This window comes from Pteronotus mesoamericanus, unplaced genomic scaffold, assembly GCF_021234165.1.
Source record: "Pteronotus mesoamericanus isolate MK-2021 breed Mesoamerican mustached bat unplaced genomic scaffold, CSHL_Meso_final contig_94, whole genome shotgun sequence".
Classification (NCBI taxonomy): Eukaryota; Metazoa; Chordata; class Mammalia; order Chiroptera; family Mormoopidae; genus Pteronotus; species Pteronotus mesoamericanus.
Genome location: NW_026555285.1, coordinates 14,561,298 through 14,705,476, shown reverse-complemented (window position 1 = coordinate 14,705,476; position 144,179 = coordinate 14,561,298). Strand labels below are relative to the sequence as shown.

General features: G+C 33.6%; 1 protein-coding gene across 1 annotated transcript; it reads right to left on the bottom strand.

The window, feature by feature from the left end:
* Positions 1 to 38,619: 38,619 nt before the first annotated feature.
* Positions 38,620 to 129,617, bottom strand: PCDH17 (protocadherin 17). The gene is made up of 4 exons (XM_054586402.1): positions 126,696 to 129,617; positions 94,793 to 94,851; positions 94,487 to 94,659; positions 38,620 to 40,779 (listed from the first exon to the last, which is right to left on the bottom strand). Exons 1-4 carry the CDS (start codon positions 129,258 to 129,260, stop codon positions 40,097 to 40,099), a joined length of 3,480 nt encoding a protein of 1,159 aa, XP_054442377.1. The 5' UTR covers positions 129,261 to 129,617; the 3' UTR covers positions 38,620 to 40,096.
* Between the last annotated feature and the right edge of the window lie 14,562 nt (positions 129,618 to 144,179).

The following is a 144,179-nucleotide window of genomic DNA, read 5'->3' as shown; positions in this document are numbered from 1 at the left end:
TCCCAATAAAAATTCAGTTGTTTTGATTACATTATTAATCCAGAATTTCCTGACTGAAAAAGTGACTCTCTGTCATTGACCATTACTTGTGCCTTAGAGAAAAAGTTCATTGATAAAAACTTTATCTTCCACCACATTCTGGAATTGTATGCTTGCTCTTTCTGTCAGTATTCAGCCAATATCTAATTCAAATGTTTCTGTGTAATTTATAGCATAAATTAAATCATATAAGAGGTGATAGCGGTGCTATTTTGTTCACTGATGACATTCTATGTAAAGATGAGAGTAAAAATGTAAGGATCAGAGTATATTTTGATACATGTTTCTGGCACAATTAAAGCGCCAACTATTTTATTAAGTTTTAAAATTTCTTTTATTTTAGAATTGTTTATTTATATTCCATTACTCTCTGCAGCCAATTTTCTTCACAGACCCTGGATGGGTATCCTTTGAAAACTATTAAGTTCAAGAGGTAGATGAAAGACTTGAATTTCAAAACATTCAGAAAAATGGTGTGCTTCTAATTATTCTTGATTCTCATGCCTGCATTTCTCCTGACCCTTTATTCCAGTTTTTATTCCTTGACTTTCCATGTATTCTATGCTCTGTCTTCTCTACTTCTCTCTTCACTGCTATCCTGTTATATTGATTACAAGTGTAAGTTTCAGTCCCTTTCTTTTCCAAATTCCTAGATTGACATTTCTCACTGTGATCCATGTTAAGCTACTTACCGCCTGTATCTTCCTCCACAAGACCCATCTCTCCCTTTTACACATACACAAGCAATCTGCTCTAAGATGAACCAAAAGGGACTATTTAAGGATGACTACCCTGCTTATGTTTGTGATACACAGTCATAACACTGCCTTGCTAATGTTTTGACTTTGTTCATGTTTCAATTTTTGTACAAAATGTTATGATTAGTTAAAAGCCATAGGGAAGAAGTGAGACCATTAGGAAGAATCATATATGACAGTATTCTTACTTCAGCTATGACTTATTTTATAGGTAAATATTCAAGAAGTCATTAGAAGAATACCTAAAATATAATTGAGTGTTTTATCATATACAGGTTTGGGGCAAAAAGTAGGTTTATAGTTATGAGTATGTGAAACACAGATTATTCTTGTATTATTATTTATTAATTATTATATTATTTTCCACATGAACAATTGAAAACCTACTTTGGTCCCACCCTGCATTGATGTTCTTGGATGTGATCCACTTTTTAAAAGATCTGAGGCTAAAACAGCTCTTAGCTAAGGAAGGAAGGAAGGAAGGAAGGAAGGAAGGAAGGAAGGAAGGAAGGAAGGACGAAAGAAAGAAAGAAAGAAAGAAAGAAAGAAAGAAAGAAAGAAAGAAAGAAAGAAAGGAAGGAAGGAAGGAAGGAAGGAAGGAAGGAAGGAAGGAAGGAAGGAAGGAAGGAAGGAAGGAAGGAAGAAAAGAAAAGAAAAGAAAAGAAAGAAGTTAAATAGAAAAAAAATGTATTTGTGACCTGAAAAAAAAGTCAGTGTTCTTCCTTCTTTATTTGCATGGGAGCACTGGTAAAAATATATACTAGAGATTTACCTTCTGCCTTAATTTTTTTCCAATATGATGTTTTAGCCTCAGTTGTATAATATGGTAAATTTTACTAAGGTAAATCAATTGTTAGAATGTGCAATGTGAAGGTTTATTTGTTTTTCTTTCAACAGACTAAACAATCCTGAACAGGCAATAGAATTACCTTTACCATCTCTTCACTAGTTTGAAACCTTAAAAAATTGTTTTAAGCCATAATGGTAAAATGTGGTGAAAGAAACCAATGCAAAAAGTCAAATTAGTTCTCACCCGTGCTGAAAATATCATATTCTTTGAGCCAATGCAACTGAAGCAGACCACAATAACCTGTTGGGGTTAGAAAAGTTCATGCCAAAAATGGATGATTTCCCTAGAGCCAATCAAAATGATGGAAACATTGGTGAAAAGCACAGCTGAGCAGGTTTAGTCCTCTCTTCACTAGCTACAGATGGCATGTAATTTAGGAATGCCCATTTGGTGAAATTTACCAGTTCCTCTAGAGATCACACATATGGGTTTGCATTTAAAAAGCAATTGCACCACCAATAGCTTTTTAAACAACAGATGTAAGTATTGACAGTAAAAGGATGTCCAAAAAGCAAAGTATGTCCACATAGGAGAAAAGAGAGCTTGTGTTATAGTTTACAGTACTTTAAGTGGCCTTTTAACTTTAAAAAAAGGACAGAAAATAATTATGAAATCAATACATATAATGTTTGCCAACCCATAAATTAGATATGAGATTCTGTCCTCACAAAATGTTACTTTCTGGTATTTTACTCCTTTTTTTTTCACCTTTATATATTGCAAACACACTCTTCAATCCCCTAAGAATACAGAAGTGCCTTAAGAGGAGTTTGAGATCTGTGAGTCAACCTGAGCTCTCTGCTTTCCACAGCACAAAAATTTTTGTTCTGTTTTCTTGTTTGTTTTTACAGGAAATTCACAATGGTTCTATGGAAACTCCACCGTCATTTAAAAACTGAATGCACTTGTCTGAGCATACACAAAGGGGGTTATTTGTGTTTGCAAATGTGTGCACTAGTTAGTAAAGGATGTTAGTTATAAGTTGTGAGGTTTCCAATTGCCTGTCCTTTATTGCTTCCTTTAAAGGAGGAAATTAATTGTGTGAAATTGCCTTGCTAGTAAAGTGATTCCAGATTGGAATGGCAGCATTGACCTAATCTAGCAGTAAAACAGGCAATCACATTCTCAGTGAACACTCATAGAAATATTTGATTTCAGGAGTGTGCCGGACCAAAGTTTCCCTGGAGAAACACACGTAATTTCTATTCTTGTATTCAACGGCAGTTGTTTTGTGGATTTATCCTGTATAGTGCAGACTCTCTTTGTTTTTTATTGAAGGATAAACCTTTGTACCTCACAGAACAATCCCATATGGAAGGAAGCTATAATGACAAGGTTAGATTTGGACATCAGGTTTTTGACACTGATTGTTTCTTGACTGAATAAAATACGATGTTACCTTTTCCATTCTCTGATGCAATAATGCACTGGAATACTAATAGCTATGCAAATGGTGACATTAACAGGAAGATCCCATTTTTCTGGCTTCTTATTACTAGCATCAGGTGAAAAATTGTGAGTGATTGGATTGCTTTTGTTTGAAGATGCAAAGATGGGCAAGGTGCTATCCCAGGAAGCAAAGGATAATGAAATTGCTTGTACAAAGGGATGAACAGACTCAGATTAGTACTCAACTATTTATGACACCATTAAATGAATGTAGTAAGGATGCAGAATATGGAATGCCAATAAAGCACATATTCAAATAAGAGAACTGTTGTTTTCATGCATCTTCTTCCATATTCAGCTTTATTTTGTACTAGATATTTGCAAATAAACTACAACATTGCTCAAGCTGTATTAAATTTGTGAATCAAATTAATTCAAGTGTTTTCTTATTTCACAGAACAGACTATTTTAGCAGTATAAATGCTTGTATATATTACGTACATAACCATAAATGCAATTGATTATTGTATTCAACCGTGCGCTAACTGCTCCTGTGCAGTTAGATAAAGGGCTCTGATTTTAGAAATTTACAATTTGACAAAAAAAAGGAACTAAATAAGGCTTTTGCTTTAGATGTAAAATTATCAATTGTTTTCTTTAGTATGGAATAATTTATGGGTAATTTCTTACATACAAGAATGTGCCTTAAAGCCAGTTTTGGAAGAAGAAAATGTCTACAGAGAGGCAGGCCAATTGATTATTTCAGGCATATGGAAAATTCCAAAGGTGAAGCACAGAGACTAATTGCATGAATAATTGAGAAGGAGAAATGGCGATGAGAGAAGCTATAATATAGTTGTTCCATTGTGCTCCATGTGCTGCAAGGGGCTTGCTGGAGCATTTGAAGATCGGATTTTCCCTATACTTTGATTATTCTAGGCTCTCTCTGTTGCTTAGAGGTAGACTGTCAAAAAATACCCTCAAGTAAATATATCCATTTTTGTACTTTCTACTTCAAAACTGGCACTTCAGGAGTAGGCAGAACAAATATTTGCTACCAATAAATCCCCTTTTCTCTACCGTCCCCTCCCCCCAACCACCACATACACATATAAGAAAAACAGAGGCTGTTTGGAGATCATTTCAAACAGGGAGGATTGAAGGGGAAAGTAAAATAATGTAGGTAGGTACTGGTGGGTAATCATAAGAGGAGATCATGTATCCACCTACCATGGGGAAGGGGCGACCATAGCTCAGGAGAACAGAGTATAACAGAAGAATGGTACAGCGCAGCCTCGTGGGATCTGTCTGCTCCTTGATGTGGCAAAAGGAGAGCCCTTTTTTTGTGTGTGTGCCTGAATGTGGCCTTATTTTCTATTATCCTTTCAGCTGAGAAAAGGAAATCATGAAGTATTCAGACATCTGCCCACAGGTCCCATAAACACCTTGAAACCTAGCGGACTTCCTCCAGGGAAGATGGGAAGGTGCCATTGATGAAATTTATCCTGAAACAGCTAGGAAAATTCTCAATTGGACTTATGATATTAAGTATTTCATTACCAGGTTAAATGGTTCACTCAAAATTATACTTAAGTTAGAGAAAAAAAATAAGGTTAGATTTGTGTATATCTAAGTGCATAAATTGAGAATTTATACTTGCTATGTAAATTAATCAGCAAATAGTATTTTGGAAAATAGCCATGATTTCTGACTGAGATTTATTTGTGGAGATAAAATTTGTGTATATCAGGCAATTAGTGAACAACGCATGATGGTGTATATTGTGCACTATAGTATAGTGTGTGATATAGACCACTAGTATAGTGAACATTTGGAAAAAGAGATAATAGTAAAGATTGAAGAGGTCACAGATGGTTTCTTGGAAGTTCTGGGGGAAAAATGGCTATATCCTGTTTTGTTTTGTTTTGTTTTTTTAATGTATATTTGAGGATAGAAACGGGACTGAAAAGCAGAGCAGAGAGACTAAACTGTAATCACCATGAGGAAGAGTAGCATGCGTTATATTAAACACTGTATTGTCAATATTTGCTCTGAGTCTGACAAACTGATGGACACTATAAAATTGAATTATTGATTGATGTTAAAATATGATCATTATACATTTTAAATGCAATGGAGTAGCCCAATGTTTCTCAACATCCTCACTACTAACATTTTGGACCAGATAATTATTTGTGTGTGCAGCTGTCTTGTGCATTATAGCATATTTAGCATTATCTCTAACCTCTATCCACTAAATGCAAATAACAACTAAATGTCTCCCTGAAATCATGATAATGCAGAATGACATTGCCAAATGTCTCTTGGGAAGCACAATTGCCACCTCATTGAGAACTACTAAATTGGGCTGAATAAAACCTAGAAAGGAAATGAAGAAATGAGAAAATAAAGTATGATAAGTAGAGTAACTGAATATATTTTTATAGATACAGGTTTACATGTTGTATTTGACTGACTCATGGTTTTGTTTTCTTAACTGTGGCTCCATGCATTGAGTTCATAGTCTGTCAGGGCATTGTATTAAGTGCTTTATACGAATTAGTTAAGCTCTGACATAGGTATTACTATCTTTGTTATACAAACAATTAGTTGCCCAAGTGACACTGTTAAGATTTGAACCCAAACCTTTCATTGTCAACATTAGGGGCCTGTTCTTCTGTAGTTCTAGCAGCTTATGGTATAATCAGATTCTTAAATAATATATTTACACACATATGTATGCATATCTATGGAGAGAAATGATATATATATATGGATATATATATAATATACATACACACATGAATACATACATAGATAAACATTTTTCTTCCATGTCTCATGACATAGAATACATTGATTACTTTGAAGATGAATTTATCTAGAATGAGATAGGTATTTCAATTATTACGTTAGCCATATTAATCTTGGTTTATTCAATTTAAGTACAGTGTTGACTAACACTTCAATTAGTTCCAGTTTGCTTGATTTCACACCCCATAAAAGTTAACGCTGGCTGTGTCTACTCAGGCAAAGTGGAGATGAAGTGATTATTGCAGTATTGTAAGTAACAAACACACATTCTGTTATTGAAGAAAGGTAACCTGATAATCCTGAAATATTCAGACTGGCTTTCTACATTTGGCACATAATATTAAAAGACAGAAAAATGTTAATTGACGCTTGTGACCCTTATTTTGTATTATATTTATTTCAGCAAAAGAAAGGAGGATAAAATTAAAAAGTACTTTTTACCGTATGTTACAACTAACCTCCAGGCAACACAACTCTAAAACTCCATTTAAAATGCAAAATAAAAAGGGGAAATAAAAATGTTTGGAAGCCTTTTGAATTGTATAATCTTGTTCTACTCCTGCTGTTGCATTGAGCAAGATGGCTGGCTGCTAAATCCTTCAGTCGCTTAGAAGAAAATGCTTTCAAAGTCCTCAGGCCTCCAAGGTCAGACAGTTTAGTCTTTTGTTGCAGAGTAACCACAATACATTTGCGTGTATGTGTATATGTATGTGTGTGTGTGTGTACATGACACAACAGTTTTTCACATTAGAAAGTAACGAAATGGTACTGGGCATTGCGGTTCTCCAACCTGAGTTCAGAGGGCTCAGCTACGTTGCCCTTGAATTCCTTTACTTGATTCTCAAGTTTTGCCCCTTCAAGCAGGGAATCGGATCAGAGCCTGTTTCAAACTCCAAAAATTGCCACTTTCTTTGTCATTTCTCCTATCATTTGCCTATTAATCTAAACTGGTTATCATGAGTAATATTATACCACCTCATCTTCCATAGCAGTAATAATACAGAGGGTAAAAAGCATGACCTTAGATCCAATGCTGGTTTTACCCTCATTATAAGTAAATCTTTGAGCAAGTTATGGAAGCTCTGACCTTCGGCTTTACTCATTGATAAAAATAAGCTAATAATAATAAAAAACTACATAGGAATATTGTGAAGAATAAATAGCTGAATAATGACAAAGCACTTATAACAGTGTCCAGTATATAGTAAGCCTTTATATATCGTTGATATTTTATATTATAATATTAGAGAAATAGAAGATACAATTGTCCAACCACTATGCTGTGTACCTGAAACCAATACAAAATAATATTAAATGTAAATGGTAATTTAAGAAAAAAATTAATAATTTAAAACATTTTTAAAAATCAAAGAAAATTTAGGGCAAAGATACCTAGACAACTGAACGGCTGTGAGGACAAACATTTTACATTATTAGGTTACTAACCTTCAAGCCACATATTATGATCTTTTCTCTCTATTTCAACATGTGTGTATGAAAAACTATTTTATAAACTTTAAATGTTATTAAAGTTGACTAAAAAAATGCCAATTATTTTTTAATACCCTGTAAAGTGTTAACACCTAACATTCATTTTGTAAATAACCACTTTGGTGGCATAAATATGTGCACTTTATATTCTCCAAAATGTCTTGAAATGATGTATTTTTAAGTAAAGTGAACAATATATGTATTTTGGTAAATAATAAACTGTATTTATTAACCAAGGTTGTTTTTTTTTTTTTACCTAATGTAGTTTTTCTAAAATCCATTTATGAAGAAATTATAGCCCTTTTTGTTTTTGTAGAAAATTTTCCAAAGTTACTAACTTTTATTAAAAAAGGAGAAGTCTTTCTTATTTATGAAATAAATGCAAGAGGAGCTTTCATAGTGCAAAAGAATTCAGGTACTAAGTAACTCCAACTCAAGGCTTGTTTATTATTTGATCACATTTTCCTCTCTTCCACAGCTTTTCCACTGTCCACTCCTTTTCCTCTCACTTTAAATTTAAAGTTTTTGAAATGGAGAAAAATTTTAAAAATAGTGAAATAGACACACAGATTCTTAGATTAAGTACTTAACATTTTATATAATTTCCTTAATATTTATTTAACTGTGTTTCTTTAAGCTTTTAAAAATAAACTGTAGATATCTTAACATTTACCCCTAAATTCACACTATATTCAAAACATAATCACATTACATTTAGGGGCCAGGATGGCAGAGAAGTGAATGGAAGTTGCACTGACCTCTTCTCAGGACAAATCTGGAAATACAACTAAATTGTGGAGAAATCACCTGGAACAAACAACTGAATAATAGTGAGAGAGGAGGCTTATAACCTCGAACAGACAGAAAAATCAGCTTTAGCACAATCCGACTGGTAAGGAGTGCAGTGGAGACTAGAAAAGGCTAGGCACCAACAGGAGGCAGCGCCAGAGGGATATTGAAATGGCCAGTTGGATGCCCCTGAGAAGAATGGGGTCTAAACCATAAGTGGGGATCCCCAGCCTATAGCACCAGAGCCCAAAAAATACATAGATAACAGCTAGCTGTGAAAAGCGGTAGGGTTGCTCTATGTCAGAGATGGGTGGCTGGAGATGCAAAGAGCAGTTTAAAGGGCCAAAACATAAGTTTTTATTTGCAGCCACTTACCCTAGGCTCTTGCAATGGCAGGTGCAGAGAGGTCTAGAGAAGCCTAAGGAGAGACTGGAGACAGGCTTTGGGGAGAGAACTGAGAGAGTAGCCATCAGGGTCCCAGTGCCGAACCATCTCCCATACGGCACCAGCCATCTTGCTCAGGCAGGCTACTCCTCTGAGCAGCAGCAGCAGGAGAAGAAACAATAGCGTAGCCCCCAGGAGGGTCTCTGCCTCACCCTGTGGTGTGTAAGCCTGACTACTGAGTGCAGAGTGACTAGATTAACAACTGAAGGGGACAACAACAGACAGTAGATTCCTGGAAGTATCGAACAGACTGCCTAAGGTAAGATGGGGTCAACACCTGGCATCATCAGAGGCAGATCCAAAAAAGAGAAAACAGCGTTAAATACTAGAAGCTACCGAGATGAAATCCACTGTGGTCTTCTCCATGATTTGCAATATTTTCTTTACTACGTAGCTTTTTAAGTTCATTTCAGGTCCATCAAGTTTGTGCGCATTAACTCATTAGATTTTATACTAATAGTTTATTTCTCTCCTTTCTTATAATAGTCTTAATCTCTTTACAGCTTTCTTAATACTGGTTCATTTGCCACTGATAGTGGAATTGCAGGGCGGGGGGGTTGTTTTTGCAGATGTGGGTTTGTTTCCTGGGCTTTGAGGTTTTGTTCTGGCAGCACCTGCTCAAAAACACACAAGATGTGGTGAGAGAGTGACCCTCGGTCAACCAGATGGATGGAAAGACCCACCAAGGAATAACCAAACACTCAAAACCCAATTACTTCCAGAGAGCCAACATAAATGGCATAAAAGTCATCCAAAGAGCATCAGGTTCAGGATATCAGGGAGACAACACCACTGAAGCTCACAGGTCTCCTACCATAGAAGTTCACACCACAAAATCAGAAAGTCAAGACAGATCAACTTAAGAAGCAGAAGCAGAAAAAAGAGTCTTACACATAATAGGAAGACAAATAAACAACTCTCATGTGGAAAGAAAGATAGAATCCCAAAAAGAGAACTAAATGAAATAGAGGCAAGTAAAGATCAGATATAGAGTTCAAAACAATGGTTATAAGGAAGATCAATGAGCTCAATTAGCTCATGGAGAATTACCAAAAACTACAGAGAAACTATGAGGAACTTACTGCAAACTATATGAAAAGGGACACAGAAACTTTCAATAAAACACAAGAGGAAATGAAGAATACAAATTCTGAATTGAAGAACATAATACAAGGAATCAAAAGCAGGCTCAATGAAGCAGAGAATCAAACCAGCGAGATGAAGGACAAGGTAGAAAAAAGCTCCCGGAAAGAACAAGAAAATGATAAAAGAAAGAAGAGGCATTAAGGGAAATGCAGGACAACTGAAAAGTAATAATATCCATATAATAGGGATACCAGAAGGAGAAGAAGAGGAGCAAGGGATAGAGAACTTGTTCGAAAAAGTCATGATGGAAAACTTCCTTAATTTGAGGAGAGAAAAAGTCACACAAGTCCAGGAAGCATGAGGGTCCCATTCAAGAGGAAACCAATGAGGCCGACTCCAAGACACATCATAATTAAAATGGCAAATATCAAAGACAAACAGAGAATCTTAAAGGAGGCAAGGGAGAAAGAGGTAATAACATACAAGCGAGCTCCAATACAGCTAGAAGCTGTCTTCTCAACAGAAACACTATAAGTCAGAGGAGAGTGGCAAGAAATATTCCAAGTAATCAAAGCCAAAAGCTTGCAACCAACACTGCTCTACCCAACACAGCTCTCAGTTAAAACGGAAGGTTAAATAAGGAGTTTCCCAGACAAAAGAAGGTTAAAAGAATACACCTCCACCAAACCAGCACTGCAAGATATGCTAAAGGGACCGCTTTAAGAAGATGAAGAAAAAGAGTGAGAATGTCAGGAATACAGGTACAAGCAGAAAAAATGAATAAGTACCTTTCAGTAGTAACATTAAAATTAAGTGAATTAAATGCTCCAAACAAAAGACATAGGGTAGATGAATGGATAAGAAAATCTGAGCAGCACATATACTGCCTACAAGAGACCCACATCAAAACAAAGGACCTACACAGACCAAAAGTAAAGGGATGGAAAAAAATATCCCAGGCAAGTGGAAAGAAAAAAAAAGCCAGAGTAGCAATATTCATATCAGACATAAAAGATTTCCAAACAAACCCCATAGAAAGAGACCCAGAAGGACACTTCATAATACTCAAAGGAAGAATCCATCAAGAAGATATAAACATCATAAACTTATATGAACCTAACATAGGAGCACCCAAATATATAAGGAAAAAGCTTGGAAGACTTCAAGAAAGATATAGACAGTAACACACTGATAGTAGGGGATTTTAACACCCCACTGTCAACAATGGATAGATCTTCCAAACAAAATATCAACAAGGATATTGTGGAACTGAACAACACACTTAGATCAATTGGACTTAACTGACATATATATATAGATACTTTCATCCCAAAGAAGCAAAATACACATTTTTTTTAAATACACATGGAACATTTTCAAAGATAGACCACATGGTAGGAGCCAAAAAAAAGCCTCAACAAGCCTCACCAAATTAAGAACATTGAAATCATAACAAGCATTTTCTCGGACCACAAGGGCTTGAAACTAGAAACCAATTTCAAGGCAAAAACTCAAAAACATTCAAACTCATGGAGACTGAATAGCATGCTATTAAACAATGAATGGGTCAATAATTAGGTCAAAGAAGAAATCAAAAAGTTTCTGGAAACAAATGAAAATGAACACACAATGGTCCAAAAGCTATGGGACATAGCTAAGGCAGTCCTCAGAGAGAAGTTCACAGCAATACAGGCCTACCTAAAAAAGATAGAAACATTTCAAATAAACAACCTAACCCTACATCTTCAAGACCTGGAGAAACAACAAAGCCCAGAGTGAGTAGAAGGTAGGAAATAATCAAGATCAGAGCAGAATTGAATGACATAGAGACTAAAAGAACAATTCAAAAGATCAAAAAAATCCAGGAGCTGGATCTTTGAAAAGATAAAGAGAATCAACAAGGTTTTAAGCAGACTCATCACAAAAAAGAGGGCGAGAACTCCAATAAACAATATCAGAAGTGAAAGAGGAGGAATTGCAACTGATACCACAGAAATACAAAGGATTGTGAGAAATTACTATAAAAATTATATGCCAAGAAATTTGAAGACCTGGGTAAAATGGATGAATTTCTAGAAAAATATAACCTTCCAACATTGAATGAAGAAGCAGAAAGCCTGAACAGATTGATAACAGCTGGGGAAATTGTAGCAGTAATCAAAGGGCTCCTGGCACACAAAAGAAGAGGACTGGATGGTTTCACAGGAGAATTTTACAAAACATTTAAGGAAGAGCTAACCCCTGTCCTTCTCAAACTATTCCAAAAAATCCAAGAGGGAAGAGTCCCAAACTTTTTTTATGAGGCTAGCATCATCCTAATCCCTAAACCAGATAAGGACACAACAAAGAAAGAAAACTACAGGCCAATATCGCTGATGAACATATTTGGGAGGCTCTGTCCCACAGAGTCTTCCCAGGCACCACGGATGAAGAAATAAGTTTTACCAGACATGATTTGTCTGTCAGGGAAAAGGGATGGTGATTCCCTCTAGTGGAGAATGCCCTGAGCCCTTCTCTGAAATGGCTTTTATTGAGAACGATATGTGCAGAGGTATACAGCGTGCATGCAAAGCTTATTATTCCATATCAAGAGGCAATAGATATTTAGATCAGGGACTGTCAGACATGCCAGCTGCAGGATGGTGCTCAGGAAGTTTCTCCCTGCTGTGAAGTCAAACACCAGGTTTTTCCTTCTCTGGGCGGTGCGAAACAGAACAAGCTTCAGTAATTCTATTGCATTCTTAGGTCAGATCTCCCAGAGTACCCTAGGTGTCAGTATACCCTAAAAATCCTTAAATACCACTTCAAAAGAACCTATGCACCCCAATGTTCATAGCAGCCCAATTTACAATAGCCAAGTATTGGAAGCAACCTAAGTGTCCATCAATAAAAGAGTAGCATCAAAAATCTATGGTACATTTACAGAATGGAATACTATATAGCAGAAAGAAAAAAAAGAACTCTTGCCATTTGCAACAGCATGAATGGAACTAGAGAGCATTATGCTAAGTGAAATAAGCCAGACAGTGAAACACAAATACCATATGATCTCACTTATAAGTGGAACCTAATCAACAAAACAGGCAAGCAAAATATAACCAGCAACATTGAAAGGAAAAAGAAACCACCAGTAACCAGAATGGAGGAGGGAGATGGGTAATGGAGAAAAGAACAGGAAGGGTAAAGTCAAGGAATATGTGTGAAGGACCCATGGACAAAGCCAAAATTGAGAAGGATTGAGGGTTGGAGATAGGGGTATGTTAGTCAGGGGAATGTGGTAGCAGGAAAATGGTGACAACTGTATCTGAACAATAAAATAATTTTTTTCAAAAAAGAAGTTTTAAAAAAATCACATTGCATTTAATTATGTTCTCCCTGGCCTCCTTTTGATAGAACAGTTTCACTAAATTTTTTAAAACAGTATATTGAGTTTTATTGCTATTATTTTAATTGTGTTTTTCCAGTACCATTTAACCCCCTTATACTCTGTTCCACCTCTATCCACCCTCAGGCCCCAAATCTCCACACTCTTGTCCATGTTCTTGAGTCTTTTTCTTTTTTGATCAATCACTAGTCTTAACTCTCCTTAGACCAGCTGTCAGCCTGCTCTCTATATGATTCTGTCTCTATTTTGCTACTTAGTTCAGTTTGTTCATTTGATTCCAAATATGAGTGAGATCATATGGTATTTGTCTTTCTCTGACTGGCTTATTTCATTTATCATAAAGTTCTCCAGGTTTATCCATGCTGTCTCCAAAATGTTCTTTTTTTATGGCTGAATAGCATTCCATTGTGTAAATACACCATAACGAATTCAGTAAAATAAAAGGATACAAAATTAAAATCCAGAAATCAGTTGCATTTTTGTATGTCAATAATGAACTATCAGAAAGAAAAACTATTAAAACAATCCCATTCACAATTGATTCAAAAAGAATTAATTATCTAGGAATAAATCTAACCAAGGATGCAAAAACTTGTACTCAGAAAAATCATAAGACACTGAGGAAATAAAGTGAAGAAGATACAAATAAGTGGAGGCACATACTGTGTTCATGGGTAGGAAGAATTAACATCATTAAAATGTCTATACTACTTAAAGCAATCTATAGATTCAATGCAATTCCTATTAAGATATCAATGATATAATTCATAGAACTAGAATAAATATTTCAAAAATTTATATGGAACCACAAAAAGCCCTGAATAGCAGGAGCAATCTTGTGAAAGAAGAACAAAATTAGAGGAATCATACTACCTAATATCCAACTGTACTATAAGGATATAGTAATCAAAGCAACATAGTGGCATAAGAACAGACACATAGATCAATGGAACAGAACAGAAACCCAGAAATAAACCTACACCTTTATAGTCAATTAATATTTGACACAGTAAACAAGCACATACAATGTTTATTCAATAAATGGTGTTGGAAAATTTGGACAGATGCATGCAGAGAAATGAAACTAGACTATCTTCTCATGACACACACAAGAGAAAATTCAAAATGGATTCAAGACTTAAATGTTAGACTCAAAACCATATAGATCCTAGAAGAAAATATAGGCAGTAAAATCTCTGACATAGCTCATAGCAATATTTTTTCTGATATATCTCTTCAGGAAAGGGAAACAAGAAAAAATAAACAAAAGAGCCTACATCAAACTAAAAAGGTTTTGCACAGAAAAAGAAACCATCAACAAAATAAAAAGACAACCTGCTGCATGGGAGAATGCATTCTCCAATACATTTGATAAGGTGCTAACTATCCAGAATTTATAAAGAACTTATAAACTCAATCCCAAAAAGACAAACAATGCAATTTAAAAATGGTCAAAGAACCTGAACAGATACTCTTCCAAAGAGGACATGCAGATGGCCAATAGACACATGAAAAGATGCTCAACATCACTAATCATCAGAGAAATGCAAATAGAAACCACAATGAGATACTATCTCACACTTGTCAGAATGGTCATCATCAATAAATCAATAAAAGCAACATGTTCTGGCAAGGATGTGTCAAAAGGGAAACCCTTTTGCGCTGTTGGTGGGAATGCAGGTTTGTGGTGCCACTGTGAAAAGCAGTATGGGGTTACCTCAAAAAATTAAAAATGAAACTGCCTTATGATCCAGTTATTCCACTTCTGGGAATTTATCTGAAGAAATCCGAAACAGTAATTCAAAGGAACCTAAGCACCCCTATACTCATTACAGTGTTATTTATAATAGCCAAGATTTAGAAGCAGCCCAAGTACCTATCAGTAGATGAGTTGTTAAAGACTATCTTGTAGTATCGCATATGCTGGATTTGTCTGATTATTTTCTGTGGCTGAATTTTCTTTTTAGCTCTGGAATTTTCTAAGAAGTGAATGTTGGTTTTGATATCTTGATTTAAATTAATTATTTAAAGATTTTATTTATTTATTTTTAGAGAGAGGGGAAGAGAGGGACAGAAATATCAATGTGTGGTGGCCTCTCATGTGCCCACTACTGGAGACCTGGTCTGCAACCCAGGCACGTGCCCTACACTGGGAATCAAACTAGCGACCTTTTGGTTTGCAGGCCAGCACTCAACCCCCTGAGCCACACCAGCCAGGGCTAAATTAGGGGTTTTTTTGGTACGACTACATCACACATATTTCTGGGTCCTTTTTATGGTATGTATCAGGAGGCACATGATTAGTTGATCCTAAGTGTGATCACTCAAAGTTGTCACCATAAGATCTCTATTGAGAATACTTATTTTTTCTTTGCAAGTAACAAGTAATCCATGGGTTGATATTTGTCATTGTAGAAATATTATTTAAAGATCTCTGTTTGAATAAATTATTTCACTGCACATTGTAAAATAATTTATTCCAATTATATCATTTATTTATTTGTTGATATTCTTCTTTAAGTAGGTATTTCTCTGATATTTTGGTAGTAAAATTAATTTACTCATTAAAAAAAGGATAGAGTAAATGTTTAATCCTTTTAGTTTAAATACTAATTTTCAAAATCGATGTAATAGCTAAAACTCTTATAGTGCCTATTTTTATTTTTCCATTATATTTATATCAGATTTTATGCATATTTATATATTATATATTATATTTCAAAGATTATAGTTTATTTATATTACATAATATAATATATTTATATTTTATTTTTATTTTATTTTTTGTTAACATTTTTTAGCCTTCTCTGTATCAGAATTTAAGATAACATATATCCTTTTGAATATCACATTCTAGTTCATTCTTACAGTTCTCAAGAAAATAATATTTGTCGTTTTGTCTGTCTACTATGTATCCTATCATCATGCCTCCAGTTTTTATGACCAAGGATGCCCATGACATACTCTTCATCAAAATTTACTTGTTTATATGACCTAGTAGAGTCTTTTGTGAGTTTATGTAGAGCTAGTAGTGTAGAACACTGTCTGAACAGGAAGATGTTAACTTTTTCTGTTTTCAACCATTTCTTCCATACTGATGACTCTGTAAAATGAAAATTCGCTGAATTCCTATAAATTCTTTGTCATCTCCATATCAGCTTCTCCTCCTACATTGTTTATTTGCTAAAGTTGTCACCATAACCTTTCTAGTTACTACATGTCTCTTAAATTCAGTTATTTTGAAGGTTCAAGTTTATCAACAAATGTTTATTGAGGATCCATTTTGTAAAGACTCACTTTTCTAAGTAGCTGGAATACAAGAGTGAAGAGAAGAAAAAAGAAAAAGGAAAAGGAAACGAAAGAAAAAAGAAAAGAAATGAAAAAGAAAAAGAAAATTCCCTTGCCTTTAAAAAACATAGATTCTAGTATTGAGATTAGTCAATAAACGTAAGTATTTTGTTAAAATGGTACTGAGGATAGGCCTCAGTGACAAGGTGAGAATGAAGCCAAGACTTTATATAAATGAAGGGCTTAGTCAGGTCGACATTTAGAAAAGTACAATGTGACTGAAAACATGGTAAGGGAATGCGAAAGTAGTACTTAAGACAACAAAAATAAAAACTAAACCCATCCTGTAAGTTCTTATAAGGTCTGTGGCTTTTTTTATGAGTAACATTGGGAGCTATTTGCAAGTTACGATTTCAAAGGATCACTTGAGGTTGAGTTGCGAATAATCACTTAAGGGAGGAAACCTAGGAACAGAAAGACATGTTAGGAGATTATAAAGTAACTTGGGCTAGTTACAATGGTGTCTTGCATGGGACAGTTTACTGGAAACTATGTGGGATGGAAGGTTTATGCACACTTTGAAAAAGTGCTAACAGGTTGCCTTACATATTGAGTGAGTTTGAAAGAAAAAAAAGAAAATTCATGGAGGTCTCTGTCGTTAAGGCCTGAACAACAGAAAAGACAGAGTTGGCATCAAATTGGCATCAACGAAGATGCAAGAAATTGCAAATGGACACTTTTTTATGTTTTGTTTCATTTTAATCATGGAGATCAGAGTTTAAATTTTGGATATGTTGAATTTAAGATATCAGTTGTACATGGCAAGTTGATATATCAAGGAAGAAGTTGGGTATGTGGAATTAAAGTTCAGAGAGAGAAATCTGGGTTAGAGATGTAAATTTAGGAATCATTTGTAGATTTACTAAACCTATAAGACCAGAAAATACCACTAAAGAAATACATATAGAGAATAGAAATAATCCACACACTCAATTCTGGAATTTTCCAAAATCAAGATTTTATGGAGAAAAGTGGAGGTCAGCAAATAATACTGAAGGATTAATTATTGTCAGAAAGAAAACCAAGAAAGTCCAAGAATACAAGTAAAAATATACACTGATGAGAAAGGAGTGATCAATTACCTGAAATGCTGCTCGTGGGCATACAATTGACCATTATTTTCAACAACCCGAAAGTCAGCCTTGGATTTGACAAAAAGAGCAATGTCATGGGAATGAGAGAAGGTAGCAAAGTCTAATTTGAATCGTCTTCGGTGAGAATGGGAGGTTTGAAAACAGATTATAGACAATTTGTTCAAGAAATTTCCTTGTAAATGGAAGAAAAATAGAGCAATAGTTGGTGGGGAGAATAAAATCAAGCAAAATGTATTTGAGTGTGCGTGGGTGTGTGTTTTTGTGTTTATAAATAACAACACAATTGTTTGCTAATTGTAATGCTCAACAGAGAGCCAACCACTGATGATTCAAAAGAGTGACAAAAATTGCCTGAAGTCCCTAAGAAAATGAAAATTGGTGCATAAATGAAGAAATTGGCTTTCATGGGAAAACAGAACAATTGCCTACAGTGACATTGGAGCAAGCAGAATATGTGGGTGCATGTTCTATTTTCTCTGTTGATTGCTCCAATTTTCTCATAAAATAGGAAGCAATGTTATAAGGTTTGCAAAAGGGCTTTGATATCTGTAGAGATCTGTTAGTCATTATACTTTCTTATCAGGACAATGACGGCACCAATTTATATGTTATTCTGTCACACATATGTTCCAGATGGGCAGTTTCAAAAACCTTTCATGATCATCTTTGGTATGAAGTACAAACACATAACAGAGCATTCAAGATCATCCAGTATCATACAGTTTGAATACCACATTCTGGTTCGTTTTTCCACATTTCATAATCTAATCACTGGGTATTCTCCTGATATCCAATTAGTCTATAAAATATCAGCCACATATAACTTTGTTCTTAGTGTCTCTTATTCTACAACTTTCTCATTTCTACTCATTTAATCTATTGAATATCTAGTTTGAATGATATATCCTTCAAAACATAAAGGTGTTCCCCATGCCCTTGGGAAGAATTCTCCCAGACAAAAGTAGCATACCAGTGAGAGGGCACATACTTCAAAGCTGGGGTCTTGGACGGAATCCTGTGTGAATGTCTAGGACTCAGTTTTCTTATCCATTAAAAAAGAAATAGCGATAATAATATATAACATTTTTAAAATTAAATGGATTAAAATGTGTTAATTGGAACAAAGTGTGTCTCTCTTTACTTTTCTTAGTACTTCTATGGTAACTCTTCATACAGGGGGAGGCAAAAGTTGGTTTACAGTTGTCCATATGAAAACTAATACAATTATTAATAAATAATAATACAAGACTAAACTTTTATGTACTCACAATTGTAAAGTTACTTCTGTCTCACCCTGTGTATTTAAGATCTTCCTATATTAGTTATCTTTTTATTTTGCACGCTATCTAACATAGCTTTTTAAAACTCAATCATTGTTTTGCATTTTATAGTAACTTGAATAGTAAAAGGATATCTTAATAATCCACAGTATCATTATAAAGAAATTAATATGTGCCTGACACTGTGTTATATGTACATTATATACTGAACATTATCACTTTTATTTTTACAGTACCTTAATGAAATAAGTATAATAATCCAAATTAAAAAATATAACTCAGATAATTTAAATAAATTGCCCAAATTTACACAGTTTGAGAGAGGTTGAAGTAGACTGGTACATACATCCTTCTAATTTCAAAGCCTTAATAAATGATATCTAATTATATATCTTTTATTAGAATTAGAGGAACTTTTGGATGAGAAAAAAATAAGTGAATGTTTTAGGACATATTATATAATGAATTTCAAATACATTCATTATGCTTGTTTGCTTTTAGCCCAAGGGATCAGCTTGATGAAATAAATGTATATAGATATTCTTGTTGCTTAAAGTAAATAAATAATGCAAATTCAATATTTTAAAGCTAATTCTATACAATAAAAACAAAATTTAAAATGTGTAGAGCAAAGGGAGAACAAGGCAACACCTAAAAGTTTATCTCATAAGTGAGATCCAAAGGCACCAAGCCAACAATAGCAAAAAATTATAATTTTGAGAGCATACAAATATTTGTTAAAAACCTTCACTTGGTGCACTAGTTTCGTATAAATAGCTTTTTTCCCTAAAATGTTTCCTTAAGAACGACCAGATCTGTTTTTCAAACACTGCCACCCACATCCATACGTATTGCCTTTCCTGCCAATGTTTTTAATTAGCTTTTGCTTTGTGTTGTTTTGCTTTTGGTCACCATGTAGACCTTAAACAGACAATATATTATACATATACCCATATATCACAAGAAACATATGACACATAAGACATAACTTCAGAGAAAAAGATTTTAAATCAAAATGTAGTTGAGGAATGCTTGCCATATTGAGGACATTTGAATTCATTGCTAGATACCAAGTTTCTTAGCAAGATGAAGTAAGACCCTACAGAATCTAGATAATTAATACAATTAACACACATGGAAAACATGTCAAATTATCACTTCTTTTTTAAGGAAATCAGCTATTTCATTGGAAAAATATCTGTTTTCTTGGAATAACTCTTTCACTCTAGCTTTAGCATATTGCTTTGGCAGTTTATTAAAACTTCAAGTGGGAGTCATACAGATTAGTCTAAATATCTTATTTTGCTTTAACACTAGATTTCTGTTGAAACAGAACAGATCATTATATCCATTCATCATCATTTGTGAGGTTGCTGTAAGCCAAAAATAGTCAACACTTGTGGAATATATAGTAATTAGGAGTAACAGAAAATTACATTTTAAGGATTCATCAAGGTGAGAATGAGACACTTCAATGCCGCTTCTTGCTTTCTTGATAGGAACTTTGCCAAAATGGAGAAACTGAAAGATTTGTTAAGCATTGCCTTATCTCTCATTGACCTTACTTCATTTGGAAGATTATCACTCCATATAAACTCATTTTTCTTATTTTGTGAAGATTCCTTAGACAGCACTGACTTGCTTATTTCAACTGAATTGTGAATAAAAGCATAAATTCTATGTTCATGAAATCAAATATAATCACTAAAAGTGGATTATGTATTTCATTATGTTTCTATGGCACATTCGATTGCATCTCACAATTTAATGCTTATATTGTGCAGAAAACAATATGAGGAACAGGATAAAAAGAACAAAAATAATTTGAACTAAAATAATCTTAGAATAATAAAGTGACCAAAGAAATCCTCCTATAATAGTTTCTCTCATTTAGGACTCATAAAAGGGGGGACCACCCCCCCAAAAAGAGAATTTATTAATACAAATAGTGTATTTATTCATACATGTTTAAACTTCAGGCACCTTCAAAGTACTTTCCATTTGATGCAATACAACTATCAAGATATTTTTTTTTCCACTGCTCAAAAGAGTTTTGAATTTGTCGATTTTGATGCCTTTTAAGTGCTTCTGCCATTTTTTTGTTTCACCTCTTCCACATTGGCAATATGTTTCCCTTTGCAGACTTTTTCATCCAAGTAAATAAGCCAACAACAACAAAAAAAGCACTCAAGGGTAAGACTGGGTGAATAGGGGGTGTGCGGTAAAGGGGTCATATCTTTTTTGGTCAAAAACTGCTGAACAATCAACCCAACATAGGCAGATGCACTCATAAGTCAGCTATCAGGAAATAGGCAAACCTGTTAAAAGAGCCTTCAAAAAAAATTCAATGAAACCAAACACAGCCTCACAGAAACACCAGCTGGTACAGTGATACAGATGGTTTCCTAGAACACTCATCTAGTGGGAGAAGCCTAAACTACAAGGGGCTCATCCTCCAGAAGAGAATTCCAGTTTTATAGTTCCCCCTCATATGTTCTCTGATACAGTTGTGCCCCATATCTGTGGTTTCACTTACTGTGATTTCAGTTACCCACAGTAAGCTGCAGTCTACAAATATTAAATAAATAATTTATATTTTAAATTTTGAGCCACTCTGACTAGCATAATGATAATTTCACGCCAGCCCCACTCAGTTCCACCGAGCACATGCTTTTCCAGGCTACCCACACTATATATGCTCCCTACCCATTAGTCACTTAGTAGCCTAGCACTCTCAGTTTTCAGATACAGTGTTTGTGTTCAATTAACCCTTTTCTTACTTAATTTTGTCTCATTCGCCTCACTTCTTTTTATAATCTAGACATTTTATCATCTCCCATCATCACAAGAAGGTTGAATGCAGTACAATACTTTGAAGAGAGAGTGAGAACAGGAGTGAGAGCACATTTATGTAACTTTTACTACAGTACATTGTTATAATTTTATATTTCATTATTAGTTATTTTTTATCTTATAATCTGCCTAATTTATAAATTAAACTTTATTATAGGTACAGATGCATAAAAAAATACATAGTATATATAGGGTTCAGCACTATCCGCAGTTTTAGGCATCCACTGAGGATATTCCCACAGATAAGACCAGACTACTGAATATCGCTGAGTACCAGAATGTTTTTTACCAGAACTTTTGAAGTGTAGGTTTTCATTTTTAAAATCATAGAAAATATAGTTATTAAATTCAGTTGTATATATCATTATGTTTTTTGCAATAAGCTAAAGAGAAAAGAATGGAGACAAAATTAATATGTAAATAAAGTTTTCATTCAAACATTCAAACATCAGGGTATGTTTACTAATGACTGTTTACAATAAGTCAAAAAGAGATAAATGTTAGGAGAGTTGTGACATAAGATGTGGAGTAGTTTTAGCAATGCCAGACTTAAAACCACCTGCAGTCAGTCCCTAAACAGACCATTGTGCCATATTCATATTCACATTTCCAGGAGCAATTCAGTTTCAAAAAAACACAATCATTCATCATCTTAAATTAATTTTAATTAATTTGACTTTAATTGGATTTGTGTCCTGGTGGTATATAAACCAATTTTTTTTTTCATTTAAGAACTATCAATGTACGGAATTCACATCAAGTTGTTGTATTTATTCTTGTAAACAATTAACTACATAATAATACAAATAATTTTCTAAAAGCAGGAAATTCTCAGATATGTTTTCCTTTAAGGGGGTAGAGATGTTCCAAGGAAATATAGAGAAATCTTTCTCGGTACCCTACTTGCCAAGAAATCATTCAATGGGCTGATAAGTTTTTATAGCAATTGATCATTTTAGTACAGAGTTTTCTATTAATATATTTTTTCCTGTAAAAGTCAGGATCTTGCAAGTATCCAGGTTTATATGTAGTATTTCCATTTCCTAGAACTCTATTCTTTTTACTAACTTATCCATCCCTCCAATTCATTGTACAAACTTCTACATAAGGGGGGTAGATATTTACTTCCTATCACAACTTATTTGATGAAGATGATTGGGAGAATCAACTTATACATGCCTTATACACAAAAAGTAATTCCTGTTGCATTTCTCAACATGGTCCTTTACTGCCTTAAAAAAACTACCATTAAACAAATTGACCCTAAACACGAACATTATTATGGTAGACTATTTGCATTTTTTAATGCTCTCCAGAGAAATATAACCAATAGGAGATAGATATTATATGAAATTAGCACAAAATTAAACACCATACTCCTTAATATATAACTCAAAATAAACAATATTATGAAAACAACATTCTTGTAAGGAGATAATTATTTTATTCTTCCCATATTCAATTTGATCCTTTAAAGTATATCATATATGAAAATTACTTCAAAACATTTTTATTTATTTTTATACCACTGCTTTGTTAGTGTTCTTAGCATGTGCAAAGTCTGCTTTACAAGAAGACCCAGCATTGGATGTACCATCTACACCCCAAACTGATAGCCCAAATATGGATTCATTAAGTTCTCAAGGACTTAAGTTGTGAACTGCATGTAAGATTTAGCTCTTATTTCCTGAGATCTCTGAAATGAAACAGTAATGAGAATTGAACAGAATTTCCTGAGAAGAGCCAAAACAAAAGAACTGAAACGGTATAAAGAAAAACAGAAAAAGAAATTAACCTTTAGTAAAAGACAACATATACGCTTTGCAGTAAATGATTAATGTTGTCAAAGTATTCAGTAGAGTCTATTGGTGGATATTTGAAAGTGCAATAACATGCAGCGTCCGTTTGTATCAAAGGTAAGCTGGGAGCTCTGATTTTACTTTGTTATACAACCCTTTCCCTCCCTCCTCCCAATATTCAAAAATGGCTACATATTTCTTTGGTTGGCAGAGATAAGAGAATATTTGGGGGGATACTGGTTTTCTTGATGGCTTTGTTTTTTAAATTCTTGGGACTAGAGTTTAAGGCACATATACTTGGAGGATATTTTGGTCTTAAAAGAAATAGGAAAAACTACGTAATGAGTACAAGTATCCCTAAAAATATGTGTTCTTAAATCTAAATTATGTTTTATATTCTCAGAAGTTTCTTTTTTTATACCTGATATACTTTTTAAAATACTATTGAAATGGCATCATTATATTACATTTTATGTTTGGGTTAAAGAATCTTTCATTTATCCAACTTTTCAATTTTATTTAATGTGAGTCACATGAATTACCCCAATTAGGACTATTACCACGATTCCTTTGTGGGATCATAAAAGTTCAGATGTGCTAAAAATACAATAAATTTCTTATGGAAATTTTGTTCCTTCTGGATAAGATTATACAAATATTTTACTTTTCTTGGAAAACACAGTAGAACAGATACTAGATTTTAAGATTTGGGAAAAATCGGAAATCAAGTTACTTTTTTAGATTAGATGTTAATTTAAAAAAAAATAATGCTTACCTATGTAAATTTAACAATCTTATGCCACTATTTTATATAGGCATTTAAAGTTGTTTTAATGAGTTTTGAGAGAAGAGGAAACTAAACATTTGCAATTTTCTTTCCTTGAATTCCATTCCCTTAGCATTTTTTCTACTTATTTAAAAATAATTTTATTGACCTCCAAAAATACTTACTAAGCTTTTTCTTTAGAGCTACGTTCTTAAGAATTCAAAATTAATAACTATTCCTTTTTTGTTCTTTTATTAAATTGTCTCTTAATCATTTTACCCTTCTTCCTTTCATTTCTAAGCAAGCCTCTTCAGGTTGTTCTCACATTTGCCACCTCGCTCATTTGCGATCTGCTTGTAATTTCTAGGTACTGGGGTTCATTGGCTGCATGTGCTACAAAAAAACTAAGCCACACATAATCAAATGCTTAATGTGATATTTTAAGTGGAACACATTTATAAATGATTTTGAACATAATCTGAGGAGAGCTAAATTCATTATTTTAAATCTGCTATAGTTGCACTGGTAATATGTAGTTTTCTAAAATTCCATTAAAACGATATTCTTTTCTACCTGTTGATTTTACTTTAAAAAAATCTATAGCTTTAACAACTATCTGAATTACATAAGACAATTACATCATGTGGTAATGACTGTTGTATTTAATATTGAAATAAAGTCTCCAATCAAGAAAAAATTGGTTAGTTTGGTATTAGGGCAAAATACCAATCCTTCTGCAAAGTTGGCTAATAAAAAAAATACTGCTTACAATGTGATAAGGACTGTCAAGTAAATTTATGGTATGCAAAATTTATAAGCTCTCGAGTATTGTTTTGGAGTTTGGCAGCACAAACAGCCTATAGTGTGCTCCCTGTTTGTGTAAGAAACAAAATGGAATCGAGGGTGAGCTGCCGAGTAAGCAGTCCACAGTACAATTGATTAATTAGAAATATTTCATGTTCTGTATCCATCTTTTATCTAGAATGTCCTTTGGAGAATTCTGTATTTCACATTCACTTTTTATGTTTACTTTCAAGTTTCTCTGGTCCGCATTTCAAAGAGAGTCTGTTGAAGGGGAAATTAGAGGCTGTGATTCAGAATTCAGTGAGTGTAGTCCCTGCATAAACTTGGCAGAGCAAAGAATCAGTCCTTGGGATGCCAAATTTAGTGGCCCTGGGCCAGATGCTAATTTTGAATGCATGGCACACATCACTTTGTTTCTCGATTAAGCCATGTCTGCGAATCCCATGCAAGCCTAGGAACAGATTTTATGCAACACATGTATTAGCTTTCAGTGCGTCATGAATTTAATCCTGGCTTTAAACATGTGACAGAAATTACTTCCTTACATTATAAATTCCACCTCTAAAAAATGAATAAGAAATGTTAATTGACATGTTTCTTACATGATTCCTTATTTTAATTTTGATATCCATTCTGGTCATTTCTTATAATGGCATGTTCGAGAAGAAAGAAGTAATCTTACATAAAAATAAAAATATAACAGAAATAGTATAAGATTAGTTTCCCACTTTACTTCTTGCTTCTCTAGTATTTATTAGGTGGAAATGTATTCATAAAACTAAATTTGTTTATTAAGCTAATTCAGGAGTTTTAGTAAAGACTAGGAAAAATTATGGAGTAAAATAAAACCAAGTATCAATATGTAAAACTGTATTTAAAAAGTTTTATTTATCAATATATTACTTTATGTGAATCATTCTGCTGTTTTATCACCTGGGAATCTTACGAGATGTTTTCCTCTGCTTTCTACTTTGTAAAACTAAAGTTTTCAGTGTATCTCAGTCTGCAGAAACATGATCCTTTCCATTGTTCTTATTTGTAGTCATTTGTAAATATATATATATGTATAGATGTAAAAAAATAAATTATTAATATAATTTTAAAAAATGAGAGTTCATGCTACTAGGTTATAGAGAGGATTAATGTGCTATCTCAGTATACTGACCTTGAACTGTGCCAACTTGCTTTGTTTTCAGCTCAGATTAAAAAGACCAGGATGAATCACATAGTGCTGGCTGAGTGAATTATAATGAAACATAACGTTCTTGTAAATCTGTTGTCTAAGAACTATATACAACAGTTTTCTAGTCATATTAATTTTTTAAAAACTCAACCCATGTATGGGAAACTCTGAATAAAACCTCTGACCTTTTATTCAGAGTTTCTTTTTTTTTTTTCAGAGAAAAAGTCTACTAATTAAATGATTTTGTACCGAATTTTTTCCTACTGCACTTTATTTCCTTTCTGTGTCCCTTTTTAGTGTGGTTTATGCAACTCTGAGTATTTATTCACCTTTGCATACTTAAAAGAGAAAGGAGAGAAAAAAGGCAAGAACCAAATTAGAATCTTTTTTTGGCTCTTGTTCTAGCCAATCTTCTTCTGCGTCAAAAATACTGTTGCTTTTTTTGGAATTAAAGAGGAAAAAAATAGTTCAGCGTAAATTATATCATTATTTTACACATGCTTGCATTGGCCTCAGGGAAACACAAATTGAAGCAGAAGAAAGTTTTGAAACACAGTACAAAAAAAATTTGCATTAATCCATCAATGGCTGGACTTTGAGTGAGTCTGGTCTAAATTGTGGGTATTGTAGTCGTATATAATGGAGATGAGATTGGGGAGACCTGACATCTCTTAATTTATCTATTCTACCAGTGTAATGCTAGCCACCTCCTGTTTTTATTATACCAATTTAATGCCAGCCATTTCCTGTTTTCATTAGACCATTGTCATACTAGCCTCCTACTGTTCTCATTAGTGCAGGACTGTGTAATGGCAGCCACCTCATGTTTTCATTATTACAGAGCTGTGTGATGCCAGCTGCCACTTGTTTAACTTTATTGAGAAGCATTTGACCATGGACTACATACTTCTACAAGCTAGTGGCAAAACAAGGTGAAGGCTTCCAGAGTTCCGGTGAAATAGTGGTTAAGCAATTAAGTGACTTACTAGCTATTAAACATGCAAAGAATATAGCTGCTGGTAATTTCTAGAAAACTACAATAAACTAAATAAACTCTTGAACTGTTTTGTTTTCATTGTTATTTTGTTGTGTTTTGTTTTAGAATAATTTGCCTAACAAACACCTTCAGTGGGGTTTTGAAATTATGTATTGTGGTTATGTGTGGATAGATTTATATTACTGAGAAGAGTCCATTTGCAATAATGGATAGCTTTCATTAAGAGTTCACTGTGTCCAAAATGCTTCTAAGCTCTTTATTTGTTATCTCATTTATTCATTACAATTATCTTAGAAGTTAGTTACTCTTATTTACACATTGCAGATGGAGAAACTGAAGTACATAGTAGTTACGTAATACAGGACCAGCAAATGTCCTTTGTAAAGGGCTGGATAGTAAATATTTTCTGCTCTGTGGGCCACACAATTTTGTCCTAACTACTCAACTCTCCTATTGTACTGGAAAACAGCCATAAACAGCATGTAAATGAATTAGTGTGGCTGGCTTCCAGTAAATCCTTATTTCCAGAAATAGGCTAGGGGTTGAATTTGGCGTGAAGGCTGTAGTTGGCCCACTCCTGGTATAGTCACAGAGCTGGAGAGTAGCAGGTGGGGGTTATTGCTGTAACTGAACTACTATGCACCTGCACAGCCTCTGACTGTAACCACCATCCACAACTTTCTCTGTGTAACTTTGAAACTGGAAACAAGTCCAATTCATTTTATTTAGAAACCTTTATTTTGTTGTGATTAAAGTGTTCAAACAGAAAAAACAACTTTGCTCAATTATGTGCTTTTAAAACCTTTTTGTTTTATTATTTATATTTTCAATTTTGTCCCTGATGCTTTCATTTATGAAGCATCTAAGAATTATTTATTTATTTATTTATTTTTATTGTTCAAATACATTTGTCGCATCTAAGAATTATTTAGAATAATAACATAAACCTGAAATTTATTATGGAAAACAAAAAAAGGTTTATTCTATGAATAAAAAATAAACTTTCGAACACATTTAAACCTATATTTTTATGTAAAATTGTTATCAAATAAAATTTCTTTAAAAATCCAGCACTTTGTCATCCTCAGATTGCTGTATTACTAACTTTATGGAATAGGGTAATTGACAGATGTGTATAAGTTTGTTGGAATGATTAAAATCTGTTGAGAATTGTAACCTGTCAGTGTTCCCTGGGAAACAAAGCCCTATCCATCTGTTAGGGGACTCTCTAAATAACTGTAATGAGTCACCTTTAAAATGGCAGCTGCCACCCTAGGGTTTGAACCTTGAAGCAGGGGAAAAAAAATGCATTTATATAATGATGCATGTGCTTCAACAAAAAGGGAAAATATATCCCCAGATTTCATGCTTTTGATCACAGAAGCAGTTCAGAAAGCAATGCTTTGTTTAATTGGGTTGTGATCTACAGTTTATACTCCTTTCTGTCTGAGGCCAATAAAAAGGCAGGCAGGCCAGAGTAATGCTTAAGTTTGGTAAGACATTCTACTTCTGCATGTTACTTCTCACTTGTCTTTAAGGTTTCTCAAAATGAATAACCCTCACAATGAACTCAGTACGGCTCAGCTTCACCTGTGAAAATTGCTTTTATTGAACTACAACAGTAGAGACTTAGAGACAGAAGACTGAAACAGAAAGCCCGTGCGGACTGTAAGAGTGCGAAGCGCCAGACTTTCATGCCCTCTCCAGGCTGCTGGGTCCCGTGTTGTGAAGCGGTGATGGGTAGGTGAGAAGTTCCTGATACTCATTCTCTCCTTTAACAGTTTCTATTTTCTTAGTTTTGGTGTTTTATCTAAAGTAGGACAGGTGGAGTCATAACATTTGCTGTAAAATAAAATGCAAATTCCACTATGCAAATAGACCATTAGAAAGTAAATTAGCTTGAACAGTAGTGGTATTTCAGCAATTATACTGCTTTTTAATATAGAAAAATTCAGCATAAATAAAACCCAGCAAGTCTGTGTGTATGCGGGGAGGGGACTGAGCCTCCACTGCGAGGAGGGCCCCCAAGGCTGCGGCTGCGGCTGCGGCTTTCTCCCTTGAGTGCTTCTCAAAGTGTCCCTGATCTGTCGGTACCACCGCCATTTACTACAGTGTAGAACAACAATATTTTAGAACATATTTCATCAAGTTATACCAAATAAAATCTCAAATGTGAATTGGCTATGGTAATTATTTATATTAATTAGCTTGTCAATGTTCAGACTTTCAACTTTGCCACTGGAGCTCCTGTCACCCTTTTAACACATTACCATTATTATTTTTAACCCAGAGTCATTTCAAGTTCAAATTCATAAAATGTGCATTGGAACCACCCACTGTGCATTACAGATGGGTAAAACAGAATATGTGTCAAGAGAAATAAAACTTTCAAGAAACCGTTTGCACTCACCTTCCCCTCACCTCATTTAGAAAGTCAATTTGACATTTTTTTGGTATTCCACATATTACTTTGAAAGAATTAAAATTAGTACTTATACTAGAAAGAAGCCTGAGAGATCAATAGAGACAGTCATTCCACAGCATCCAGGCATATTTATGGTCACCCAGCTTCTGCTCCAATGTTGCCATTCCTTGGTCCACCACCTCCACATCATCATCACCTTTTCCTGTTGTGGCCTCCATAGACTTCCAATGCCACGGTAGAGACAAATTCCAGATACCTATTAAGGACAGGTGACTTGAGGTGGGAGGATAAGTGGACTAGACCGATGAGATAATCCCAGGGACAGATTCTTTCCTGCCCTTTACAACTGGGGAATGCTCCTTAAACCTGCCCTCCTTAGGGAATCAGCTTTAAATTGCTTCAGTAGAAGTGAACAGCCATTCCAAACAACGCCTTTCTCTTTCATTCCATGGAGATTCTTCCAAAACCTGTGCTATTGAAACTTAGAGTTTGAGAAAATACTCTCAGCAGTAAGAAGACACTGGCTCTGTCAATGATCCAGAGGAGAATGTATCCACAATAAGTTGGAGATACTTCCTTATGCTAATTTAGGAGTATTTTCTGGACTCCTCTCAAAATTCTGGAAGAAAACATGTCAAATCATTTAGTATTCATTACCCATTATCTAAAGCCCAGTGTTGTTCACTCCTCTTTTTTAAAATCCATTGTTTCTAAGAAGGATTTCTCAACCTCAGCATTACTGACATTTTTAACAGGATAAATCTTGTGGGGGACAGGGCGGGACAGGGGACTGTGTATTGCAAGATGTTTGGTAGCTTCCAAATGCCAGTAGCAATGTAACTACTCCACATCTTGACAACAGAAATTGTCTCTAGATACTGCTAAATATCTCTGGGGGTCAAAATTACCCCCAGTTAGGAACCGCTAATCAAAGCTCATTAGTCCCTATTTCAGTGCCTAAATAATCAATAATTGTAGGCTCCTTTACTGATATACATAGAACATTATAGAAGCATTAAGAAAGGACATATATCATCAGGCTGGGGATTTCTGGGACAGTGAACACAGACAAAAAATTCACACAGTGGATACCAGGAGATGCTTGGAGAATCTGGGAATATTTAAAAAACAAAACAAAAATACAACTTCCCCAGGGATGAAAATCATCCATGTTTTTGATCTTCACTGCTTTTCCTTCTCTCTTTGCGTCCCAGAGCTTCAAACACGATTACAGATTTCAAAGGAAGAATTATTTTGAGGAAGTTGAAAACATACACATAAATACTCTGCTGAGGGCTTGAAGCTGAGAACTGTGAGATTCAGCAAAGTTGGCATTGCCTTTAGATACTTGGACCCAAACCAAGAACAAGGTGCTATTAGGCAGCATCTTACAAAGAATGGCTCACCAGGCAGCAGCAAGCTGTCTTAGTGTTATTTTCCTGAATTCACATTCAGCTTGGCAAGCGTCTAACAGAGCTCCCCCAGCAAGTGAGCCTAATTCAGGTGTCTTCGAGTTTCTTCTCCCTTGGAATAGGCACTTCCGTGACATCTCAGCTCAGCATCCAGTACAGTTCCCCCTGTGGACCTATCCCACCATTTCAACCCTTCCTAACTTTCCTAACGGAAAATAGTCTGACTTTTTTTTTTTTTGTGCACACACTGCTTCTCTCTTCTTCCCGAATGCATTTCCTGTACATCTCCACTGCCAAAATCCTGTCCCACCTTAAATGCTCAATTCAAACGCTGCCTTCTCTAAAAAGCTGTTACTAATTCCCTCCATCACCTCTCATTTCCTCAGCTGAAAGGACTTGCTCTCTCTCTCTGTTTCTCTCTCTCTCTCTCTCTCTGCCCACTGCAACTTGCACTTCTCTCACAGTACCAACTACAAACTGTATTTGTGTAAATATCTTCATTTCCCAGAGTACTTTAAATTCTACAGAGACTGCATCTTGCTAATATCTGTGTGCACCATTAAAAAAATAAAATACGAGCTCCATAAATTAGTGTTGAATTGAATTGGCATGTCACATTCTCAGGAAGGAAAACTGACAGAGGAGCCACATTTAACCCTTTCATTTATTTTCTTTCCTCTTCTAGATTATGAACAGAGAGTATATTTTAGTAGTTATCCAAAATGGAAGAAATTATAAAATATGTAGAATAGTTGAGATTTAGAGGTGGTTGGGGAAGGATTGCAGATTGAGAAATTTTAAGCATATAATCTCAGAGGTAAAGGTCTTTCTTTATCTTCAATCAAGGCCAAATATTTCACATGATAAAATATTAAAATGAGTATTTCTTAACAGACAGGAATTAATAATAGAGTAAGATGATTCACTTTCAACCTCCTGATGAAGCAGCAAAACATTCTTGCATAAAGATTTTTGCTAAGATCCCGGCATCCTTACCTATTGACAACTTTGTATGCATCCGTTATATCTTTGCATTTTGTTCATTTTAACACTCCATGTAGGTTACATCTAAAAGATACTGTTAGTTTTCCTATAGGTTAATAAAAACAATTTGGATATTTTTCATTTGCTCTAATTATCTAGTGAGACATCACTACCTCTGTAATTGATCTATAAACATAGAGACATATGAAATTATATATAAATATGAACACATAATATAAAAATAGATGAGAAAATACTACATAATAGGTGATACTTCAGATAACATTATGGAATGAAGATATATGAGACTAGTCACATACAAGAGAGTATATAAATATTACAGGAGGTTTAATACTCTAAAAGGAGTAGACAAAAATCTGATTTTAAAAAAAGAAAAGATAAAATTAAAAGTTCAAAAACCTTATCTCTAACCAAATTATTATATTGAAGACATAGTCTTTCAGCTGCAAACGGGAGAATAATATTGAAATACTATTTAATATGCTAAATATATAGTATTGTGATATTCCACAGATCAATAAAACAAGTGAATACAACATTTCACCTATTTGAATTTAGATTTCCAAAATATAAAATAGCTAATTATTGTGAATAGAACATTGAAATTTATTTCTGGATCTTTTGAAAATAAAATTCGTTATCTGTACACTGTAAAAATATATATTAACCAAAGTATTAGTAAATTAAATGCAAGACAAATTGGAAGAACTTCATTAACCAGCCTGAAAATCACTTTAATGGCAATTACAATTTTACTTTTTTATGTGATCATTGAAGAAGTGAATGATATAATATTTTATCCAATATGGGTGAGGCAGGTTATACATTTTTTTAAATGAGTTTTTCATCCCTTAGCTGTATTACTACTGCTTAAATTCCTTCTCTCAAGTTTGTAATACTGGCTTTGAAATTATTTGACTCTTATGCCTCTATATATGTATATTAATTCATATGTATGAATGTAATAGTTCAAAGTCTCAAAAAAAGTTTCTTCAATATGGCTAGAATTTATATAATTATTTTCTAAGAAGCCCATTGGTAATCCTATTAGTTTAGCATAGGAAAACTTAATGGTATAAAGGAATTCAATAAATCTATATGGCTGTTTTCAGGTGAAAATATACCAATTTCATGTGAAAATAATGTTTCATAATATTCTTTTAGAATATTTAGGAGAGCATAATACCAATGTTGAAAAACACTTATAGATGGCAATTTAAAAAGTTGAGGGCAATCTTAAGAGAAGCATAATTCTTACGGGGTTTTTTTTTTTTCATTTTTTTAGAAACTGCCATCCCTATTCTCTGCTTTTCAAATTATTTAATACAGTTATGAATTATTAACATAGAGACGATCTAAATTCTATGATGTGATTGTCAATTTAAAGATTTTATTTATTTTTAAAGAGAGGGGAAGGGAGGGAGAAAGAGAGACACGTCAATGGGTTGCCTCTCACACAGCCCCTCACTGGGGGCCTGGCCCACATCCCAGGCATGTGCATTGTCTGGGAATCGAACCGGCTACCTTAGGTTTGCAGGCTGGCACTCAATCCTCTGAGCCACACCAGCAAGGGCTGATGTGACTGGTAATTTAAAGGGGAAGGAATGTAACTTGTATAATAGAATTTTTCAGATAATAAATTTAAGATACGAGGGAGACAAGGTATTAGATAGGAAAAGATTGCAAAGATTGCAGAGTTCACAAAATCTGAAACAGGAACTGGACTTTTAGTTCAAGTGTGGTCTTAAGGCTTCCTCGTTCATTGTCCTTGGATAAGTGCATTTGCCTTTTTGAGCTTCAGAATCTTTAACTTTGTCCTATCTTATAAATTTTTTTAAATGCTCTGTAAATTGGAAAGATCTCTACAAAGGAATTTATCAGTATTAATTTAGGTTTGTGTAATTCTTCTTTTAGTTAGCTTGCCTGGTACTGAAAACCCTTAAGGAAGGAAGCACAATTTTTATGTAAGCAAAGCTAAACAACATTATTTTTAACAAAACATTACAACCTGTATAAAGTCTACAAAAAGAGGGTTCCAAATTTAGCTCTGTTTTTTTTTAACAATCTTGAGATACATTATGAAATAATTTGACTGATTAACATAACTTTAAGATACTAGACTTATAAATATAAATCATAATCAAATTTCAGTTCATTAAATTCTTATATGTAATTTAATGTGTATAAAAAGAAGTGGAACAAATAAGTTATTTTTCTCAAAATGAAGTGTTTCATTTGTAAGACAAAAATAGAGTAGCTATCGTGATCTAATGGGTGATATAAACTGGTATGATACACAGTTTGTAAAAGCTCACTGAAATCTTCCCCCCTTAATTCGTCTTTGTATAAGATACTTATTACTATTTAAAAATAGTTTGTAAAATCTGAGTAATTTTTTATGACTCTTTCTAGAATACTAAAAAGGAGGAGTAGTAAAAGAACTGCACCCTCTTTTAAGAATACTCAGAATTTAATCCCTAATGTATAATGGGTTGTCCAGTATTTTAGTGTCTAAAATGAGCAGAAAATGGTATATCCCCTTGGTCAACCATGTGTAACAATCTCCAAAAGCACATGAGTTTGGGGAAGGTCTGTTAACTTGCTGATTTACTTGTGTGTGTCATACTTATGAATTTTAAGAATGGGTTCTCTTCATACTTTACAAAGAATTGCCTACATTTGTTGAATAATTGTACTTGTGAGCATACCTACTTAAAAAAAAATTACTGAAGGCATTTTTATAGCTCATTGACGTGGAGTAGGCCTGTACTATATGTTCCATTCATGGCTGCCTCCTGATTTGTAGCATGGCCAGGCGGGGTTCTTTAATTGAGTAACTCAGGGTTCCCACAACCCTGGTCAGAATTTAAGTGAGTCAATGAACAGCTTGCACCTGCCTCAATCTTGAAAGTAGTGAATGACATGGTAGGCATGTTGATTTGGCTCTTTTTAAGAATGAAATTATTTATATTATGAAAAAGTAGTAATGTCATGGCAACATAAGGCCAATTCCTATTTTAGTATATATTACTAAGGCACAAACTATAAGTACTCTAAGGGTAAAATATAATTGGATTAGTTCTTTGTACTTTAGGATCCTTGTGAAGCGCCTGACACCTAAGTGGTGCTCAATGAAAAAGAAACAAGATAATTCAACAAATAAATGAGTAGATAAGCTATTTAGTCTACCCTAATAACTCTAAAACACTTTTTTTATATACATAATTTATGCTTTCAGAAAAAAAGTAAAATTAAAGGAAAAAATCTCAAAGGGCAAAATATTACATTGATTTATAATTTAGGAGATGCCACCATTGAGAGTCAGTGAGATTTGTGGAGTAACTGAGAAAAATGCAAACAACGACATCCAATTTATAAACAGTAACATGTATGAGGACTTACCTATTTGTTCCTCTCACCAGACTGTGGCCCAGGCATCATTCCTTATTTGCTGTTCACTCCTGGGGCATAACAGCCCAGGGCAAACACACAATAGAAATTCAATAGATGTTGAGTGAATAGAAAGAGAGGCATATTATTTTCACTTGTCATGATAAACATGTATTTATTTTAAAATGTCATTTATGAATATGTACTTTTATAAATCATGTAAGATTATGAGAGGGCTTATAACAATGACTTTTCTGAAGTTCCTTTAGGATCTTGTACCAAATTACCCTCAATTATAAATATTAAATGCCACATGGATCATTAAGCTATGACTCCCTGGTAATTATTTGACTAGCCAACTTATCTGGTCTATCTGGGTGATTGTTAACTCATTTCTGTGAGAACCCAGTGACATTGTGGTTACATAAAGTTTTTAAAGATCTTATTGTATTGACAAACAGATTACTAGCAGAAACTGTTGTGATGCTAGTTACTCTCCAAAACAATTGTGACCAGGGTTCCTGTGGTATCCAGTGGGTAACACATTACTTGGGTGTTAATGAATTCAAGGGAATGCAATGCCACAATTAGTAATAGCTTTTTATTTGGAGTCCTCATTTTCCAGATAGGTCACATTAAACATAGCCATTAAACAATAGCATTGAGATAAATCCATACAATGTATGCTGCTTTTGTTGTTGTCCTTGTTCACCAATCTCTTGGTGCAGCTAAGAACCTTATGGTGCAATGGAGCTGGTATATGGGAATAGCCAACCTGCAAAAACTGGGGCCGGGAAAGTCAGACTTTAATCAGGTCTCTTTCAATTATGTTTAGAAAAAAGACATCATGATAGCCAAACCCTCATTTGAATTAATGCTCTGATAAATGCTGTCTGTTGTCAAAATAATATAATTAGACAATAATGAGTGGCATATATTTTGCCAGACCTCAGTTTACCTGTTGACCTCAGCAACTTTTAATCCATTCGGCAACAGATTGTAACCTGGTTCTAATAAAGCATACTGCTCTATTACTACATGGCATTGTTTTTATGGTGTCACTTTTTCAATAGAGCAGTGCCTAGATCTGTCAAAGGGAAGCCATGTTTTACAAGATCTCAGCTATTTAGGAAAACAAAACCAGTCAATTTACTAACCAGGAACTCAACTAATTTATTAGAGTGGCGAGCCAATCTTTGTATATTGCTTGCAATAAGGGTAAGTATGTCAGGTTAAGAAATAATATGAAAGCATTGTTTGAAATTGCATGAAATGTCTCTTCAATGTTTACTTTGGTATAGGTATAACTAACATTGATTCTTACTACTTTTCACTCTGATGAAAAGCTCTTTCATCATTAACATGTAATGAAAAGATTGTTTTGTTACTGATTTACTTTTAGTTCATTCGTAAACAATTTTTAGAACTTTGACTTCCTTATAAAAATGTCTATACATTTTTATTCTGTGCTTGACTTTAGTTATTTAAGGACCTAAAAGAAAAAGTATCAAATTATTAATTTTTAATGTGTGGGAGCTTTTTTGAGGGGTTTGTAAATGGAGGGTGTGAATTAAGACAAGTTTTTCAAATTCTGAATTATGCTGAAACCCCTTGAAACATCTCTTTTTGATCATGTATCACCCCTTACAGCAAGTTGCTCCCAAAAAGGGTGATTTTGGCATCTCGTAGACTTCCTTGGAAGCCAAGCAGCAGAAGTCTGTGATAAAGGCAGTTGCCAGCTAAATGAATAAAAGTGAGATTCCCTCAACTCAACTATAAAGGCTTAGAGTCCTGACTGCTGAATTACCACCAACTTGTAAATAAATAATCACTACTAAATACAGATAATGTGTTAAAAAGCTAACACTAGTAAATCACTGGTGACAGAGAGCCTAAAGGTAAATCCCTCACACATTGGCACAACCAATTCTTAAAATCTTAAAGTGTTTTAATGTCTTCAGACACATATACTAAATTGAACAACTGGTTACTCAAAGTTAAGAATGTTTTAAAAATAACCCCTACTCTCTTTGTTGATTTCATTTATATACTGCCTTAGATTTTACTAAGTGGCTTTATGTCCAGTAAGAGAGAGGCAACACTTGGTAAGACTCAATGGAAATTGGTTTCCCATCAAATTTCTGCTATCAAGCTAAATCAACCTGTAGTCTCCTGGCAAAAAATAACATAACAGAGACAACACATTTCAGATACATAAATTGCCCAAAATACAGTCAATTAGGTTTCACTGTACAAGATCCCTTCTTTTCTAATTTAAACATTTAAGAATAATAATAATAAAAAAAAAACAAGAGTAGAGCTTTGGAAAGGCTGTTACTAGGAATCACATACAGTTCTTGAGAGAATAAGGCTGATGGGAGTTGTCCACTCTTCCTTTCAAAGCAGTTTTGCAAACGAGGTACAATCTAAAGTCTTGACAGCATTTGACGGAAATATTTTCAATCGAATTTGTTGAGGTTTAAAATTACAAAACTTAATTCAGTTCAATGTTTGCATTCACTCTTGTTTTTGTTTTTAATATAAGGATTTTATGACATTTATGCTGTTTCTACACTGGCTTGGTGGCCAGAAAAGAAGGCACAGAATTCTCCACCAGTTTGCAAATAATGCATTTTCTGCTCCAGTGCACAAACAGCCTTTATTTAACTCAGCACCACATTTTCTAAGGTATGGGCTGGAAGCTGTTTATCAAGAAGCTGTAAAATGCCAAAGATTTTTAACACTGAAGGAATATGTCAATCAAGGCATTTTCCCATCTGCTATGACTTCTGCAAGTGCTAATTTTATTTTTCCCAATTCCTGAAATTTGAGGTTTCTTAGCCTCATATGGAAGTAAGTTTGAAACTTGCTATGTGACACAAGAAAAACGTGCAACCAAATGAAGGAATAGAAGGTGTATTGTTCTCAAAGGTCACCAATAAAAAGAACATGTAGCTTGGACCACTGTAAGGTCTTTTCGGGACTTTCAGTAGAAGCCTTTGATGACTGCTAGAAATCCACCACAGAGAGCAATAAGAACAGCATTGAGAAAAATGAAAAACATCCTGTTAAGACCCAGACCTCTTAAAAAACACTACACAATGCAAGTTACTAGGGCTGGTACCACACATGCATTAAAGCATTTTTCATGGTTTTGAAATAAACGGGAACACACATCTTGAACCACATAAGATACTTTTGAGAACCAATCAACAATATGATATCTACATAGTCAGAAACTGTATGTTATTGAGAAAACATGAGAAGTTTCAGGTATTGGTACAAATGTAATTCTTGCGATTTAGCATGACTTTAATAAAAGCTTCTACAAGGACTTGCACATAACCATGACTGACAGATGTAGTTTTTGACCTTTCAGATAGCTCCATCGGCTCACTCAAACACATTTTGAACAGATTATGTACTGTAGTACTTGGTAGACTATACATTAAACAAGAGACTTTGCTCTGAGGCACTGCTTCCCACACTCCATGTGGAAAAGGAAGCAGGAAAAAACAAAACTCATAGAGTTCGACAGCTACCGAGGCAACACTTGCCATTTACAATATAAGCCCAAATATTTTTGCAACACAACTATATATTAATTTAATAAAATACACAATATAGCTCTTAAACACTCAACAATTTGGCTCATATGCACTGAATCTGCAATAAATCAATAAAAATATGTCATTTGATGTAAACACATTGAATCTTCTTACATTTGCACACTTAAATGGTCATGTGATTTGTAGATGTCTAAGACATTTTCACTTTCCTGAGCTATTTTAGTGTCCACAAATGAGTAAAACGTATTAATCATGTTAATTTTCTCTGAATATCATTACTCAAAGGTAACTATTTTTCAGAACCTTTCTAGGTCAAATTAAAAACATATCTATTATTATTTGTATGTTTGTTGGACACTAAAATGCTAAAGAGGCATTTTTAAATCTTTAAATTTTCTTTTTCTTTAATGAAGTGAATTAGTCTATGTGTGTGCAGGACAAAATGGACTATATCTTTTTACACTTAACTTTTATACGACATGAGGTGTCTTACAAATGACCAAGTATTTTTTAAAAGATTTTTCAACTAATGATATGGAATGTTCTTTGTGTTTATATGTGTGGCAGGTAACTTTATACAGAAATGTTTACCACAAATACGTGTTAATGTTTGGTGTAGCTTGGACTACTGCAAGGTCTTTTCGGGACTTTCAGTAGAAACCTGTGATAGCTGCTAGAAATCCACCACAGATCACAAATTATGACCCTGCTTTGATTGGGGTTTATAGGTAAACAGTTAAGTCAGCATAAATCACAGAGGACAGTCTTAGAGTGATCAGAAATACTTCAATTCTCACACTGCATACCTTCCTAACAGATTGTCAAAAGGTAACTCGCCTCCTCATCTTCCTTTTTCTTCTCTCCTTTTTTCTTCTCTGTTTTTCTTTCCTCTTTGAGAATCATTAATCCTGTCCTAATGTAAGTTTGGTCAAAACAAAACCATTGTTATCTCTGAAAAAGAAATAGCAGTGAAAAGAACATACTTGTGGGCACTTCAGATGTTCACTCAAAGCCTTAAAGCAGCATTGGTCTTTCTTCATCCCTATAAACCAGGTTGTCACCAGGAGGGATCATTTTTAAATCAAAGAAGAGACAAGAAAATGCCAATGCTCCCCCCACCCCCACCTCACTTTCTCACAGCCACAGGGTCATTTCCCCGGCAGTCCTGCAAAAGCTTGTCAATTTCTCTCACGACTTCCTCCGCGTCCACCGACTCTCTGCCCAGATCCCTGCTGGGGTGGTCAAGCTGCTCAAGAACGGCACCCATCTCGCTGGAATCCCGGCTGGCTCTGGAATGCACATCTGCGAAGACCCTTGCCATCTGATCGGAGGCCATGAAGGGAGGGTCTCTTGGCTGCTTACTGGGCGACACATACTGACTGTCAGTGGGCAAGTACTGGCTGCTTGCTTCCGCCAGGGCTCCCGTTTTTGCTTCACAACCATCCAGAGAGCCTTTCGTTGAGGTGCAGGGCTCCATGCATGCCTTGGTTGGACTGCTTGATGCTGAGGGGACCTCTTGGAGGAGAGGGCTCAGGGCACGTTTGGCTTTTAAATAAGGTTTAACATTGGCAATGAGAATAGTGTGCTCTCGCTTGTCTTTTCCAAATGTACAAAAAGTCTTTTTCCCAGTGGGATTCACAGTTTCATAAGTCTCAGTCTCAACATTAGCTTCAACTGTGGGTACAAAGAGATTTGTGCGGTAATCTGCATTTTCAGCCTGATTGGCTGCAGGGAACTGTGGCATCCAACACCTGTCAGAATGACCAAGCACTCGGCATTCATCTGTGCAATTAACGCACTCTTCTGGTTCTGCAAAACAAAAGGGAAAAAAGCAAATCCGATCATTAGGGTTGCGTTTCCATTTCTACCAGGGCTGCCCTCAGCTCTCAGTGGACTTGCTTGACCTCTGGTCTCTTAATTAAAAAAGGAAAAGAAAACAATAATTAAGATATTTCAGGATGGTTGCATAAACCTGCTGGTTGAGACAATGGTTTTATTTAAGTCTATTCTCTAGATATTAATGAATTCCCATAGCCTGGGAAGGAGTAAAAAGTGGCCGTTGGAGAATCATTCTCAGTAGACTAGAAGATCACTGTAAACTAATTTCCTGGGGATATCTGTTAGTTTTTGTTCTGTATAACCCATCATGGAAACGGTAAACTTCAAACAAGATTAGCAGGATTAATTTTTCAAATCAAATAACAGGGCAAAAACTGGATTGCTAACTTCTATAACAATTCTTAAGCTCCTTTTAAAAAGTATTTTATCCCTACTTTGTTTGTAATTGTTATATTGGTGACAGTCATAAAATAAAAGGTTTCCTTAAAAGTCTACTTTTCTTACTGAGAATAGCAAATGGAATTTTCTAACAGAATATGTTATGAATAAGCTTGTCAAAAAGTGCACATTCCTATTTTATTAGATAGGCATATGTATCATGTAATCAGTTTTCTTTAGCTTTTTGTTTGTGGTGTAAGTAGGTGAAAATGGATTTAGTCAACTTTTTTAGTTCAGAATGAATGACAAATCATGATTTCTATTTTAAATGATAATGCTTTCTGTGAGAATTTTTGCTTCTCTTTTTTGCCAATAGGCATTTAGTGATTCTAAATAAAGCATTCTTTAATGATCCCTATTTCAGAGATGCTGAACAAGAAAATAAGAAAGAAAACTCCTTCATTATGACAACAGCTGCATACTTCCATGACCCCAATATTTTAAAATATAATTTTGAACTACATTTTCCTAGTTGTCCTTTACAGTTACAAATGGTTATTCCTCTTAATGTTTAATTATCCTTTTTAAGTCAGGAAAAGGACCTTTTTTTTTTTTCAGGAGAGGATATTTACAATTTACTTCTATGTGATGGGAATAGAATTCCCTACACATTTTGGAACCCTTGGGATTGGCATTTAATTGATGCGAGAAGATCCTTGTGAATTTATAGCATCATGTGCAAGGAAAAAAGTTCACAGGAAAGATATTTAAAATATGAAGCACCAAATTTAGTAGTTTTGATAAATTTATACAGTTACTTTACAAAGTCATAAATAAAATGCATTCACATTTAAAACAAACAAATAGTTCCCTCTCCAACAAAGAAAAAAATAAACCACAGCTTGATTTATCTCAGAAGGTTTTAGGATCAAATAATTTCCTATGAGACTAACATTTTTTAGAAAGCTATCAAAATGATGTCTTGACAGAACAAAAATACTATGGCATTTCATTGCATGTATCACTCACACTTGTGAAATATTTAGAAAGTATTTAGGTAGCTTGCCTATACTTTATTTTTTTTCATGTTTTTAAAAGTCTATTTACCTGTGAGTAAATAAAATATGTTAAAGTTTATTATGTAATACAGGCAAGAGTGCTGAAATGTAGTTTCCAATAGAACTTTTACCCAGAGACTCAAATATTATCTGACTTGAAAATTGTTAGACAGATAGACACAAACAGAAGCAGAAAAAATGATGCACATAAAATTTTCTAAGAGGTCTTCCTGTATAGACTTAGAGGATTTTTTTTTAAAAAAAGAACATCCATAAAAGTTTAATATTTGGTATCTATTTTCTTTACCTATTCTGAATAGGAATCATAAAAATTACCTCTCTATCTGTGTCAGTAGGTGTTAGAAAAAAATATGTATCATTTCATTCATCCAATTTTGTCCTTCAAAAATACAATAGAACACTTTACTATCTATTTCACTTGCTGATACTTTTGAATCTTTTAGAGCTGAATTTTTTTTAAAAATTCATTTACAAATCATATGCTGTCTTTGAAACACACGGACATAGTTTTATATTCCAATCCTGACTGGCCTTCAGTTTCAGCCATTTGGATAGCTTAGCACTGAATAAATTCAATATGAATTTAAGAAGAAAGTAAAAGTGATAGAATAATGCAGATACATGAATGTGCAAATCAACCTTGAATTTGAAACCATCAACATAAAATGATTGTTTGTACTTTACTGCTGAAAATCTGCAGCTTTTTACTTGACTCCTTTATGTTACATCCTAGGGAGCAAATTTTGAGTATTGATTATGATACATTATAAGCTGTTCACCTTGTGATTAGACTATAATTTTCATGGCAGCAGTTCACAGGCAGTGAAGAAAATCAAATGGACACTTAGGTATGTGCAGCAGAAACTATGAGCATAAACTAAACAATAACTGCCAAGCATCAAATAACAATTTATGAGAGTGAAATTATTTCTGAAGTAGCATAAATAAATAGATAAGTAGGTAGGTACATAAAGGAAACAAAGATAGTATTTAATGAATGACTAGCTAGACCAAAAAATGGAAGAAAAAGAGGGAAGTAGGAAAGTTAAGGGAAAAGAAAGAGGGAAGATTAAGGGGGAGGGGTTGCAAAAAGGGAGTTGTATTAGGAGGATTTCTGTCATGTGTACCTTTTATTATATGTTTTCAAATCCCCTCAATAACCTATGTGTGTATAATAAAAAATAATAGTGTGGAATGTTTTCTCAAGCCCTAGAGCTATAAAGCTAGATAAACTTCTTCTGTACTTTAGAGAAAATGGATCCCAGAAGAGATATGTTGAATTATAAACTATAGAATTTTTTTTCAAACAGCAAATTATGGAGACTGCCACTATTTCCATAAATTAGTGTATCAGAAATAAATATCTGTATTAGAAAACAAAATTCAGAGACCCTGGACAAAAGAGTCAAAGTAAAAATAATTGACCCAATCTGGGAATATAAGAAAATTATTTACCTTTATTTTCATCCTTTCCTTAATATAACATGATTACCCTTCAACAAAATGCACCCTCTTCCAGAAAGATTGCATAATCCAAACGGTACACAGATGAGAAAAACTGAGAGATAAGCATGTTTAGGTTGCAAAGAGAATACATTTCTGAAGTCCAACACTACTGGAAATCTGGCCAGTTTTGCCTATAGGGAACTTTTACAGTGTTCAATTTTTAAAATGTATGATTCCGTGAAGGATCATGTGACAATCAGAAACATTTCATACTTGTTTAGTGTTAAAAATAATTTTCTATATACATACAGACCCATCTGACTATTACACCACCTCCCAGAGGGAGGGATCTAAATACAGTCATCCTAATTAGTTCAATTTTGCATCTTAATTTGTAAAATTAATACGATATTTTTTCAAATGATAAAAAGTCACTAAAATAACTATAGTACTTGCAGTTCGGTTGTACCATACACACATACACACACACAAATAAATCTTTTTTTTTTGTGATAAAATTGAGCCTTCTCCAAGATATAGTCCAAAATTTAAAAACTCAAAAACATAGCCAATGCATTCCTGAAAATTAACTATCAGTAACTGCCATAAGCAAAGTACAGATGAATCAATAAAACACACAGGGAAGCTCTATATTCATAATATGAAGGATAATATAAATATATAAAGTATGTAAAAATTCTATATATAAAACATATTAAAACATGTGTATATATACATATAACTATTTAAAGTCTATGATCTGATCAACAACTTTATCTCTGATTTTAGAATTTTATACAATGAAAATTAACTTAGACATAAAGATTTCTGAAATCTGCATACTCACATTGGCCAACGTATCTTAAAGCTTCCTCTTTCTTTAAAAACATAGACTAAGCAGTTGAATAACTTAATCTTAGAGGAAGTAGGTAAGTAATTATTCTGTGCCCAATATAGTTTCGAAAGAACTGTCATTGTGTATGTAAGGAAAAAAATATTTAAACAAAATATCAAATAATCTGCCCTTAAATTGTTGGATTTTAGCAATCCTCCACAGAGGTTACCATAGTTAATATTTACAGTGTGATTTTAACATGATAGAAGTGTTGCTTTATCATTCTGAACGCACAGCCATTTCAACAATGGTAATAGGTACTGGGAAGAGCAGGATGTGAAACCATGTTTAGAGCATGCGCAGTTCAACAATGACTCAGAGATATAATACAGCATGCATAGTACAGTGTGGGAGGCAACAGGTGGTTATCTGAAGGGTAACAACTCCCTCTCAAGGCATGCGCAGTAAAGAGACATAAACCACACATGCCTATCGAAGTTGCACAAAATAACGTGTCTATCAGAAAGGACATAAATAGGTGCCTTTCAAAGCTGATGCATATAACATATGCCTATGGGGACTGAAGGAAACAACATGTGCTTATTTAAATTAAGAAAAACATGCTTATGAGAAATTGTGCAAAATCAAAATGACATTGCAACAAAAGAAGCATAAAAGCAGAGGACTTCTGACCATGGACAATGGAGCCAGAGAGCGAGTCGCCTTGATACCCTGAACGTTCCACCTGTGGAGCATTTCCAGTGCTCTGACTCTGCCTTGGAAGACATTGACTACCCAGCCCGTTGCCTCCCAGAACCGAACCTGAACTTGACTCCTGGGACTCGATTTGTTATCCCCCGATTCTCTTGTGTGATGTTATTACTGATTGTTTCTGAGTGATTATTATTGCTATTAGGTTAGTGTTGTTATTAAGTTAGCATGGATTTGGAGTGCATCTGCATTAATAAAAAACGAGAGAATCTGAATTAACAACAGCTGAGAGAATAGCACAGTCACCTGTGCTGGCTCCTTGTAATTTCTCAGTGCCCACATCACCTGTAGGACTGGTGGTCTTACAGGCAGGCTGAGGGTAAAGCTTTCAGCTCTTAAAGCCCCAGTCAGAAGACATGAGCAGGGATCGAAGCCTGGCTTACAGGAAAGAGTACATCGTGAAATACACGCTCATGACAGTTGCCAAAAATTATTATCCATAAGATTAAAATTGGAAGCCAATACACTATTTAAACTAGCAAGGGTTAACAAAGATTAAGGGAGTCTATACTGAACACAGTTATTTGGAGGAAAAGTCAAGCGGGGGGGATCCTTGCATGTTACAACTTCATGGTGTTCTCTGCAACGCAAATATGTGGAGAAAACAGTCCATAAAATTTTTTAAGAGTAAACCTATGTCTTTTTCCTAACGTCTCATTCTCTGGCCAGAATTGATCACAAATCAGAAGTTAAAATTATTTTTCCGGTTTAGGAAACATTACACCACTCCACCTAAAGAGAGAGAGTTGGCAACTAATTTGTTATCACTTAGGGAAATAGAAAACATAAAAGGACTTCCTCCCCTTTGTTTTAAATTTGCTTGCTGCCTCAGGTGTCCACATGTTTGTACACGAAAACATGCATATAGTTTCTAGCATTAGAATTTCAGGTATGCATTCGATTTAATTTTTGTAATTAAGAAATAACTGGGTCTTAGCAATGTGAAAACCAAAATTTTTAAATCAGGGTATCTATGGGTAAGTTCTCAAGTTTTATAGCCATGGGAGAAGGACATTTGAGAGTTTTGTCTTCTTAGGACTTAACAAAATGGGTTTTATGTCTGTTTTGTAAATAGCTTTAAATAGAATAGTGCTCTTCTATTAGCATTGTTGTTGCTACTGTTTCTAACAGCATCTTAAAATTAGAGTTGTTTCCAAGTAGGCAACTCTATAAATGGTAGTTCATATTTTTATTTGTTCTCATTTTTCTTTTTTATTTCTAATTTACCTTTTTTCACTAACATAAGCTTTCATAACACCTAATTAGCTGTCTAGAAAAGCAAGGAGCAGAAAACCATCGCTGTTTATGGCTGGCACAAGTGCTGTGGAGATGAACTCTGCAGTGTGTAAACTAGGCGCTCATCACGGATTATCCACCTGCAAACAATGATGAGCCAAGGCTTCAGACTGGCAGTTCATTTATACCACTTTTCTACTAAAAGGTTCCAATGGTGTAATAAGAGTTTGCTTTTACTATCTTTTTCTTCTTCAGCACACACACACATCCCTACACAATTTCACAGATGCACACAAACTTCTCTATAAACACAACAAATGATGATTTATCCAAATGTATTCTAACATATTCTAACATAGTGATGTCCTTCTAAATGTGTAGGGTAAAAAACTGTTTGGGCAGCTACTGTTGGGACCTTCTGGCATCAGCTGGGCCCACAGGCAAACTAAGGGGGCTGAAAGGTACACCCAGAGGCAGGGGGAGGCCCCTGGGTAGAAGCTGCGTAAAGAGGGCACCCAGCACAGAGGGTGAAGCAGAGAAGGGAAAAATATAAATACTAAAATAAAAATCTCGTTTGGATACAGCTTAACAAACCTCTAATCATTTTTCTCTTTCTGTAAGTTGACATAATTTGCAACATACTATGAATTGATACATTCCTGACATAAACAGTATTTTTGTGATGTTGATTATTATTCACAGACTACCCTTTACCATCCTTTAAACCCCAAAACATGTTATTACAGGGTGAGTCTTTTCATACAAATTACACCTTAACAATTATATTCATTCAAATAATTTCCATGTATGATTTCCATGTCCCATTTACTAGCATATTAGTTAAAAATAAACCTGATTTCACTCCATCTGACTGTAAGAGGAGTAAAAATTTCACTTTCAATATTATTTCTAGAGACAGTTTTGAAAACTTGTCTCCAAACTTCTTTTTTTTTTGGTCTGTGTCAGAATAAAAAAGAAAGTAATATTCTAATATTACAGTTTTATAAGACATTTTTTTTCCTGCTGGTGTTCACATGACTGCCAACGTTAATTTTAGCACAATTTTTAATAAGCTTGGTGTATCTCTGATGCAGGGAAGAAATGGGAGGGTAAGGGGAAAAGTCACATTTGAGAATCAATCACCTTTTTTAGCTAAGTGGTGTCCATCTATTATATTATATTTCCTGTATTTCTTATTTGTGCACAGGGATCTATGTCGTTTTACTAATCACGAAACTGATACATAAATACACAGATGGTGGATGTGTTTTTTGCTTCTTTTATTTCTTACAGTGGGGGGAATCATGTGTTTTGTTACAATATGCTCATTTGCTCATTTTATGAGGATGACAAATTCACATATTGGCACTGATATAATGGTGAAAAACTAGATATAGGAGTACAGAAACATAAATTATTTCCTAAAAAATGTCCATAATAATCAGAATTTAGAAACATGCTAACATAATAAAAATACGATGAGAGAAACATGTTTTTCAGGTAGATGCACTGCAAATGCAGCTTCCAGATTTTACCTCAGTTGTGAAATGCCATTCTACCTGCTTTTAATAGGTGGAGAGCACATTCTGAAGAGGAAGTTATTATAATGCTATCGATAGTCAAACCCTGCAACTCAGAAGTACTAATCCTCTAGCGTGCACCTGCATCTCACAATGCTTCTAAATGTGTTGCCACGCTGCTTTCAGACACCAGAGACCACTGGCCTGTATCATATTCAGCTGAATCCAGTTGCAGCTGGGTATTCAGGGGCTTGGCACGTTTGCACTTACTAGTCAGCACAGATGCACACCTTCAGGGATAATTTTCAGTGTTTGGAATTCTTTGGGCATAACAACCTGTCTACCCGAGTGAACTTTTTGGCATATATATGTATTGATATAGATAATGCTCTGAGATAAAGAAAAATTAAATGAAAGTGTATGATAAATGAAAACAAAATGATAAAAAAAATTTGATGTGACAGCCCCAGAAATATTTAAAAAATGAAACTCTAAAGCATACATTGGGAATCTACGGCACAGATATAATTATGTCCTATGGCACACTGCTCTGAGAGTAGCAGTCAAAATTTAGCTGCCTCTCTCTCCCCTCCCACACTGTAGTCACCGCCATCACCTGGGGCAGCAGCAGATGCTTGGAAGTGAAGGCCCAGATAAATGGGGCTATCCCTTCTTTAACAGTTACCCCAAGGAGAACAGGCTCTGAAGCTCGATACTATCCTAATGGAACAAATTTTTGTTTTGCTTCATTTTTAAGAAAAGGACTCTGAAAGAGCCTCCCAAGAAAAAAAACAGTATAGCTCAAATGCTCCACCAAAGTAAAGATGTCCAGCTCAAATTCAGTGGGAGAATTAGATGTGTGTAATTCAGCAGTTAGTTTGAAGAAGTTACACTCAATCATTCACAAGGTAGTTTTCAAGGAAAGCCATCTTGAAGAGAATATGGTAGAATAGGTGCTGTGTCAAGTTTTATTCAAATATCTTTTGTACATGTTCACATTCAATGTTTTCTTAGAATCAGCAATGCAATGAAGATACTATGAGGATTTTTCTGACTGGAATAACTCAATTACATGTTATACAGGAGTACATATTAACATGAGGGTATGCATATTAAATTAGTTATAAATAAAAAGCAAAAAAAAAATGTTCAAGTGATTATCTAATCAAATGTGATTTTTTTTCTTAACCCATGTGATGTCCCTCTAAATGTGTAGGGTAAAAAACTGGGCAGCTACTGTTGGGACCTTCTGGCATCGGCTGGGCCCGCTGGCAAACTAAGGGGGCTGAAAGGTACACCCAGAGGCAGGGGGGGCCCCGGGGTAGAAGCTGCGTAAAGAGGGCACCCAGCACAGAGGGTGAAGCAGAGAAGGAGGAAGAGCAGGAATAGCTGGCTGGGGCACTGAGTGAGGAGGACCCAGGGCGGTAGTGGCGGTGAGCAGTGACTCGGGGACCCTGCAGCTGGGGCTGAGTCATTCATGGTAAATGAACTTACGTCCATCTGCCTCTAAAATCCCCCAGTCACTAAGGTTATGACCCTTCACCAAAGAGTTTTTACTTACATTGGAAACTACAGAAGTTTGAAAGCAGCAGAGGGGAAATAGCTAATGATAAAATTACACTTTATCGCACATAGAACACAGAAAAGTATAGCCTGGAATGTTCTGAAAGGCTTTGTATAAGAGGTGGTGTTTGATCTTCATTTCAAAGGATGATCAGGGTTTCAACAGATAGTGGAGAACAGGAAGTGGATGATCCAGGTGAAAGGAATAGAAATAAACAATCATCACACAAGAGTGTGCATTTCACAAGGAAATAGAAAACCAGCTTTATATTTCAAAGGGCATCACATGTGCAATGTCAGAAAAAGAAACTGATAACATAGGGGATATTGGCTAGGATTTACAAGAGAATGCAAGGACCAAATTTAAGGTAGCACACAATGGAGCACTAAGGCAAATATTTGAGCAGTTTATTGCATATAGCAGAAAATTCTTGAAACAGATGCTTGATTGGAAAGGAAATAGGCAACATTTATGAACATGTAACACTGGGATGAGCCACAGGGCAAGTAGTATTCAAAAAATAGTATTTCTAGAAAGAGATATCCAGAGGTTTGGCTCTAAAGAAGGATATCTCCAAGAGAGCACAGTAGACCTTGGCATGACTCACTAGCTTAGCCATTCTGACCCTAATGCAACCCCCATCTGCTTGCATCTCATCAGACTTCTCCTAAACTACAGAAAGTTTTCATGTACGTTTATTCAACTGGTATCTTATACTAACAGCATAAATCTTGCATTTTATAATTCTGCATTTGAAAAATACATCTTCTTCCTATGTCTATTTTATCTCTCTTCCCTTTCCTCTAACTTGTTATTATTAACTGGCCATAAGAATGCATATGATCACATATGGGAAAGATCAAAGATTTTTTTCAAAAAGCCAGAAGAGGGAAATCATAAAGAAAAAAGATATGAGAATGATCTCAGGGGTGGAAAGGGATGATAAATACTCTTATAAGGCAAAGAGAATGGCCAAGTATCAGGTATTGACTGCCAGAAACATTTCAAAGCTGAGTCTGGATACCAAGAGGAATAAATAATTAAAGAAAATTCCTGAAAATTTTCTCCAAAATAATCATTTCTGTTCTGGATGAAGATAATGCCACCATTTTCCCATTGAATTATATATTTTAACACTGCTCCCTAACTCACTATTTTTTAGTCTATTTGCCTATCACTAAGACCTTTATACCCTGCGAGGGTCAAGAAACTGGTACAATGGTGTGTTATTTCATGCTATATTCTATGAGGACGCAGAACATACTCAATGTTCACTCTTCTGAATGTGAATAAAATGCTATAATTGATGTAAAGAAACATTAAATTAAAAAGATATCAAATACTATTGGTAATCTAAAATAGAATTGACTACTGCTTACAAATTACTAATTTCAAAACCACTCATGAGGTTGTAATGACTATTAAAATATGTACTTGTATGCATATAAACCCTTTGCTATGAGATATACAGTATTTAAAGTAACATTAGATCTGTCTGTTAAATATACTATATTTCTATAAAAATCCAAAGTTCTTTGTTTGTTATTGAGGGTACCACTTTAAATAAAATAAATCCTGTCTGACATGTATCTCCCTGAAACGTGGAAGTCAGAAGATTTTCTCCTAGGGAATTTTTTAAACCATAGATAATGACACTATTATTAAAATTGAAGCCTATATTTAAATAATCACCTCTTTATAATTTTAAATTATTAAAAACCATATCTTGAAAAACTACCTCTCACCATCTATAAGTTTGTTTCTTCTCTTGATTTTTTCCTTTTGTCCTGTTTTGATTCTACTGCATTACTTGGTCAAATATGTCTGTCTCTCTCATTTTAGTTAGCCACCTGTATCTCTTATACTTGGCAGGTATTATCAACATACAAATTAATTAATAAATTTTGTAACTTTAGAATCTTGAAAGGGTTAATGCAGCTTCCAAAAGAACCTGATTTATATGCAGTGAGAAACCTATGCTCTGGCATGCAATAGTTAGTAAAAGCTGTTTGGTTTACAAGAACAAATTTAAAATTCTAGTGACTTCACACTGTGAATTTCAGACCTAAGACTATTTAAATATGCTACTATTCCTCATCTTCAGATAGGATGTTTTCCTTATGCTTTTATTGCCTGTGTAAACTAACCCCATCTCTGATAACAACACCATTTTTGATGACATGGATGAATACATCTAAAATTCAAGTCATCCTCCTAGCAAAGTGGTAATCCTGTAAGGAAAGGCAATGAAAACATGCTTATTAAGCCAAACTCTGTGTAAGAAGCAAGCAAAATAGTCTTATTAGTGTTTTTCTCTCTTGCCTGCTATCTGATTGCTATTGGGATACATATCTATTTACCAGTTTACTCCTCTTGTTTATCTTGTTTCTAGTATTTGTTTTGCTTTCAATTGTTAAAGACAAGTAAACAGAATCAGTTACCATTTTTGGCATTCTCAGGAAGCAGAGTTAATCCAGATGCAATTAATCTTTTCCTAGTTATATTTAGTAATCAACACTTGCCAATGAGATTTGGGTATCCGAGAGGATGGATTTTTAAAATGACTTTTAATGTTTTTATATTTTAATGACATTCTAATGTCCAAAAGATACTCATTAAATTTATAGAACTCTACTCTAGAAAAAGGTCTAAAGTTTAAATTAAGTTACCTACATTAGATGGACATTGCTCCAAAAGAACAAATGGGTGTTTTGCTCTGATTAGTATTTTAAATACATGTGTCATAGTAAAGAAAGAAGTAATACAAAAGACATTTTCTTTTAAGAGTTAAAGGAGTCTGAAATATATACGACTCTATACCATTCCATGAGTGATTCCTACAAAAATTACCTACACTACAAGTAAAAATAAACCAAAACTAAATGTCCTCAATGTGTATGCAGGCATACACACGTACAAATTGTGGCCAAAAATAGCTCTTGTGAAATGAAGTTTTTCTCACAGAACTATTAAAATTGCTATTGTTCCAAAGATTACTTTAGAGTAAAATACAAGCAGTTCAAATCTGAATGATTTGGCCCTGATTTTAATAAAACAAATCCTACCAGCCAGCTGTTAATACCACCACTATTATTATTAGTAGTAGTAGTATTGATAGTTTTAAAATATACAAAGAGTAGGAAAGGAAAGATAACTGACATTTGGAAATTACTTCTTTAAAACCATTATGCTATTGCCTTTGGTGTGCTGTAAATTTATTGAAAGCTGATGTCTTTTATCCTGTATGATTGGGTCATCCCAAGAATGAAAATTTAAGCAAAATCAATACACTCAATATCCATATTCTAGAGTAAATACACAGAAGTGTTTCTTGTAATGGGTTTTACTGGCAATGACAAACCATTTTTCTAGTAACAGCTTTAATAATTTGTAATCATTAAAATGCACTGAAGCAATGAAGAAATTGGGAGAAGAGGTCAGGAAACTCACATATGGAAAGGTAGAAGACTGGCTCCCTGGATCACCCTGCTATGGAATCAAACCAAGGTTCAAAAAGCTATGGGACAAGGCCATCCTTCAATTAGGGAAAATATAGAAATGTGTTTTTAAAGGGTATGAAAGTCCATACATAATGTAGCATGAAAATCAAAAAGTGTCTACAGTGGTGTTTTGAATACTTTCTTACCTGCGAGAGTACTTCCTGTGACTGAATTGATAATCAAGCACTCCCAGAGCAATGAACAAACAATAAAGTGACATGAGTAATAATAACAGGGAAATAAGTATAAATATAGAAAAATTTCTTTCATCTTCAGACTTCAATCTAATCTGGAGGAAATTTATTATGAAATCACAGGGAGAATTCATTGAAACAGTCTTTTTTAACTCAAGCATGGCATATTTGAATACTTCCATTTAAAAATCTGTATGCTCAATCTCATTGGGAAGTGGTACATTGTGCTGCCAAACTTATTCTGAGTAGCTGCTTAACAATTTCCATGGTCATTACTGAAAAAGGTTGAAATCTGAACTATTCAGTTTGATGTTCAAAGCCCTCTGTAATCTGGTCTAAATAAACTTTTCAGGCAATTCTATCTTATAAGAAAAAAAAACTTAAATTCATACACTTTCTTCTACAGCAAATCTCTTTGTAACCTTTAGGAAATGGCAGCAGTTTTCTGATTGAACCCTAACGTTCCTATAGAATGCTGTAGGACTTGTCAGTTGGCGAGTGTGTAAACTGCAGCTGGAAACATAGTCGGGGTCAAAAGTGTCTGCCAGAAGGAGAAAAGAATTTCAGTTTGGAAAAATATCATTCTAATCTTAAATTAGGTGAATTATTTTAATTTTTCAAGTTCAGATGCGTGTATGCCTTGATCTAAAATTACCTGGTATTAAAATCCAAGGCACACCTAGGAACAGAAGTTAACTATTTGGTTTGTCAAATTTCTAAGAAATATTTATTGTGTTTCATTGAATGTATAAATATACATGATCACGAAAGAAGATTGTCTACCTCATTACCATTGTAAATATAGTCATTTTGATGAACATTACTGAAAAATGAAAATCATTAATTTATAACTACTTAGAAAATAGAAACTTCCTATCTATTGGGTATTGTTGTTTTATTATTAAAAACATATATACCTGCAGATAATTTTATATAAAATTACAAGCATAAATGATATATTGTAAGATTAAGCATTTATTTAAAAAGTGCAGTCTAACATTTAACTCATTAATCTATTTATTACCATAAACATAAGGGTTGTATCTATATGAACCTTTTGATTGGGAGATAATACTGATTTAAGTAAAAAGATATTCTGATTATTTTATAATATACAAATAATATGATTATATCATATAATGATTCCAGTACAATAATAATCAAAGAAATACATATACAAAAATAGAAAAAAAGATTACATTGATTAGACAATTGAGTCCTAAAATCAGGAGTTCTATTATAGCATATATGCTAATCAAAAATATTTCTAAGCTTCACTACCTTGCTACTTTGAAGTAAATGTAAGTTTGAGAAATGATAACTTCCAATACGTCAGATAACTATCAACAAAGTAATAAACTAAAAACCGAGCATGCATATCCTTATGCATGTACCCTTGTACACATGATAAAACCACACATACCTACACCAGATAGAAATGAATGGAAGGAGCCTTGCCTAAGGGCAAAATTTTACTTGAACAATTTAGTAGACACAAAAATAAAAGCCTAAACCACCACCAACAGCTTCTAGTTTCCTATGCGCAGTCACAGTTCCCCGGGCAGCTTTGTGTTTCAGGTTGGTAGACGGGTCATGGTAAAGCTCTGGTGTGTATATGCACAGACACACATGCACCAGGCAGCATGCACATGTACATGAGAAGAAAATGACATAAGATCAAGAGAGATTTTTCAGGGACACATAAAATAACATAATAAAATGTATACTCTTAAAAGCTAAAATGCTTTATTGGTATAAATGTTATCTTTGAAATTAATTTCTACAGAATTATAAAATAACTACTTTTCCCAACTGGGTATAACGTAATGAAGTTGAACTCACAACTACTTAAGGGTAACAGGAATATTTTATAGGGGTGTGTGTGTGCACATGCATGCATGTTAAACTTTCCACCTCACCTCCCAAAATCATTAACAAATATAATTTTCCTAATTCTATCATTATGTAAGGCTCTGGCTTTATTTTCTCTTCAATTTCCATTCATTTCCATACAGAAAATAACTCAAGCTCTTCTCTTTATTGTATCATGAGTAAAGCAGCACAAATGATTGTAACAGTGATTATCAAGTTGCTATAACACACATGTACATTTTTTAAGCTCAACAACAAACTGATATACCAGTTTTCTCCACAGGCTTCTTTCTCTTATTAAGAGATTAAACTACTCAGAAACAAACAAATAAAAAAAAATCTCCCTAAAGCATTCAAATGATTCAAAGACTTAGATTATATTGTCTCCAGACATAGAAAAATATATGATAGCTGAAATTTCACCCGAGATAGATACTCATTTCTGCCTTTCACTTAATCCATCCAGTTATTTCTAATTTCAATGTGTTTTCCAAGCATATCTGAGTCCCATGCAGAGCATACATAGAGATTAAAATATATTGGCAAAATTTACCAAATTTGAGGATTTTAATATTGAGCTTCACTAGCTATTACAATTCATATGAATTTTTTTCTGTCCTGACCTTAGGAATCTTTATTAAAGTGGTGTATAAAGATTTTACAAAGTCACATGTAAAGAAGCCTTTAATATATTTTCACAAATCAAAAACACACTTATCTAATATGGAGAGCAATTTCCTGTACAAAATAAAAGAAGAATTTGGGGACCCAGTTTTTCAGGTGAAACATAATTCTTCAGGCTGTAACGGTGAAGCAGGTTGCTTTACACATACAACTAACATTCAAATATAAATCAATCAATCAATCAATCAATCAATCCCCTTTCCTGTACCAGCCCACTTTCCATTTCATCATTTTCTTTTTCTTAGCATTTCCTACACTGTTTCCAAAGTGCAGTTGCTATGACTGGTCAATTTTTTATACTGAGTAACTGAGAATCGGGCCACTTAAAATACCTTTAAGAATAATAAATATAAAAAGCTCTGATTTAAATGAATATTTAGATTCTTTTCAACCGCTAATTCTACATAAGTTTTCCTGAAACACTAATATTACCAAAGCAGATATAATAGAATAAGTTACTTTTATGATATTTTCCTTTAAAAAATAAAGTCTACAGGTTCTGAATGGCTATCTTAGAAAGAGCCATCTTCTGTGTATAAAGTCTTATGAGTGTCATCATCTAACAAGTAAAATTCAGATCACAGAGAAGAAAGCTAACACATGAAGAAATTGCTCACCTGGAGGAAGCAGATCAACAGACTGAAGTCTACTTGTGATGGTGTGTAAGGTGAGGATAGCAAAGGAAAGCAAAGTCGGGAATGCTTGAAAAATAAAATATTTTTGGTTAACAAATTGAAAAACCAAGTGAGAAAAAAAGGGCCAATTGAATCATGAATCCTTTATTGTTTTCAATTTTTTAATTAATTTTTTTAGATTGACTGATTCCTAAAAGATAAGATCTCCAGTATTTCCCCAGATATATAAAACTTGGTCTCATTGAAAGAAAATTACTCTTTTGGAGTATTTCAGTTTAGGGGAGATAGAAACATTACAAAGTAACTACATCAATGGGAAAAATACTCTCATGATGGTAATGGATTAATTTATCCTAAATGAAATAAGAAAACTTTCTGTAATAGTGGGTAGATGTAAACAAACAGAGCATCAAAATTAAAGTTGTAGACTGTCTATTTTTTAGTATCTCCAGCAAGCAAAGCTTTAATTTAAAAAAAAAATTATACTACATCTTAATGTTAGTTACACAATTGTATATTGTCTGGAACTTGAAACAACAGGAATACATGAAATCAATTGCTGCCTAAAAGTACTGCCAAAAAAAAAAAAAAAAAAAGAAAAAAGAAAAAAGGTCTGTCAGTGAGCAAAAATAACTTTTATTTAGATGGTCTCACTTTCTTCTTTTCAACTTTTATTCACCATCTGTTTTTTGCCACTCCCATGGAATGTACTTATTGAGGATTCCCATGTGAAACAGGTTGAGCAGTTAGTAACAGATAGCTCAAACATCTTCTTGGCATTACTGCCATACAGATGTTTCTTTCATTCCTCCCCCACCACCACTTGTTGTTTAACTTCGGTGTGTTTCTCTCTTATGTTTAAAGCATATTCTCACAGCAGATACAAACACCTGAAAATAAGTCTGCCTCATGCACATGTTTATATAGTCTATGTGAAATTTAACATAGTAAAGAGAATAGAGACTATACAAAATATTGTTTAGGGGAAGGGAAATAACTAATATGTAAGTTATCTTGTTATTATGCTCAATTTAAAATTTGAAAGAGACAATATAGTTCTTGCCAAAGACATATGAACAATAGCTTATTTTCTAAAACTTCTTATTTATTATTTTTTACCAGACTCTTTTATTTGCATTTGACACAATTCTCTTAAATTTTCAGTTCTACCAAAATTGAAAAATTTCTATCCACTAATCATTTTACCATGTAAAAGGCACTTTACTGTTTCTTGATAATAATCCAAACTCAGTAATCAATATCTAAATATTTTAGATATATTCAAAATGTCACATATTTTAAATAATATAATTAGAGCCACATAAGGTATGGAACTTCTTTATTCAGAAAAATATATCCCACCCAAATTGGAGAATAAAACAGAATAAATATATCCCATCCAAATTGGAGGCTATGCATTGGGTTGGATGTTATCTCCCCCAATAGTCACATCACCCTGTAATGAAATCACATGATCTTATTTGAAAGTAGGGTCTTTGCAGCTGTAATTATTTAAGATGAGGTCATATTAGATTAGAGTGGGCCCCGATCCAAAATCTTGAGTGCTTATAAAAAGAATAAACTGAGACAAAGAGACAGTCACATAGGAAGAACACCACATGACGACAGCCGTAGAGGCTGAGAGTGCTGTGTCCGGGAGTGCTGGCTATGGAAAAAGGGGAACCCTCCTCTGGAGCCATCACAGCCCATGGTCTTGCTGAAACTTTGATTTTATACTTCGAGTCTTCAGAACTGGGAGAGATGAAACTCCTCTTCTTTTAAGCTGCCCAGTTTATGGCTTTTAGGTCTGGCAGCCTTAGGAAACTAATACTGATTTTGGTACTGGGAAGTGAGGTGTTACGGTAACAAATACCTAAAAATGCAGCCTTGACATTGGAATTGGATAATGGGAATAAGCTGGAAAAGTTTTGAGATGCATGATTTTAAAAAGCCTAGATTGCCTTGAGGAGACTATTAAGAAAAATATGGACATTAAAGGTGATTCAGCTGCAATCTCAGGAAGAATAATAGCTGTAGAGAAAAGTGTCTATCATCTTAGAGAACACATTCATGGTGAGAACACATTCATCGCTATACCACTATGAACAGAATGTAAATAGAAATGTGAATGTTAAAGGTGCTTCTTGTAAGGTCCCAGACAGAAATGTTAATGGACACTGCAAGGCAATCCTTGTAATAAAGCGGCAAGAAATTTAGCCAAATAGTTGGGTGGGAAGAGAAGTTATTAGCAATGAACTTGAATATTTAAGTGAAGAGATTTCCAGGCAAAGAGTGGTATGTGTGGTTGTGTTTCTCTCTGTTGGTTACAGTAAAATGTGAGAGGATAGAGATTGAGGAAGGAACTTTTAAGCAAAACGTCACTAGCACTTGATTTGGAAATTTTTGAGTTAATATTTAGGTGAGATTTGGGACTTACGAGTTCATGTTGTGAAGAGTTAAGACATTTGAATGATGTGAGGGGATGAATGGATTTTGTAAAAGGGGTAGATGTGAATTTGAGAGTCCAGAGGGTAAACCAGTTTGAATAGTATTCCCTCAAAATTCACATGCACCTAGAAAATCAGAATGTGATCTTATTTGGAAATAATATCTTTGCAGCTATAATTACTTAAGATGAAGTCACTTAAGTTAATATTAAGGTGTGTCCTTATCCAATGACTGGTGTCCTTATAAGAGGAGAGACAAGAGGCACAGAGACAATTATATAAGAACATCATGTGACAACAGAGGTTGAAATGGGAGTGTACAGAATTACAGCTATCACCAGAAGTTAGGAAGAGGAAAGGAAGGATCCACTCCTAGAGCTGTGGGAGACCAAGGCCCTGCTGATACCTTGATTTTGGACTTCCGGGTTCCATAACTGTGAAGGAATAAATTTCTCTTATTTTAAGCCACCTATTTAATTGTATTTTGTCATAGCAGCCCTAGGAATCTAATACAGACTGTCAAAAAATAAACTTCAAAACATAAAATATCCAGATAGTAAAGCATTACGGTTATGAATGAAAATGGGACAAATTGAAAAGTAGATTTTAGAAAAGTAAAATAAGATGAACATGACTGCATTAATATGTTTTCTTCTGTATTATGATTTATAAATAAATTTGGCATAAAATTGATATTGCTGCTACTAAGCATAAAGCTCAACTGAAATCACTCAGAAAAAGTATGTATTTGTAAGATTGTTTCAAATCTTACCAAATGCTTAGAAATAGACGATTTTCATAAAGTCTCTACAAATTAATAGCTCTTTGTGCCAATTTTTAAAGATGGTTGGCTTATCTTTTCAGTTCGTATTACTTTTGATTTTTATTTCTATTGATCACATTTTAAATATCATTTGCATATCAACTTTGCTTAAAATTTCCATATATACTAATGGGCTAATAAACAAAATATCTGTAGGTATGTGCATATATGTGCGTGAATATATGTATTAAAATAGAATAGCCTCTTATAAGAAAAAAACATGTCACCATATTTGTAAACATGGCTTCAAATACATTCATATTTTCAGCCAGAAATTTACTATGGATAGTATTGATAGATGATTGAAATACAGACATTCGGCATTATCTCAAGGCATATATTTAATGTTGATACATTTATCTATTTTTGAGAGAAATAAATGTACAAACAATAAAATATTCAATTTTAATATATTTACTGGGAGACATTTGACTATATTTTCCATTTAAAAAAAAAATAAGGCTGAAATATATTTCCCTTAAGAAATGTGATACTAAATTTCACCAAAATACACTGTGCATAGGCAATAGTTACACACATGATTACAAAAGGCATTTCTTTTTACATTAATTTAGAACACACAAGCATACACACGCATTGTGTTTATTTTGGGCTTTAGGTGCCAATATATTAATATTAAATCATCTTTTTTTCTGTAAGACACTTGTCTCATTGGACTGCTATAACAAACTACTAAAGACTGGGTGCTTATAAACAACAGAAATTTATTTCTTACCATTCTGAAGGCTGAGAAAATGTCCAATATCAAGACCTGCAGATTCTACTCTCATGATGTAATCATCTCCTAAAGACCCCATCTCCTAATACCATCACATTGAGAATTACCTTTCAACGTATGAAGTTCGGGGAGGGGGGATACAAACATTCTGTTATAAAACACTCACCTAAGAAAAAAGTTACTAAAAATATTCTATTTAATAAAATAAAATAAATGATGTGGGTGGGAAGAAGACTAAAGATCGAGTTGCTCTAAAAAGAAATGGAGTCAAATCTTACAACTAGCTTGTATACATATAGTTTTTTCCCTAAAAATCTCTATTTTAGAAAATAGAGTGGAAGAAGAATCAAGCTAGTTTCCTCCTTCCCAGACACAGATATATATATATACGTGTGTCTGTGTGTATGTAGAGTTTATGCACCCTTTACAAGTGCAAAGCCTAAGAATCAATCAACTCAAGTTATACATCTCTCAAGGTCATTGAATTTAACAATGCATAAAAACTGACGATATCTTATCCAAGATAAATAATGTTTTCTTATGCAAGAAAATACCTCTCTTTGTTTTGTTATATGGTTCACAGTAGACTCTGTCATGTTATTTCAGTTTCTTTAAGTGAAAATAAATTAATGCATGCTTTATTGTAGCATAGCAAATAACCCTAATTACTTTGTTTCAAATATTATCTTCCTTGTACTATGCCTACATCTTAGGTTTCCATGGGTCCTAGGTATAAATTTGAGTCACTGAGCCAGGTTTTACCATAGGGAATAGCTATTAAATTAATTTATGCTTGATATTTAGCACTCAATCATTATTCTGACCTGCAAAAATAATGCAAAGTTAGATTCTACAAACTGATTTATACTATCAGAACTATAGTCAAAGGGAAAAAATGCTCAATACACTTTGGGTTTTATACAGAATTCTGCTGACTACTAGACTGCCTTAATGAGCAGATTTTGTAATCTGTAATGCTTACCAAAAAGTCACGAAGACATAATAAGCCATGTAATCATCATTATCCTTGACGATGGTTACAGAGAAGAGCAAAATCATTTAATCCATATTACTTTGATGTCAAAACTGGCAAAAGGACCAGCACAGGCTGGCTTATGATTAAATTTCTAGAGATTACAAACCTATATAGAGGAATTCTCACTCATTTTTGTCACCTGTCTTCATTGACAGGTATATAAGAATATTAAAACATCAACTAACTCAGAAACCAATCTCATCTGAAAAAAATTCTGTGAATTTCCCCAAGTTAACAACAGTAATAATAACAGTAAGGAGAAAAAGATAAGTCAACATTCTTGTGAGGGCAAACATTACTAACATTCTATGCAATAATATATATACATATATATATTAATTCCACAATAACAAATGAGTTATGTCCTGTAAGTTGACTCATTATTCTGACCTTGGAAATTCAAAATGTATTTTATTACATTAAAAAGCCATAATAAAATAGATTTTTAGTTTAATTCACAAAAACTTGCTAAATTCAAAATGTGGCTGACTATTGTACTAAGAATACTAACTCTGGCTTTAATTTGAAGTCCTACAAATGGAACAATAAAACAGTCAACACGGAGGAGGAGCCAAGCTAGTTTCCTCCTTCCCAGACACAGAAATATTTTATGAATATTTATGAAATAAAGTTTGTTTTCATCCACTCTCCTTTTCTCTCCCATCTCTATATTTCCTGCACTTAACACTTTATCCCTTCTATCAATTTATTAGAATTCCTTTATTTTTCCACTGGGAAATATCATTTTGGCCTATTTCCTCCCTACATAAATTTACTATGCTCCCAAATAACCTAAAGGCATTTCCTCCCTCAAGGAAACTTCATTTTATGCCAAGCAGTTCTTATATGGTATATGTTATGCATACAAGCATGAAAGCAAGAAGATTAAATTATACCCAAACCCATGTGACTTAATCAACCTATATTTTTCTCAAAATTTAGAGAAAAATAAAACACCTTTTTTGAACTGTTTAATAAACTTTTTGTCCAAAGTGTCTACATCTTTACAAAATGGGAATATTTACAAAATGACAACTGTCTCATTTGTGAAATTTTAATAAAACTGGTGATACAAAAATACAAGGCAGAATAAACAAATACACATGTGCACCTGCACACACACATGCATACACACTTCTGTGGAGAAGCAGAAAGGCCAGTCTCATGTGGGAGTCTGCCAGCAACCCTCACTCTGCCTGCTAATAGCTCTTTCCTTTTCCCACTTTTGAAGGCACCATCCACAGCAGGGGTTCAAAATGTGTCAAGGCAGTGAGAAAGGGAGAGCATTTGTCGTGCTTGTGCATCATTTATAAGTCAGACACTGCCTGTTTGCTACATGCAGCTACATATTACGCTATTGGAGAGCACATTGGAGACAATGAGAGGTCAGTCATGCCATGTTTTGACTTTAGTTCCCTTCTCTGTTTGGGAAGTGGTTATGGGGTACTCCAGCCCGCAAAGTCCCCCCAGTTTGTTGCAGATGGAAGAGTCGTTCCAGACACCATTTGCCTGTCAAGGGAAGGGGAAGGTGATTCCCTCTAGTGGGGAATGCCCCGAGCCCCTGTGCTCAATGGCTTTTACTGAGAGGGTTACAAGTGGGGGACAGGTAGCAGGAATGTATAGGTTATCTAATTACATCAGTATCTTAAGCTTACAGAGAATAGGTGATGTCTAAAGAAGACAATGACAGGAACACACCAAATTGCTTGGGTCTAAGATGAGCAAACATTAGGGCGCCAGATGGGATTTGGGTCAGGGTCCAGGAGTTTTGTAAATTTCTTTCCCAGCCTTGAGAGGGAGAAACAAAGGATGCTTCCAGGAATGTAATTTACTTCCAGGCCTGATTCCCCCACCCCGGGGGCCTTTGGAGTTATTATCAGGTCTTGCCTCCCAACTTCATTACCAGTGTCCTGGCCAAGTCTTAGGGTCCTTCTCCCAGGCACCAGCTTGCGTGGGACCACTCAGAGCGGCCCCCTACACATGGTCATTGCTGGTAGTGGGGTGACGGGTGGAGGTATAAGGGGACTAAATGGTAATGGGAAAAATATAATAAATATTAAAGTTAAAAAAATGAATAAAATGAGGATATTCCAATAGGGCTAAAATGAGCACATGCATGTGAAGCACTTAGAACAGTTTGTAAAAACTACCCAGTGAATGCCACCATTAGGTCTAATGCTAGGGCAGAAATGGCAAATCAAGGAAGTACAATACTATTTGGATACAAACTCAGTTTGTATACATAGCTTCTTGCAAGTGAAAGGCATTCATTTTGGGACTCCATGCTTTAGCATCACAGAGCTAAACACAGTTACTGCTCTGGCTCTTTTTTAATATGCTCAGGATAACCTTTCTCACCCCGCACTTAAGCAGAGTAACACACATAACCTTTTGGGGGTGGTATTAATTTAGAGTTTAGGTTAAAAGGTCACAAATATACTATTCGTTCCCTCTACAGCATTTTTATAATGAATGGAATCTGAATTCCAGAGCTGTTTACAATGTATCTCTAACTTCTCTTTCAGAAAAGTGTGCTCAAGGTACACAAAACAAAAAAATAGCCAAGGCAAATTTTCCTGAAGAATAAAATTACTAAATGGAAAATAATTTTAATTATTCTTCTCTGTTAAAACAAATAGTATTATAAAAGAGAAGAAAATTATGGGTATTTCTAGTGTTGTTAGAAGATTCATAAATATGCATTTACTCTCTTCTGCCCACAGGAATCCTTTAGTAGAAAAACCTGAGAGTAACTGAAAGGTAAGGGGATTCAACCTGATTCACATGCAAATCAGAAATAGATTAGGATTAGAATGCATTCTCATGTCATCATACAAGTTCTTGTGCCACCTTCCACTTCTACAAAGTATGTAACAAAAACCATGGAGGCAAAGAATATAAGTGACAGTGTGACAATGAAATATGATAAACTGAAAAGTGATGCTAGCCTTTGTCTTTCTTTGATGTTTTCAATAAACTAAATTCAATCGTTTAACCTTTTTCCCATCAGATTTTAATACTAGAAGAGAATTATGAGAAAGTTTGTTTGTTTTTTTTAAATTGGCCTTCTATGCATAATTTACATACAGTTAACTGACATTCAAAGAATTGGTGACACAAAAAAGTACATCTTATTTAACTCTAAATTGAACATTGTGGAAAGAAGCCTGTTATCACAATTCTTGGCCTGCAGTTTTCATAGAGGTTCAGGTTTCCATGTGTATGACTCACTGCTCACATAGTAACATTAATACATTTATTTTATATTTTTCTAAAAGTATTTGGACAATAGCAACATAACACCAAACAGAAAGCAAATATTCACACAGATATTCAGGTCATCTCTTAAATCACGTATATTCATCTAAGCTTTTTTACTTGCAACTATTGTTTATATACATACACAATATTTGTGTAGTTTGATTCACAAAAGAGATACAATTATGTGTGATAATTTATATTTTAGAGATGAGAGAAAATATAAACATCATGCAATACAAAGTCTTTATCTTCCAGGTGAGATAATTGAGGTCCAGAATAGTGGCAACGCAAAAACTATTATCCTTATCCAAGTACAGTTTTTTTCCCACACTATATGTATCTACATATTTTTATTCTTATATTGTCTTGTTATATTCACCCATGGCAGGATGACCACATCATGTATTGTCCAAAAATGTGTATTACTGAAAATGATAGAGGTCACTATTAATGATTGCCTGGAAAACAGGTGCAGGCAGCTAGTAAAGAACAACACATAAAAATAAAAGAATGAAAGGCATTATGTCCAGAATGAATATACAAGTATGCAAATAGACAGTGTTGAATTAATCATACAAAACAGAAAGGAGAGATACAATGTGCAAATTTAATGAAGGGATTCTGGTGGTGCTCACTTGAGTAATTAAAGAATGACAGATCAATAATTAAAATTAGATAACTAAGAGAATAGTTTGTTTAAAAGTCAGAAAATTAATGGAAAGGAACTTTCACCCTCTTTTTAATTTGAGGATGAAAAATCCAGGGATATGAATTATCTCTCTCACATAGACACATACTTTAAAAACACAAATCAATGAAACACAACTAAATATGTCTTCTAATACCTCTTTTGACACAGCATCAATGCCTACAAGGGAATGCACACATTATAATAATGCAAGCCAAAACCATTCAGATTTACCAAAGCTAGTAATTATCTAGGACACTAAAAAATACCAGCAAAAGTTAATCTAATAAATCTGCCATTATCTCTAATACTTCAAATCTGTACCTCGAGCTAAACGGTCCTCAAAACGGAGCTCTGTTTACATAGAGCTTCTATGTGAGTGGGAGAAAAAAAAAAAAAGATGTCAAGGCTTTCCTAATTTTTTTCCTTAAAATTGTTGACATAAATGACTAACTGGTATTTTCTGATCTTCCATCAAGGTTCTAAGATCACCTTTTTTGCTTCATAAATATATACTATCTACTGTGAATGTGAAGGCAACTACCTATTTGAATTCTTTAGCTCTAAAAGCCAGCTTTGGCAGTGATAAAGGCCATTCTGCAGGGCAACATTTCTGATTATTTCATTTCTATGACCTGAATAAAAGCTGAACAGATTCAGAATATGAGATAAAAGGTTGGAATATTTTTTGAATGGGTCACATTATTCAATGGTTTCTGTAAAGTATTAATAAGTAAACTTATTTTATTAGATAATGATCCAAATTAGTAATTTATATTTTTGAAAAACACAGTATGCTACTTTTTGGCACTTTCAGTCACATGAGCAGGAAATATTGCCTGAATTATATTATCAGCCTGTGTTTCTCAGGAAGATTAGAAAAATACAGTGTGATCTTTATAAACGAATGAAGACCACTCTCTGAGCCCTGATTTTCTTTCAGAATTATGACTCTATCATTGTTTATGCTCTGCAGCCTCTGTTTCTCTATCAGGTCAGGAAGGGAAGTTTCTTCCCATGAGTATCTCCCGGTAATGGTACTTAAAACAGGCATGTAAAAGAAGGATCTTATGTTATTTTAAAAAAACAGCTAAATAAAACACCTCCTCTTTCTATGATTATCCCCCATATATTTTCCATATTTATATATAGAAATACAATCAATTCAACACATTTTATAAGCCTATGATACTGCAAAATAAAACCTCAAGGTAAAATCTTAATTGATGAAATCTCTTTGTTACACTTCGGTGTACTCTGTTACACCAAAATATACATTTTACTATTTTATCAAGATTATGGATATTCACTGTTATTTACTTCAGACGTTCCATTGCTATGGCTGGGTTATCCATTGAAAACACTGAAGAGTATCTGGGATATAAAAGTATATTTTAACATATTAGAAAGAACAATGGAAATCTGAAGTAGAATTATGATTTATTTTATTTCCTATAGTAAAAATAATATAAATCCATTTAATGTGAAATACATTACACTTGGAGTTTTGGTTCTGTTTTGTTCCCTACAACCTTTCAAACTGCCTTTGTGGCCTTAAAAGGAAATTGTTTTTGTTTTGAGCTGTAAGACGAGGGTGCTATACATAGAACCTCTGTGTTTTGTATAATTGTTAGCATTCTGTGATCTTTAAAATAAAAGATTTTAGAATGTTTGACTTTGGTTGTTATATACAGAGTATATAGTGAAAATCATTCTTATCCAAGCAGTACAAATTGGTAACAAGTGGTTCATAGTTCACTTTTGGTGGAAACGTAGCACAATAAAACCTAAATAGCAGATAACATTATAACACAGCTATTCATGTTGAGTATGAGAAACAGTTGGCTTCTTAACATCATTTTCCCTATTTTGCTTACTTGGCAAGACCTCTGCATTCTTTTTTTTCTCTATAAGTTGTATATAGTAGATGTAAAACATTAACAAAAATCTAAAAAGATGGTTTAAAAAACTAGTATCTCTTCAGAAAGAAAAAGAAGTAATAGATTGCTAGTATGAAATGCTCATGCTAAGTTGCTGTTATGAGACATGGCTAATATGCATAAAAATTACTTTAATTTATGAATAATGAATAAATAAGAGCTGTTCGGCATAGCCATGAAGGGCTAACAAGAGCACAAAGCTAGCCTGAATTCACAGGGTGTTCAGTTAATGAAAACAAGCACAAGCAGCTAAGCGGAGAGAGGGGCATCTGATAATTTAAGCAGGTGCCAAAATGAATAGAAGATTGTTTATATAAAAACCCCTACCATAAAAAGCAAGCGGTGTCTCTGAAGAAGTAAAGTTTCAATAATAAATAAATGCTTACATAAATAAAGAATAAAAGGCAAAAAAAAAAGAAGAAGAAGAAAAAAAAGAAAACCCAACAAATGATTCCACTTGATGCAAGTATTTCCTAATGATTTCTTCAGGTCTACTTAAAAAAATTCCCAAAATTTGAGAATTATTTAAAACAAATTAAGTGGCAATTATCATTTTGTTGAGTGTCAATCAACAGTAGATGTGGAAGGAATTTAAGTAGAAGAAGTCATTGCCAACCTTTATATTTGACTTCTTCTGTCCTTAACAGAAAGAAAAGCTTAAGCAATTTTACTGCCATTTAGAAGTAAAAACGATTTTTTTCTCATTGTGAATTTTAATTTATAATTCTTTTCTGATTTTTAATGTTAATACTCAAAATGTGTGATTCTCATAGCAAGTTTGAAAAAAGTATATATCTTTATTTTTCTTTGTTAAAATAATCTATTTAAAGTAACATTGACATTTTCTACTGATATTCTCTTTTAATATGTTTCTTTATTCATTTGATGTGATTTTCTTTCTTAAAATGTTAGGGCTAAATACCATTAGTTTATATAAAATTATATATCCACATTCTGAAGATTTATAAAATAAGAAAACTTTGGCTGTCTATAACTAAAGATTCAAATAATTTTATATTATCCTTAATATCATATTGGTACTATAGACTCAAGATAGTATTTTCATAAAATGTCATCTGTTGAAAGTTAAAAGTGACTGGTTTTAAAATCAAAATAAGAGTTAAAAATAAAGATCATCTATTCTTATTTCTTGTTCAGAATAATGTCTATAATAATATCATCTATGTATAGAGTAGTTATGTTTTGAAAATATCATAGATGTATGGAGTTACAGAGTTAACATACTTTGCTCATATATATCAATACACTTGAACTTCATCTCTAAAGAAGATAGGATTTACATGTAAGTTGTTATCAGTTCTGGATTTAAAGAGTATCCTAAAATCCACTTAAAGTGATTAAGTGGCAAAAATAAACCAGGACCCAATTTTCTGCTTTGTTGTCTCCTTTTACATGAAACAAACCAACTTGTACAGACTTAAAATACAAAAATAATTGCTGAGCAATAATCTATTTTTGCATAATGTGGAAATAATACCTATATTACAGAATTTTTTTTTAATCTTTGAGGACACTGATCATACATGTAAAGAGCTGGATACAAAACAGACACAGTAAATGGCAGGTAAGTTTTCCACCATACAGGTCCATGACACTTAAATTTGGCCCAATTTTTCTATCCAAAATTAACTTCACTTCAGAAAAGCTTAGGTTTGGGGGTGGGAGGTTGATGACAATGAAAAGACTACAATTTAAAAAATGAGTTGGCTTTCATTGAAATAAATGAGTTAATACAATTTCCCCTGAAAACATAATTTACCTTTAGAAACCAAGTTTCCCTTTCTTTCCCTCCCTCCTTACTTCCCTCTTCTTTTCTAATTTGTAATCACAAATTTATCTTGTGTGTTTTTATATGAAAGCGTTGTTTCTGGTAGCATCTCAAAATCAAGGCACTAAGATATTACTGAATAAGAGACACACATTTACAAGCAAACAAAATGTGTTTGTGTCCTTCCTTTTTGAGAAATATTTTTTAACATGTACATTTTTAACATACTTAGAGCTATTGTTTTACACCAGATACTCTGTGAGAGAGAAAATACAACTCAACTTTCTCTTCTTCTCCATACACCTGATTTTAATTTGTTTAATAAAGAAAAACATAGTTGATTTCATTTCTTGGAGGCTGTAGGAAATTTTTCTCAAAATTATATTAAATTGGACAATAAGACATTCAGTATCTGGAACAAAAGTGTGTCCTACTTAGCAGGTACACTGAACAGCAATCAGGCGGTTAATAAAACACAAAACACTAAAATCTATATAGCACAAAAGGCCAATATCTTTCTACTTTTCATCAGGGAATTATAGAAGCATTCTGACCCAGCTGTCCTGCCATCCTTGGACACACAGGAGTCGCCATCCTGATTCAGAAACTTGATTAATATACTCTAGACCGATACATCTGGCAGTGGCCTACATAGGATCTCTCTGAGGACTGGAGAAAAAACATATAAGACTATGAAAATGGAACAAATATACTACAAACTTTTTTCCAGCAAAACAAAACAAAACAAAAGGTTACAAATTTTAAAATAATCAAATACTGGTCTCAAAGGAAGAGACTTCACTTCAGGACATAGTTTATTTTAGAGCATGAAACTAGCATTTATTAAATAATAAATGAACTCAAACTTCATTTTGAAGGTAAGCTTTTACTTCTAACTTCTAAATTAGCTAATCAATGCTTCATAACATTTTTCCTAATAACTGTATGCACACTTCTCACTGGAAAATCCCTGCACATAAGATGAAGACTGAACACAGGATAGTCCTTCATTCTCACTAGATCATTTTCATAGTTATTACTTACTGGATTTTAACAATTGCTCTTCATGATAAGTATGCAAGGCATTGCCAACATAATTTTACAGAGAAGATGGTAGCTATTATAATGTAGCTGTTGCACTGTGCCCCCAAAACTACTGCAGAGATAATCCCTCTTCATCAGGCATTTTTAACAACAAATACTTTTGTCTGAGAAAAAATAGCATAAATATGGATGGGTTTATCTACTTCTAGCTTTCACATCATAATAACTAAGTTAAAATTCAACTTTTACCATGTCAAATTAGGATGGATTTAATTTTGCTTCTAACTGGATCCAGAAAGAAGATATAAAACTTGGCTTTGAAATATAAGAGAGGTATTGCCATCAATTATCTGGACCTTCCTGCTATGCCATTTTTTTATGTAGATTGTCTTGAAAAAATACTACTCTGAATGCTGTAATATGATCTCTAAAATTGGTGTTTCTACAGTTTATAAATTGGAAGTATTTTTACAAATTATTTAGACCTTAATTGGTCTCTGAAGGCATGGCTTAAATTGTTACAAAAGAATATAAAACTGTAAAAACTTAACAGTTTGTTAGATTTTTCTTCTTAAATAGGGGATTTATAAAACTATATTAGTTTTCTTTTCTTAGCAATATGTGCATCCTCCAAAGAGAGTGAGATCATAAAATAAGAGAAAATAATATAAAAAGCAACATATAATTAAGAAAACTATTAGACTGGAGAGAAGTTCTGCATAATACTTTGTCTTCTTATAAGAGATGTTTCTGTATAGCTGAACATTAAAATATAAAGCAATGTTGTATTACTGTATCCCTCAGAACAATACATGAAAAATAAGATTGAAATAATTTTAAGTAATTTGATTTAATTTACCATTTCCAAATAAAATATATAAGATGCACCTCCACTCTGACCTATCTACCTACAATTCCTCTAATAAATACACTGAAATTACAAAAAAAGTATTGAAGAATGATGCAAAATATTAGTAAATATGAATCTCAAAACTTGAGTATTATTTAAGAAAATACATTTTGTTTCTTAACTCTCTGATATACCTATATAAGTAAGCAAACACATCAGACGTCTTTTTCTTTTTTTATAATTTTTACTTCAAATACTATTTCGGTTCACAATGCACTATCACACTGAAATTAAAAAACAAACAAACTGTTGATCTGCATTCAAGTGTTCACCTTTACTACTCCAACTGTTCACCTTTGCTACTTACTACTTCATCTCTTCCACTGCTTCATTGGTATTTGTTCACCTTTACTACTTACTACTTCACTTTTTCTACTGCTTCATTGGTATTTAAAAATTGTGGAAAAATCTTAAAGTAGAAACACCAACAACAGGCACATCCCTTGAGAAGTCAGGAGTTATTACCTTCAAGCCAAGCTGTGTCATGGACTTCTCCAGCTATGAAAAACTGAGAAATTCCAATGTCTTTATTTCTTTAATTGAAAAAATGCTTAAAGTTCTTAAAATTGGATTTATGAGATAAATGGACATTTAAAATTTTTATTGTAAAAGAAATTCAAATAAATATAAAATATTGTGTCATATATGTTTATATGTTTGCTTTTTAATTGCAACAGAAAATTTAAAAATTATATTCACTTTTATAAGCTGAGCTGGAACAATTAAATAAGCAGGTTTTTCTTGACTCTTTGAAAGAGACAGCAAGAAAGAAGACTAAAGAGAAAAGAGAAAGAAAACAACCTAGAATAAGTGACCGTTAAATATAATCTGTGGTCTCCCTTTCTGTTCTGATTATATTAGTTCATCTAGCATTGTCTTACTTCAATATACATAAGATTGCCAGATATCTGCCTTCTTAACCTCATTTCAATATTAAAAGTAAAAATCAAAAGTAAATTAATTCAGAGAATTAACTGTTGATAAATTAAGAAACCAACTAGTTAAAGTAACATTCAATCAATATATAAAAATGAAAACTGTCAGTATGCTTCCTGGGCATGAATAAGAAATGAAGAATCATTTATTTATCCATAAAATTGCAGTTAATTTAGAAATAAACATAGAACTATTATTAAAAGCAAAAAAAGTAATAAATATCAATGTCTGGATTCCAGAAAATAGAGAATGAACAAAAAAAAAATGGAAGGAGAAAATTTTATCAGTCTACACCATGAAAGATTAGCAAATTGAAATTATCTTCCTGAATTTAAGTATTTTAACTTCTTGTTCTCACTGGCATTTATTAAACCATAAGTCACCTTAAATTGGTTTACTTCTATTAAAATTTAATAAGCTCTAATATACATTCAAAATAGAAAGACACAGTCTGACATGCATTTAAGTATAGGTTTTTCAGTAATTCAAAAATAAATTACCTTTATTAATTGACACAGTATTAATAGGTGTATTGTTTCAGACAACGGAAAATATGTAAAAGCAATATACTTTCATTTTGGCAGCAATTTAAATTATTCTAGTTAGGCTGTTTTATGTATGAATTAAATTTTGAATAATTTTCTTTCTCATGGATTTCATTTTAAGCAACCCATTTCTACTTTTGAATGCACAAGAGAGATGTGTAAAGTTATCTGTTAAGCCATTAAATGTTTAATTGATGTGCACATATACTATATAAGTAACAAAAACAGTTTGCATTTTTAAAAAATTAAAATGTAAGTGTTAGAAGCTGTAACATTAAAAAATAATTAGGAGAGCCACAAAAGAACAATATTAATTCTATTTCTCACTTTTTATATTTCTATTGTACTTATAAGCATATTTTGGTTTTCCTGAAGACACTGTTTATTCAATTATTTAAAAAAATCCCTATAGTAGGCTGTTTGTAAGTTTAAATTTGCCCCAAAAAATCTGGTCAAGAGAAAACATTAAAAGTGTTTTCACCCTAAAAAATAGCTGTTTTGAATAATAAATCATATGCTGTCACTAAGTGCTATTAAAATGGTTCTAAGTTAAAGAGTTAATGAAGTTCATTTCAAATTCCATAAATTTTGTTTCATATTCTTTCTATACATATATTTTTATTTAATAGAACATTGGCTAAAATAATTAAATGTTTGTATATAATTTCTTTGTAGTATTCAACTTTGGAAATGCTTTTGATTGATTAATTGGTAAATAGGCACCAAATAATTATTAATTTATTGTACTTTCAAAGAGCAAGAACAAATGAAAATAAAAGGGTTTTGCAGACATTTTTCAGAAAATATAATTGTTAAGATAAATGCTGGTAACTTAAATGCCTGCAACATAATTCTACCAAAATGTTGATGCTGCATTTAAAAATCACAAGGGATACGATTTTCAAAGGTTATATAGTTAAACTGTCAAATGAAGGGCATACAATATAGCTAGAGTAATGTAATTAGTGAACATGCCATGTGGTTAGATTATTTTGAAACTGTATGTGGCACAGATACAGACTAAACAATTTACAAACTATGTATCATCACATAATGATACTACAAAGGATTTGTGTTATGGCTCATGAATTGAATTATTTTTTTCTATCCATGAGAATTTTCTGTTTTATTCAGAAAACATTTTCTTATTATAGCTACATACTAAATAGACTATTTTACCCACTAAAAATTCATGATTTTGCTCATTTTCATCTTTTCCATTCAGTTTCAGTTGTATAATTTGATAAAACATGGTATATTCCTTTGTGAATATTATAGTAATAATTTTAGGTTTTCTAAACTGCTGCATCTAAAACTGAACTTCCTTACTTCATTAAATGATCTCTTTACTTTCTGATTTGATAAAGAACTTTACACATAATTCCCTAAACTCCATTACATTAAACTTATAGTAATCCCTAAAACTAATTTGTGAAAACAGTTTTGCCCAAATAATGCCAACAATGTAATAAAAACCCAGCATGAATATTGTTTGGGTGCTTCTCTAAAAATTAAAATAATTTTTATACATGATTTCTTAAACCTAACTAAATATAAAATATGAAAAAGTAATTATATTTTCTTCTTAAGAATACTTCCTCTCTACCTACATTGACTGGTTTTGCATGTAAAAATTTGAGGAACCTATAGCCTGTTAATTTTATTTTAAATTCTTTTGGGGCTTTAGTTTTTATCAAGAGCTTTAAAAAACATTTGTGTTCTTTTGAAACAATAATTTTATTCCAAGGAGTAACTTCTTTACTTCTTAAGAAATACTAAGAGATATTATTAAAAGGTCATCTTTAACAGTACCTTATCTGTAAGAGTAATTAGAATAGCCAATTATTTATAAAAATAAGTATAAAAACTGTGTATGTGTATTACTTGTAATTTTTCCAAAATAGAAACATGCTTCAATAAAGAATTGCTTGATACTGAGTTTGAATATTGAGTTGGATAAGACTAATGCTTATGAAGAAACTTACAGATTGGAAACTTGCTCAAAATAAAATAAGTGTTATGGGAAATGTACAAATTATATATTAGGGGTGAACCCAATTTTGGGATATATATATTCACACACAAATACCTTCAAGATAATAATCGAGAAAACATGCAAACATGTTTATTAAGGTTATTTCTACACCAGTTTGATTATAATCCGTAATTCCCACAAGCTTTGGTGTTACACTGTATTATAATCCTAGATGATTCTTTCACAAGTTTCTTTAGTAAGATAATTAACCAGGAATTGGTATATGGTCTTGTACTATACACCACCTTCTCCCCTTTTGATCTGACACCTTCTTCTCTCTCAAGCTCACCTCCCCTGCTCTAGCCATGCTGTATTTTGTGTTTTTTATTTCATATGGCAGACAAGCAAAGACTGCACTCTGAGGAAAAAACCTACTCGGAACCCTGTCCTGCAGATAGCTCCCTAGATACACTTCCTCACCACCTTCATATGTTAACTAGAATGCTATACTCTCCATGGGAACTCCTGTCTACACTCTCTACAATATAGTTGGTTTAGGGTAAATACTTATTAAAAAATATTCAGTAAATGAACCGTATTGCTTAAAAATCATTTTAATTTTTAACATATCATCATCATTCTTACCAACAGTAACAGAAAGATTGCTGAAATTTTTACATAATACAAGTGAATTTTCTCTTTAATGAACTCTTAGATTTTGGTATTACCTTTGTAGAATTAATCATATTTCTGTATTGAAAAAATAACTGGTCGAATTTGAGTAGAGTTGGCAAAATCTCTTACAATGGGAAAGCTTCAGTTTACATATGTCCGTGTATATGCAGCATGATAAGGTGGTAAGGAATAATGGAGATAATATAGTTTGGTCCTTTTGTTTATAGATAAGGCATTTATGACCCAGGAAGTTATGTAACTGGTATTATTATGGAGCCAATACTAGAACCATGTCTACTAAATCCTAATCTAATATTCATTACAATAATGTGGAAAGTTTCAAGTCTTCTATATATGATGATGATATATAAAAGCAACTTTATATAACATATGGCATTTCTGCAAATACTCAGGCAACTCTAAGTGACACTTAAATGACTACATATTTGTAAAAAAAAACAAATTAATCTTGAATTAAAGATAAAAATCAGCCTTGGATATGATAGCCACTATCCCTGCTCTTTGCAACCCCCCCCAAAAAATAACTAAAAATTGCATTAGTATGTGTTAATTAGTATAAAAATGGTAATTTTATTATACTTGCCATATACAAATGCAACATTTCCCACAGAACTTTTAAAAGCACTAACTGTATAACTATCCCAAAAGAAAAACTCATGACCACTGAAGATTTCGGAGACAATGGGGTGAGAGTAAGGGGATGGTTGGATTAAGCTTTCTCAGCAGTTGAATAATTTTCAAAGATATCTGTATCTCATTGCACTATGACTGATCTAAAAAAACAGTCTCTCTCTACACAGATTATCCCAGCCAAATACTCTTACATGATTTCAAGCATCCTGAAAATATTTGCACTTGATGTGGGAAATACTCTATCATGTTCCAGGACTTTGCTCCTTTGAGGGAGCTTCTCCGCAGCTTCAGCCTTAGACTACATTGCTAGTGAGGTAGGAGAAAACTGTTCATCACAGAAAATTTTGTGTGGCTAAAAAATTCCATTATTATTTTCACATATTCACTGTCACACTTGAGATCAAAAGTATACATCATTTATCCATTTTAATCCTAAAATTGTTAAGTCACACTGTACTTAATCCAAATGAAAAACATTGTACACAGCAATAATAAATGTGAGTTCCTTTATCCCACTCAGTGAACTACTTGATAGCTAGTCTCTTGATGTTTCAGTTTTAGATTTTTTTAATGAAGAGCTAGTTCCTTTAATAAGAATGACCCCAAAGAGCCAGTCAAGTCTATAAAATGCAAATTTAAATCCAATTGAGAGATGTTTACTCTAATAGTTACTTCTAATTTGAACTCTTCAAATCTTCTAGAAAAACTTTCTAGGAACCTCCATTGAAATCAAGGAAACTAACTGTTCCACACAATGGGAGTAAGATTCAGCTCTCTCTCTCTCTTAAGTCATTACTGGCATTTTGTGGGTCACTTTCAAATTTGATACCTCCAACCATTTATCCTTCTTGAAAAGCTACAGAAGTAATTTATTTTCACTTGTAAAATATGGGACATGAAATTATTTTTTAATAATCAAAAGTAGAAATGTATACTGAATAAACAGAACTTAACTACTTACAATTCCATTTTTAAATGACTTTGGGATTGTAGCAATGTTCCATTTTTAGACTTCTATTAACACCATTAATTAATATTCTGAATATATACTAGAGATTACTGATTAAGTAATAGTCTGGCAGCAGGAAATTTTCCTATTTTACTCTTAGTTTGAGAGGATATGGCTCACAATATGCTTTGAAAAATGTTAATATTTTAAATAAGAACATAGTAATCATAACAAAAGATTGTGAAAGAGACCATAGTGACATTCCATGCTCAAAAAATTCCAAGCATTTCTTATCCACAGGTCAAGAGGTTTCAAATGATTGACTTCTGGCCAAGATGGAGGCATGAGTAGATACACTTTGCTTCCTTACACAACCAAAAGGACAACAACAAACTTAAAACAAAAAACAACCAAAATTGCCAGAAAATCGAACTGTATGGAAGTCTGACAACGAAGGAGTTAAAAAGGAAACATTCATCCAAACCAGTAGGAGGGACAGAGATGGGCAGCCGGGGTGGAGAGGACGAGTATGTCAAGGTGGATGAAAGATAGGACAGGGGAGCAAGACAGGACGTGCAACCCACGGTTCCAGCTTGGGGAAAAAAAAAAAAAAGCCTCAAAACCTCTGGTTCTAAAATCCTCTGGAGGTTGTGGCAGCAGGAGAAACTCCCAGTCTCACAGGACAGTTTGTTGGAGAGACTTACGGGGTCCCAGAATGTACACAAACCTCTCTACCTGGGAATCAGCACCCGAAGAGCCTGATTTGCTTTTGGATAAAGGGGGAAGTGACTGAAAGTGGGTCAAGAGCTGAGCACACAGAATTTTTCCCTCTCTTACTCCTCCCCCACATACAGCATCACAACGCAGTGATATGGGTTGCCTCACCTTGGTGAATACCTAAGGCTCCGCCCCTTACAAACAGGAGCACCAAGACAAAGAAATATGGCACAAATGAAAAAACAGATAAAAAATCCAGAAAAAATACAACTATGAAGAGATAGCCAACCTATCTGATGTAAAGTTCAAAACACTGGTAATCAGGATGCTCACAGAAATGGTCAAGTATGGTCGCAAAATAGAGGAAAAAGTGAAGGCTATGCAAGTGAAATAAAGAAAAATATACAGGGAACCAATAGTGAAGGGAAGGAAACTGGAACTCAAATCAATGATCTGGAGCAGAAGGAAGAAATAAACATCCAACCAGAACAGAATAAAGCAACAAGAATTAAAAAAAACAAACAAACAAAAAAAAAAAAAACTGAGGAGCGGCTTGGGATTCTCCAGGACAACTTTAAACATTCTAACATCCGAATCATCCTGGTGCCAGGAGGAGAAGAGGAAAAGCAAGAAACTGAAAACTTATTTGAAAAACAATGAAGGAGAGCTTCCCCAATCTGGCCAAGGAAATAAACTGCCAGGAAGTCCAGGGACCTCAGAGAGTCCCAAAGAAGTTGGACCCAAGGAAGCACACATCAAGGCACATCATAATTACATTACCCAAGATGAAAGATAAGGAGACAATCTTAAAAGCAGCCAAGAGACAAGGAGACAGTTACCTACAATGGAGTTCCCATAAAACTATCAGCTGATTTTTTCAAAAGAAACCTTACAGGCAAGAAGAGATTGGAAAGTATTCAAAGTCATAAAAGGCAAGGACCTACATCCAAAATTACTCTATCCAGAAAAGCTATCATTTAAAATGGAGGGGCAGATAAAGTGCTTCCCAGATAAGATAAAGTTAAAGGAGTTCTTCATCACCAAGTCCCTACTACATGAAATGTTAAGAGGACTTATCTAAGAAAAAGAAGATCAAAGCTATGAACTGTAAAATGACAACAAACTCACAACTATCGACAACTAAACCTAAAAAACAAAAATAAACTAAGCAAACAACTAGAACAGGAACAGGGTCACAGAAATGGAGATCGCATGGAGGGTTATCAGCAGCAGGGAGTGGGGAGAATGGGGGAAAAAGCACAGGGAATAAGAAGCATAAATGTTAGGTACAAAATAGACAGCGTGAGGTTAAGAACAGGATAGGAAATGGCGAAGCCAAAGAACTTATATGCACGACCTGTGCACATGAACTAAAGTGAGGGGGATGCTGGTGTAAAGGGGGGTGCAAGGCAGAAGGGAATAAAGGGGAGAAAAAATGGGACAACTATAATAGCATAATCAATAAAATATACTTTAAAAAAGATTTCAAATTATTTAACCATGGGACATTTCTGGAGGACATGATTAAAATTTCATTTAGCCTTGAATACTCAAATATATCTTCTTCTCCCCTTTCTAATTTAACACCACCAACAACTGTTCTTTCATCCAGTTTATTACATTGCAAATCTCTTTTCTAAATCATCCAGAATTTGTTTCTCCAATAGACTTCATATCCAGTTAACTGCCAAAATTGTTAGTTACTGTGTTAGTTATTCAGTCCCAAACCACTTACTTTCCATTCACAGTAACTACCACATGAATTCTGGTCTTTATCATTTTATATGGAAATTTATTGAATACTAGATTGGTATCCTTAATGCTACCTTTCCCTTCCTACAATATGTCTGTAGAGTCATAGAAAAAGTTCCCCTAAATGGCTACATTAATTTTGTTATGCTCCTGTCCACATGTTTTTAATGGCTTCTTACTAATTATTAAAAATGCTTAAATTCTTAGATTAACACCTAAAGTTCTGTACGACTTGGTCTTCTCAATTTGTTGTCTGCTGAAGTTAACAATTTTTAAGTAAAGTTTAAACAATTTTAAATCATTTTATATATACAGAAAAATTGAGAAGATACTACAGAGTGGTCCTTGTATCTTACACCCAGTTGGCTCTATTGTTAATATCTCACGATCATAGGGTACATTTGTCACAATTAATGGAACAATATTGATGGATATTTATCAATTAAAGTCTAGGTTTTTTCCAGATTTCTTTAGTTTTTAACTTATGTTCTTTGTTCAGGATTCCATGTAGATTATTATTCATTGCTTAATATTTTTATCTAAATAGAGATAAAAATTCTGTCCTATGACTTCAGCTGCTGCAAACAAGATACAATTTTGCCCCATCCAATTTTTAAAGTTAACTCATGTATTCACATGTAGATTTAAAGTCCTTTTTTTCAGACTGGTAGGCTTTCTTAACAAAAAGTCAAATTTTTGTTAACTTTCTATGATAATGGATGGTAAATAAACTTTATTGTGGCATTCGCTTTTCAACATACACAAATATCAAATCATTATATTGTACATCTGAAACTAGTATAATGTTATACTTCAATCATAATTCAATAAAAGAAAATAAAGTTAAATATTAACTTAAGAGCTCTGCACAATGTAAACCTCAACCAGGGTAAACTTACAAGAGACCAGAACTTAGGTTCGTTTTGTGCATATTTCATCCCTTAGTGCCTTATGCAGTCAGTGTCTGGCACAAATAACTGTTGGATCATTTAATGCAAACTATATTTGTATACCACTTTGAAACATCAATAATGCTTTAAACATCAGTATGATTATTACTGAGTAGAATTTTACCTTGTCCAATATGTTTAATTGATATTTCACATTAAAAGCATAACCATAATTATAAAAGGGTACTTATAGTACTAAGGGAACAAACTACTTTTAGTCTACCTCAAATAAATCAGAAACAAATTATAGATAACTTACTAATTACTATCTAACATATCTATTCATCTTTGAAGATTTTAATAAGGATTTATGTGGAAACACACTATTGACTCTATTTGAATTTCATGTCTTTGAATCAAAGCAAAATAGAAATCTGACTTATTTTTAAAGTAATTAATAATGCAGATAGGTCCCCCCAGATAGAATTAATGACTGTGTCTTATTATAAAAATGAATTTGAGTATTGCACTGACATCAGAGGAAAACTGGTTACGTCTGAAGAAACTAGCTTATCACCGAGACATTGATGGTATTAATAAATGTATTCAGAGTGTTCAAATAAACTGATAATATGTGAATAATAAATAAACTGAAATAAGGTACATATTTATATTCATGACACCATAGTTCCAAAAACTAATTAGGCAAAATTCATAATTTCTATCGATAAAAACATACTACTCATAACCTAAAATAATAACTTCCTCTATGGCTTTTTTCAAAATCTGTTTCTTTCATTCTATTCAACATTAAAAAAATTTTAAATGATGGTTAATAAAATACTATCATGTGATCACAGAAATAATTAGGTTGTTAATGGGTTTTGAATACTCTTGTGCTAATAAATCTTTACATTATTACATATTATTTATACATCTGTATAAATCTTTACATTATTACATATTATTTATACATCTGTAATTTTAAGAATAAGTCTCTAGTAAACTGGTATAATTTGCAGGCACAATTACAATACATTTGAGAAGTTAATGATATCCTGGTGCCTGTAACCTAAGTGTAATTTTAAAAATAAAAGAGTTTTGTCATTTAAATTTTGAAGATGAATATATGTTTACTTAAACTCATGTATGTTTTCATACACATATGTATGGGTATAAAGCAGAAAATAAGCTTAGTAATCAAAACATAGAAAGTCAAGTTATAGCTTGTAAAAACGTTTCATAGATGCATTTTCTAACCTCTAGAGTTTTATGTAGCTTGGCTTCTGTTTGTTTTTTTAATCTCAATATTTTATAGGAGAAAAGAGGGGCCTGAAACGTAGCAATGGCATCCTCAGTAAAATACAAGGAAAAAAATCTAGAAAAATGTAGCTTCTAGAGAGTTGTTTCTTTAATCTTTATTATTTTAAATATGTATTCTTCTTAAATTGTAAAGTTAAAGGGATCTCATATCATAGCTAAATTTATCTTTATTTTTAGAAACTTGGAAACTATTTAATACATGAGTACTTTCCTGATATTATTTTAGTTAGTGTTGTATATTATCCATTTTGACAAAATTTTCATTTCTGCCACACCTCTACCACATTAGATGAACTTCCCTAATAGTTATTAAAGTCAGTACATTTCTATGGAAAACTGTATTGGCATTTCCCAAACAAACAAACACTACTTTCTGAGTATTCAAATCTAATTATTTTTATTGTAAACATGGCTTCTGGGTCCAGTAATATGAAAGACCACTTCTGAACCCTGTGGAAACTTTACCTGTCATATCTAAGGCTCTAGATTGCATTTAATTGCAAGATGTTTTCATTTTATTCGTTTGTCTTGTGTTTCATACTGGTCATTTGCTTTACTACCTTCCTGAATGTCAGTTTATCCACTCTCTCTAAATATTGTGTATACTTTATTGTCCAGTATTTGTAATAAACACTCAAAAGGTAACCTAAATTTATTCATCTTTCCCTCAGTATTACAGTATATTCTGAATGTCTATAGTCACATATTTCAAATAGACTGTACTCACTTTTTTGCATTGTCCCATTGCTTTTCACCAACTCCTATTGCACCAGGTGCTTACTCTGCACTTCACTTTAACCATCCAATATTATTCAAGACCTTAACAATATTGTTAAGGCCTGATAGAAATTTTTATTAAAAAATGTTGATGACTCTCTCTATCAAGATGTTAAGGTCTTTATTCTCCAAATATAGTCATCCCAGTGGCCATTAGAACTTTGTTATTTCTTATGTAACTATTGTCACTGTAAAACAATGAAAATGCCCATGAAATTAGCATCGGATACCCCAGGCTAAAATTTTGGATCAGCTACATAGAAGCTCAAAAACCTTAGATTGCTAATTTTCTCTATTCAAAATGACAATGGCAATGCCTGTCTTGTAAAATAATTCAAAATTGTGTATGTAAATGAGACAACTTAAGTGAATGTGCATACTTCAGCTCTTTGAAGTTATTAAATGTTTGTTGGATCTATTTCTAACTGCAACAGAACTGATTTCCCTATAAATTAATGGAATATCATGTTCTTTACCAGACCAAGAACCTTTAACATTTACTCAGTGACTTCAAGTTCTGTAAAACTCCTCCTTAACCTGTAGTTTTAATCTATAATAACCCACTTTTTAACTAAACATTAAGGATACATTGGAAAAATAAGAGAAGTGTCTCCTTTACACATGTGGTGTGTAGACTAATGAGGGACATGAGTTAGTACAGAAGAGATTTCAGCACTAGAAACTCTTTCTTGAGAGAGAAAAGAACAAACTGAAAGAAGACCTCCATGGCTGGTGTATAGTGAGCTAATAGGAGAGTGACAGAAGAGGAAGGTATTTATGCCAAGGTTCAAAGTCCAGATATTTTTTTCAATTACTCTATGGTTTTAAATAAAGGAAAATCATCCTGTTTTTATTGCAAACAAGAGAACAAAAGAAGCAGATGAGCACATACTTGGGAGGGTGTTATGATGAGAAAGAGACATAGCATCTAGGGTAAGTATATATACTGGAAATAAGTGAACTAAAAAAATGTCAAGTAGAATTGGCTGAGAGTAACAACAGGATTTAATGTTACATGCTTGGATGAGGAAGAAAAAGAAAAAGAGGGGTTCCTCTGTTTCTAGCTGGAGTGACTAGGTAGATGTTGATACCATTTACTGATTTTAGAAAGGAGCGGGGTGGGAGGGTTTGGGAGAGTGGAGTGAAAATGCTGGCAGGTTTGGGATGGAGAAATAAATGAGAGAAGAGGAGTTTACACAAGTTTTCCACTATTTTTATTGTGCAAAAAATTTGATCAATACCTGAAGAATTGTGAAATACATATGGACTGCAGTGTCTTGCAAATTAAATTAAATTTGTATATCTAACTTAAATATTTCTGAGTAGTCTATCACAGTTCTAAAAGTGGGTTAAGTGAAAGTGGGCAAAGGAGGGGTAATGGGGACATCTGTAATAGTGTCAATGATAAAGTAAAAAATCAATAAATAAACTTTTAAAAATAAATAGAACTGATGCTACTACTAGAGCTTAATAATATGATATTTTAAAAAACAAAATTAAATTTGTTGATTGCTTAAGAAAGTACCATTTGTCAAACTTAAGAGACAATGATTTGGAAAATAGAATGTATAACTAAAACTGTCTTGTTATAACCTATTTTTAACAGTGATTAAATAATCTATTAATAAGCTAGATGGGGGTGACTTGTGAGTATATGAAAATTAAATATTTTCCAAATGGTATCAGTGTGTTAATAGGGGTAGTTTTATGCTTCATGTCCATTTTTAATAAGACAAGATTAACTAAAGAATCTGTAGGAAGGAAAAAAAGTTTTTCCATGTAAAAGCAGCTAGTCTATATAAAGACCAAAAAACAATAGTCTCAGTACTCGCTGCTGTTTCAGAGCAAGCCGAAATAATAATAATTAATCAGATGACTAATATGATCCCAAAAAACCCTTCATAACTCTATACACTGAGATATAAAGAATCAGATTCAACTCTATTTTCAACAGTAAGATACACTATTTTTAAACTTAGAAATACTAGTATAACTACCTTGCAGAGATGTTGATGACCATAAAGAAGCAGAAGCGATCAGAATGGAAAGAGCACAGACAGAGCATCATACAGAACATTGCTGCACGGCTAAGGGCATCACTGGTGAGCAAGTTAACTTCAGTTCTCTGATGCTGCTCAGGTTTCTCATCTATTACGGAGATAACAGTCATCTCATCAGCTTATCTTGAAGACAAATTTGTTTAAAAGTGCTTGGTGCAGTGACTGACTCATAATAGATGTTTAATAAATGTTATTTTCTTTTTAATTCCCTATTACTACTAGTTGATCTTTTGTAATCTGATTGAATAAGTTCACAGTTTGTCATATATTTAAAATACAAAAATTTCGTTAGGATTTATATTTAAAATAGAGTTGACAGCTCTGCTGTAAAATAAAAATGAAAGAAAAAATCAACAATGATCATTATTGGCAAATATAAATAGAAAGTACTTTGAATAATCTTTCTTTTGAGTTATGTTTATTATTCAGAATAATTTCAGTAAAAATTTAGGCACAGCAATTAAATTAATTGACATTATGATATACAAAAATTAGAAAGTATTAAACATGTCTCTGTCCTTTCGAAACTTAATGAATGCTCCATTTGGCCATTGGACTCTTCTGATGTATTATTAACTGGTCATTTTAGAGCAGAACTCTGATGAGGTAACTCCAATCAAAATAATGTTTTTAATTGCCTATAGAATCAGATTCAAACTACTTAATATGGCATTCAAGGTCTTTCAGAATCTGACCCTAACCCATTCATTTGGTCCAATTTACCTCTATTTTAAATCTACACCAATATTCCAACAAAAATATTTCTATTTATTTGCCTTTCCTGGATTATACTCTGACTTGCCATATTTCTAAGGCTTTGATCATGCTATATATCCCAGCTTCACATACTCAATTGACACTGTATTGTATAGGCCTATTCTACTTTCAAGACCCTTTTAAAAGCACATTTAATTTGTGAAGTAATGGCTTATTCATTTCTTCTGCAGAATTAATTTACTTATACATATATCATAGTATTTAAATAACGGAATTACAGCTTGATGGACAGAGAAGTGACACCCTTAAAGATAAATACCTTTAAGGCAGGTTGTCATCTACGTGAGTTCTGAAACAATATTTATTGAATTAATTTATTTATGTATTAATTAGTGGTAATGATATCTGCCCCTGAACAAGAGTCCCAATATAACTCCATGAGTTAAAAAATTAGCAGATATATTTACTTAAGATTCACTCTATCGTCTATTGTTTTCCTACAAGGTAAAGTAATGGTCATGTATATCATAAAGTCATTCTGCATGTCTTAAAATTTTCTAAAGTTTTATTGCCATCTTCTCTTAAATAGCTTAAAAAATGTTAATGTGTAGGGGTCAAAGATCAGATGTCTATATAAATGGTATTATGTGATAGACAGGAAATGACTCAAGATAAAAAAATATAATTTCATGTCTCAATACGAATTCTCAAAAAAACCTCAAAAGAAATAAAATCCAGGTCAGACAAATCAATCTCCATGAAATATGTATTTTGTTTCAAAAATATAACCAGTACCAGATGCAGGAGTATATTTATCAGTCTGGAAATCTTAAAAATACTACTCAAAATTATCTTATGAACTGATTAAATATTTAAATGTTCCCAAATTACTTTGGCTTCCCAAAGTAAATATTTATCATATTAAAATTATTAAAGGGATAAAAGACAATTTTTTCTATATGTGGTCTGAGGCAAGAGGACAACTGTACATTTCTAGTCTAATAGAAAACTGCATAAAATCACTTCTTTTGGTGGTAGATATTTTTTTCATTATGTTGCTACTTGAATCATCATCAGTACAACTGATTATAAAGAATTTAAGTGAGCGAAGCCCCTATGTGCAAATTAAGTACAAGTCTATAATTCCTTGTCCGTATTTTGAAATCCCAAACAATTCTGATCTGGCAATTATTTTGTTACTCATTTATTAATAAAAACTGACTTGAACTGACATGGGCTATTTATATTTTTCTTTATATCATTTAGTATGAATATTTAGCTTTTCACTACAAAATCATCAATGAGTTTGACTGTGAATACTGCCGCAGATCCCAGTTTGAATGTTACATAACATATGGCACAGGCGTCACATCGCTGTTGTATAATTTGAAAATTCTTAACTGGAAAAATTATGGTTCTAAAAATTATAGGCCTACACATAAAAATATAAGTTTATGTGAGTTATGAAATTGAAACATACAGGAGGAGTTAATTTGAATATGTTAAATGTTTAGATTAATAATACAAGTATTGTTTCCTGTGTCTTAACAATTATAAATATGAAATAATCACTATATCTTTATGACAGACATGCATCTTCTACCTCCTGACTTTTCCTTTGGCTGCCAAACCACGATTTCCGGCTGCCTCATGATATGCATTTAAACTCTCCTTTTTACTTTTAAAATGTTTCCCCTTGGTGACCTCACCCTGTCTTCACCCCTTTCGTAAACTGAACTCAGTTACTCAAGCCATAATTCTAAGATTCATTATCACACAATTTTAAACTACCATACTGCATCCTGGAAGTTCTCTGAGAGATCTGGTTAACTGAATTTGTTTTGTTTTGTTTTGTTTTTTGTTTCTCTTAACTTATTTTGACGGTAAAGTTTCTTTAGTAAGCCAGTTCCAGTATGCAGATAAACATTAGCCATTTACAGAAAATGCTGAAAGTTCAAACATATGTGTTAATTTAATATATGTGGTATATATGTACTGCATAAAACTTAAAGGCATTAAATAATTCAAGTGATGGTCCATTCATTTGGGTATCAAATGATTTCCTTTAGAAACTCTTATCCCAAAAATCAATTTTAAATGAATACTAAGCAACGTAGTATAATCGTAAAGTAATGGCATATAGTAAAAGTAGTTTGTAATCTTTCACTTGTTTCCATTCTTGTTGCCTCTTTACTACTCTGGGCCTCATTTTACCTTGCCTTGGATTACTTCTTCAGCTTCCAAATTGTATCCCTGTCTCCCCAGGCAGTGGCATAAAAATCATCTCTTTAAAATGAAACTTTGAACTGTTAATTTCTGAACATCCAATGGCTCCCTATCAGTCAGTCTATCACTGGGCTTTTCATACACTTGTCAGTCTCATACCCACCAGTCCTATACTCACACATCCCTATTCATCTGCATTTAATAGCAACCCGCCATACATCTCTGTTTCTGAGAATGCTCTGTCATCCTCCCTCTCCCAATTTCACTCTGCAAGTGATCTAAATATTTTCTAAAGGATTAGCTCAAGTGGCTTCTTTATAGGAATTTCCTTTGATTTCCCCAATTCTGGTCCGAGTATTCATTCTTATGACACCATTAATATTTGGGGCACATCTCTCACTGCACCAACCTCATAGCTTATATGTCCAATGCTTTTAATACAATGTGAGCTACCTAAGGACCCAGTCAGTACCTAAGCTCATCTTTGTATCCCTGGAGTAGTTCTTTATTAAAAGAAAAAAAATCAGTGATTGAATAAATGAACACATGAAAAGCTCTCTTAGAACCACCATTCCTTAATGCACTAAGAAATTATCAGGGACCTGAAGTTAGGAGAACCACAGGCATTGTGCCCAGGCTGAAGGAAAAAAATAAATAAATCTATCATCTATCTATCTATCTATCTATCTATCTATCTATCTATCTATCTATTTGTGCTTGGTGACAGTAGTGTCAATGTCTGCACTTGAAATGATACATTTTACTGACCTATTTGAGCTTTTATTCAACTTACACAAAGTATGTGACTATATTAAATATTTGTTTAAAATATATGAAAGAATCAAGTTCTCAAGCATTGTTGCTGACATCTTTAGACTAATAAGAAAATAAAACGTGATGAAAATATGAAGTACCTATACCACCTCAACCACCAACTTAAAGACTCCATTGAAGTCATTTAATCTGCTTTTTTCTGTTATCTGTAAGACAGGGGATTTATACTTTGAAAATTCTTTTTACCCTAATGTTTTGGAATATGGCTTCCAAAACAACAGAGAACCTGTAATATCAGAATATGCTATTAAAGTCAAATAATGGAAAATTTCCAGAAGAAACATGATTTTCTTAAGTTCTTAATTGACAGATGAGCTAACAATCACTCTAGATTTTCAGTATACAGACAGATGCTTAGTCTCATAAAAGTGTGCATAATATTAATATAATAGCATTTAATTTATAAAATGAAATATATATATATGTTTCATTTTATAAACACACAAAAATATCTATGTATGACATCTATATATGAAATATCTATATATCTATATAGATAAGAAATATCTATATATGTTTCATTTTATAAACACACAAAAAGAATCCTTTGTATGGGAGTATTTGAGAGATCACGATAATACTAAGTCTAGGTAAAGTGCCCCTGTCCCCAAGAATGAGGCAAAATGGGTTTCAAAGGTTTGAGGAAAACTGTCCCATCATTTCCTAATTGGAATATTTTAGCAAAAGTTATTGCTGTGCTTACTAAAAGCAAGAGAATCTCAAAATTACATTGAGTCTATAGTAAATCATGCAACACTTGTTAGGAAGGTTTTACGATGAGCAACAAATGTGAGGGTGATAAAATCTCTATTTTCATGATACCAGCTGCTGGCTTCTAGAAGCAGATGTTTGCACATGAGAAAAAGAGATATCATTGAAACTTTTAAAGTTAGTTGAACTATGGGACAGTTGCAATGTTTGGTAAGCAAAAATTAACTGAAGCTGCTCACAGTTTGTGGACCATTTTATCCAGTAAAATGGAAAATCAGATGAATTCTGAAAGTCCTAAAAGACAGAACAGTAGGTAGAAAAATTGACATTACAGTGCTTTTAGATAAATGCAGTCCAATAAAAACTTACAGGACTTGAAAATAATAGAAAATCTTGGCAAATAATATAATCTCTTTAATGCCACATATGTGAATCATAAAGCATTAATGCCTTTTAAAATTCATAAATGATCTTTCTGAAATTAAATATTGAACAGTTCCTTCCCACCCCCATATATGGCAGTAATTTTCCATTTCCTTCCTAAGACATATTTACTATTAATAGATTTATAGCAACATTTCTTTTAAAAATTATTTTCAAAGATTGCCAGATGGCTGCTGTTGAGAGGATGGGCACAGTCATTACCTTCATGTTCTTGCTTATGTAGAGGTGGATTTGCTGTTGCCTGCTATGGGAAGTTCTAGGAAAAGGCACTGCTTGATTGAAAAGGTCGTAACTGCAGTAACCACGATGGAGAATAGAAAACAGAGCGAAAGCTTTAGAATAGAAAAGTACTATCCTAGTTCACTTCTAGGGGAAATTGAAAGTAGGTTAAGTTTGTGTTCAGTGTTCTAATCCTCTGTCCCAATATTTCCTCCCCGATCCTCACTGTGAGGTTCCCCTCACTGCAGTGCGTAAGAGCCTCAGGGAAATTTCAAGGAGTGGGGCTCAAAACGTTTTCAAAACTTGAAATCATATTATATACTGCAGTCATTTAAACTAACCTAATCATCTTTTGAATGTAAAGCACATAAGCAAAATGTAAGCACTGACTTAGAGGAAAAAAACCCATTAGCTTTAGTTTTTATAGTTTTCTAGAATGTCCTCTGGGAAGATGGAAGGCAACCCTTACAATATAACTTACTTTTAAAAACTGAAATTCATTGACACAAATTTGGCTCATTTGGAATTTCTATTATTGTCAACTTTCTATAAATTTTATTGTTATTAGATTTTAATTAGGTATTCCATTGTGAAATATTTGGAAACTGGAATGAAATTTAATAAGTCAGATTCTCTAACAGTAAAGAGAAAACAGGGGAGGTACAGAACTGAATAGACAAAAAAAAAAAAAGGAAATTATATAGCAATTAAGTAAAGTGAGAAAAAAAATCTTTGAATGGGGCAACACCTGAGGATCAGTAAAGTCCTGGAAACCCATCACAGGAAAAGGGACTGACAGCTGGCTATCAAACACATGAGCTAGAGAATGATGGCGACTTTTTCAGTGCAATCCCTGGCATGGGTCGTCAATAGCTATAATGTACAATGATATTCCACTAAATTCAGGCTTCAAGAACTTGGTTTTGGTCAACTGTAAAAATATCAAAAAGACTGACTATTCTTGGAGAATTTAGAACTATCACTTCGTATCAAAAAGGAGCTCAGAAAAATCACCAGTTGGTGTTTACATAAATCGCACACTTTTTTATTTGGGAATCAATAGAAACTACTGAATTTTAGGGGGAGCTTATTAATTTTTTTAAAGAACAAACAGTTATTGCTAGTAATCAAAATAATTTACAAGCTTTTAGTGGCTAGAAAATCAAAGGCTACAAGTGGCTAGAAGTCGAAGATTGAATAATATCCTGAGGCATAAGAAGTAAATTAACTCAAAATTTTTTGTTTTATTCTTTATAACACTGTATGTGACTCTTCTGTAAAGAAATAACATTACATGTATTTTTTTAGTTGTTGGTATAAATTGGTTTTTCTTATTCTAAAACATAAATTCAGAAAAGTAATATCAAATGTGTATTGGTCAATTCTCTGTGTCATTTTCTGACAAACAATGCTTATTAGAAATGTAAATATTTGTAATGTCCTATTATGGTAGCATACAAATTTAAAAACGTTTGGATTGGTTCACCAACCTACCTACCTACCTATAATAATTGGTGAAGGGAGTATATAGAAAAATCTAGTTGAACAAAACCAAAGGGGAAGAGCTGAGGGAGGGAAGAAGGGAGAGGGCAAGGGAAAGAGGTGGGGGGGAGGCAGAGACAAATGTATTTAAAAAGTGAATAAATTTAAAAAATGAAAAAAAAAGAAAAAAAGAAAAAATCAATCAACCTTTAGTCTCTTCACTTTTTAATTATCAGTGTTATTACATTGATATGTAATATCACCATGTTTCATAACTTTGATATTAACTACTGTTCTGTTTTTGTTAAATTGTTTTCTAAGGATTTTTAATGTTGTTATAAATCAAATTGTTCTCTTAATTTCACATTCAGGGATTCTTTTGGTACTATATAAAAATAAAATTGTTTTTTCTGTTTTCAAAAAAAAAGGCACAAAAATGCAATGAAATAGAAAAAAAATAAGTATATTCTTTGAAAGTTTTTTTTTTTAGTCACACTAAGAAAAACTAAAATAACCTCTTTCTATTAGAGGGTTTATTAACATAAAATCCTTAAAGCTATGTTCAGCTGAAGTGCAATACATCACACCTTCGATTAACTACTGAACCCTTTTAAATATTTTTACTAAAATAATGGGCAACACATACTTGTGCTGTGTATTTGAGAGCATTAAACTGATGGTAGCAAAAATAAACAAATATAAGGAGCAGAACAAATAAAAAAATTAACTACACAAAAGAAAAAAGTAATATTTGAGCTAATAAAATAAAAGCACAAAAAAGCTTAGTCATAGGCACAGGTAAACCATTATTAGCATAAAAATTTCCACTGAAAATGTGAAGGTTACTTTTTTGAATTTACTTTAATTTCTAAGTTAAATATTTCAATTTAGAAATAGAGGATTATTTATCTTGAGATTATTTAAATAGAAACAGAAGCCAAGTAAACTAATATGAAACTGTAAAATACAATATGCCAATTTTTTTAATTAAAACCTGTTAAAGTACTGATTCAAATTTGTATTGTGAATAAAAGAACTGATAAACGAGTTTCTTTTTGTTTAGGTCTTAGTTTCTGTCCCTAAGAGGGAAGATACTTTTGTTCTTTTATGTATTGAAAGCATTTAATATGTATTTATTAAATAAAGGCATTAATGAATCAAATTAATTAATCAATGAAATAATATTTTAACTAATCCTTCAAATTCATGTTTTAAAGTAAGAGTCAGTCTCCTATATAATTCATAGATTACCTATGTGTGGCTTTCCAATACATAATAGCTGGTATTTATTAAGGATGTGTGGAAACTGTTTTACAGGCGACCTTTCTATTGGCATTCTTACTATCAGACTAGCAATATGTGTGTGATACTAAGTAAAATATGTGCCAAATATATTTTATTTTAATAACAATAAATTCCTTTTGAAAATATTACTTTTTGATTTCAAAAACATTTCTTATCAGATTTCAGTGTAAATTATATTTTCAAACATAAATAAAATAGCTTTCTTTTTCTATAGGGTTTTTTGTCATGTTCATCAAATACACTGCTCAGTTAATGAATGAAAAGGAATTAAAGTATTAATGTGAGCAGCAGTGTACCGTTTTTGTTTTTGTTTAACAAAGTTTCTCATGAAGATATGTAAACTCTTTACTTACTAAATGCAGCTTTACAATAGTGGTCAAAAATAATCTGTTTAATTACTTCATTGTACACATAGATGGGCCTATCTAATGCTGTACATTCATTTGTATATCAAGGTTCAACAAAACATTATTTAAACTGTATCTAAAAGGCTCATATGTAATACTGCATAGTAACAACCCATCAAGGCCACTGAAGTTACTTTAAGTAAACATTAAATTTGCAGGAACTGTAAGTATGAGTATTTAAATAACTTTTGTTAAAAATAATTTAAAAAACAATACGCATTGCTACAAAGAAAATTGAGATGGTAAAAGGTCAGAAAAAAGTTACCTATCTGGCACTTCTTAGAAAAGAAGGCTTTGGGGAGGTGAAATTTAAGATAAATCCAACATAACTATAGTCAGTGCCTAAATACACACACACACACACACACACACACACATATATGCATATATACATATATATTTCTGTACTGAATATATGTTTTGTACTAAAATTTCAACAAGATTAGAAAAGTTAGTAAAATTATATCTGCTATCTGTTCAGACAGCGGTCCTGGATCTTTTTGGTTTCAGGGGGTGGGAAGAGGAGGCGGAACTCAGGCTCAGGTGATAATGCCAGCGAACTCATCCACAGCTCACCTGCTTGCTGTGTGGCCTGGTTCCCGACAAGCTGGCCTGGTACTGGTCCTTAGTCAACCCAGAGGTTTGGGTCCCCTGTTCTAAGATGTATGTGATAAGACAGAGTGCACTACAGACAAAAATTTGCTTTCCATGAATCATCAATTAATAAATGATTTAGCAGCTCTGCTCACATTGTATAAATTTAGTTTCTCATTAAAAAACTTACATGATAAATATTAAATATTTAAAAATTGTGACTATTTTTTAAAACTAATATTAACTAATATACATCTGTAATTCTGAAATGCAGTTTATAAAACAATTCTTTTGATTTATTATAATTGGAGATTAAAGAAAAAAAAATACCCTACTCACAGCCTGTAATTCATACACTTGAAAGTAGTTTAATTCCCTTTGGGTAAGTCATTAGTAAATATTCCATTGTGTTTGAAACAATACAAATGTCAAAATTAATAAAAAGATGTGTCAAATGAATAAATTGAAGATAGACTTTTAGAATATATATACTTATTAAAAAGTATTTCTGTTTATTCTGAGTAAAAAGTTCATACTTATTTGATATCCTTGAATACTCTGATGTAAATCAAAAAAATAAAAAGTCATAACTCTGGTTAAGCTGTTATTTTACTACTAAAAACTACTGAAATACTAAAATACACACTAAAAAAAAAACAAACCGTATGCTAAGAGCTAGAGCATTACAATCAAGTTTTCATTTCACCTAAAAGTGTTGAGTGTACTATTTTAATCCTATAAATTAGTAAATTAAAATGTGCATATCTAGCTAATATATGCCATATTTTCCTTGTTAGTAAAATGCAAAATAGAAAAAGTTAGGGAGCATTCATGAAAATAACAAATTTAGTGACTTTAATCAAATTCTCATTTTAAGAAGATTAAAGATCATTATCCATGGCCATCCTTATTCTGTTTTTTACTGAGGTACTTGAATAGTTGCTTTTTGTCCGGGACAAACTTGGGATTTGCTGTTTCTTTTGATACAACATTAATGGTCCATTCCACCTTAATCAGCCGCAACTCTAGTACTAACAGGTTTGTAATGATTGCTTAAGCTTTACACTTGGTAAACATTGGAAGGCTTCACTCACCTTGTTCAAGTGGTTGGCTTTTAGTTGAAGTAGTTTTCATCTTGAGTGCCTCCCTAACAGACATGTCACAGCAGGAGCCTTTGTTAGTGTCTTGGTCACTGTCAGCCTGATCACTGTCCCCGTGCCCACTGTCTCTCAGGCTGGCTCTTTCTGGGTCCTTAAACGTGGAGCTACTGAAATACATACAAAGAAAAAGAAGAGAAAGTGTTGTCTCTACGAGTTGGAATCTGAAGTGTAGTCTCTTGCAAAGCAATTTTGACATGAATGCAAATGGGGAAGCTGAGAAAGTTATTTAATAGGCCTTACCTTTGAACAAACTGCTGCCTGCTGCCCATGTAATTGGGCTCTGCGGGAAAATTGTCTGTCTGTGAAAGAGAAGGAAAAAAATACGTATAGTTGTACACTGGACAAATCTCCTGCAGAGCAACAAGATTTCCTAGTGGAAAAATGATTAATAATTCAAAAATTCCCTTTAATCTTCAGATTTGTACATTTTAATTAAATTGGAAATTGCTGACATGTAATTATGTACTCAGAACAATTAAATGATTCCGGTCCACAAATTACCTGTTAAAGTAAACAATGAGCCTGTCATAACTGGCATTCTCAGTTAGCACCAGAATGGATAACACTGTGTTGTTTCATTATTTAGATATTAAGATTGAATATTTGTGGGAGGAGTAGAAAAATGACCTAATTTCTCCATATTAAAAGTGTGAATTATTTAATAATACTCATTTTTAACATAATTACATAATCTGCTGGGATTCTATGCCTCCCTTGATGTAATACCGTTTTGAAGTCATCCACTCCTCAATGAAGATTTTCAGGTCTTTTCTTTCAAATTACCAGAGAGGAAGGAAGCTGGGGGGAGGTAGAAATGTGTATAGGGGGGATACACATAATACTATATACATATAATGTATTTTAGAGTTGTACACCTGAAGCCTATGTAATTTTATTAATCAATGTCACCCCAATAAATTCAATAAAAATAAATATATAAGCATGGCACATATAATTCATTCTCATCTACATCCTTACTATTGTAATTGCACTCAAACAAGACAACAAGAAAAGGTGTTACTTCCTGGTTATTAAAACAAAGTAAAAGAAAAACAAGAAATAAAGTGTTACTTAAAACATTGAGAGTAAAGACATTGAGAAACCAGGCTTGTTTTCATGGTTGTTTTTACTGCTTCCAAACTGACGTGGAGATCTGCCAAAAAGAACTGAATTCTCCTTGTATAGTGGAACAGAGTCTTTTGGGAGAAAGAGACTAGATCTTTCATAAATCTCCCTATACTGTACATTCATATGCGTTACTTCTTCTTGCAGCTGACTCCAGGACAAAGGTTCTCCTGTTTTCTGCATCACTTCATATCACACCATTATGCTCTGAAGCAGCTATGGGTTCCTACAAGATCATCCAGCATGCAAGTATCAGTGGCACAGGAGCATGCAATTCATGAAGCAGAGGGCCCAAGGTAAGGCTTAATATAGTGCAATATGTGTTTTCTGGATAAATAAGGCTAATTTAAATTAACAGTACTCTTTTTTCTTCCCATGTGATGATTTAAATTATTTGGCTTTTCAAACTATTACTGGAAAAAAAAAAAGAAACATGTTAAGAGTAACAGCTTAAAGCATTAAGTTTCAATGTCTGGTAGAAGTTGGGAGACAGAAAAAAATTAATAAGATATCACAGATATCTTAATTCATAATCTTTTGTGGTTGTTGAAATGAATTTTATCAGAATAAATGTAAAGGTAAGGGTAAACAAGGTCGTTTCATTTCTCAATCCTAATCTGCTTTCACTAGCAGTTGGTAGCAGACATTTTTCATTAATGTGTTTTACTTTATTCTATATTCTGTGAAGCCCTTTAATTTTTCTCAAAATGACAAACTATCAGTTTTAAGGATAACTTAAAGATACAATAAAAACAATAGTGAAAACCAACACCAGGGGCAAAAATGTTTGCAAAAGAGTTTTTCCAATATTTAAAACTATAATTATTAGAAATTCCACATTTTAATTTAATGAAATCTAGTTCATCTTTCGAATTGGTCAAAAATGTGTATCCAACCTAATGCTGTCGTCATTTAAAAAGCTAAGGAGGAATGTCTTACATGTCAGAAAAAGAGAATCCTGGGCATTAAGGAGAAAGTAAAATGTAACCTGACAGCAGAAACTCTAGTTAGAAAGTATAAGTGCTATTATAATAAGTAATCTTGTGATTTTAATGGATTTAATTAGGTGGAGCCTCATAAGAAGTAAACTTGTACTCAGTTCGACACAGAGAGACACATTGGGGAAACTATTCTTTCCCTGTGCTAATCAGGATAGTGTCTAAAAATATTTTCAATTTATTAAAGTTCTAAGGAGTTTTAATAAAATAAGAGACTTAAACTAAAAAATAAAGTACATTTTCTCATTGAGCGAAAAGGTGATTTTAGATATATGTGTGTGAAAAAGCATGTGTTTATGTATATTTTCATGTACTTATCAGTGTCATATAAACAATGGGAAATGGTATTGCTACCAAATACTCTTGATAAAAACAGAAAAACAGAGAAAGTTAGAAAAGAAGTGATTTTAAAGGGAAAAAGAAGAAAAATAACAGCAGTAGAGAAAGGCAAGAAAAAAATCAAGAAGAGCAAAAAGAGAAAAACAAATGTATATATAAAAAAGAAAGAATAGAGGAGTTAAAACAACAAAAAATAGAAATTGGTTTATTATTGTAGAATTTCACAATGTACAATTTTAAAAATGTTTAACTTAATCAGTGGCAAAGAATCAGAAGTTTACCAATAATGCCTGCATTCTTTTATTAAAATAGGCAAAAGCAGATACATAGAGCAGACCGACATATCTCAGAGGAGAGGGAAATGGGAAAACTGGAAGAGATTAGCCAAAGAACATGCAGTATATGCATTTATGTGTAGCCCATGGACACAGAACTATCTGGCAAAGGCCAGTGGGGGTGGGTAATAGGGGACATCTGTGACAGTGTCAACAATAAAAAAATAGATAAGAATGTGAGAGACCGTGTGTGTATTTATAGTTATCATAAAGAAATATCCATTTGGCCTTAATAAACATATAACTAATTCACTATAAAAAACAAACAAACACTGTCTTTATTATAAAAAGTAATATTTTCAGTATCCAGGCTCCAGGGATGTCAGGCAACTCATTTAAAATAATCTGAATATAAAATAACAGTATTTGCATAGGAGAATGAAAAATTGAGAAAAATAGCCATATGTATCAATATCACAATGTCATTTAGAAGTAAAAGGGCTTTCAAATATTTTTCAATACTGTACTCTGAAAACTGAGTTCTACTTAGGACATTTATAAATTATCTTTCAAGTCTAGGAGAAAAATAAAATTTGAGGTCACACACTTGTAGCTTTTTAAGTCTCAGCAGAGTAATTAAATGTGCATATTTATAACTCCTGAAAACTTCATCTTCTTCTGCACGAACTAACCTCTAAACTGTTTCCCCTTCACACTCAACTATTATTATTTTTAATATAACTATTATTTTTAAAAATATATAATTTATTATTAAAAATGTGTACCTTAAATTGGGCAATTACAGAGTAGTTCTGAAGTAGATACTTTAGATATCGGTTTAACCTATTTCAAAGTCAGGAATAAAGGACAGAACTTTGGGTTTTTTGTGAGTGATTATTTGTTTACAATAGAAAAGATTTCAACTTATGAAACAGAGGATACCTTTCTATTTTGCCTTTTTTCTGTTTATTTTCTTCGATAAAGGTAATAAAAATTTAGATTTTCTTTTACTTTTTTTGTATAGAAAACACAAAGAAATAAAAAAGTTTTGAAGCAAACCTACAAAGTAGATATGAATGGTGTCTTGAATTATTTGCCTTTATGTTTTTTCCTAATAGTACTCAGTAAACTGTAGGAAATAGATGTTACATTCAAAATCAGAATTTTTATCAGTAGTAGTTCATAATAAAATGTCATCTCTAATTTGCTCATCGTTTTAGAAATATAAAGTCACAATATGATTTTAAAAAAATGTCTCTACGAAAGCAGAAAGGGAGCAACTACTAAAACTGAAACAAGCTGGCTAATATTGGGACAGATCTTTATTTGTGGAAGTAGATTAATTTGATACAGCCACTGACATGTGTCTAAAGAAGTTGAACTGAGAATGCCTAGTAAAAGGAGTCAAAATAGTTTTTTAAGTATTAATATATTAAAATTAGAAATTTTAAATACTTATCTAGCATTTGACAAATTCAACATTTATTAATGATAAAATTCTCAGCAAGTAAGAATAAAAGAAAACTTCCTCAATTGTATAAAGGGCATCTACCAAAAAAAAAGTTATAACTAATGTAATATTAGTGAAAGACTGAAAAATTTCACCACTTGTATTAATCATTGTACTAAAAGTCTTAATAAATTCAATCAAGCAAAACAAAGAAATGAGGACATACAAATTAGAAATGAAGGGAAAAAATTACACACAATGTTATGGTATCCACAAATAGTATTATGTAGATAAAAAATAGGAAGGAATCAAAACAAAGAAAATTTCTTAGAAGTAATAACTAGTTAAGCAAAGCTGCCATATTCAAGGTCTCTTACACACACACAAAAAAACTATCACATTTCTGTATTCTAGCTATAAACTAGTGGGGATCAAAATTTCAAAAGTAACACATTTAGAATACCTCCCTGAAGATCAAATACTTAGCAAATAAGTACTTATACAACAAAAACCAGTATAGAATCTGTATGCTGAACATTACAAAAACTGATCAAATAAATCAAAAAAGCCTATATAATGGAGAGGCATATCATGTTTATTACCAAAGACACAACATGGTAAAGATGTCAATGCTCCTCAAGTACTCTATTCATGTAACATAATTCCATTCAAATTCGAAGCTCAATTTCCTGTACATACAGACAAGAGGATTTAAAATGTATTTGGAAAAGAAGGAAATGTAATAACTAAAATAATTTTTAAAAAGAAGAATGAAGTTGAAGGAGTTACAGTACCCCATTCTAAGAGTTACTGTGAAGGAACACTATCAAGACAATACAGTAATGTTGATGTAAAAGATACGCAAATAGAGTCAATTGATTTCTGACAAAGTTGCAAAAGGCAATTCAACAGATAATTTAAAAGAAATGAATCTCAACCTACACCTAGCACTTTATTTTTATAAAAAGCAAAACTAGCCCTTGCTGGTGTGACTCAGTGGATAGAGTGACAGCTTGTGAAACAAAAGGTCACTGGTTCAATTCCCAGTCAGGGCACATGCCTGGGTTGCAGGCTGGTTCACCGGTGGTGGGTGTACGAGGGGCAACCACACATTGATGTTTCATTCTTTCTCTTTCTCCCTCCCTTACCCTCTCTCTAAAAATAAGTAAATAAAATCTTTTAAAAAAGCAAAAACAAAAAATCCTCAGATTTTTGGGGTAGGATTATAATCTATAATCCTCATAGATTATAGATTTGAATGTAAAATGTAAAACTACAAAACTTTAGAAGAAAACCTAGCAGAAAATCTTTGTGACCTGGAGTTAGACAGAATTCTTAGACTTGATACCAAAAGCATGATCTACAGGAAAAAATAAAAAAACTCAAATTAACCCAGCAATTTCTATTTACCTTGAAGAAATGGAAATTATGTTCACACAAAAATTTGCACATGAATATTTACAGAAACTCTCTTTGCCAAATCTAGAACCAGCCCAGATATTTTCTAACAGATGAATAGACTGTGGTACATAAATACAATGGAAAACTATTTAGCAATATAAAAATGAATTATTGATGAAACAACTTAGATGAATCCCAAACGCACAGTGTTGAGTGAAAAAAGCCAGTCTCAAAAAAATTGCATGCTATAAGATTCTACTTATAAGACTTCTCACTAAAAAAAAGAAGGAACTGTTTTGAAAAAGAACAGATTAGTGGTTTCAAGGAGTTAAAGTTGACTTACAGAGGTAGCTTTTTAGGGTGATAGAACTGTTTAGTAATTTGATTGTGATGGTAGTTGCATGACACCATACATGAATAAAAGTACATAGAACTCTACACTCAATAAAAGGTTCATTTTACTGAATTAATTAAATATTCTCAATAAAAAGTGTTCCTGAACTGTGTCTTTTAAAATCACAGTAAGCCAAATTTTAAAACCCATCTCGAAATACCATTTTCATTTGGGCAGACTACAAATGAATTAAAGATATAAAGATCTATTTAGTCACACTAGCAAACCCAAGTAAGAGCCCTATAAGACAGGCACCTTAAATATGAATTATTTAGGTCAATTTTCATTTATTTCAAGGATGTTTTTCTTGTGTGCAGTTCCCATTTACCCAACCACAGAGTAAATATTTTAAGTAAAGATTTCAGACTACATTTCTTGCAAAGGAATAGCTTTTTATTTCAGTGCAGGGAACAAATGTGGCTATATCATGAAGAATTGGGAGCCGTCCTGAAAAATGGTTAGTTTCTAAATTTTGAAATACTTTGTAAAACTGAGTCTGCATCTGCAAGTAAGTGAATAGCATATCTTTGTAAAGCATCTAAAGACATTTAATGTGAAATGATTAACATTAAGATATGGCAAAGTGTTTGCAAAATATTATCCAAATAATTTTACAACTTTGAGGTAAAATTAGGATAATACTATAAAAAATATGTAGGTTTATGTTTATGAGATAATACAGGACAAGTTTTTAGTTATGTAATATAGTCCCTGGTATAAGCTTATAATTTTCTTAAAGTCGTATATGTAGCATAACTAATGATTATGAAATCATGAAAACTGGATGAAAATTCCTGTAAATTTTAAAATAATACTTGGATTTCTTGAAAATATGACAACTGTGGGATGAGAAAAATAAAGATGTCATAATTTTGAATATTGTTTCAAATGCATTTCTACGAAAAAATATCAGACTACTAGTCTCCAAATGTACCCTGTAAAAGGAAGAGAGAATAATGTAAACATGAGGAAGCTGGATTCTAGGGTTAGTTTTCACCATCATAAATACTATTTAAGTAAATATTGCTAGATTCAAACTTTGATCAGTGCAATCCCTATGTGATAGATATATATACAACACTTTGGTGGTATTTTGCCAGTATTCTCTTATATTTCCAATTATAGAGCCAAGAGAAAGTCAGGAAATTTCATGTGAGGAGAAAACTTTTGGTTCGTAGGCCAGCGCTCAATCCACTGAGCCACACCAGCTAGGGCCGGGAGAACAATTTTGGTATTTCCAGAATCATTTCTGTGAAAACCTAGGAAGCAGTAGTTTATAAACTGCTGGCATCTTTGACATCTATTTGCCTTTCTATGTTAGTTTCTTCACATAAGAGGACATCTTTGGAACAGAAGCCAAATGAATAAATTCATTTCACAACATACATTGAGCTTAGATCAAAAGTGATATTTTAAAATCCAACACTCAATAATATAAAATTCATAGTATCTGAAGTATTGTGCAATCAGGAATTACAAGGTATACAATAAATCAGACAAATATAAACCCCACCTAAGAGAAAATCCATCAATAAAAACAGACCCAGGAATGAAAAAGATGATGGAAACAACCAATAAGCATCTTAAAAAATCTATTACAAATGTTAAAAATATGGGCAGGAATATAAAAGTATGTTCCTGAGAATAAATATCTCTCTACATTTTGAGCCCTAAATACTTCTCTTATGTCATCTTAATTCAGGCCTGAAGGAGACAAGTAGAAAATATAAAAAGACCCAAATGGAACTTCTAATACTAAAAAAACAACAACACTAAATAAAAACAACAGCAGATTAGACACTGAGAAAGAAAAGATGCAGCATTTGTTACCAGGTTTTAGAAACTTTTTCTCAATATTATATATATTATTAAGTCTATTTTTATGTGTTTATCTGTTTAAGCTTTATATAGTATTTGTTTCAACATTGTCTTTATGAATTTACTATACACTAGAGAGTAAAGACAGGCATGCCAAATACAAAAAGATCTCCCAAAGGTTTAAAAAAGAAAGTTTTAATTCTAGAGATATTGATGTAGAATAAGAATTATTAAAATAATTAAAGTATGCATTTGACTCTGGCATCATCTTTAAGAGAGCAACTTACGTCTTACACACCAATTTGGGGTTAAATGTATAGTTATGGTTTTAAATCGTATCATTTTAGGTTCAGTTATACTTAGATAATCAGTGTTTTCCTAATCCAGAGATAGAAGGGAATACAATTTTGAAAACTCCTCTGAATTAGGAACTCCAGATTGATTGCTCATATTGGTGCCATTGAGTTGAAAATGAAACTAAAGTTGAACTTTTCCCTTAATTCAGAGGCACTGCTCTTCACATTGATAACAAGTTTCTTTTTGTAGCAGACTAAACACAAGGGAGTATTAAGAGGTGAATAATTCACTGTAAGCCTTTTCATACTGCCATTGCTTCTGATAGCTTTGCCTTCAACAGAATATATGGTGTGGTTCTTTCTACATTGCTGAAGTAGGCAACAGTATTTTAAGCCACCACTTATAAAGTTATCTGACAGCACCTATGGATTTGGAATTTTTAAAGTGCATGAGGTATGGCAATAGCTGTATTTATCAGTGATTTTCAAAATAATACATTTTATAGAAGTATAGTGTAGTCGACATTTGTGTTTTGTTACTAAAGGCACAATAAAAAGCATGAAAAATTCATACCACATTTATCAAAAACAAGAATTATTTTAAATGTAAAATGGAAGGACAACAATGTTATATCTTTAAGCAAGATTTTTAAGTCTACTGATCAATTAAAATAAATTATTTTTTTCTTGTTTTCTATTTTTAAACAATGTCCTAATTTTATTTTACTTTTTATCATTGCCTGAGGATATGCTTATTGATTAGGGGGTGGGGAGAGAGAGATGTGAGAGAGAAACATCAATCAGTTGCCTTCCGAACTCACCCCAACCCCGGGATCCTGCAACCTAGGAATGTGCCCTGACCCAGAATCGAACCTGCAACTTTTTGTTGTATCAGATGCCACTCCACCCAACTGAGCCACTGAGCCAGGGCTCCTGTTGTCCATTTTATTTTTTACTGAATTTATTAGGGTGGCATTGGTTTAAAAAAAAACACAACAGGTTTCAGGTGTACAACTCTGTAACACATCACCTGCATATTGCTTTGTGTGCTCACCATCAAAATTCAAGTTTCTTACTACCACCGCTTCTTCTCCCCTTGCCCTCTTGTACCTCTTTCCATCTTGTTTTCTTCTGGCAATAACCATACTGTTGTCTTTTTTTTTTTTTAGCTTAATCCCTTCCATTTTTTCACCCAGCCCCCAAAGTTCCCTCCATCTGGCAGCTGTCAATCTGTTCTCTGTATCTATGAGTGTGTTTCTATTTTGTTTGTTAGTTTATTTTGTTCATTAGATTTCACATATAAGTCAAATCATACAGTATTTGTCTTTCTCCGGCGGCCTTATTTCGCTAAGCATAATGCACTGGAGGTCCATCCATGCTTTCACAAAGAGTAAGTTTTCCTTCTTTTTACTGCTAAGCAGCATTCCACTGTGTAAATGTACCACAGCTTTTTTATCCACTCATCTACTGATGGGCACTTGGACTGCTTCCAAATCTTCGCTATTGTAAATAACCCTGCAATGAAAATACAGGTGTATATATTCTTCTGAATTAATGTTTTGGTTTTCTTTGGATATATTCCCACAAGTGGAATATCTGGGTCATAAGTCACTTCCATTTCTAATTGTTTGAGGAAACTCCGTACTGTTTTCCTCAATGGCTGCACCAGTCTGCATTCTCAAAAACAGTGCAGTAGGGTTCCCTTTTCTCCATATCCTCACCAACATTTGTTGTTTGTTAGTTTATTGATAATAGCCATTCTTACAGGTGTGAGGTTTTATCTCACTGTGGCTTTAATTTCCATTGCTCTGATGCTTACATTTCTCTGTTGTAACTCTTTTCATATATGTCTTTTGGCCATTTGTATGATCTGGATGTCTATTAAGTCTCTTACAAATATGAAACTTTTTTTATAAATGATACCAACTTTAGTAATAATTTCTGTGCCAGAATTAGATCATATAATTGATGAATCTTGAATAAAATCATGTTTGACAACAGGAAAATTAAGATAAAAGGTAAGATGAAGTCTATTTCTTATCTATAAATCACACAAAACAGAGAATGCTGCACATTCTCTAATTTTTGCTAAAGCTTGGAGTGCAGAAGCCACTGCAATGCCACTAAATGCTAAATTTGCTTTCTCATTGGCAATGGCAGAGCATTATACCATGAGCTGATGTCTTCTGATAAATTTTCAAACTTATTTCTTGGTTGCTAATTCCAATTTCCCTGATTAATCCATTCTCTTCTGGGAGGTCAGCCTCTTCATGTTAACTCTGTCCAATAATCGGTCTTCTCTTTTTCTTCCAGCAGTGGTAGTGGTGGTGGAGGAGTTTGGAGCTCATTCATCTGCTGACTTTTCGCTTTCTCTCAGCCAAACTTTTCATTTTAGGAGACCTGTCCTCCTATTTTGCTCTTTTCCATCAATAGTAAGAATACTAATGGATTTTTCAACTGGAGGAAATACCTAAAATTTCTCTGTAATTGGGCCTCCATGACTAAAAACTTAATGATTATATGTAGACAATAAAAATTCATTACAGGTCTGAACTTCTAGAATTCTTGGCATATCATTGGCAAGAAAGAAAATGGGGGGAGACACCTTGGTGACAAATTATTTTACTTATTATCACTATGAATGCTGAGTCTTCGCTAAGATACATTTTTAATTACTTTATTAATTTTGGAAATTTTTAATTAGAAAAGAAAATTTTTACAAATTGAATATTTAAATTCCAACCAGTTTTTACTCTAATTTATTTAGCTAATATAGACAAGCTTTGAAACTGTAGTGCACTGAATCTAAATATATGTAAATTGTGTCATTGTGTCCATTCTCTACTAGGCAATTTGGAAGATGCTGTTCTATGTTAGGATCTACAAAATGGTACTATTAGTATTTATTATTCATTATTCTCATAGCCTTAGTAGACACAGTAGTGTTACTGTCTACATTTTTTTTAAAGAGGCAAACTACAGTTAACAGACTTTTATGGAGTTGTCCATGATATGCCTGATTTATTATAGAACAATAACACTTGCCAAAGAATGACAGACCCGTTATTTGCTGTACAACTTCTCTGAGAAATAGAGAAATATAATGATCTAGCTCCATAAATTATCCAGTAATGTGATGTGAAAAATAGAGACATTTATTGAAGAAGATGCAAGATACAAAAAACATTGTACATAGGACAATGATGCCTCAGTCCCCTTCAAAGTAGGCACCTCGGAACCTCACACAGTTCTTCCAGTTGTCATCAGCTGTCCTGTATTCTCCTGAATCTCATTCATGGCCTGAAATCTCTTCCCTTCAAAGGTGATTTTAGTTTTGGGAAAAGCCAGAAGTTGTAGGGTGCCAAATCTGGGCTGTAGAGGGGCTGATTCACCCAGGTGAGTTGATGTTTTACCAAAAAACTCTGCACGACATGTGATGCATAAGCAGGCATGTTGTCTTGATGAAGCTGCCAACCACCAGTTAGCCATAACTGTGGCCTTCTGAATAATCCAAATAGTTTCCATCAAGGAATGTTCAAGGTTAATGTAAAATTTGATGCAGATTAATTGCTCTACTTGCTCAATCATTTTGAATGGTACACATGTTCACCTAACAGCTCCTATCATCCCCACTGGCTAGTACAGTGAAGTTGTCATTGTTCATCCATGCACATTCCAGTCCACTCTCCTTGGCTGCCAGGTTACATCGATGTCACACAAACTGCTCTCGTTATATTAACAATGGCTGGAATTTTTCCAGATAGACTAAAATATCATATATTACTCCAACAACTGATATTTCCTTTGGTCGATAATGTAAAGAGGTAATAATGGTCATTTATCATCAAATATCCTAATGCATGAAATAGGCCTAACTGTATGATTACTTACCATTATTATAGTCAAATAAATTGTCAAAATAGGCACTTCAGAACAAACACTTCTTAAAGTGCAAAAGAAATTTATTAAGTTTAGTTAATTATTATATAACATTCTCAAATAACTAATTTAAAAGGAGAACCAACCTGTATACCTGTTATCCATTTCACCAGGTTTTTTTTTTACAATACACTAAAACTAAAAACTTTATGAATGCAATGATTTGTTAAACACAATTCACCAATCTTCTCTTCAAAATATTAAATTGTTAATCAGAAGATATAATCAATGATTACATAATGGGTTACATTTTACAAATGAAATTAAAAATGATCAATAAGGTCAGTTGCTTATCTGATTGTGCATTAGTTTTTCAAGTCACCACCTGTATAATGGGTACATACCAGTTCCTTATAGCAGAAACAAAAAAAGAAGGAATTTAATGTGAAATTAAATGATGCTATACCTTTCTAATTTTTCTCTTCTTCTAACTCTTGATTAGCACAGATAATTTTTAATGCTTTACAATTATAAGTAACATTTTAGCCAACCAGCTAAATAACCAATATATTTTTAAATAATTAACAAATACTTGGGGGGAATTTTGAAGTCCCCAGCTTTTTGTATGGGTTTCAAGATAATTTACTATTCTTTTAAAAAATTATGTAAAAATTTAAATTTCCAATAAAATTTACCCACTGAACTTGAATCTCTGGTTTGAAAACAAAACAATAATTTGAGAGTACAATTTTGAAAAATTAGGAGATAATATGCAAGGAATTTGGAAGACTTATTCTCAGAAATGACTAATACAAAGGAAAAGGTATTCCTACATTTGAGGAAAAAATTAATTATTAACCAAATCTATGAGCATTAGATTACCAGAATATTTATCATTTTTCCCTCTGAAATATAAGAATAAGTATTACATTTAAAATGTATGATTCAATGAAAACGGTCTATTTTAGGTTGACGTTCATACCTGAAATTAAAATAAAGCTAAAGTGTCTTTACTGTTAACATATTTTTAATTAAACATTAGCACAAAATGAAATGAAATATATTTTGAGTTGTTATCACACTCTCACTTAATACCTAATTCCAGCATCCCCAGCTCTTCCTCTGCTTGAAGAGTTTAATTCTAAGAATTCTTCTCCTCTTACAAAAGAATCAATTTTACCTGGACAATCACTTAACGAGGCAATAGACCTATACTCTTCCCTCACTAGTTTGGACATATCAATCACTTTGATTTTATTAGAAAATGTCTATAATTTACATGGTGTAGTTTTACAATAACACAAACAGAAAAAAGAAATAGAGACATTGTTAAGATTTAGTAATGCCTTACGAAAATGATTGAGGAACTCTGGCCAGTGACCCACTATCTGTTTTTGAAAATAAAGTTTTATTGCAACTCAGCCATGTGCTTTCTTTTATACATTGTCTATGGCTGTTTTCATACTTCAATGGCAGAACTGAGTAGTTGTGACAGAGACCATGTGGGCCACAAACCCTAATATATAATATTTGCTATCTACACTTTTCAAGAAAAAGTGCAGGCTTCTGGCTTAGGAAGGCTATGTCTCAGTTCTTAACTATATATTTAATTAAAAATTTTACTGTACTCATTCCTGTAGATAAAAAAACTAATGAAGCATTTTAATATATACACTATGCTTAATGAGGTCATCATTTAGAAAAAACACGAGTCACTTTCATCCTCTGTAGGAAACAGATTTCCTTCACAGAAAATGAATTTGAAAAGTGCCTGATTGAAAAATTCTTCATTTTTTCAGTGGATTTCAGTGTTAGGTTATTTGGAGCATGTTTTTATTCAATTCCAAACTATTTAAAACTGTGGAAACAGTACCATCATGGGAATACCTGAAAACAAAATGTATTTAGACACTTGAAGCTTCCTGAAGTACAAGTTCCTTCAGAGTCTATTCAGAACCAAAGTAACCCAGGTTTTCCAGAGAGGAAAAAACTCTTCAGTTCTTTCTTGGTCCTTTGTCTCCTCATTTTCCTTACATATTTCACAGGGTAGCCTTGTCACTGCATTTCAACTCTTCCAAAAATATTATTTCCTTTCACCTCAGCAGCTGGGGATCATCATAATAATTTCTATTTCATGGATGGAAAAACTAAGGCCTGTGAAATTCATGAAAGGCTAGCTGGAGGTCCCAATATGAGTAAATAATATGAACAAGTTCCTTTTGACTCAACATGTTTGTCTTTCAAAAAAAACCCAAAAACAAACAAACAAAAAAACCTGCAAGTACAATGTGATTCACCTTGCTTTTGTATGTATTGTAATTTGCTTTCTATTCTATTCTATTTATCACTGTCTGATGTATTTTACAGATTTATTATTTTCATTATAATTGCTAATCAATGCTCCCTACAGAGTTCTAATATCAGGCCATAACCCCTTGAATGGCTTTGTTCCTTTAACTGTTCACTTCTTGATTAGATTAAACACAAACAGAAAAAGTGAGGACTACCGGACAATTTTGGTTAGAGTAAAAGGATCAAATCTAGTTCTATGATCATATCTGAGAATCCTGGTTGCTTCCAGAAGTCTCAAAAATTCAGAAATATTTTTACTATTATAGGATCAAAATATAGAACCTCTTAAAAGTACTGCTGGTTTCCCAATCGAGAGACCTTGTCGAAATGTATTGTACATAGATCCCCACAAAGTTTTTATGCTTAGTATGTGGAAGCCTTAAAGCATTATCTTCTGAATGGATCTATAGTATAGGAATTACTATGTTGCAGTACTTCACAGCAGTAATTTTTCATGCAATAAAGTATTCTCATATTCCCTAAATGCCACAATAGAAATGCATGTCAAACATGATATCCCAATTGGAGCAAGGGCAAAATATCTAAACTCTGGGTCAGATGACATTAGTTCTCTATTCCTATTCCCAGATAGATATAAATACCCAGGTAACATTCTGTGCTGCAATTTTTTCACATAAAAGTAAGTGTTAATGAAATAAGATGCTGTCATATGTCTATAACTTTCTAGTATTCATTGCCTTACAACAGTTATTTTGTAGAAAATTCTCAAGGTCTCCTTGCTTGAAAAATATGGTTCTTAAGGAATACTTCATAACATTTTTCCACTTCACAGCTTACTTTAGCAGTTTAAGAAGTTTATGGAATCTGGAAACCACTGTTTCCAGATCAAAAATTGGCCCCTTAAAAAAAAAAAGCCTAACATTAAAACAAAAATAACCAATACTGGTTCAGAGAGGTCAAAATAAAAATTCACAATAATATAAATTAGCAGTCCAGTAAAATTGCTGTTTTATAATCGTTAAGTACTCTGGAATAGCATTGCATTCTTATATAGTTGCTAATATTTATGCCAACTGAGATATTGTTTTCACAGAGACTATATATGCATGTCTGTACCTTAAAGTTTAACTGCTCTAGAATGTTTTATGCATTTTGCTGCTAACAACAATAATACTGTGTTAATATTTATTCAGCACATAGTAGTCATCCTATTCTTTATATACATAATCATATATCAACTTTAATTCTCATGACAGCCTTATGAGTAGCAAATATTACACATGATAAGAAAACAGGAAAAAAAAGAGTTAAGCAACTTGCTCTGGACTGAAAAGCTAGTATTTTAAAAAACAAGAATTGTGGATATAGAATATTAGGGTAAAGAATCTGTGAACTAGAGAGTAACCAATTAAATGAATTATAAGATATCTATTAATTGACCCTGAGTTCCACCATTGTTAATATAATATGAAATTATAGCATTGACATGAGAAAATGTTTATGATATATTCATGTAACTTTAAGTATAAAGCAATGTAATATATTTAGCATATACTACTCTTTAAAAAAAATCTACTTTGTGTACATGGGCACACACACACATACACAAAATGGGATGGAAAATTATGCGAGCTCACAATTCTCTATTCAAAATCCTTGCCTCCAGACATGATTTGTATAACTTATAATTGACATAGACATTTTGTTGTACATGTCAAGTATTACCTATTCCAGCAGGGACTGGTTGGAACAATATCTCAAATTAAACATATTAATATTTCTTCAGTAAAAAAAAGTTAATATTAATACTAAGAATAAATCAAGAGTTAAAATCGCCAAAAAGTAGTTCAGATCTGAATTCTTTGGATTTTATAATTAGAGAAGCTATGGCAGATCTAAACAATAAAAAAGGTTAGCAATAGCTACCTCTGACTATTAAATTTTAAGCAATTATAACTTTTAAATGCAACTTTTTCTATTTTCATTTCACAAGTATGTAATGAGCTCATACTACATACCAGGTGCTGTTTTAGGTATGGGTTTTTGCACTTTAAGAATTTCTCTTTAAATTAGGGGAAAATATATAATCATTTAATTTAAAAAAAAATAAAGAAGCTTATAGACAAACATAATGAAAAAAAGTTGAGATTCTTTTAACGCAGCAGCTTAGATTTTTGAGTATTGGAGTTTTATAAGAGTTGTTGTTTTTCCCAAGAGTAAAGTCTCTTCTAGGCAAACTATTGACTTGCTAAAAATCAAACAAGAAAGGAGTAACTGGCCCTGCAGTAAAATGTAGCCAATCCATCCCTAGAGGCTGACTACAAATTCCCAGTTCAACGATAGACTGGTTGAAATCCAAAAGGCACTAGACTAGCAGTGCCTGAATCTCAACAACACAGGTCTAGAGGCACAGTCTCAGTGGAATAACTTTATCTTTAGAATATCTGTCACGGAACAAAAAAGAAAATCAAGGTTTAAAAATCTCGTATATTTATACCTCAATTGTTCTTGAAGAACTTTATAGATTACCTAATTCTATATTTTTAGAAAAATATTATGTCTTATTGTACCATTAGACACATTTTTGTATGAATATGAAACTCAAAGTAGATAATTCCCCTCCAAAAGAAATGAAAAGCAGAATTATTCTGTTCATTGATAGTCTGCTTTCTCCTTCCTTCTTTTCAAAACAGGGAACCAGACTGTTATATATAGTTGGAAAAACAGGTTTTCCACTCTGTGAAGGAGCATGAGTTTATCCAAGTAGAGTCACGCAGTTCATAAAACTACACACTTAATATAAAAATGACAAAGTATAAAACTCTTCTTTAAGCCTAATTCAGGTTTAAGGATTCTAATACCCTTTTTCTGAGGACAGAACATCACAAATATGAGATGGTGCACCTAGTAGCACAGCATATAAATACCTCAAGCTGAAAACATAACAATAAGCTCTCCATCTATTATCACAGAACCAATAAATAAGGAAAATGAAAATCATGACACATTATTACATTATTCCATATTGCCTCTATTCATTAAAAAGAAGATGAGTACATTTAAAATAATTTTACATGTCAAATGACAGCAAGCCTTGCAAGTGAGATGATACTGAAAGAAATATCTGTAAAGGGCAGATACATTGTCTGATGTGGATTATATCAAAATTATGTAGAAGAATGAAGAATCTGAGAAATAAGTACTTCGTACCAAAATAGTAGTAGCATAGTATCCAAACACTTATATCATTCATCTGTGCTATGTGGTTTTGATACTATGAAGTCAATAAAAAAACACATTAAAAAGCTTTAGGAAAGAAAAACTCTTCCTGTCAATTAGGCCTTAGATGGATTCTACCTTTTCAGTTCCCCTGTTGATTTAATAAACTAGATTACATTAACAGTACTGGCTTGTAAATAGGAAAGCTCTGAATCCTATGAATGAAGATATGCTGCCAAAATAATCAGCTTCATACTTAACAAGTTTCCAAGTATTTGGAAAAGCTGTGACAAAGGATTATAAGGGTAAGCTGTGTACATCTGGCTTGTCACTACATAAATATTTCAGAAATTTGATCTCATAGGCTGAAGAAACACCTGTCTAATCCTGACTCTTTTCCAAGTTATACGAACTTCAGTGAGCAGAGCAATGAACAAATGCTGACAAGAAATCATGTCAATTTACATAATATACTTCCTGTTAGGTATGTAATTTTATCATATATCACCTTTCTGAGTGAAGATATAAGAAATATTTTTAAAAGGTTCTGTAGTATCATGCTGGAGGGAGTCAAAAATTTTGAAACTTAGGATAACCACCTAAAATATCAAATATTGCTTTTTTGCTATGTCATGGTATGTAATTTTAGTGCAATTGGGTGCTGTATAAGTATAATGTAGTGTGATATGGACCCAGAAAATAATTAATGTGAAGCAGGAGTCAGTGCATAAAATAACAGTAAAAAAGTTAAGCAGTCCTTCTACTTAATCGAAACCTTAATGAAGTTGAACATTAGTTACTTTAACCAGATCTAGGATTAAATAACTACACAGATTCTTTGTCAAATATACAACAGCCCATTAAGCCTGATTTCATTTTTTCAAATTTTGTTCAAAAGGTAATTTGGTTAAAATTGTACTGAATGTGGCTCTTATTAGATTAAATTCAACTGCCTAACTTGAAAACCTAGATTTTGAAACTGTGGTCCAAAATGGCAGCTAAAGGTTAATGAATCAAATTTCCAATTATACTTCCTGGGAGCAGATGGGTGCAATGAAATCTAATAATTGAATTTTAAATGCTTTCATGCATCTTCTATCTATTTCTCAACATGTTGATTCTACCTTAATGCTCTAACAACATAATAAGTTTATTACAATTAACCAACCAAAATGATATCTCCATTTTCCAATTATTTATATCATGTTACCTGGCAATATTGGACCAGAGCTCCTTTCCTTCTCCCACCCCTAGTGCTTTTCCATCACCATTGCACATTTCCACCAACAAAACCCAAACTATAATATCATTAAATAGAACATGTGTCATTGGAGATTTGATTATTCCAGTAAAATAATGAGAAAAAAAGTGCTCAATTTCCCTGAGGCTCAATGGGAAATTTCAGATGAAAATAATTTTAAGGAATTTGTTGACTAAGTTTATAAATTTCTTTTCCTTATGTTATGAACTGATATGTTAGCCTATTTCTCTGCCCTATAGAGGCATAATCATAGAAAGGAGATTTATCAAGTGGTAAAAAAAATCAGTCTATTTTTAGGAGTGATAGACAGAGGATTTTATCTCTATTATATCTCAATAGAGCATACATACTCTTACCCAAAGAACAAAAAGAGGACAGCATATGGAGAAGTATATTTTAAAGCTTTTTTATAAAATAAAATCAACATTTTACCTATTAAAATATATATATATTCAATTTTAGATGAAAGGAAATCCAAGCAGTTTTTATTTTAACTAATAAATAAAATTGTTTCTTGCATTTAAATATTGATAAACATAATACTATTCAATCCAATCCATCTCAAATCTAACCCACCCTTCGATACCTCCACTGTGTATTATCAATATAGGAATATCAGGTCTGAATGTACATATAGTTAATTATCAACCTAGTTGTAACACCACCATACATCAACATATATATCTAAATTAAAAAAAATGTTTACATTAGATGTAAATATACAAGGTTCTTAAGGTATCCCTGTAAAAAATATACTTTCTAAATGAATATCACAGAAAAGAGACCAGATGGCAAGGATAAAAGGAGAGAATTAGAACTGGTCAGTATAAGACAAAATAATTCTTTTTCACTTGTTTCATTCAAATTATGTGTTTTATGATGCTTTTCAAATATTTAAACAACTTTCTGAAGTTTGTAAACAAATGTTACGCACTTTATATGATTCTGCATGAAGGCTAACATAAACGCATGAAAACTGGCATATTTGCAAAACATTAACATTTTTAGCAACACTGTTAGGAAGTCACATTTCCAGTCAATTTCTAAGCTGTATTCTTTAAAACAGGGATTTTCAACTGCTGTGTCACAGGAATTTTTAGAACATGCAATACCTGATTATTTAGTCAGGGACACTGATGTCTTTTCCTTTAGATTGTCAAATAAAAATATAACTACAGCCAACACAACAATAGCATGTCTTGAAACATAAATATACATTAAGTCATATAATAGATTTGCATCTTATTGGTCATATCCCATATAAGGTTGCATCTGATTGGTTAATTTTCAGTACCAGAAATCTTTATGTATAAGGGTAGGAACTGATTTTTTATAAAAAGTCACTTTGAAGCAAAAAGAGTAGGTAATTGCTATTATTATTTTTTATGAATCAATCAAAATTATACTCATTTTTTGTCAGATGAGCAAAAAGTATATTTTTTGGTATGCCACAGAATTTTAACAATTAGTTCGTGTGCCATGAAATAAAAAAAGGTTGAAAATCCCTGCTTCAAGAGAAATGTGTATGATAGTTCAAATAAATCACATTCAGAGAAATGAGTAAAGTTCAGACAGATTATGGCTGTCTGGAGAGAATATCTGCTCCCAGTCCGCAGGCCTTTTATAGTGACGTGAAACCAAGACCTGGCCAGGCATTCCACCTGGAGGGAGGAACACCCCCTGCTGATGATGTCTTCTTTCCCAAAATGGCAAATATTCCAGGATGAATTTACAGACAGACTTAAACTAGAATGTTTAGATAATTGAGTATATAAATGTGATCATTGACAACTTATTTATGGGTTAATCTTATAAAATAATTAACACAATTTAATCTTTTAGAAAGTCTGTTGTTTTTGAATGTTGTCAATGAGCCCTAAACTTCTTAAATTTATATTTCTATGTTCCTTTCTATTATATTTTCCTTCATTTTGTATCCCAACTACCCTGCCAAATGGGAAAAGTTAAATTTTAATACAGTTTGAAAGCTCATTCAGCTTGAAGCCTTTATTCTATCAACTCCTCTTATTGTTTGTTATGAATTTTGCAATTAAAATTTAAAATTCAGATGTATAGTAATTAAGTCTTGGAATAGCTTAAAAGTAGTAAATTATTTTAATTAAGGGCTTTTAAAAATATTTCACTTTTATTAATTGAATTAATGATTATGGATTGAACAACTCTACAGGTAGTAGATGTATTTTAAATAACAATACTAAAATGGGCAGCATACTGTTTATATGAATGCTTAGCTTATGTTTCCTAAATATGTGCCTGACAATTTCATACCACCTACATAAGATAGATTTGAAACTTTTGAGAAGTTTCTAAGCTGGATTATTGTTATTATATATATGTGATAATTATCCATTGTGATTTTCTTCTCCCATTATCAGATGGCAAATGGTTGGTATCAAAGTGATTATATCAAAAAATCATGTCAACAAATATGAATAAATGTAATCCTAAAGTAATTATGTATTGTTTATATGCATCTCATTTCATTAAAAATTATATAGAAAATAAACACATATGTTATAGAAAATCTTCATAAGTATAAGAATTTTAAACTTAAAATTCAAAGAAGATCATATTAGTTTTCTTAATAACTAACTAGAGCTATGCGATCCTTAAACCTTAACAGTCATAAAGTCTGAATTACATACTTTCAATAATTTATAAAGCATACCAAGGAATAGGACAAAAGACAAAAGATATGCTAAACTAACACTATGTTATCTTGATACACTCTATATACATTTATATATTTACACATATGCAAACATATATATGTGTATATACTTAGCAAGTTCTGTGAAAGTTAATTCTCATAAATATGAACCTTGATCATGTTTTCTTTTTCATGAACTTGTAACATAATCAATAGAATTTTATAGGAATTTTCATTAGAGTTATTTAAATGGTAACAACTGTGAATAACAATTATCTAAATATCTCACCTTCAAATCAATTATTTACCAGCATGTAATTATTTCAGCATTTTTATGTTCATAATATCTCAGACTTTGGACTTAGTAATTTCTAAGTTTGAAGTCTAAGCTGTGGCACATATTTGATCAGTGGTCATAGGAAATGATAAAGAATTCATATATTTTCAGTGCCTACTATGTATAAGAAACCATGATATGTTTCCTAACTACAGTGACAAGATGAATGTGACTCCTAAACTGATACCTAAACTTCTTTGTGATAAATTAACTTTACCAATAGTTGCAACATTGATCCAGAGATTTAAAACTGTTCAAACTTAATTACATTCATTATTTTGTGTGTGGATCAATTAGATCTTTATTAAGAATAAAGGTTATAGACTATAACATATAGAAGGAATAAATGGAAATTCATAGCATGTTAAATCACCTGTTATCCAGGCACATTATCTTTATTAAGGCTCTTTAAAATTCTTATCCATTAGGTAGCTTTAGAGTCAAGCATAGAATGAAAACACGTTCATTGATTTCTGCTGATTAGATACTACTTTTAAGAACTGTGCATTTCTGTTTACCTGCTACTCTGAGTCCTCCTTTCTCAACACTGCCAAATGGTCTTGCTACAATTTACTCCAAACTTAACCAGTCAATAGAGGAGCATGGTGGAAAATATTATCCATTCTTTTGCTAAGACTTTATGTGTCAACTTTTTGCCTAGGGCAAATTATTATAGCTGACATGTGGATCTTTATTTCTAGAGATTTACTATGGAAACGCTGACATAACCTTTAACCACAGCAAACAGAGACACTCTAATAAGCAGACACCCCCAAATCTAAAAACGCAGAAGGAACAGAAAGATCCTGGCAGGAATTAATCTGCCATTTTCACACATCTGCCCAAGGGAGGTATTGTAATTGCAAAAATTTACTCTAAGACTGCTGAGACTCATAGTAATTATGTTTCTTTTTTTTTAATAGAAATAGCCACAGGTGGTAACAAATTGGGTTTTGAGATGGGGAACTGGGCATGCATTCTAACCTAAATTACTATGTAATTGTCTTGACTATAAAAAAAATTATGGAACATATATTGCTCAAAACGAGAAAAAAGAAAGTTTCCTTAAATGTGTTCCTTGTCTTTTAGTTTCTCTCCAATTAGGCATATTGCTTCATTCGTTGGTATTGGCACATCTTATATTAGGGCCACACTGTAGAACAGACTTTTTTGCCAATACAAATTCCCGTGAGTGTGATTTGTTTAATGGGATAGTTCTCTTATTTCTTGCCTTATTATCATCTAAGAATAAATAGTAGCTTTCCTAGAAGGTCAGAACCTAGAAATTTAGCTAATAATTACTACTATCCATGCATCTGCCAATACTAAACCTGCAAGGTTATCCACTTTCATTTTACAACCCACTTGTTATATCAAAATGTTGGCTATTTCACAAACTTATACATACATACATGCATGTATATATACATATGCTCTCAATAAACCTCTTTGTTATTACTATTAGCTTCATGCATTAACACCAACATATTTTCATTGTTTTTAAAAATACAAACCATGCCAAGTAAGAGTTAATGTGCATCACCACATTTTTTTTCTACAATTAGGAAATTCTGATTTAATCAGCCAAGATTAAAATGAGACTATACATTGATTTAAAACAAAAATAAAAATTCTAATTCATTAATGTAACACAAAATGGTGCAAAAATTAAAATAATAATAAAACAATCAAATGTCTTACATTGATGTGAAGGCAAGTTTGATGCAATCTTTAATTCTATCTTAATGGTAATGATAATGAATGTATATCAGTAATTTCTCTTTTATTATCCATGTCTTACAACTCCTCTTATTCACATCGTTAATGAAGTAAGTTGATTAGGGATACATTGTTTTAAAATAGAATCAGAATTGAAAAAGCAAAATAAAAAGCAAGATTTTTGTGCCCCAATTAAATACTGACTACAATTCAGCAATATTTGGACAATGTTCTGGGAGGTTATCTGCTGACAAAACTATAAAATCAAAGTGAATTATTTTTAAGATTTTCAGAAAGCTATGATGATATTTATGTAAATATGTGTCATTAGTAATTATCAGGTTTAAGCTTGAAAATAATCCCTTTCAGAGCTAATTCCTTTTTTCCCCCAAAACAGTACATAACTTTTTTTCTTAGAAATTTTTCTAAGATCTTAAGTACATTATTTCTCAAACATTCTAATTTCTTACTGTCATTTCATGTGCTGAAATGGAGACATCAATTAAAGCATATATCAGCCACTTTACACTGTGCTTGAATAATCTTTCTGGTAATCATAGGTGAATTGTTTTAATAAATATCAACTCTGCATATGCAATTGTTCCAGTGAAATACCAAAAAAAAAATCTATCAACTATTCAGTCATAAAGTAATCTCAGTATACACTGATAAAACATGTGGTATAGAAAATAAAATGAACAGATTTCAGCAATGATATTAATACTGGGGTCTGTCAATTAAAAAGGAAGATTGTATTTTGAGGATAAAATCTATAGTTTTAGCTTTTAAAAGTGATGCATGCATTCACAGTACAAAAAAAAGATTTTAGAATTTATCCAAGAAATTGATAGTCTAAAACTGGGCTATAAAAATAAGAAAGATATTTGGAATCCCCAACCGTTTCTGCCTATAATAAAATACCTGTTGCATTTCTGTTTTATAAAAGTAATTGTTTGGAATTTAGGATATTTATGTGTATTTTCATTTGAGTTTTATGGAATTGGAGGACATGAAAATTCCAGGTAAAAGTATAATACTGTCATGCATTATTCAGCAATGGTTATTAAGGAGTCAGGTAGACACACTGTAAAGAAGTATATCAATCGATGACTAATGCTTAAATTATATTTTTAAAAAGTTATCACTAAAAGAGCCTTAAGAAAATATATCTACATATATATTTTTAGCACAAAGTTTTTGGAAAGAAATTATTTAGTCACATTATAAATTAGATTTGTTATTTAAAAATATATGATATTAAATAGTATTAGAACCTTTCTGCATGTAAAGTCATTATCTACATTATGCATTAATATAATTTACAAACATGTACCTATTGTCTCTTAAAAGTAGTATATATCTACAAAACAATTATGAATGTATAGCTTTGAAAACTTGAAATAGAGTTTTAATGCTCTTGCTTTCAAATTCCACAAAGGCTGCTTTTAGCTGATAAAGAGAGTAAACAAGAAACTGTCCTTTAAATGGTCCTTTAATGTGTTCCACTAATTAAAAATCATTCAAAAAACATTACAAATTTAAAAAATAATAAATATTGCTCAGTCAGGATATATTCCAGAACCAAATAGAAGCTTACAAAATTACATTTATCTTTACCTTGCTCACTTTTCATCCAATGTAAATGTTGTTCAAGACTATACTATTAAATAGAAACATAAAGAAAATAACACAGGTGTTTAACTGTTTCAAAATGACTGATATAAAATGCATTTCTAATACTGTTAAATTATTTTAATATATTCCATTTCTCTAATCAGAACAGTCTATTTATGTAGATTAGTTACATCTAAAGTGTCATTTATCCAACCTGTATTTATCCTTTGATCACAAAGCTTGTTAACTTAAATTGTCTTTTATTGTTATGATTCGTTTTCCCATAATTATCGTGTTTAACTGCCTTACCTTTTTTTTAATAAATATATGCAAACGTGCCAATCATATTCAGCACAGTTAGGCTAGATGCTCAACAAACTGTAAGGGCCATTTCACTGCAATAAAACTGACTGGAATAGATCCAGGGCAAGGCCTACAAATACCAGTAATCAGAATGTCTCTAGGACCAGAACAAACAGAAGTGTGTCACATATATATCAATAAATTCTCTCCAACACTGTCTGAAAGCAATTTTACATTCTATCATTAGAAGAACCTGGTGCATAAAAGTGAAAGATGCCACCTACACAGCCACAATTTGCATCTGTATTTTGTTCTTTTTTTTTCCACTTTACCTTACAAATACTGAAATTATATTCTCAGTGGCAATGATGCACTAGCAAGCTTCTCCTTAGTCACTGCAGAAAATGTTGATGTCATTAAGGACTTCTTTATTACAGATAATTTATTTCAGGAGTCCAAAGGATAGCAATATATCACTGTCAAAGCTAGTGGCGAAAGCTATGACTAACTGTAAAATACTGTGTGGCCGTTGAAAGAAATGCTTGTCAATGTCTCCTTTACTAAAATAAGTTGACAATAGATTAGTGTAGGTCTAATGAATTTTAAAAGGATTTTGTAGATAGGTGGAAGAAGTCACACTATCTTCAAATTGATAGGCAAAATGAACTTTATGCTGTTCTATATAAATATAGAGTCACTGGTTGAAGGAATTCAATACAAAAAATAATCCTTCCCTAATGGCTTAACTAAAATATGACTTTAAGATAATGCACTGTGGGATTTATTAAACAGAGGTACCATTGAGGTGAATACATTCTGGAGCAATGACTTATATCATAATTAGCAAGTGCATTTGTAAGAATTTACCTACTATTGAGTATATTGCAAGACTAAGGGAGTTAAGGGAGCTAAGTTTCACTTCCTAACTGGCATGAGACCAATTTCTAGTGGCTTCACCTTTCTCCTGTTGTTTCATCATCAGATCATCAAACTTACAGCATATATTCTCACAGTGCCTCCAGCCATCCTACCAGGCTACAAAAGAATCAGAAGATTGAATGAGATTTTTTTTCTTTCAATCTGCATAAATTTCAGTGAAGGCCAGTTGTTCCTTAACTTCTTCTCTTGAAGGACCGATTCTATTCTAAGGAACTTCAAACTGTTTGAAGCTTTAAATTATTGAAATCAACAAGTTTTAACATATTTTAAAGAGAAAATGAAGGTTTGAGTTCACCCTTAAAAAGAGAACTGCCTTTTAAGTAATAAAGAATAAAAATCAGCTAATATTTGTGGTTATGTATTTTCATACATTAGACTGAAAATATATACATATATACATATATATGCATACTTTAAGTTTGTCAATAAGTTTTATTGTTCACATTTCCATAATTAAAGGCAGAGCCAACCTTCACTCTACTAAATGCATGTACACACTTATTAAGCTTAAAAACAAAATATTTTCTTAATTTACAATTTTTATAGATGTATTTCTATTATGGTAAACAACCATAATATTACAAAAGCAGCATTAACAGTTAAAAGCTGACAATGGTAGTGAAACATGATAAAGTATAAATATTATATTTTTAAATAATATTTAGTAATTATCTAGATATTTTTTAGAATTTTTGTGTTAAAATATGTATATTTCTTAGTCCTTTAATAGACATGATATTTGAAATTATTTTAAGAATAATTTTTTTGATCTCATAATTTATTTAATTTCTTTCAACCTGTGTCTACGCATTGTAAAAAGATGAATAATGCATACTATACCATCAACTTTATAAAGAAAATTTTCTTGAAAATAGGACTTTTTTTGATGTGGCTTGATCCATATAGTCACAGGCAATAGGAAATATTTAAAACATATATATTTTTTCCTTGACTAAAAAATATGTTCAAGTAGTTGAGTCGGAATTGTAGGGAATATTTTTCTATGACCTTATATTTTTCATGATTACACAAAGCCTTAAATAACATGAAGATGCCACGAATAATATTCCAGAATCCTCCATGTAGGCTTATATATGATAGTTAATGAAATTATAAAATTCACTCCTAGAGTGCAAGTAAAATTATAAAATTCACTCACAGAAATCAAGTAAAATTATAGAACTCACTTATAGAACCCAAGTTAAGTTGAAAATTATTTTACTTTTACATTTACAAAAGACTGATAAATTATCATCTCAGTGTAATGAACTGGTATTCATCTCAGCTAATATTTTGAAAATTTTATTGAAAACTAAAAACTAATGAAGACATTATTACCTTATGAGTATCAATATCAACTAATATCCAAAATACGATTTTCTGGTTTCTAGTTCATATAATTGAAAAGTACAGTTTTTGTGTTTCATTTATTGTATAATTGAGAAATGCATATATTTATACTGAAACTCATATTTTCATGAATAAACACAAAACTAAGAGTAAAAGTAACAATACATTAAGAATGATGGTCAATAATAATTTGCATTTTAAACTCTTCTGTAAAGAAAGTCAAAACACTTCAATGGCTGATTAACTTTTTAAATAAGTTCATTTGGACTTACTTGTACCACAGTAAAACAGAAAAATAAAATTCTATGATTATGTGCTCATATTAATTTAAAGTAGGAATTAATCCTATCTTTAAATTTTTTTAATGGCAAGTGTAGAAGACACTCCTGTAGGCATGTAGTAGGAAGCATTTTCCTTTTACTCAGCCAAATATAACCCCTAAAAATAGAGATTTATATGAAATTTATGGAAATGATTGCATGTAACTAATCAAACTGTGCTGTTTTAGAATAACATTGCAGGAAAATACCCTCAAAGCTATAAATGAAGAAAAAAAATATTCACACACTTTGTGTTTGTTACTGAAATTGCTAACATACTGGAGAGTGAAGTTTTAAAATCATGATCTAGTGAACTCAACTGAATTCCTATTTTTAAGATTCTTTTAGAGATTAGAGACAAGGGAATAAAGGCATTTAATGAAAATATGCCTAGTAAAGGTACAATTTTTCTTTCACCTTTTTATTCTAAAACACTGTTTATTGTCTGTGTTATAATAATTTAGCCTTCTAAGTCTCAATTTTATTTTTATACATTTACCATGTATTTAATTCCCTTTTATTGAAAACACCATACACATATATCAAAAGGATTTTCTCTTCTAACATAAAGAATCTAAAGTCAACCCTAATGTGAATCTTTCAAATTTATATTGTAAAAACTGTATAAGAATGAATTCCTTTAAAAATTTATTTCAGTAGATCTTATTCTGCTGGCTCAACGTATTTTCTTCTCTGGAAGCATATTAAAATGACTAGTAGTGGTACCACCAAAAAATTTGAAAACACAGATGTTCAAACAGAACTAGAAATACTCCCACTAGTAAGAAGCCCCTAGCCTTCTCCCTTTTCTCATTGAAGCCCTGGTTGAAAACACCTGTTGAGAAGTTTTTTCTGAGTCTTAAATAATTCTTGATGAGCCAGGACTAGCAGTTAGTTACTCATGACAATTAGTGATGATCTCTGTTTATTTTTAGACTCTCTTATTAACATATAGAATAATGCATGTGGAAATTGCTCCTATGAAAAGTGCTTTTATAAACTTGTATAACAATCTATTTGTCTGATCTACCACAAACTCCGTACTCCTATTTTTCAAAATATTATATCTTTAAAATGAATAAGATATTTCATTACAACACTCTTTTATTATAAGTCACACTACTGAGTATATTTGAATCACTAGCCCATTGTTCAAGGACTTCATAAACTGTCATTATTTCAGCTGAGAAAGTTGAAATTAAATCTCTTAAAAACCTGAAATAAAATCTCACAAACCACTCTTTCTACATTAGCTTACATAATTGTTCTCCATCCACAGTCAATAAAAATACCATTATATCCAAAACCTACAGATTGTGACCTTAAAATTTTAGGCCCTGCGACTCACACAAAATTTTTGATGCTTAGACAAATCTTAATATGAGCTGTAACAGGAGTCTTAAAGATCATGAAATTTCTAAGTTCCATGTCATTGCTCTCTACCAGTGTATCTCAAACAATTATGACACTCTTTTTATTCCATCAATAGAATTGTACTGTACACCTTCAAACAGTGCACAAGATGCTGGAAAATAAAGTAAACTAGATGCAATACCTGCTAGTCCAAGTGCACTCTGATGGATTAAAATTCTTCTTTTAGAAATACACATAAGGTTAATAGTGTGTTTCCACTGCAGGCTTTGTTAAATATATCCACTAATAAATGCACTTGAAACAAGATTATGGGATACCCAAACACTTTAATTTAAACATATAACTTGAGACAAATTATTTGTAGCACGCTAGTTTGAAAAAAGAAAAAAAAAACAGGTCACTGTAGTCAATTTGCCCTGTTCTCTATAATAATTTTTTTGAAAAAATCTGATACATTTAAAAGAAAATTAATGTATTAAGAATTTACAGAGCATCCTTCCAGGATTGCAAAAACTCAGTAGAAAAAAAAATAGATCCTATTTTAACAATTTATATTGAAGATATTTCCAGGCCAGAGCAAGAGCAATATGGGAAATGGAGCCACTTTGGAAGAAAAAAATTGAAATAATTAAAACAATTTTTTGTGTGTCTTATGGTATGAATTAAGATTCTAGAAGAAAAGGAATGACAAGGAAATTTGACCTTTTGTTTTCTATTTAAACTCTCTCTCCCCCTCTCTTTCTATGTATGTGTTTGTGTGTATATGTGTGTGATCTCCTTTAGCTCAAGTTTTACTGCTAATGAGAGCAATTGTCACTATCATCATCATCTTCATCATCATCAGAATCATTAACCATCCATCCATCAAGCAATGATCAGCTGCAAGAATGGTATGATATAAATACAATATGAGCACCCCATCTCTCAAAACCTCCTTGATAGTTCCATCCAAATTGTTCCTCACTAATATCTCCAAAGAATCAGGCTTGCTGAGAATTCGACTGCACCAACTTCATTCTTACATGGACTCTAAGAATTCAACTGATAGAACTTGAAGTAGAAGATCAAGTAGTAACCCTCTGTGATATAATTGTAATTGTCAATGGTAAAAATAAAAAGAAAGGTATGTAACATGTGTATTTGTAAAATGACTGTAAAAGATCTATACATATGTTTTAATATATCTCCCTCTAAAGAGATTATAAATACCAGTTTTACACAATCACAGAAAGACTTTCATAGAAACGACAACTTTTTAAGTGAGGAATTTCTTGTTTAGTTTTATATAAATGTCAAATATTCATAATTACTGGTATACAGTAAACACTGTAAAAAGTGGAATTTAATATTACTACAATTTATATTTTAGTATTCAGTAGCATCAAGTACAAGAGTCTGTTTTACAAGGACATAATACTATTGTAAGAAAATATGTTTTGCTAAGTTTCAGTATTTGTTATACTTATCTCAAAAAGTTTAAGACTAAAATTTTAAAACTATTTTAATAATAAAAACATTACTTAGTTAACTGTCATTAAAAGGTATTTGTCTTTCAAAGCACAAATAATGAACAAATTATTTTCATTTGCTCCAAACTAATCCTTCTCTCTAAGTGTCACTTCTCATTAAACTCAATTTTGAATTTCAAGTACCGCACATCCAGAGTAATTTGTAGCAACACACATTTATAATAAGCAAGAATTAAGTTTATCTGTGACACAACTCAATAGTGGATAAAAGAAACTTGGCAGTGGCTAGACACAGTACAGTTACCTGCTGTTATTAGAATCTATGTCCATTCTGGGTCAGTTTTTTCATATATCAGTAATTATGAGTGATACTATCTAATACATTTTAAATATCACTGAGATATAAAGAAAATACACAGTATGCAAACTAAATGCATCCTGAATTCCTTTTTGGCACAAGTGCCTTTAGTGCAACTTTCCCTTCTGTTTTCAACAGCCCAAAATGAGTCTGTGACCCTCTTGTGAACTTTCTTCTTTCCTCAATGACACTCAGAAAATAGATCAGGAAAACCATAGAACAAAATAAATTTAAACTTTTCATAGATAATTACTCCATCCAGAGTCTACATATATTCAAACTTTTTAAAGATCTTCAAAGCATATTTCACATTTCCAGAGCTTAAAAAATTTAATGCATTATACTGCAGTTTCAGCTAAAGAATAAATAAAATTCATGTCCTTTAAAACATTTTTTAAATATAAAGCTTGACTGGTGGGGGGTGAAAACTTAGTTCAAATTGATTAAGGTTCTGGAATTCTGACTGTGTGCTATGTTGTGCTTCGAGTAATGTCTTAATATTTGGGTGCACATTTTCATTTGGCATCATATTTTGTAATGGAATTAAATTCACCTTAAAAGTAAATTAAGTACTCTGGGAATCCTTTCATATAGAAAAATGTAGACCATCAAACAAAAACAAAGTAAAATAAACTATGAATACTAAACACTGCTAACATTTTTAAACCTACAAAAATAAACTTTAAAAACTCAACAAAAGTAAGACATTTACATCTTGCAGATTTTAGACTATTTACATGGGAGAGGTTAAGTATAGATAATGTTGTACAGGCGGTGGCAAAATTGTAAACCACTTTCATTAATAAAAAGAAACCCCCTCTCACTGCTGCTGGCAGTGCGGCTTGTCCTGTACCAAAGGTTTCAGGACAACTCCCAAACCAGCAATAAAGTGAAGTCCCAGTTATGCTAAAAGTCTCCTACCTGGATTATGGACATCCGAGTGGCAGGGGTCTCGCTCGCATTAGTCCCTTGTCCGGTGAAACTGGTGTGGCAGCCCGCGTGCCCCTGAGGAACAGTCAGGTTGTTGGAGGCTGGTTTAAGATACATCACCTCCGACCGGGGTGAGCTGAGGGGCAGACGGGTCTGGTAGTCAAAGTACATGGGGGAGGTGGCCAGGGAGGGGCTGCTCACCACGTTCATGACGTTCATGGCGTTCCTCTCCTCCACCTCGCTCTGCACCAGCATGATATCGTTTTTGTTGATCTTCTTCTTTTTGCCCTTGCCCCCGCCCAGCTGCGGGTGGCTGTACTCGGCAATGCGGCAGTTGTAAGTGCGGATCTCCTTGTTCTCTCGCTTGCACTTGACAGCGATGGTGATCATGGCCGCTAGGAGGATGATAGAGATAGTGCTCAGAGTCACGATGAGCGGCAGTGACATGTCCCAATGGTGCTGCTCACCGTTCACCCGGGGAACCCCCTCGGGCAAGGAGCCGCTCACCGAGCGGATGATGAGTTTGGCCACCGCGGACAGAGTAGGCTTGCCGTGGTCAGTCACCTTCACCACCAGCTCCACCACAGGAGTCACGTCCTCCCAGAAGGGATGCAGCGTGCGGATCTCGCCGCTGGACGGGTCGATTTCAAACAGGTGGTCGTCGTTACCGTCTACGATCTCGTAGGTGAGGCGCCCGCTCTCGCCGAAGTCGCTATCAAGGGCGCGCACAGTGCTCACCAGGTAGCCCAGGCCAGCGTTTCGCGGTACCTGCAGCTCAGCGGTGTCGTTCTGCAGCGTGGGCAGCACGATCACCGGCGCGTTGTCATTCACGTCTAGCACTGTCACTCTCACAGTGGCGTTGCTCTCCAGGTGTGCAGGCGCCCCTGAGTCCTTAGCAAGCACCTTGAACTCAAAAGCCTTGGTCTGCTCGTAGTTAAAGGAGCGCAGGGCGTAGATGGCCCCGTTGGTGGGGTTCACAGATACATAGGTGTAAATGGACACGTCGCCTATGTGTGAGGGTAGGATGGAGTAGGACACTGTGCCGTTTTGGCCCAGGTCGGGGTCCTGGGCGAGCACCGAGCCCAGGTATTCTCCTGGGATGTTGTTCTCGTGCACCTGCAGCACGTAGAGTCCCTTGGTGAAACGAGGCGGGTTGTCGTTCTCGTCCAGAATCTTGACCGCGAACGACTTGGTGGAGTTGAGTGGAGGGGATCCCCCGTCCCGCGCCACGATTGTCACGTTGTACTCATCTTGTGTCTCCCGGTCCAGAGGGCGGTCAGTCACCACCGTGTAGAAGTTGTCGTAGTTCTCCTCAAGCTTGAAGGGCACAGAACCTCCCGACCCGCCCAGGCCGCCGCTGCCGGCCGTCCCACCTCCTCCCAGGACCCGGCACTGCAGTTGTCCGTTCTTGCCCGAGTCTCGGTCAGTGACCCGCACCAGGGCGATGACGGTGCCTGGCGGGGCGGCCTCGCTCAGCGCCCCCTGGCGCACAGAGACGAACCCGATGGACGGCGCATTGTCGTTGCGGTCGATGAGTTTGACAGTGACTTTGCAGTGGGCAGGGATGGGATTGGGCCCCAGGTCCCGGGCCTGCACGTCGATCTCCAACATTCCATTTTCCTCGTAGTCCAGGTTGCCTTTGACGCGGATCAGGCCGGTCTTGGGGTCGATGGAGAACAGCTCCCGCACGTGGTCGGGCACGTAGCTGCTGAAGGAATACAGCACTTCGCCGTTGGGACCCTCGTCGGCGTCAGTGGCATTCAGATCAATGACCACGGTGCCCAGGGGGGAGTTCTCGGGCAGCTCCACCAGGTAGGAGGGCGCCTCAAAGACTGGGCTGTTGTCGTTGGAGTCAATCACCTTCACGTTGATCTGCACAGTGGCGGAACGCGGCGGCTCGCCGCCATCCAGGGCAGTCAGTACGAGTGTGTGGTGGTTCTGCTGCTCGCGGTCCAGTGCCTTCTGGATAACCAGCTCTGGGAACTTGGTGCCGTCGCCGCGGGACTTGACGTCTAGCGCGAAGAGGCCGTGGTCGTCGCGCGTGAGCAGATAGGTGCGGAGCCCATTCTCACCCGCGTCGGGGTCGTGTGCACTGGTGAGGGGGAATCGGGTGCCAGGGGCCGCGTTCTCTGAGATGTCCATCTCAATCTGGTCCGAAGGGAAAGAGGGCGCATTGTCGTTGATGTCCTGGATCTCCACCTTGATCATGCAGATCTCCTTGTCGTTGGCGAATACCTCGAGGGACAGCTGGCACTTGGCGTTGTGGCGGCACAGGGACTCACGGTCGATGCGCTGCTTGGTGTAGAGGAGCCCGCTGTCGGCGTCCACGTCCAGCAGGTGTGGCGCCGAGTTCTCCAGCACCCGGTAGCTACCGGACTTGCTTCGCCCGCCGCCGCCGCGCTCTGCGGGAGGAAGCCCGGGCTGCAGTCGAGCATCCTTGCCGATGTTGCCGATCACCGTGCCGGCCCCCTGCTCCTCCGGCACGGAGTAGTTGAGGTTTTTGAGCGTCAGGGCAGGGGCCCAGAGCAGAAAGCAGCAACAGATGGAAAGGTACATCCCAGACCGGTGGGGTGGGAGCAGGAGCAACCGGACTGGAGGGGCGAGAGAATGGGTGCGAGCCAGCCTGGAGCCCCCGCGCTCCTTGCGGGGGCGAAGCCAGACACAGGCGGTGGGTCCTTCCTTCCTCCGCTCCCGGGCTGCGGCACCCGGCAGTCTCTCCTTATCCGCTAAGTTCCCGAACCTGTTGATCTACAGCATCCGCACTGGGCGAGAAACAGCAGCGCAGCGGAGCTGCAGGGGCACGGAGCAAGGCGGAGGCTCCCTGCGTCTGGGGGCAAGCTCGGGGCTTTGTCTCTGCCGCCCGGACTTGGGGCGACTCAAACTTGAGCGACGATGCCGGTGATAAGAAGTAAATCGAGACTGGTGATAATGAGGCGAGAATCCGTAGGATATCCTCGCTCCCGCTAGGGCGCTGCAAATCCACTCCCGCCTGTAGCCTCGGGAACACACTTCACATTGGGTGGGGGGAGGGAGCAGGGAGGTGTGTCTCCAGGCAGATAGGAAAGTGAAATCCTTACTTGTTTCTGCCGCCTCCAGTGATGAAATTGATGGGGATGGGGAACAGCGGAGAGAGAGTCAGATAGATTTCGAAGCTTCCCCGGAGCGCTGTGAAATGTTGAAATGTCTGTCTGCTTGCTTCCCGGGCTGGTCTGTTTTCAGGCAGTGTTTTGCTGCATTTAGAGATCTAATCTTGCATTTCTGGCTGAGGCGGCGGCGGCGGCGGACTGCATCTCCCAGCCAAGCGGTTTTTTTTTTTTTTCACCCCCCTCTCTCTCTCTCTTTCTCTCTCTCTCTCTCTCTCTGTTCCGAGCAGCCACAGGGAGGGGAGGAAATGCAGCGCAAAGAACTAGTGTCCCGATTTGTAGTTTCCTTCCTCCACCAAGCTCCTCCCTCTCGTTTTCCGAAAAGGCTCTCCCCTGAAGTCAGGAAAGCCACAGCCTGATCAGCGTTTGCCGTGGGAGTCTATCGGGAGGGGGGACTGTACCGAGGTGTCTCAGCCTCTGTGGGGAGAACACACACTCTGATTTCTCTGCGCGAAGCCAGGAACCGCCGCTACCATCCCATTCTCTCCCCGCGAGCAAGGACTTCTCTCGCTGCAGTTTAATTCCAGCTTGCTTTGCTTCTCAGGCGAAAGGAAATCAACAGGCAACTCATGGTTGAATGTGCAGATTTGAAGGGGGTGGGGGAGGCGGAATAAAAAGGAAGGGGGAGCCACCTCCCAGTCCTCGCACACACACTCTCCCTGTCTCTCGCTAGAAGGAAACAGTCTCTGCATTCACAGGGCTGGGCTGTCAAGTGCCTCTCTTTTCTTTCTATTCAGCATCTCCTTCCAATGGCCCTGTCTCCCAGTCCTCTTCATCGAGAAAGGAAAACCGGGGCGAGGGATAAAAGTGGTGAATATTTGAAGAGAATAAAGTGCGTGTTTTTCCCTTCAAATTTTCTTTCTTTCTTTTTTTTAAAATAGTAGGAGGGGGTTGGATGAAAAAATAAAAAACACCTCAAGGTTTGGCATGATGCATTCTGCAGTCTCGCTCTCACAGTCTCTGGACGACTCGGGAGGGCAGGGGGCGAGGCGCTGAGGCCGCGCGGGTCCAGCCAGGGGCGCCCACCCCAGGGAGCTGCCTCCGAGGGGGTGTTAGGCACAGGTTTGTCTACACATTATTTCGGGTTCTCGAGGCGCCTAGACCTACGGGAATGACACATCCAGAAATGCAGGTGTTCGGATCTGCCGGATGAGTCAGAGGCAGCGGAACGAATCGTATTCACTCTCTCCTCTCGGTCCTCCCTCCACAGACATTAGTTGCGGCTTCTTCCTAACGCTTTCTCTGACTCACTCCATAGAAAGGAAAGCCAGACTCTTGTTTTGGAGAAAAAGGAAAAAGCGAGAGAAAGGAAGGGAGGAAAGGAGGAAGGTGAAGCTGAATTCAGCAGCACTTTTACTCTACCTCTCTCTGCCGGGGTCCAAGTCTCGGGAAAAATAAGGCGTCTGTTTTGCTAGGTGTATTTATTTATTTAAAAAACAAAACAAAACAAAACAAAAAAAACCCTTTCCTTTTGGTTAAGCGTGAGGAACCCCAAAATCTTTCAGAGTCTTTGGGGAGGCGGGAAAGCAGGATTCCAGTGAGTGTTCACAGCTTAGCCCCGCATCATAGTTCACGATTTTCCTCCCAATGTTCTTTATTCACAAAGTCCAGCCCCGGTGTGCATAGTTAATTGTGCAGTTCGTTGTGGAGGGTGATTTTCTTTCCTCCTTTTCTGTCACGGGTGGTCTCTTTCAATCTGGTGCCTGTCAGAATCAGCTCACAGTCTGCGAAAGACGTGAGAATTTCAAAGCAAATACATCCATCTCCGCAAGCAAAGCACCGAAGGAAAGGAGGCGAAAATTCAACAGTTGGAGTAGCGTCTCCGCAGCCACCCTCCGCCGCTGCCGCTGCCGCAGCCGCCGAGCTCGCAGTGCCTGCTCTCACCCCAGCGCCTCTTGCTGACTGACTCTATTCAGCTCACGCCGCGGCTTAAACATTGATACTGATTCCCTGCCAGCCAATCCGCGCGAGGAGCAAAGCCCTGCCCCCTCGGCCCGCGCCCAATGGAAGGGAGAGTGGAGACCGGTGGAGGCGGAGCCAGGAACCCCAGCGCTTCAGAGTCATTGATTAGATCAGTTAGATGGGAGACCGGCGGGGCGAACGGAGCCCTCGTGCTCCGCTGCCGCTGTGATGCCTAGGGCCTCTTCGTTGGATCTCCCGATTATTAGAGTACTAGGGGAGGAAGGTCCTTCACCGTCATCCTCTGGAAAAGAGAGGATTAAAGGAGAAAAAAGTTCGACAGCGATTTATTTATTTATTTTTGTCCGCTGTACACAGGAACCGGAATCGCAGTTTGCTTGCAGAATAAGGTAGCTGCGATCTCCCTGGTGGGTTTTTGTACACACACACACACACACACACACACACACACACACACACTTTTGTACACACACACACACACACACACACACACACACACCCGGCACTACACACACACCCATATATATTAAGGGATGCTTGGATTTCTGCTGCTTGTGTACCAGTCCGAATGAGGTGCAGAAGGATGTGTGTGCGCGCGCGCGCGTGTGTTCATGGGGGTGTGAGTTGGGTGGGGGGAGTGTGATGTGTATTCAGTGAGTGTGTGAATGCTAGGACGCTCGTGCGCACCCACTTCTGCCCGCGCTGGTGCAGACACAACGCGAGCAACAGCAATCAGTATGTAACTTTCTTTATCCTCGGAGAAAAATCAGCGGCCCCGAAGCACCCATGCAAGGAAAGTCACTTGATTATGAAAGTGTTTCAGAAGAAAAGTAGAAGCCCAGCGGAAGGCCGAGAGGCCGTGTCTCCCCAGAGGATAAGTGTATCTCCTTTAAGGAGAAATGCTCCCTGTCCATTCAAGCTTTGTATCTTGTTAAAACTCGTATCTGGCTAATAATGTTTAGGACTCCACCCTTTTCAGCCACCCACCGCTCAGTCCAGATTCAAGGTAAAGTGGACACGCATCCACCCACACGCAGTAGGTTTGCTATTTTGTTCGCCTCAAGTTTGTTATTAAAGTTCCATAGGGCAATTTAAATTTTATCTCCTTAAGACAAAGTATTGATAACCACATTTGCCAAAGCTCTTATGCACAGAAGCTAAACCATGAACATGAATGAAGATCAGTGAGAGATCTGTTAAGATTCATGTTTTGTAAATAACACCACCATCACCACACACAAACACACATACTCGAGGTTGGGGGAACGGAGGGGGAGATGTTGGGAGTGACGGGGTGTGTGGGGGGGTGAAGAAAGGGACAGAGGGAGACTCCAGATTCATTGACTTCTCCAATTTCAGTACCTAATCTCAGAGATTCTTTCTTCTCAAACTATTGTAAGAAACATGCACAAGTGAAGACTGCTTTTGCTCGTCATCCAGCCATTCTTGGAAAGAGTTAAGAATGAAAAAAAAATAAAGTATTGAAATAGAAAAGGTGAGTGTTTTGATTGCTAGAGTATTGATCTCAATTCATAAATACTAAAGTTAAGTTGCCATTTATAAATTGTGAATGACTAATATACAAGTCTGTAACATGAATCATTCAGGATTCAAGGAAAATCAAATCCAGACCAATTACAAGAAAGTTCTGATGCTTATTGTTGGCATAATTGTTTAAACATTCAGGTTTTCTAAAGTTATTTATTTCCCAGGGATTCAATGATATTATCTATAGTCTGGATTTGCAGTCAGATTTGGATGCAAAATTCATCACTCCCTTAAGAGAATATCTTTAACAGTTGAAAAATTTAAGGAGAAGCTCTTAACAACCAGAACTTCAAATCCTAAAATGGCATTGCATTTTCTCTAATATATAGTTTGGCATGCATATACCTTTGCTAAGCAAGGGAGCTAGAGCTTTGCAGAAATCTGGACTGTTTTGTGCTCAGTTAATGTTTAACCATACTGCCTTGTGAAACCTGATCTTTACATCTCTTCGGGGTTGGTACTTCTGTCCCAACATCTATACTTTGGAAGGTAAAGCTTTGAGGCTTTAAAAACCACAGCTAACTTAAACAAAGATTGGTGATTACACACTCATCTATTAATCATTACTATTTTAATATCATAAATCTATGGCTTTTTTTTTCATTGAATACTGATTCAAAGAAAATCCTAAGTTTTGCTTACTTGAGGTTTATGATAAGGTAAAAACAAGAGAATAAAAAATTCCAAGAAAAAAAGTAGTATGGTTTATAGACTAATACTAATTAGATATTATCTTATGCTAATAAGGGAAAAACAAGGTGTCTAAGACCAGTGATAGAAAATGTATCCTCCCAGACATCAATTTGCCCACTCCCCTCCGAAGTAATTATGTCACACTTCCCTCTAGTGTACAGAAAGAGAACTACCATGCCTATGGTGCATACCACAGGCTTCTGCAAAAAGGGAGCAAAATAGAAGTATATTAAATAACAATTATATTTTATATAATATGTAGAATTGAGTTCTGTTGTTAAAGACTAATACGTACCCAAAATAATTCATTTTTATCATTATGTCTCATCCTTATTTTATTTTTAAAGGAAAAAGAATCAACTGGTGCTTCTAATTGTTTGCTTTCCTTTTAACCACACACAATTTTTTAAACTATAATCATTCCTAATTTTTTACCATCTCATAAGTTCTGTCTTTTTTTCACCAGATATATTTTTTTCTGTTTACACTATAGTTATTGAAGGTGTTTTTTAGGACTATGCTTAAAATATTGAGCTCATTTTTTCTTCAAAACACAAATGATATAAATATGGTCAAACAGAAATCCTATTGATTTTTGTACTGTAGTAGGTAGGCTATGAATCTATAAGATCTAGTTAAGGAATGTTGAGGGATGTAGTGTTATTCATAATTAACAATACCTACAATCTCATATTTCTCAAGAAGTAATTGGTTTATAGTTAGGATTTATAATTATAAATGATAGTTTTAAAGTTAAACCAAAATTACATTATTTATTTTTTATTTATATATACATTAAATAAACAAATATCTTGTGTAATTTAATAAATATATATAAGTATTCATGCTCATTGAGAAACTTGGAAAGACATATAAACAATTTTAATTAATAAGATATTGTGCTATTTAAATGAGTTTTAAAATAAATTGATATATTGAAATAGTTTCAAACAGAAGTATTAACATTTATTTTTATAGACTGATAAAGACTGATTAATACTGCTACATTAAATCAATAATTGAATAACGTTATGATGGAATAATCTTAAAGATGGCTTTTAAATGAAATTCAATGTTATTGAAGTTATTTAATTTAGTCTCTGTGAGATTATTTAAACTTCATATTTACTAGTCATAGTCATAGTTCAGAGAGTTTATGTGCAGAACTACAATGGCAGCAGTTATAATATTCTTCTAAAACTTGTCCTGTTCGCCATTTTCTTGAGTTTAATAAAATACAGTTCTTAAGAGATTTTTCTATGCTATTTTCAGTGCAGCCACTGTTTATATGAATGGAATATTCTTTTTTTAAAGATTTTATTTATTTATTTTTACATAAGGGAAGGGAGGGAGAGAGGGAAACATCAATGTGTGGTTGCCTTTTGTGCGCCCCCTACTGGGGACTTGGGCCGCAACTCAGGCTTGTGCCCTGATTGAGAACGGAACCGGCGACCCTTTGATTGGCTGGCGCTCAATCCACGGAGCCACACCAGCCAGGGATGAATGGGATATTCTTTACTACTTCCTTTTCCATCATTTTTACCACTTTTTCACCACTTGGTTTCATAGTTTTTTGTTAACATGAAATTTTTAAGGATAAATTTAATAGCTAAACTGTTTTAGATATATGTACCCATATAACTTAAATCCTCAAGTGAATGATAGTATTTCATTCACAGCTAATTTTCCTAGTTTTCACTGCCTTTTAGAGATACTTGTGGTTCGCCTCTAACACACAGCTACTGGCTACTACTTGCTGACTTTAAACAAAACTTTCTCTTTTAACAAATGACAAATTCATATTATTAATAAGACAATTACTAAAACATATCTTTCTCCTTTATGATAAATATTAATTCTATTAAAGCAATACAAATTAACTATCATTTTAAGCTTCCGGGAAAATGTTTATAATTTTAAAGATTTTGAGAATTCAATCTCTCCTACATTACAACAAAAGAGAAGTGTAAAATATCTCCAAAATAAACACTATTTTAGTTGTATATTATTTTACTAATTTTATTAAAATTATTAAATCTTGCTATTAGAGAAATATTTTCAAGGAGTAATACATTTAAATTTTCCTCTATATTTATGTACATGTTATATTACAACATATTATATACATATATATGTGCCCTCCTTTCATGCATAGGGCGTGTGTTCCCAAGGAACAGTCAAAAATAAAGTTACAAGATTAACTCAACAAAAACAGGCAAATTCTTTTAATCTGAAATTCACATGATAATGAACTAAATTAACTTGTGTGTATGTATTTTACATATATTTCTAAGTATGTAAGTCAGAAAGAAATATTTATACATTAGTTGTCAATGATTAACTTTGAACACTGACACATATCTCAAAACATTATTTTAAAGCACTGAGACAAATTGAAAAGATAATTTAAGATTTGAACATTTGTTTTACAGTTGAAGGTTATTTGGTGTGATTTAAATAAACTGTGTGTGTATACTTGTGTGTAGAGTATTCGAAAGAAATAACATACAGAAACAAATTTTCAGAGCAAAGAAATGAATGTTACATTATATCTAATGATAAATATATTAGTATGTATTAAAGAGTTTATTATGCAAAATGTAACTATGAGAAAAATAATTTTGTTTCATAAGTTCCAAATGACATACTTACTTCTTCTGACTTAGCCAGAAATAAAATTTCAATTAATTATGAAACCTCAACTCTCCTGCCCCGTAAGAAGTTGCATGTTAGCTCCCCCTTGTGGTCATGTTGATAATAAACAGATATTCAGGCATTTGTTTTGGAAATTTTCTTTATTAGAAAATTGTTTAATCTTCTATACTACTTTTTAAAACAAATGAAAATCTTGTGCATGAAATAGTTAATTTGTAGATGTGGCTACTGGATCATTAAAATAAAGTGGCTGAAGCTGGACACAAAAATAATAACTCATGCATGGTGCAGCAATCCCATTATTTCTTACAGTAAGCATGTTAGGACAATTCTAAAGCTGAGAGACCAGCCCTTGGAGAGAACCCGGAAATTTGATTCAGTAGGTGGCACTCTTTCCTCAGAGTCAGTTTTGCTATGTTGACCTGAAATGATATTTCAAAAAGCTAAGTCACTGGAGGTCTTCTCTTTTAGGTGAGGCAAACCCCAAAAGCTTATAATTACTTATGGTTATAACAGGTCACACATTTCTTTCTATTTTCTGAGTTCATTTAAACATCCTTTTACCACACAGAGATCAATGAAAAGAATATAGAGAAGTACACTAAGCTATTCAGAAAGCAAATAAGTGCTCTGTGAATCCTCTGCATTTTAATTATCATCATGATCATTAACCCTCCCAAGCCTCAGTGACAGGGACAATGTCTTACTTGGATAATTATGTTCTACTTATGTAAATCCTTCTTTCTAGTGAGCTAGGCATATTATTTCCTCTTATCTTTAAAAATTAGGAGCGGTTTCTATTGAAAACCAAGCACTGTTAAACAGCTATTGTCTGCCACCCTGGAAATAGCACACTTTTGTTTTAAGTAAAGCGACTTTGTTTAGATTTTCCTTTCTATACATACCTACACAAGTACACATCAAATAAGATTATTTCTATTTTTAGTGGTGAGGATTTTTGAAATCACATAAAATGTTTAAAAAAAAAGAATCACTGGAATGAATTCATCTTTAAAATTATCATGGCCAAAATGATCTGTGGAGCTACTGAAAACTAATTTCTAACCCTCAGATTCTTAGAAAGTGTGCAGTTTTCTGAGTCAGTGTCACTTGTTTCCAGAAGAGAGCAGAATGTACAGAAAAAAAGGGCCATAGTCATTTACAAATTGCCAAGTTTAAAATAAGAATATTAAAAAAAAAGATAAAATAGGAATATGATGATTTATAGTATTTTAAACAAATATTGAAGAACTTTGAAGAAATGCATCTCTAATAGTAAATGAAAGAGATATCTTTATTTCTCACCTTAAGTAGTTATTTTAGTATGTTTGATATGTGATAACCATAAATGTAATATTAAACAGAAAGAACTTAGAAGCTTGAGTACTTACTTAAATATTGGCCAACTCATCTTAGAAAGATCACGGATTAAATTCTAAAATGTATTGGCTATCATAAGTAAATGAGTTGGGATTATCTATTTTTTCCTTCTAAATGTTTGCTTGGGACATAAGAATTAGAGAAAAGCATAAACGAGTATTTAACATTCATTTTATTGTTAATCCATTTATACAAATATAAATTAACAATATTTTGAAAGTATATTAAAAAATCAAGGTAATTAAACTTTTGTGACATGAGTCCTTTTAAGAATCTGCTGAATACTACAGAACCCCTTTCCAAGAAATTTGATGGTAATCTACAAATTCAGTTTGTATAAATATTTTCATGAACACTTACAGAAATTGTACACACTATTTTGCATACTCACTGTGTACAAAAATTGAAGAAACTGTTTTGAAAAATTATATAAAATCAGGTTGCTCTTATAATATTAAATTTTAAGAGAAGTGAGATGAATTGGTGTAATGAACTGTACTAGAGAAGATATATTTTAATAATTCAAAAATATATTTTTAAAAGAAAAAAATTTCTTGTACCTTGATAAGAAACTTGATTTACAGTGGGAAGCTTCATTGATTATAACTATTATATCTCTCAACCATCAGGGAAGTAAAAGGTTGCTAAGGGAGCAGCCTTTTCACTTTACTATTCAGGTTTAGCAGCAATCAGTCCATTGAGATACAGAGATCTTTCTACTCTGACTGGTGAAAGATGGATTTATAATTCTGTCTAGTAAGAGGTAAAGGGCACTACTGATGTGAACAGGCAAGAGCAGACAGAGAGGGGCATAAAAATGGAGAGAATTTAAATGTTTATTTTATGGCTCAGCTAGTTCAATAACTATAAAATTACATTCTAAAAATGGTAACTAGACTCTTGAGTCATGGACACCTCCAATAATCTGCTGAATCTTTTGAAACTTATTTCTAATACATTCACTCATAAAAATATACATTTAAAAGATTATATAATTTTAAGGGAACATTTATGAAGAAACAACACATTCCTTGTGGTCCATAGACTCTAGATTAGAAGAATCTCGAGCATTTTGGACAGAACAGTGTATCACTCCAAGCAGTTTAGGTTAAGAATGAAAACATTTAAGAAAAGGAAGCCAAAGTACTTGGTTTTAAATGAATGCAAACATTAAAAGAAAAGAATGTTTGTGATTAATAAAAGTCTAAAATCTTGTCCTTGTTTCAAAGTAAATTGGTGGTATGTGTAGGTATCACTTATTCCTCCCTTGCCTCAATCCTTGCTACATTGTTGTTAACAATATCATTAGAAAAATAAATGTACATCATGTGCAAAGGGCAATAGTGTGACATATTTGAATAACTAAGAGTGTTTTATAGGTACAGTTGAGATAGAACTAGATTGAAGGAAATGTCTCAAATCTTAACTCCCCAGAGCCACTTTCATGGAAATAAGAGTAAGAGACCTGGAAAAATGCATCTGTCCGAAAGGTAATATGAAAAACGGAGACATTTACTGAAGAAGATACAAGATACAAGAAACATTATATATAGGACAATGGTGCCTCAGTCCCCTTGAAAGTAGGCACCTCACACAGCTCTCCCAATTACTATCAGCTGCCCTGTGGTATTTTCCTGAATCTCATCAACAGTCTGAAATCTCTTCCCTTTTAAAGGTGATTTTACTTTTGGGAAAAGCCAGAAGTGGCAAGGCGCCAAATTTGAGCTTTTGTGGGGCTGAGTCACCTGGGTGATCTGATTTTTCACCAAAAAACTCTGCATGAGACCTGATGCATGAGCTGGCGTGCTGTGATGGTGGAGGTGCCAATTACCAGTTGCCCATAGCTGTAGCTTTCTGAATCACCTGAATAGTTTCTATGGAAATAATGTTCAAGCTTAACACAATTTTTGATGCAGATTTGTTGATCTACTTGCTCAGTCATTTTTAATGTAATAACCACATGGTACACATGCTCACTCAATGGCATCTACCGGCCCCACTGACCAGTACAGTGAAGTCATCATTGTTCATGAATATGCATTCCAGTCTACTCTCCTTTGCTTCCAGGTTATATGGATGTTGCACAAACCATTCTCATTATACTAACAATGGCTGGACTGATTCTGGACATGCTTCATATATCCTAGCAAAAAGAAGTCAAAGACTGGGATTGTGGGGAGAGGGTGGTTGCATCTTTTGTTTTAGCAGTATTTCTAAATTTGACTTGCACCAAATGACAGAGCCTTTACTTTTAGTCCTAAACTGATCAAAATCTGCACAGTATCTCAGAGAAACTGTCTTTATCTTTGATGATCTACCTCTGTGAAAAAGAACAGGGTAAATTGTATCATTCTGCAAGACAGATACTGCAGATGAGAGTTTCAGGACCACACTGTGAAATCAAAGCACATATTTGCTTGTGAAGTGGAATTAATGCAGAAACAGAAGAAAGTCTTTCTAAAATTCAAGTTCATATGCTCTAAAATATTTTTGGTGATAGTAAACCTAAGAAACCTGAAGTGGTGGTCATGAAAGGGAAGCAGTATAACATTTTAAAAGTCATGACTGTGAAATGTGTAAAACAACATTAGATGAAGTCAATAGCAGAAAGAATATTCCAGAAAACTTAGAGAAATGCATGAAAAAATTCGGCTACTTTTTTCTATAACTTAGAGGAAAGGGGCCAATGAAGATATAAATAAAATCAAAGAAAAATAAACATAATGACAGGTGCAGGATATCAGATATCTATTAAGAAGGGAGAACACAAAAATAAATAAACAGAAATTATAAAAAATAGGAAAAATAGAATGGGGGAAATCTAGAACCATAAAAATATAGGAAAAAAAGATTTTGAAGTAAAAAAAAAGCTTACGTTTGTTAATTAAAATAGCTTATGTACTACCAGGCAAATGGAAAAAACAACACAGAAATAGTTCCTTGATTTTTAAATTTCAAGGATAATGACAAAATTATTGTTAAGTGTTAACTCCCAATTATGCTTTCCAGTACTGCTTTGGGTGGGTTGAACCCTATGGGCAGAGAGAGAAATACAGGCATCAGTCTGCTACATCTGTCCAAATCCCAAACCCACTGGTTAACATGAGAGTGGGCTTCTACCATTTCTAAGACTGACATTTTCAGGGAGCAAGCTGATGGGAAGACAAGCAAGATAGCATGGACTTGGCATATAGACAAAGCATGGCAGCTAAACCATGGAAAAAGCCACAGTCCTACAGTACCTCAGATGCTCTTTAGCTTTTGGACTCAATTTAAGTTTTTTATAAATAATATATATTTTTCCCTTCACAATTTTATTTATTTTTAAACAAGATTTTTATTTATTTATTTTTTAAATTCTCATGAGAGGATTTTTTTATTGATTTGAGAGAGAGAGAAAGAGAGAGAGAGGGAGACATCTATGTAAGAGAGAAACATCAATTGGTTGCCTCTTGCAAACATTCTGATGGGGGATGGAACATGCAACCTTTTAATATACGTAACGTGGCTCCAATCCTGTGAGCCAATTGACCAGAGCATGACTTCATTTATTGAACAGAATCATTCTGCAGCCTTCCCTGGAACCAGGAGTCATGCTTCAGTCTTTAATAAAGCCTTGATTCCATATCAAAGCCTTTTGCATTCTTTGCTTTTCCTACTTTTACACCAGAATAAATGGGCAATTTCCACCATTCTGCCTGATTTTTCTTCTTACTTTGCTCTTCTTTCTGTAGGATTATCTAAAGAATGTAATGTTTTCTTGATTTTACTAAATTGATTTATTTTATTTCTAGTAACGCATTTTGGTGCATTTTCTTTCTTTTATCAAATAGATTCTTATTCTAAATTTCTTATCCAAACAATATTATGCATTCAATACAGAACTTGTAGCCTCTACAAACAAAATTAGAATTGTCTCTCAAGAGAATATAAAACAATTCTATAAGTGGTATTAAAAAACAATCTCAAAAGTAGAAATAGCATTCATTCATTCAGCGAATGAGATGTACATTTCAGGTTTTGGAATTATAACAGTGAGCAAGACAGACCAAAAAGTCTTCTGTCCATGAGCCAGGATTGTTGGCCAAATTCAGTTGTGTGTGACTGCAGGAATGAGGTCTCCGTTTTGTTGCTGGTTGCAACCAGGAGATTTTCTCAGCATCTTATTGCTGTTTAATTCCTTCCAACAAAAGTTGCTCTCTCCATCTTCTAACTAGCCGAGCCGGCTTCTTCTTAAACTTTGTTTTGAGAAGTTTGGGAATATCTCTGGCTTCTCCTTCTGCTACACCTTTTTTTTTACCTCCAGCTGGAGAAATTCTCTGCTTTTAAAAGGGTTCATGTTATTAGACTGGGTCCAATCAAATAATTTAGACAATCTCCCTAAATTAAATTCTGTAACCTACTTAGAGCTGAGAAGTGGCTCTTTCAATGAACTGCAACATATTTGCAGATTCTAGGGATTAGTATATGAAAATTCTTGCAGAGAGCATTCTATCTACCACAAAGGAATTGGAGAAATATATTGGAGAACAGCTAGTTATATGTTAGCATTCTATTCAAATGTTAATGTAAGAAAAATTAGTAAAGTATAACGATGCTTAAAATTTACATTAAGTAGCATTTAAATAAAAGCAGGAGATACAATATTTTAACTTTAAAAATTTTGTATACACATTTATACATAAGAATTAAGTGGGGATATAAGTTATATCAAACATTTATAAAAATATACCATAAGCACTTATGACTGGGTGATAAAGTGGTCAATGACTTTTTAATATCTTCAATTTTAAAAATGATCTGTTATGGACACATAATAATTTATGTTAGAGAACATATATATGTAACCTAATAACACCATTTCCCCTCACCAATGCCTTAATTTCAATCATTTCACTGTTTCTCATATAAGCAATATTAATTTTCATGTTGCTTTTGTGCTACTTCCCACTAGACAGGTCTTTTTTTTAAATAGAGATCACTCAGTTTTCTAAAATCCTAAGTTCCACAAGAAACAATTGATTGCTTATAACTACTTTCTGTAGGTTTTCCATTGTTACATTCATGGTAAATACTTTCTCCCCCAAGAAGAATAGCAGCATCCTTGGTGTAGGTCTATAAGTAATGTTCTTTTTTTTATCTTTAGCATTGTTGGGAAACTAGTCAATGCTAAAGAGAGGAATTAACACATAGGTAAATGAAATGAGGAACCATTGACACGGGTCCCTATGTGGCATTTCAAAAGAAAAAGATTTATTAGTACGCCCTACTTTTATTTATGTAACTTAACTCTTTAAATAAGGCATACTAAATTGCTGTTTCAATATCATTGAATATGTAAAGTCCAATACCTGAAAGATTTCTTTAATGAATCAATTAGATTGGTGCCACTTAGTAAAATACTGTTTTTCTTATAAAAGTGTAAATTAATTCATTGAAACTCACAGTTGTCCTCATTTGTGTTAAAATGAATACATTTATTATTCATTCCAATGAGTTTAAAATATCTATGAACTAAACGAACCTAATTGGTTTATATGGATTTAGCGAGCACTTTCACCAAAGCACAGATACATAAATTTAGTTTTAATAAACCACTCTTAGATATATTCATAGTATATCATAAAATACATGAGATCATTGGCAATCCTAATTGCGCCTGCAATTTTACCAATGTAGGACAGGGGTGGCTGTTCAGGACTGGATGTGTCATTAGTGATACTGAAAATGTTATTAGAATATATCAAAAATGCTAATAAAGTATTTGATGTCCCTTTCTCCCAAATTTGTAGGGACCAAATGATATATGAAATGGAATTTGTTAACTCTAAAAAACAGTTGTACTATTATTTTAGTATTAGTCCATTTGTAATTAAATTATGACAAAAATGAATATAATGAGCATTTAGGAATTATAATTTTTAAAAAAATACAGCAATTGTATTTATTTATAATTACTATCTCTTGACCACTATACATGTTATTTCCTCTCAAATATTCCAGATGTTTGGAAATGTATTATTTTGATATTTTATTCATCTCTTAAATATTTAAATATTTGAAATTAACTTGCTCTTGATTTATATGTTTATCTGAAAATAGCTAATTAGACCATGTTTTTGCTTTTGTTTACTAT

Coding starts and splice junctions, on each gene's coding strand:
- PCDH17 (XM_054586402.1), bottom strand. CDS start 129,260: ATGTACCTTTCCATCTGTTGCTGCTTTCTGCTCTGGGCCCCTGCCCTG. Junction 94,852..126,695: donor CTCGGATGTCCATAATCCAG/GTAGGAGACTTT, acceptor TCTCTTTCACAG/ACAGACAATTTTCCCGCAGA. Junction 94,660..94,792: donor AGGCAGCAGTTTGTTCAAAG/GTAAGGCCTATT, acceptor TATGTATTTCAG/TAGCTCCACGTTTAAGGACC.